Consider the following 144,179-nt stretch of genomic DNA (forward strand, 5'->3'; position numbering starts at 1 on the left):
ACGGGAAACATCCCTGCGCCTGGCACAGGCCTGGTTCTGGGTCTGCTCTCCGCAGCAGTTGCTAACAAACAATCCCCAGGTTGCTACCTCCTGGGCCGTGGGGAAGCTGGATTCCTGCTGGCCGCGCGCTCGGGGAGAGACCAGTGTTTGCTCAACAACACAGAGTTGGTAAGGAAAAATTCTTTTCCTTCTTAAGCTTCCCCGGGAGTGTTTCCAGACAAGGAGAGGACTGCACAGACCGATGAACAGGAGGAGAGGTGGAAAGTCTGCTTTCAGCCAGATGAGGCAAGAGCCAAGGAGGAGAAGCACGTGGAACACCTGTACGCATTGAAGGGAGACCAGGCACCAGACGCAAGAATCGAAACAGACACAGGCTCCTCCCAGGGAGGGACACCCAGCTCACTTAATTGTACCTTTATCCTCCCCCCGTTTTTAAATTTAACTATTTATTTTGCTTTGCTTTCAAAGATTTTTTCAATTACAATTGACATTCAATATTATATTAGTTCCAGGTGTACAGTATGGTGGTCAGCCATCTACCTGGCACCATACATAGCGACCGCAATATTATTGACTATATTCCTTATGCTGGACTCGGGAGCTATGCAGGCTGTGTTGCATATAGTAGGTGTTCACTAAATGTCTTATTGCACTTGACTGGACGAGAATGCGTCCTACTTGCTGGCCTCACTGTGTGCCGTGAACTGTGGGAGATGCATGTGGGTGTGAACACAAGAGGAAGGAAAGATGACATAGCCGTCAAGAGAGGAACTCGACATCCCCATGACCTTTGTAACTGCCAATTTGTATTTAGTCCCTTCATCTTTTTCACAGGCACCTTTTTTCCCTTCCTGCATCTTCCCTCTTTCTTCCTCCAAAGGCACTGAACCCCGAAAGCAACTCCAGGCTAAACAGGCCACCTGACCCACCTCCTAGGGGAGGCCTGGCTCACTAACTGACACAGAACAGGGGTGACCTCCACTCGATGATGGGGCTCCCCCACCTCTCTGAAATCCTCCCCACTGACAAAAGGAAACACAAACTTCAAATACTATTCCCTTTTTTATTCTCTTCCATCATTCAGGTTTGTTCACATTATAATAACAGGCATGAAGGGGAAAAATATAATCACAGTTTTCAAAACTCAACCTGTCCAAAGTATCATACATGAAATCAGGCCATCATCTCTTAGGGGAAAAAGCATTAAAAAATGACTGTGACCTTACGGTTAAAATTAAGACCAATTCCACGTGAGCCATGTGTCAGGTTTAAGTGCACATAGTGTTTTCATGGCAATGACTTTACAGAAATGCAGGCGTGATGTATCTGATTTGAAATACTCAAATACTTGAAGGTTTCTGCATGAGCACTTAAATAAAAACTGCCACACTGGCATCGTTTCAGTGGCTTTCAATTTCCTGTTTGATCTCAGAAATGTACGGATGATCTTTGCCGTGAGCCACTTCCATGATCGCCATGGCCTAGGAGAGAGAGACAAAGAGGGGGCGGTAAGAGCCCAAAGCCCATCCCCTCGCACTGGCACCTGGGCTGACTTTAATTCAGCTGGACTTCCCTGCGTTAAGGGCAAGAGGCAAACTGGCTTTCAGAGCCTGTGCTCTGCTCCAGCATCTGTTCCAAAAGGGGGAGGGAAAAAAAAAAAAGAAAAGGCCCTGGCAGGGTGGCTCAGTAGGTTGGAGCGACATCCCGCCCACCAAAAGGTTGTGGGTTCTATTCCTGGTCAGGGCACACACCTGGGTTTCAGGCTGGATCCTAGGTTGGGGCACAGAGGGGAGACAACTGATCGATGTTTCTCTCTCTCACCCCCTGTCCCTTCCTCTCTCTCTCTGAAATCAATAAAAACATATCCTCAGTCCCTAGCTGGTTCGGCTCAGTGGACAGAGCATCAGCCTGCAGACTGAAGGGTCCTGGGTTCGATTCTGGTCAAGGGCACATGCCCAGGTTGCAGGCTCCATCCCCAGTGTGGGGGCATGCAGGAGGCAGCCGATCAGGGATTCTCTCTCATCACTGATGTTTCTATCTCTCTCCCCCTCTTCCTTCCTCTCTGAAATCAATAAAAACATATTTTTAAAAAACTTAAAAAAACAAATATGTCCTCAGGTGAGGGTTTTGAAAAAGGACAAGATTAGCTAGTAACCAAAGAGTCACCCAGTGTCTACCACAGCAATAGCTGAAGAAACCATAGAGAGAAGCTGATTGCACGACATTTTTTACCCCAATATTCTAAGATTTGAGTAAAAAATGTTTTAGGGATGGATTTGGCTACGGTCAACCAAGTAAACAGCTCTGCTGGAACAGAAAAGTCACAGTGAACTTGACCTCAAACCTGTCTGATTTTAAGGTTACATTACTAATCTACAAGACACGACCAAACCATTTTTGCCTTTCAACAAGTGCATGCTTTCCTCTTAACACATATTCTAAAAAAACAAACAAACAAACAAAACAAAACACCTAAAAATTGCTGCAGGTTTCATTTTTGGAAGTTAGAGAGAACGTATTAAATAAGGTTCTTTTAGAGGGAAGAGCTATAAAGTGAGTCTCCAGTGGCTCCATGCTTCCTAGCTGTGTGACCTCGGGCAATTTACTTAACCACTCTGTGCCTCTCAGCGTTAATACACATCAAGTGTTTGGGATACTGCCCGGCATATAGAAAGTACGTATTGAATAAGAATTTCTTTTGCTCCTTTGTACTCAACCATATTACTCATAGAAAAACTCAAATTACTCCCATCCTCCCAAGCGGGATTTGTGATGGCCTGTGACGATGACAGCATTCTTTCTACTGTGCCACTCTGTTCCTAGGTCTCAAACCCAGAGGAGGCAGGCCAGGGAAGAGTGCAGGTCTTCAGAATCACCTGTTAGAAGCCTCCCCTCACCCTCTGCATTCCTTTCATGACTCACGTTCCTTGCTCAAATCTACCCTACCCTTCTTTGACCTTGTACTTAATTACCTACCAGCCCATTGCAATTGTGACCTAACAGGTTAATTCCCCCACCCCAAGTAATGAAGGCGATAAACAGACAAACTCACTAGTTTAAAAAAGGAAAATGTTATACTTAACTCACACTCCTAGCCTGGCGGGGCCCTGACCCTTGCATGTGGGATTCAGACCTCACTCCCACGTTCCCCAATAGTCTGGGAAGGTTTGGGGAATCTGGAGGACTGGGCATCCAGGCTAGTCGGTGGCCCCAACTTTTACAAACATTCTGACAGGAGTCCACAGGCTGCCCCAAAGGTTACACGTTACCAACTGTTAACTTCTACATCAATGACGAGGAGAGTCTACTGGTACAACCGCACGGCTGTGAGGTGAGGGCCAGGGCTCTGCCTCTCCCCCGGGAGCGCTGGGTGGCCGGCGGGTGCTGCCAGGGTCCCGGTTTCCCCGTTTCCCTGCGTGCCAGTCACAATAGGAGTGGAGGGAGCTGAAGCCTTCGACTCAGAAAGGCCCGTTTAAAATCAAGGCCCCAGCACGTACCCGAGGCTAATTAACCTGTTCGCATCTCAATTTCCTCACCAGAAAAATCTCATTTTTTGTGAGAATTACAAGCCACAGGTCAGGGTCCTGGGATGTAACTGACATACCTCGTGGCCTCTGCCCACGGGCACGGAACAGGCAGTGTGGTCTCCCCGGTGTGGGCTGAGCCTCCCATCCCATCCCGGCCGACCCCTCTCCTCACAGGAGGGCCTGGACGCCCACTAGCAAAGGCTCAATTACTCCTCCCCCATCTGCCGAACCCACCCCTCCCACTGCCATGGCCAGAGGGGGGTCAAGAGGCTCTCAGGGATGGAGAAAGGAGGCTGGGCGGGTACCGAGAAGCCGAACCTCGGGTCTCGGGCGTACCTTCCGCAGGGCTTTCTCTCCGGCCGCTCTGTTCTCCAGGCCCATGTACAGTCTTCCCAGCTTCAACCACATGGAGGCCACGTTGAGGGAGTACCGTGGGTAATGCTTGCTGGAAGGGGAGAAAGACAACAGGCCACCTGGTCAGAGGCCGCCGGGCAGCCCACGGGCCGGGCGCAGTCAGCGTGGCTGCGGCTGCGGAGCTGGTGATGCCACACCCACGGAAGCCACGCCCCTCCCACCCGGCAGGTGCGGCCGGAGCCTGTGGATGGTCAGCCCCAGGGGATCACCTGGAGGCACTTCACTGCATGCAGTTTGTGTGTCTGAAAAGCTACATGAAAATTGCAGGAGAAATCCTACACAAAAATAGTTACAAACAAGGCATTCAATCCTAATCAGATTTTTGGTTTTAGGTGCACCCAAAGCAGGGCATTGGGAAACCATCTTTTCGGGTAAATGCCCTATCACGAGGCATGAGGCCTCTCCCCGCTACTCCCCCGCCCCCATTAAAGAGATAGTATACTTAAAGACATACACACACTGATATGCCTCGAGGCCCCAGCTTTGTATCACACTCTATGATACCAGCTGGTTTAGCAAAACTATAAGCTCTGAAGTCAGGAGAACGCCTCCCATTTCCTCTAGATGTCCTTTCTCTGGCGTCCAGTAGAGAGCTTTATACACACACAGTGGGCACTTGCCGTCTGGTTTTAACCGGTGGCTGACTGACAGGTGGGGCGCGCCTAGGAGAGCGCCCTCTTCCTGGGAACAGAGACCTGCAGGTGACTCCTGGGAGAGAGGATGTGTGCTGGGGTGTGTGTAGGAGGTGTTTCTTTACAGGCTGGTTGGTATTGCTCTACCCTCAAAATTCGCCCAAAATACACGCATTCTGACTGTATTCCTGGGCAGGGGCCAGGCCCTGGGGCAATGCTGTCCCCCGCACCCCCATCCCCCTAATTGCCTCCAGAAGACGAGGACTGGGGTTCATTAAACTCAGGAAAAATCCAGAACAGCCAGTTCCTGCTGGGAGAGAAACTGCAAGGCTGAGGTGATCTCATTCCTTCTCCTTCTCCTCCTCCTCCTTCTCCTCCCTCCAGATCTCACAGAGGAAAGTGTGCATGAGACCACAGGGCTTTCTCATCCGCTGGCAGAAGAAGGATAGGCTTTGAGATTATCCCCAATGTAGCAAATTCTGTTTCTAAGAGCAGATTTTAGGAGCTGCTTCCCCTTGGGCTCCCCCTGCTGGCTAATCAGGGCAGTGTGGGGGACGTAGAGGGCCAGCAGGGCAGCGAACATTCAGACCAGACACCAATGTAACAGTCCCTCAGCTCAGAACGTGAACTGAGGGCTTCTCACATTCGCGAGAAACACCTGGGGTGCTTCTGGAACACAGGGATTTCAGGGCCAGTGCCCAGATTCTGACCCACTTGGTCTTGAGGCGATCCTGGCAATGCAAGTTTAACAAGCACCCCAGGGATCTGATCCAGGCCGCGCCGGCCCTGCAGTGGCTAGTCAGAGCCAGAGGACAATGCCACGGCCTCCATCTGTACCCCACGCTAAGGGTTAATAACCCCTCAACAGGAAACTTCCCCGTGGCTGATAGTCATTAATACCACACGGTAAAACCCAGCTTGATTTCTTCAAACCGAGGCGGGATATTGAATAACCACAGCCAATCCAATGGTCCCCAAGTTTCCTCATTAGCAACCTGGGCTGCAGTTTAGGAAAACACGAGGGGAGAATGTGAATAATGATGAAAAGAAACAAACAGGTGGCTTTTAAATACTGGCCTGAAACAGCTACAATGGATATCAGCACCTGGGGAGGTCCTGGGACCCATCTAGCGCCAGCAACCCCTGGAAAACCTCTACCTGCCATCCTACGTGTCTCTTCCAGATGGTGGAGGGGACAGGCAGGACCCACGGGAGCAGCACCCTGCCCCTGAACCTCCGGAGGTGGGTGCAGAGAAGAAGAGAAAGCTGGTCTGGGCCTGCTCCAACACGGGGCAGTGAGAAGGCAAAACCGCCTAGCTACGCACTCCAAAGCACCAGGCTCCGTTCCGTGCGGAGGCGGTCGGAATGGCCATGGCGATCACCTGTAGGGCTTAATGATTTTCTGTCCGTATCGCAGAGCTCCTTCCCAGTCCTGGGTGTACAAGCAGACGCCCATGGCTTGGTACATCATGTGCAGCATGTACACGTTACTGTCCTCAAACACGGAGCTCATCTTCTCCTGGCTGAGCTCGCAGATCTCCAGCAGCTCGCTAGGGGGTGCTGTGGGGTCAAGGAAAGGACTGGCCGGCAGGCTGGGTCCAAGGAGTCCTTTTGTCCACTCCACCCGTCCCCTCTCCCTCTGAAAAGGTCAATTACAGAAAGCCAACCAAAAGCGAAAGGAATCACGTGTTTTTTTTCTTGAAGAAACAAATGGAAAAAATCTGAAGACCTCAACGGCTAAAATACAACAGCAGAACTTCAGCCACTGGCAACAGACCCTCAGATCAGCTGTAAACAATGCTGGTTAGAATCACCAACCTGCAGTCTTCTCACTACAGGTAAACCCTCAAGGCTGAGCTGAAGCATTTTTAAGGAAGAAGTCCCCACCCTGGGAAAGTTCTTGCTCACGCTGAGAAATAAACATACCTTTCCCCAATTTCCTTTCACTTGATGTGAGTGCTTCCCGTAGTTTAAATCTCATGCCTTTTCAACTCCCAAGGCAATGCTTTAGGAATATGTGTTGTGGTGGCCAGCAGACATGGGGCAGAACCCTGGGTCTGCTGGGGAGCTGCGTCCTTGGGGCAAATGATCTGTATCTAATAACAGGGCGATGACCAGGTGAGGCAATATAAGCAAAGCCCTGGCCCGGTGCCCAAAGTAATGTGCCCCCAAAATGAGTGCCTTCAAAGAACTGTTCTCGTAGTTTTAGACAATAACATGTCCACCACATTGCGCTCCTGGCCAAACTAGCCAAAGAGAAATGAGATCGGCATTAGAAACTGATGTGGTTGACGCCAAGTCATGGGGTGGTCCGTGAGCCTACACCCATTGACGGGGGGACAGGCACCTTCGGCCCACCCCCTGCTCCCTCTTCCCGCCTCTCCAGCTCCTCCTGCAGGCGAACTCCCCGCAGCTGTCAAGGATATACTTGTAGTGCTTGGCCCTCCGGAACTCCTCGATGACGTTGCGCGCGTATCGGACCATGTCCCGGATGGCCTCCGCCTTGGGGGGGTCGTTGAGCTTCCGGATTTTCACCTTGGCCTTATCCTGAGGGAAATGTCCACAAATGCAAGGCGTCACCTCCCCCCCGGAAACCACACGGATGGGGAAACCTCGGGAATAGTGCATTCTCCCAGGCGGAGGTGCAGGCCTGCCCACTCGAAAGTTACAAAAGGATAAAGGGGATCAGGCGGTGGATCGAAGAGAAATGCAACACACCTTTACCTTTTTACAAAAAAACACACAAAAAACCCAAAACATTTTCTAGACAATCCCCATCTGGGCAGGACACCTAGAACACGTGTGTTCGGGTATGTATGAATCAGGAGACCAGAATGAGGAGGGGCGGCCTGGACGAAATAACCGGGGGGATGCAGAGAAAACCCCACGCACTCCGAACAGGTTGGAGCCTGGAAGCTGTGCTCACGTGCTCTCCCCTCCCCTCCCCTCTCTTCTGAGCAGTCGTTTCTTTTCCAGGAAACACCTGGGCACAGGCTTCTCTCCTGTGTGCGGTGCCATGGAAACGTCGTCATCGGGTTTGGACAGAGACCCGGTCTGACCGGATTCCCGTGGACTGACTCAGGGAGGAGCATTTACAGGGTCGGACACCCCGTAGGCAGAGACCCCGAGTCACACGGGGCACTGGTTTGGCAGAGAGGCCCTGACACACAGAGTCCGGTGAGCACCTTGGCCCCGAGCGCCCTCAGGGAGCTTACCTTGTCTTTGGTGGTGCACTCGCGGCACTCGCAGGTGAAGAAGTAAGAATCTCGTAGCCGGTCGTTCCTGTCTTCTGTGGGATACAGGAGGTCAATGTAGCTGGTGAAAACCTAAGGGGGTCCAAAAAGTGCCCGTTGCAGTCGGCCACAGGTCCCCTCGCTCCTCGGCCTTCCTGTGGCTCTGCCAGCGTCCGCGGCGGTGTCCTCGCAGGGACGGACGCAGAGGACGGCCACAGTTCAGGCCACAGTTCAGGATCGACACACTTCAACGCCCCCCCCCCCCCCAGTGTCGTCCACCTGCTTGCGGGGGAGAGAAAGGGCGTCTCTTCCCGCCTTCCACAGAGTCCAGAGGCCCCTAACACAGGGAACAGGAGCACTGAAAACATCCTCCCAGCCCCCCGCCGCCCCCCACCAGAGAGCAGCTGGCCTTGGTCCCGGCGGGAGGGAGATGCTCTTGTCTCGTGGGCAGAAGCAGAGCCCCATGGGGCACAGACTCCCCTCACCCCGGGACTGGCCCTGGGCTGTCTCTGCCCGGCCTCTCTCATTTCACAAGCTGACGGCTTAGCTGCATTATTGATGTTTCCCTTTCTCCTTCCATCTGCTGGCGATGGAGCAAGAAGCTGGGCCCGGCAGGCTGGGACAAGTGCGCACGGGCAGGACGCAGCTTCTCGGACCCTGGCGTGCCGCGGCCTCCCCCAGCTGGGCCCGACAGAGAACCTGGAGAAGCCTCCCCTGGGGGCCCCGCAGGGTCTGCGGTCCTTGCTTTTCCTAACGGGGTCTGGGAGTGAGTCTGGGAGCATATGGAGGAGACCGGCGTGTAACTGTCCGTTATCTACTCACTGGGACGGGACCCGCTGCTCATCCCACACCATCAGGCAAATGTCTGACTGCACAGATGGATGGCACAAAGCCGTCCGCGTGCCAGGAGCCTCGGGCACTGGCGGGCAGGCAGGGGGCACTTGCAGGGGCTGCCAAGCTCTTCCCACCCCAGAGGGCAGTCATGGGGACCTCGAGGCTCATCGATGCCCTGGGGAGTGGGCTCCTTCCTCTGTGAAGGGCAAGTCACCCCCAAATCAGTGCCTTCCCCCAAAAGAGGTGACTGCATTGCAGACCTGTGAGAGTTCAGGAGGGCCAACCCACCGGAGCGAGCCCCGCTGGCCTCAGTGGCAGGAGCCTCCTGCCTCGTTTCTTTCAAATGACTGAGGGCCACGTAGTGCAGCAAGCAGGAGAGCCAGAAGATGGCGACAGAGGCCGCTCAGTGCCACTGCTCCTGTCTCCCCTCAGCCCACAGGAGCACGGGCCCGGGAGATGTCCATTCTCACCGACTGCAATCGTATGCTTTAACCCAGTGGTCGGCAAACTCATCAGTCAACAGAGCCAAATACCAACAGGACAACGATTGACATTTCTTTTGAGAGCCAAATTTTTTAAACTTCTTCTGATGCCACTTCTTCAAAATAGACTCGCCCAGGCCGTGGTGTTTTGTGGAAGAGCCACACTCAAGGGGCCAAAGAGCCGCATGTGGCTCGCGAGCCGCAGTTTGCCGACCACTGCTTTAACCAAAAAGGCACCCGCATGGTCTCCACAAGATATTCAGAAACCACGATACTGCGCCCCCAAGCTCGATACCCTCGTCATGATGAATTTAGCAAAGAACATCTCAGTTCAGCTCTGGGTTAGCTGACAACTGCCGAGAAACCAAGGCCTTCATGGTTCAGCACACTGATCGCTGTGTCTCACACTTAAAATCCACACAAGCTCCTTAAAGTAGTATGAAAGATTATTAAACTGAAGTCTAATCCAAAGTGTGTCACCATAATCCCTAACAATCCATTTGTTTCATTTTTGTATCCTTACATCGGGACAGATGGCCTGCATGCAGCGATACGCTAGGCCGGCGGGTGGGGAAAGGGCACCGCGGAGCAGTGGCCGAGCACCTGGCCCTCGCCACGCCCCCACGGGAAGGCGGGAGCTGCAGGTGCCTCCTGGCCACAGGCTGCCCCCACTTGCCCTATCAGTGTGCACACTGGCCAGCCGAACTACATCCCTAAAAAGTGGACTCTCCCAAGTTCAGGTGCGGACTTGAGAGGACTTGAAGAGCTGATATGTCATTTGGAGTTGTAACTTTTTAAAAATTGTTTTATCCTCACCTGAGGATATGTTTATTGACTTTAGAGAGAGGGAAAGGGAAAAAGAGGGAGGGGGAGAGAGAGAGATACGTGAGAGAGAAACATCGATCACTTGCCTCCTGTACGTGTCCCAACCAACCTGGGATTGAACCCGAAACCTTTTTTGGTTTATGGGACCATTTTCCACCCAACTGAGCCACGTGGCCGGGGCTGGAGTTGTAACTCTTTAGCTACTGGGGGGCTATGTTTTCTTTTAGGTAACAATGCTTTTGGCCTTTTGGGGGGAGAAAAATAGGCCAAAATTCACTAATTTTACAAAAGCTCCACCTGCACTGTTTGGTGGTGGGAATACAGACTCCACAGGCAACCCGGAATTTCATTCTGCTCCCTCTGCCGTCTCCTTTCTCTATAAATCTCCACACGCCTCTGCGGGGAACTTCACTCACCGTTTTCCTTTCCTGTTTTCTCTTGGATGGAAGCGGCAAGCACCAAGTGGGAGCCAAACACATGGGGCTCCAAGCCACAGGTCACAGGTCTGAACACTGACCCTGGGAGGCCTGAGGACGGACACGGCGGAGCTGCCGGGACCCCGCCCAGCCCGTCTCACCCAGAGAGTTCTCTGCCCTGCCTCTGGAAACAGCTGTCTGCACGCTGCCCCAGCCACCCACGCCACGCACTCACCTCGTCTCCCGGGCTGATTTCCTGCACGGCTCTGACTTCCGCCAGGGTCCCCTTGTAGGTCACAATGACATTAGGGCAACAACTGTGATTCATCAAGGCAACACTGCCAATCAGAAGAGAGAACCGATGTGCTCAATGAGGCTGACAGTCTAGGGCAGTGGTTCTCAACCTTTGTAATGCCGCGACCCTTGAATACAGTTCCTCATGTTGTGGTGACCCCCAACCATAAAATTATTTTCGTTGCTACTTCATAACTGTAACTTTGCTACTGTTATGAATCGTAATTTGAAAATCTGTGTTTTCCGATGGTCTTAGGCTCTACAGCAGTGGTTCTCAACCTGTGGTTTGCGACCCACAGGTTGAGAACCACTAGCAGGGTCGCCTAAGACCATCGGAAAACACAGATATTTACATTACGATTCATTAACAGTAGCAAAGTTACAGTTATGAAGTAGCAACGAAAATAATTTTATGGTTGGGGGTCACCACAACATGAGGAACTATATTCAAGGGTCGAGGCATTAGAAAGGTTGAGAACCACTGGTCTAGGTAATCCTTGGCTACTTCCTTGCTAAGCCGCGGTAACTTGGTCTTTGCAGGACATTAGCAAACAAACCTAAGAGCTGGCCATCATATCCTAAGAGGTTTTTCTGCATTCATTGATCATCTTAAGCTTTCACAGTATTGAAAAGTGAAATGTGCCGTCCGAAATAGTGACATTTAAAACCAGCCGGTGTGGCCCAGTGGTTGAGCATTGACCTATGAATCAGGAGATCAGGTCAGAGCACATGCCCGGGTTGTGGGCTTGGTCCCCAGTGGGGGGCATGCAGGAGGCAGCCGATCAATGATTCTCTCTCAATATGGCTGTTCTATCTCTTTCTCTCCCTCTCCCTTTCTCTCTGAAATCAATAAAAATGTATTCTTTAAAAATACACACAAATAAAACAAAAACAAAATAGTGACATCTAAGCCCGAAACAAAAAAACACACACACACAATGATAAAAAATGGCAACAAAAACTCCTGACTCACGACCCAATACCCACAGTGAACTGCCACTCGCTGTACACCGTTCGAGACAAGCGGGGGGTCATTTCCAAGCCGCTGTTTACGTTAGTGGATTATCTCTAACGTGTTTTCTTCCGACGCTGAGCAATCGCCGCCGGGGAGGTGCCATCTCCCAAGTGAGGGCTTGTGATCCTCCGAGAGGCCCGGAGGAGCCCGCGCGAGCCTCTGCCCCTCAGGGTCCTCATCGGGGAAACTGGGACACGCTGCACCTGCTGCTCACGGCCTGCTTTTCAGGGGCGCGAGGACAGAGACGCGCCTATGCGAGGGGCTTTGAGCTTTCTGATTATATCAAGGTCAAAGTTCTGAGAACAGAAATTTCTAAACTACAGGGGAAAATGCTTGATCTCTGGAAATGCTGCCTTTGAAATCACAATACCGAACTGATTTCCGTCCAAGGGGATTTTTCTCCCAATTAAAACGGCCTGCAGAAAAAACCGGGGCGCACGTGGGCATTCGCATCCAGATGTCCCATGGCTCTGGGGGCCACTTGCCTGAACCCTCAGCCACCAAAAGCCCTCTCCCGTTTGCCCCAGGAATACAAAAAAAGCAGAGAGGATGGGCTGCCCCGGGCTTGCCGTGTAGGGGTGGGAGTGGGGGGGTGGGGGGGCCAGGCGCTGAGAGGTCTGAGTGAAGTCGGGGGTGGCCTGGAGCCTGGGAGGGCGTGTAGCACCTCTCCCCCTGGCAAGTGTTGCATCGGGCCCTCGGAAACCCCGTAAAGCACAGGCATGGGAAGGCATCAGCAATGGAAAAGCAGAGCCCTAGAGCCATCCTGCAGAAGACGTATTAAGTTTCCCATTTCAAAACAGACACCTCGGTATCCTTTGAAGGAAGGTAGGGGAATGCTAAGGCCAAGAACTTAGAACAACTCCTGCTCTGGGCACCATTCTCTTCCTGGCAATCACGGAAAAGGGCGAAACCTCCGACAATACTCCTCGGTGCCTGCTTTCAGTCCGACCTGAGAGGCTGAGCAGAGCCAGCGAGGTCATTCCAGGTCTGAAGGGGTCCACACCAGCCCCCTGAGGAGGGTCTCCTGGCCTTTCTCCTTTTCTCTTCCTTTTCCCGAGGGCAAATGTCCACAAGAGCTTTTTCCCCAAACACTTCTTTCCTCACTATCAGAATTCAAACCACAGAGGACACCACTGTGGCCCCAGGAACAGTATTATCAGGGGGATAAACGCTTTGTTCCTGCGGTTCATGAACCTGTATCCCTGAGCCATGAACCTGTATCCCTGAGGCCTGCAGGATGCACAGAGCTGGGTGACACCAGACAGACACCCCAGGAGCTCACATGTCACCCATGCAAAGGCGTGGGGGTCAAGGTTTCCTGCCATGGCTTTGACCTAAAGCCAGAGGCCCCTGTAGTGAGCACTAAGCAACGTCACTTTGGACGGAATAATCTACAACGTGGATTGATTCAGACGGGGATGCAGGAAGGCTCCTGGCGCCCTCTGGGAAGCCAGGGCTTGATTTCATGGGACTGGAGCATTTTGGTGAAAATACTCATTCCATGAAAAGGACCGTGGCCAAGCCATTCCTGGCCATCCATGAACGTCAGGGCTACCGAGATCTCCACGTGTCAGCTGGCTAGCCTCTCGTGAATGAAGCATTCCTAAGGGAAGCGAAACTCCGATAGTTCTCCGACATTCCCCCCTCGCTCACTGCTGTAGTTCACTCTCTCTCCAAGCTGCGCGGTTCCTATACAGGTATTTTTCAAACAGGACAGATGGAGAAGCAGCTCATACATTCTCCACGTCAGCCTGTGGCCAGTTGTTGGAGGGCAATTAATGTTTCACTTTAAGTGCAAGAAACCCATAGATTTCCATAACCACGGATATGCAAATTAGCACGTTTCTCAGCGGGGCACACTGTAAAAACGTCCTTTAATAACAGCTCTCTAGTAACAGACCGGGCAGGACTTAACACGCAGCAGTTCTCTTAACAACTACCGTCGGCTCCTCAAATGTAGGGGAAATGCTCTGAAATCTGGCAGAATTAAAAAGGTGTCTTAATTCACTTGGAGTTCCATGTCTGTCACATGCAGTTAGGTAGGTTATTTTAAAAAAAAATCAAATTAGTGTTAAATAAGTAAAAAGGAAAGAAGTCAAACTCAGCCTACTCGGGAAATATCGCTGATCCCAAATGAGACAGTTCTTCATCCTCAATTGTGAAGCCGTTGCAGTTAACCTGCAGTGAGAAAGGGGGAGAAAGAAAACAAAATAATGCGCTAAATCTTCTTTCTGGATAGAAATCACTGCTTTCGTGTCTGACCTTTTAATTTCTGACCTTCTGTCTGGATAGAGATCATCGCTTTAATTTCTGACCTTTAATTCACGAGGAAGATGTTCTGGTTTAATGATTTTAAAACCTTTCTTTTGGCCAAGGCATCCTTTGTTCAAACAAAATTCGCAAAAGCGAAACGGTCAGGGGAAGTACCTCTGGTCTAGCCTGCCCATCCACCTGCACGCAGTAGCCCAATGGCACAGACCACAGAAGTTCAAGGATTAACGTTTGTATATTTGCCTGTGTGAGTGAGTATATATGTGTGTTTATGTGTGTGTATATGTATGTGTGTGCATATACTAGTATATGTGTATATATGTGTATATACGTGTATGTATATGTATGTGTGTGCATATACTAGTATATGTGTATATATGTGTATATACGTGTATGTATATGTATGTGTGTGCATGTGTATGTGTGTGCATATGTATGTGTGTGTGTACATGTATCTGTATCTATCTCCTGGATCTCCTGAGTCCGTTCAAAATCCAGACTCTCAGTCATTTCCACCACAAATATACTGCTTATGAGATCCTGAGTTTTGGTAATGAAAATATAGTCCCATATCCACTATGCTACCACTGAGAAGTCCTACCAGCATGCATTTCTGTCTTGGAGGAAAAGCTATCTTTTTTTCACAGCTACAAGTACGGTATATTTATTTCACCTCTTCAGCTTTCTCACATAACCATGCCTCAACTAACCCAGGAAAAAAAGTCACTTATCTAGTTTTTTTAAAAAAATGTAAGAGAAGTCAATACCTCAACTTTCCTTTGTTACCCAAATCCATGTTTTGGGATGCTTAGCAAAGTCCGTTGTAAATCAGAATAATATGAAATACAGCAGCACTTTCTTCTCTGTTCTACCTGAGCCCGAGCCTTAGCCTTTCCAGTTCTTTAAAGCTGCTCTTGTCTAGAACCTTCTCTAATTTTGTAGGATATCTTTTGGGTAAACATGGGCTTCTCTAAAGATTTCTGGCCAGGCTCCCTGCACCTAGACCCCCGGGGCTCCCCTCTGGGGTGACTCTTCTCCTAGGCCATGGGAGAGGGCCTCTCTCGGGGACATCTGTATGTGCCTCGGCTTTATCAGCACCGCGTGGGTAGGAATAAAACAATGCTGCTGACAGAATGGAAGGTTTAAGAGAAGAAAGGTAAAATTTAATGTGGGATCCTCAAGCGGGCTTTTCTTTTCAAAGCGCTCTCGGTATGCCATGGCACCGGGCACTGGCCAGGCCTCTGTTTTCATAAACTCTTCCTGGGACACGAGGCAGAGGGAGGGCGAATTTCCTGTGTCCAGCCATCGACTCGAGGCCAGCACAGGGAGGACCCTGATCTGCTCAAGGTCACCGAGCAAGGCCATGCCAAACGGGGTCCGACAGGTCAGGAGCCTTGTCCTCACAGAGGCCATCACTCTATTTCTGCTCACGTTCCCCGAGTGTGTGCTGGGGACAGGGCTCGGGCAGGGGAAGCTACACGCCGTGTCCCCTGACGCTGTTCCCCTTACCTGAGCAAAGAGCGCTACCAGGCTCTCGTTGTCGGGAAACTCGAGGTGCTTGGAGTAAAAGTGATGGAGAGCAGAAATGTCACTCTGAATCAAATCCTTCTTCTCGTTGTCTAATTTATCCAGATCTGTGGGTAAACACACCGTGATTCAGCAGGTAGAAAACTGGATTTCCACCTACACCCTTTTCTTACTGTAAATGGCATGGAGGAGACAGGAAATGTGTGGGGAGCCCCCCAAAAATATCCTTCCTCATCACTCAGTCTAACTGATGAACCCGAGGGGAAGAAAAGCTGCTATTTCTTCTCTTCCTCTGACACCTGACCTCACTCAGGACGTGACATTTCAACTGAGCATTGGCCACGAGGTCAGGGATGCGTGGCCGTGACCGATAACCAGCCTCAGCCCATGCGGGGGCCCCCAGTCAGCACTGGCATCGGTGTCATGATCGAGAAGCCAGAGAGCCGCCCCCATTTAAAGAGTTTCAGTAAAGACATAGGCTGTTTACAGGACTGCAACTCAGCAAAGACCCAAAAGGATTCCGCAGGCCGGGAGAGCCCGCAGAGATGGCTGGGAAGGCAGTAACTCATCCCCCAAGTTCCTACTTCCCGTTAATTACTTCCCAGTAATCCTGTCGACTCAGAAAAACAAGTTTTAGTCATTTTCCAAAACAGCGCATAAAGTCCAAGTAAAAACGATTCAGGATGAGATCACCACCCGCACCAAGACAAGCTGTCACCTCCCGTCTTCGGTCCCACCTCATCCACGATAAAAGTGGAGAAAAAGTAACTCCGCCGCCGGTCACACAGACACTTACGCGATTCAAACTCCTTCACGGTTAACAGTTTCTCTGAAGGTGTTCTCTCCGGGTGGCTTTTCTAGTAATCGGGGAAGAAATCACACAGGAACGGATTTTTAACAACCAGGGCAAAACGTGCTTTCACTTTTACGTCCACATGAAGGAAAAGCAACAATTCTCAACGAAGGCGAGAAAGCGACCCGAGAATCCACCATTGGGGCTCCGAGAGTGTTTGCCCAGCGTTCAAATCCAAGACTCCTTTGAAACTTTTTTTTTTGTGTGTGTGTGTGTGTTTTTAAAAGCATCTTCTGGGTCCCTAACGCCCCGCTAATGCTATGCACACAGTAGGCTCAAAAAAATGCTTGTTACGGGAAAGAACAGTGGCTGGAAAACAAACTTTTTAGGGCCCTGGCTTAAAAGGCCCCGAGCCTACAGATGAGCCGTCCTATTGATTATTTCTGCTTCTGAAAAGGAACAAAATCAAACCCCCCATCCATTTTACACTTTCTTTAAGCATAAGCTAAAATGATCTCAAATCCCGTGTTTCAAAAAGAACACTTTGGGTTGTGTCTGTGAGCCCGGATTCGCTTGAAACGCGTGGCGGCCTTTGTTCTAGGCGTCCCCAGAGGAGCTGACAATAGTAAACCCGCTAGGCTTTGAGAACATGAATAAACTCGGTGTTGACAAGAGTTCAAAAGCAGGGCTCCGGAGCTGGCCCGAGGCGTGTCTTTGTAATCTGGCTATTCAATGTGGGGATACAGGTGGTCTCGCAGGGCGCGCTCACCTCCCTAGTTAACATGTTAAGCTTCTCCCTGGTAGCTGGGTAGCCCGGCTCCCCTAATCCTTTGCAAGCCACTAGAATACAAATGGTCTGTTTTTTTAATCATCCGATCCTACAGGGATGAAAAGGAGGCCAGGTAACTTTTCCTTGAAGAGACTATTAGTGGTCGTAGTAATTACAATAAGAGTTGAATGAAACGGGTCTAAATGCATCGCAGCATTCGGGCGACCCTCCTAGCACCACAACATTTCAATAGTTCTTGTGGGGAGGAAATCTTCCATTCACAGGACGCATTTCTCTAAGATTGGTAGCTCCTTTTGCCTGGGAAAGCTTTTCATTCAGGAAAGTACACCAGCTCCTTCTGGGTTCTTAACCACAACTCTATAAATAACATCAATGGTGGGGGCGGGGGGGGGGCAGCTTGGTCACCCAACCCTCCCAGGATGCCTGCAGAGCTAATGGGATGGCTTATTTACCCTGACACCTCACCGAGGCGCACGGGTGCCCCCTACCCGTTCCTTCCGACCAAGTACCCTGCATATATTTAAGGATAACTGTGTAGTAAGGATCCAAAAGTCAACCTCCTCCAGGGAAAGCAATCCTGATTTCTCCGGCTCCCTCGGCAGGCACCCTGCCTGCCTCTGGCTACCCTGAGCTGGTGCCCTGGCATTTCAGCGAGCACCTGACCCCGGCTGAACATAACGGAGCGGTGAGCTCAGAGTTCGGAAATGATCCCCTTCTGTTTACGTGGCCCAGGATCCCAACTTAGTCTGGGGACGGGATGGTGCTAATCATTATGATCCCATTTGGCTCAGATAAAAAAATACAAAGTTTTAAAAGGGGGCGGGGGAGGTGGTGGCATAAAGAAGAGGGGGGTGAAGTTTCAGCTTAAAGGAATGACAGTAGAGGCTCTGCCACCACGTGGTTATTAGCAAGCATCTGCGTGGACATACACGCCTTGCGAGCCCCGCGTGGCCTATTACACTGTGTCCTCCCCTCTTTTTTCCTTGGCCCCTTGGCGACCAGTGAGGCCTGAGCAGACAAGGGGCGAGCCGCCTGTCCTGGCGTCACCGTGGGAGGAAACTGCTGTCCCTGTTCACACAAGAGCGTGTCTTTCCTCCTTTCGTTTACCCTCTGCCCCTTGCCTTGGTTTCCACTTTCCCACTCGGCTTCCTCTTCTCATTTGCATATGCCTTCCTGGCTGTCCCATCCCACCCCTCACCTGCCTAGACGTGGGCAGGGAAGGAGACAAGAAGAACAGAACACGGTACAGGAGGGGGGCGTGGGGTGCCCGCTCTGAGCCAAAAAAGGGGCTGGTTCCCTAGGAGGTGCTCATTCTTCTGTTCAATCGGGTGTTCATGCCTTGGAAATCCGTATTTTCCCACGTAATCCTATCTCATAAAAAAAAGCTTAGAATTTCACAGCGGTGGCCATGCTCCCGGCCTGGGGTAAGCAACATCCTAGTTGCCTAGGCCCCGTGGTCGGCAAACTGCAGCTCGCGAGCCACATGCGGCTCTTTGGCCCCTTGAGTGTGGCTCTTCCACAAAATACCACGGCCTGGGCGAGTCTATTTTGAAGAAGTGGCGTTAGAAGAAGTTGAAGTTTAAAAAAATTGGCTCTCAAAAGAAATTTCAATCGTTGTACTGTTGATATTTGGCTCTGTTGACTAATGAGTGTGCCGACCACTGGCCTAGGCCAAGTGACAAACCGGCCTCCACCTGGAGTTGTGTTCCCAGCCCTGCCCATGCGGAGGCGACAGGAAACGGGTCCAAGGATGAGCAACAAGAGATGATCACACAGGTCAGTTCCTCATCTCTCTGACCTTTAAGAAAAAAAATGAAATGAAACGCACTTAAACATTATCCCGTGTCCTCACCTGTTTGGCCAGAATCCTCGCCGTGAGCCTTACGGTCTCGGAGGGGTTCCAGTTTTCCCCAAAAACAACCATGGGAGAACATTCCAGCTTGTGCATGGGCCAATCTTCTTTCTGGGAAGGTTAAAAAATTGTGATTCAACGCACACGTACGGGAATGAAGTTCCAGAGGGGAGGATGCAACAAGTCCTCCCAGCTAAGGTCAAGTGAAACGTGTTTCCTTTTGGAAAACACCACGATGCTCACAACAGCCAGAGGTGAAAACATCCTTTAAGGTGCATACGGTCCCATAACCCTGACGCGGGCCTGGCCAAGGCTGTCAGGATGAGGACACAGCTCTTCACGAGCGTCTCGCCTCTTTCTGCAGCCTCTCGCTGCTCCAGGCCCCACACGCGCCCGGCCCTCTCTGATCACAGACTGTGACCTTCTGCGGAAGCGGTCACGGCGCAGGGGCGAGCGCTCTGGGTCGGAGCCCCGGACCTGGCTCCGCCGCCTTGCAGCCCTGCTCTGGCCCTGGTCTCACGTCGGGGCACACAGCCGGCTGGCACGCACAGCAACCTGTCCCCTCTGACAGGCGACAACAAAATGCACGTGAGGGCTTCAACGAGGTGGCAATGGCACCTATAATTAGACAGAAGGCTTCCTGCAGATTCAGCGGAGAAAATGGGAAAGCTGTACTCCTTTCTCTCCCACGTCTTCAAGTTTTATGCCCCAGGTTGAGGGTGAAGGATATGCGCTCAGTACGGGAAGGGGGGTGATGCCATGGAGTCCAGGAAGCTGAGCGGGGACAGGACACGAGGTGCTGCGGGACCATGGAAGAGGGTCAGGAGTGGGGAGGAAGTGATTGTGACAGCTGGTGACACGGCTAGTGTGGGATGGCCGAGAACTGACCAGACACCATGGAGGTCATGGCCAACTTTGAAAAAAAAAACAGGTGTGACAGCGTGGAGTACCTACCGGCTGCTGGCAGTGGGTGAGACAGAGAGAAAGAGAGAGAGAGAGAGAGAGAGAGGGAGAGAGGGAGAGAGGGGGAGAGAGGGGGAGAGAGAGAGAGAGAGAGAGAGAGAGAGAGAGAGAGAGAGAGAGAGAGGGAAGCTGGGAGAAATGGGGTGAAGGCTTGGAGGGGTGAAGGGTGGAGGGATCATTTTATATTTGGGGAATGTCAGAGCACTGGATACTGATGGAGTCGCCACGCACTCTTCCTCAGCGGCACTGGGTGCTGCCCGTTCTTCCCTCAGCCTTTCCTCCTCAGGAAACGGCAGCCCATCCTTTCAGATGCTCGGGCCAGAAACCTGGAGCCCTCCTTGTCTCCCTCACGTGCACGCTCCTCTCGGGCAAGTCCGTCACCTGTGCCTTCAGAGGACGCCTAGAACCCGGTCACTTCTCACTACCCCCTTCCAGCCCAGCACAGCTGATGTCTCTCACGGTGACGACTGCCCTTGCCTTCGACGCCTTTGACCCCTTCGACCGGGATGCCTGGCTCTGCTGACCCCCACCGCCTGTGATCAACAGGGCAGCCAGAGGCAGCCGCCTGTTACACAAAATCCGACCACGCCACCTCTCAGCTCAGGGCCTCCTGCTGGCCTCTCCTCCAGAGCAAAAGGCAAAGCCTCAGGTGACCTGTGAGGACACTCATGGAGCGAGGAGTCACTCCCCCTGGCTCCTGATCACGAGGGCCGCACACTCTCCTTCTTGTCCCTGAACAAGCCAAGCATGCTCCTGCCTCAGGACCTCTGGCACCTGCTGGATTTCCTGGCTGGAACTTTCTCCTAAATACCCACATCACCCCTCCCTCGCTCCTCCGTGTCTCTGCTCCAATCGCGTTTTCAGGACACCTGCCGTGGACAGATACCCTGCCCCAAACAATACTTTCTGCATCTTTATGTTTCTCCTTAGTACCTCTCACCACCTTCATTAGGTTTCTGGCTTAGTGGTCCCCCACCCCATCACAACAAAGGAACTTGGTCTGTTTTGTTCCCACCTATCACCCCAGAGCTTAGAACAGTGCCTGGCTCTTCCGAGGCCCTCCATAAAGTTGCTGAATGAAGATGACTCCCTACCCCCTTCCCTCCTTCCCTCCACCCCGTTCCGAGGAGGAAGGACACGGTGTCACTCAGTGACTGAATGCTGTGTGTGACACAGTCCCTTGGCCCCGGTGCTGTGCCAAGATGTTCCGCAGCGTTAAATAACGCCGTGCCAAATATAACTGAGGGCGGGGAGAGGGAGAAATGACAAGGTCTACACCAGGGAGAAGGGGATCTGCTTTTAGTCAAAGCCTAACATAAGAGCGCGGTGCCACGAGGTAGGGGCAGGTGGGTCCAGCTCCCCGCAGGCAAGCCAGCGCCCTTCCCAGGTGTCAAGCAAAGAGAGAAAGACAAAGAGGGCGCCAGGCCTCGGGATGCTGATGGGAACGGATGCCAGAGACAGTGATCGACAACTGGGAACGGGGTCCACTCTGAGCCCAGGAGCTCTGGCAAAAGGCCTTTGCAGGGCCTGGGAGAGACTGGCTTTCTGAACTGTGGATGGTGCCGTTGATGTTTAACCACAACGAGCTCCTGGGAGAAAGAAGTTTAATACTGATGTTTCTTCATTTGAGTTGTTCATTGTTTATTCATATACTTGGTACCAAGTGAATGTGAATATAAACAGCACGCAATGTTGACACTTAACTGATGTAAATGCCCTCAAAGGGAAGCGAGTCTACCCACAAGGAGCCCTCTGGGGGGAGGAGAGCAGAGTGCTGTCAGGTAGGACGCTGGTTGGGGGGTCGGGAAACCTAAATTCTTTTTTTTAAAAAAATGTAATTTTATTGATTTCAGAGAGGAAGGGAGAGGGAGAGAGATAGAAATAGCAATGATGAGAATCATAGATCGGCTGCCTCCTGCATGCCCCCTACTGGGGATTGAGACCACAACCCGGGCACATGCCCTTGACCAAGAATCAAACTGTGCATGACCTCCTGGTTCATAGGTCGATGCTCAACCACTGAGCCACACGGCCGGACTGAAGCCTGCATTCTTATGCCCACTCTACAGGGAAGCAGCGAGATGACGCCAGACAGGCCTCTTAATCCCTTTGCGTCCGTATCCTCGGCCGTAAATAACATGATTCTTAAGTTACTTAGCAGGTCCAGAAGCCTGAGTCTACGGTTTTACACCTTCCAACAGTGCTAATCAGGTACAAAGCTTGAGGCCTACCAAGAAATGCAGGGCCTTCCAAGGATAATCAGGCATTCACGTCACCGGAAAGGGGCGTGTGAGGGTCCAACCAGCTCATCCACAGGAAGCACTCAGGACAGTGCCTGGCACACAGTGCCCTCACGGCAGGGTAACTGTTCATTTATGGGTTCGTTCGTTCATTCATTCATTCATTCATTCATTCAATGAGCTCTGCAACTGACCCTAGAGGCAGGGATGGGAGACGAAGTCTTTGACTTTACGTCGTTTATGCCTTTATCAGGACACCAGATAAAAGCAAGAGCGCCCGTAACGTGATACTGTCCCACACAGCAGTTAAAGCACAGAGATGGCCTGCCTCCAGGAAGCGCAGAATCACGTAAGTTTCATCAAGGGAAATTAATCAGAATCATAACGTTTTCACTTTCTGTAGGAAGGTGATGACGACATTATCTTAGAGAACCCGACAGAGGCAAGTTGCCCTCGTTTTGCACATACGGTTATAAACAATCAGACTGGACAAAACTGGGGGAAAATTAGGCTAGCCTTTTACTTATTTATTTATTTTTGTATTAGCAGCTTCTTTGTACACAAAGTAGTTCTGCAACCCTTTGTGTTTTTTAAAACATTTTTTGGTCAGTTTCTCTAAAACCTTTTATCCATTTTTTTCCCTTCTAAATCCAAGCTAGTACTCCTGCCCGGATTGCAATCTTCATAAAAATTTGTATGTAAACTCGGATCCCATTTTCCAGAAAAAAATAATATACAGTAAAAATACATGCATAGGAAGGATTCCAAAAGGCGTAAAGCAAAGCATCACCAGTGATTTTCTCAGGAAAGGTAAGATTGTAGAGACTCTTCCTGAGCTTTCAGACTGGACTTTCTGAGTTTGCTACAGGAAGCACAGATTACCAGTGCGCTCAACTCAAACAAGTCAATCCACATAAAAGTAAGACATGGGCTCTTTTTGTACCTTTTAAACTTCTCTTTCATTTTGAGCCAACGTGCCACCTGCTCTGCACGGCTTACCTTTTTGTGCACGGACAAAAGTGCTTAAAGAGGCAGGAAGAGTTGCTAAACTGTCTCGCGGTGCACCAGCATTTCCAAGCCTGGAAGAGGGACTGCTCAGCCAGCCAGTTTTCTGCAGAGCAGAGGATACACTGTCTTCCTGGCTCAGGAGACCCGGATTTTATCGCCAAGTCCCCCTCTCTAACGCTTGCATTTGGTGTCTCTCTAGTTCTCATGGCGCCTTCAAAACAGACACAGGCCGCTTATACGCACATATATGCGCTTTCCTACAATGTGGACTAGTGAGCAGATGTCACACACTTTCCATTCCCTTCGAGAGCAAACGGAAGCAGGACCATCTCACGGGGAGGTGACCCACGCTGCTGAACCCCCACCCCGAAGACACATGCTCTGTTCTGTATTCCCCGTAAAAAGAGTGATTGTAGGGATGCACTCGGCCACTCATACACAGATTTTTTCCCGTGTAAAACATGTAGAAAAGGTTTCTAAATATTATTTAAAAATAAGTGGCTCAGTTTACGATGTTTCCTAGGTCTGGGAGACCTAAGGGAACTTAACCAAGATGGAACCCATGACTCCGGCCCATTCACTAATCACCCAGAACCACGACAGGTCATGGGAGCATGTCTGACTCATTTTCTACACTCCAGGGTTTTTTTCCAGTTGACAAAAATCAAGGGCTTTCTCACATCTTTAGTCACATGCTCCTCACATGTGCTTTTTAAAAATTTTCTTATCTAAGCCAGGGCATGCCCCTTCTTACTTTCAAAAGCACTCATAACCCCATCACCTCCATGTATACAACACAAACAGGGTTTTTTTCGTTTTTTTTCTGCTTGTTAATGTTAAGAAATAACAACCCAGAAAGTTCTACACCCCAATGATTCCTCTAAAACCACCGGCTTTCTAAAGCGAGTCTCTTAAACATGTCCTGGTGCCGTTTAGGGACGTCTGAGTGAGGGAAGACTACACTGAGCTTTCCAGGCATATTTATAAAAACAAATGTCGTTCATGAAAACACACAGGTTACAACACAAGCCTAACTAAAAAGCAGGTTCTGTTTCTTTTGTATTTCCCCCCCATTACCCTTTTATGCCTCATCAATGAAAAATCTTCCCTCTGGCAGGATCACACTGAGCCAAGTGGAGGAGGAGGAGAAAGTCAATGGGACAGGGTACAGCCAAACTGTAGAAAATACAGCAGAATCCTAACACGCCGAGGTTACAGGGAAGGGTCTGGGGAGAATGCACACGTCCATGAAAAGCCCACTTCTGTTTCTGTAACCTGTTCCCATGGCGCCTTTTTCCCTAGGGCAGTGGTCGGCAAACTCATTAGTCGACAGAGCCAAATATCGACAGTACAACGATTGAAATTTCTTTTGAGAGCCAATTTTTTTCAACTTAACTTCTTCTAACGCCACTTCTTCAAAATAGACTCGCCCAGGCCGTGGTATTTTGTAGAAGAGCCACACTCAAGGGGCCAAAGAGCCACAGTTTGCCGACCACGGCCCTAGGGGGCCCTCAGCATTCCCACAGAGTGTTGGGAAGGGGTGACAGGCCTCCTCTAGCCCTTCGTATGCACTGCGTGACGTCAGGCAGGTCACTCAACCAGTATGGGCGTCGTTTTATCTACTTGGGCTGAACCTGATCGCCTTCATTCCAACCTCACCCTGTGGTGTGGTGGGGCCCCCCTGAGGCCTGCGGGCGGGTGGGGCCCACCTGGGAAGGAGGCCCAGGGAGGGCGAGGCTTTCTCAGGTGGAGAATCACTCAATCACCTTCCTCCTCCTGCTCCTGTTTTGTGCCACCTTCATTCCTGCACCAGAGCCCCCACGTGGATCCCATCCAAACATTCCCGCAGGCGGAATCCTGAGGACATTTTCCCCCCGAGCAAATGCCTCCGATTCCTCCCTAAGCACGTAGGACGCCCTTGCACTTACTGTTATTAAACCCCTAGGACCGCGCTGTCTCATTGTAACGCTCTGCCCTGCACCTACTTAGCTCTTCAGAACTAAAGGATGGAAAGCCATGGGCGTCAGCCTCCTCCTTCAACCAGAGGAGGCAGACGAAACAAAAGGGAAACGAACAGGTCAGATCCAGCCTGTCACCTCTGGAAACCAGGGGCTTGGGGAGCGGCGTTATGACTGGTCATCGAGGGGGGCCCTCTGGCCCCTAGATTCTTAGCAGACCCACAGGAAAACTGACCTGGGGACGGGCTCCCCGGGCTGAGGGTGCATGGCCCAGGAACTGGGCAAGCAGCAGGGAACACTCCACACATTGCGAGGCTGAACTCAGCGAGCTGCCCAGGCCCAAGGCCTTTGAACATGGCTTAAAGTCACAGGACTGCATCCTCCATCCTGGGGCTCCTTGCTCCCCAGGCAAGCTCTTCAGGATTTAACCAGCTGTACAATTTGACTACAGGAAGAGAATGCAGAGACCGTCAGGCTGCCTGTTGTGAAGTAATAAACAGGCACTCGGGTTGGTGTGTTTGATTAATGTGAACCTCCCGAGAGAGGGCACCCCTCACTGTGTGCTCATAAATGGGGTTCTGAGTCTGCAAATCTGGGAGACTAGGTCCTGAAGGCAGGGGAACCGCAGAGCCACCTTAAAACCCCAACACGGACCACAATGATTCATTAAAATAATGCCACCTAGGGAGGCTGACAGGACGGAAGCTTATGCTTAAGATACCCAGAGCTGACTCAGCACCTCACACATCCCGACGTTCTCTATTAATGCCAAGTTCACAGCTAATCAGAGAAGTGAAGACTTGTTTTATAATAAGCATCAATCACACGGTGCACACCATTAGTGGTCTCAAGGTCTCAGGATCCATCCACTCCCTTAGGTTAAAAAAACAACAACAAGCCCCTTAAATCTAAAGCATGCTGTATGCATTATTCTTAGCATAAGCCTGAGCTTCCGTCCCGCCCGAATTATTGCAACATTATTTTTTTCATAAGCCCTCGCCCCTGGACACAGTGTCAGTTGGGATAGATTTCATACCTGTCACTCGGCCTGGACAATTCACTACAATGGGCACTCCTGTCCTTGTTTACATTTGAAGACACTGAGGCGGAGGGATGTCCCTGGAATTGCCAAGTTCAGAGCTAGTGCGCTGCAGAGCTGGGATCCCGGCCACCTGCTAGTCCGGGTCATATTCTCTGAACTGTATGTGATTTACTACCTGCTTCTCTAGAGACCCAGAATGTAATGTCATTTTTTCTAGACGTGTTTAAGTTAAATATAGAAACAGCTGACTTATCAGGCCTGGGTCACATCACTGAAGTCCCAGAGCTCACCGACGTCTCCGACGCCACAGCCAGCTCACCACGGAATATTCTATCCACAACTGGTGGGAGCAACGTCCGGTCTCTCCTCTTCAAGAGAAGGCCCGCTCCCTGAAAACTCAACCACGGGCCCGTGTACATTCTCACTGTCGGAAGCCTGCCCTGGAGACGCCGAGAGGTGGACTGTGCGTGTGGCCTCGGGTGCCAGGGAGACACGCCCTCGCCAGTGGCACAGCCCGGGCATCCTTCTGGCAAGAGCCCACGGTGGCTGGAGCGCCTCGGTCAGATGACATAAAGGCTTAGCAACCTCTCCCATGGCTACATATCGCTCTTTGGGGACATTCAGAGGCCAGCTGCACGGGGAGAGGAGAAGGAAAGAGATGAAATCGTGGGTGATTAGAAGTAGATGGGGGGTCGGGGGCGGGATGTGAATGACACCACGTCACTCCATCAGTTGGAGCCGCTGTTTAAGAGCATCCGTATGTCCCAGGGTGTGTTTTTTAGGTTTCCATTGAAAAAACTTGACTGGGGAGCCCTAGCCAGTTTGGCTCCGTGGATCGAGCGTCGGCCTGTGAACTGAAGGGTCCTGGGTTCGATTCCAGTCAAGGGCATGTACCTTGGTTGCAGGTTCGATTCCCCAGCCCTGGTCAGGGCGTGTGGAAGGGAACCAATCGAGGTCTCTCTCTCACATCAATGTTTTTCTCACTCTGTCTCTCCCCCAAAACCCCCACCCGCAAGGAGCCCACAAGACTTCCTCCAAGCGCTTCCCATCCCCGCGTTACAGGCCCCTTGATCCTTCTCCATCAAACCAGATGCCCGTGGTCTGCACGCAGCCAGCCTCCTGAACCCGCCCAGCCCCAGTCCCAGTCCAAGTTCGGACCAGCCACCCTCCAGCTGTCTGTACAAAGGCCATGCCAGGGGCTCACCTAAGTCTAGCTGGACTCAGGCTGGGTTCAAACAGCCCGAGGGTGCGGCCTGCTAGAGGGATGGAGGGATGTAAACATTTTAAAGACAGCACTTGAGCATTTCTCATCTGTCATCTCTGCATGTTCCATCGGCTGCTGGTGGCCTTGGGGGCAAACTGTCAAACATCTGCCTGTGCCCCCACGTGGCTCTCCCTGTGTGTCTCCCACTTCTCCTGCTCCCTTTTCTTGGTCCTATAAATGGCGCCCAGATGTTACTGTCTGGGTCCTGGGTCAGCTCACAGGGGTATCCAGCCACACCCCACACCGCAACGAGGCTTCCCAGCTCCGGCTGCAGGAGGGCGCTGGGGGGAGCCGTGACAAGCCAGAGAAGGATGCTGGGGGTCCCGGTGTTTACGGAAACAAGGCCCTCCCGGCCAGTTGGCCCAGCACCTACCTGACACTCCACATTGCAGTAAAATGCCTGCTTGCATCTTCCACATTTGGACAATCCTTCTTTCCTTAAAAACAGAAAGGGCACGGTAGTGGCGAGAGGCACAGACACGGGAAGCCGCACATTTTATCATGCAATAATCCAAGCCATCTGGTCGGGAAGCAGAGCCAAGATTCCCCATACCTTCCTCTCCCACGGATCAGTGGCGTTTTCCCAGGGGAGATTTTGACCAGATTCAGTCCTTGGGGAGGAGCGAGCGGGTCCAATAGCACACGCTCCGACATTTACCATCCCCGGCAGCGTGAAGGGCACTTTGCGGGGAGCGGGACGCCATGCTCTCTGCCCGTGCACCTGGCGTGGGGCACCACCGCTGCTCCCATCACCTGCACTGTGACTCAGTAGTCTGGGCAACTCCAAGGCTTGTAGGTCCTGATTTCCTCAGCTGCTGCCGAGGGACAGACATAGACCACGGTGGAGGTTTGACATCTGAAGACGGAGGACGGGGGCACCCGGGAAACTGCAGACTGAGTGACAGCTTTATTGTTTATGAGACGCCAGGGATGCAGGACATGAGACTGCCTATGCCAATAATTCAAATGTCCAGAAGGTGAAGTCTGAAAACGCTGCAACCCAGCAAGCGGGGGCATATCCTTGAGTACAACAGGACTGGCTGTGATCGGTCCCTACACCACCTCGTCAGCGTGCTCCTGAGCGATTCTCCTGCCTCTTCCTAATTCGGTCAACGCCCCGCTCCCTGTGCACTGGGGTAGTAGCTGCTCCCCAGGAAGGACAGGGACACTGGAGCTTTCCAACTGCTGCGTGTGTAGCAGTTGATGAGCATTAGATAAGCCAAAGCTTTTTTTTTTTTAATATACTTTATTGATTTTTTACAGAGAGGAAGGGAGAGGGAAAGAGAGAATTAGAAACATCGATGAGAGAGAAACATCAATCAGCTGCCTCCTGCACACCCCCCACTGGGGATGTGCCTGCAACCAAGGTACATGACCTTGATCAGAATAGAACCTAGGACCTTTCAGTCCGCAGGCCGACGCTCTAGCCACTGAGCCAAACCGGTCAGGGCAAGCGAAAGCTTTTTTTAAAAAAAAACCTGTGAAGCTACTGAATTAAACCCCACACGGACAGAACTCCTAAAAGATTGTCTGGAGGTGGGGACCCCCATGTGGTTTTCATCAGGCCACTATCTGTAAAGCGCACCGTCTGACTCGCACGCTCGGCACTGCAGCCGGCTTTCTGGCCCGTAGACATGCCAGCACCACGAGGGGCATTCTCTGCCGCTGGGGGCGCTGCCCTGAGGGCGGCACCTCATCGCCACCCCCTCTGTGCCTGCCCCAGGAGCCCGGGTTCTAGAATGTGCATAATCGCGCTGCAGAAGCCTCCCCCTGCTCCCGGCAGCCAGTAGTTGTCACCACACAACTCCCACGGGATCCAGGACGGGCGCCCCACTGTTGGAAGGAAGCAGGCTGTGCTGCCGTTTTCATGACAGCGCTTGGCTTCCGGGAGCCGCCTGAAGCACGGGTGGGAGAAAAGCACATCTTGCCGCTGAGGCACAAATAAATGTTCCGCGTTTGCACATCTCACCAGCTCACCAAGGAACCCACGGGTTTAGCCGAGAGCATCCTCTGGCCTGAAATGCCCCCCGAGGTTGCGTCTCAAGGGCTCCATACTCTGACTTTGCACTTCGGAAGATGAAATGAATGAGATGCGAGGTCCCTGCCGTCTTGCATTTTTTATCCAGGGAAAGAGGACACGAAGTGACACGGAAGCAAGGGCTCAGGGCTGTGGGCCTTGAAGAAGTGCCAGGGGGAGGGAGAGCAAAGATGGGCGAAGCCAGGGAGGGGACGTCCAAAACTCTTTCCAAAAAGAAGTGTTTGCAAATGCATCCTCAGTGGGGAGATGCCAGCCCACAAAAATGTCTGAAACTGTCATTTGTTAATGTTTGCTTTTGCGAGGGTGAGGTCACAGACCCTCTTTAGTAAGAGTTTGACTGAAGCTATTCATTCTCCCCAACAACCCACCTTCTCCCGACTCCCTCAGCCCCGGGAAACAACAGGAAATTCTGTAACATTTCAAGGGCTCATGAGCCCAGAGCCCATACACAGACCACTGAAGAGCCTCTCAAACCAGTGGGAAGACCCCCTGATAAGAAGATTAGGAAATTATCATAAAAATATCTTTATTAGCTCCACACCATACAAAAAAAAAAAAAAAAGGCAAGGATTGCATGGGTTTTCCCACACAGAGGCCAGCAGTGAAGCTAACACGAAACAAGGCTGGTTTTCAGCTCCAAGGGAACCACCACGGGGGAGAAAAGTCTACTGGGTTCCGGTGAGCCAGGGAGGAACTGCAGTGGGATTTCATCAAGTTATAAATCTCCCAAAGGCCAGGCTTCTGAGCCCAGCCAGTCACCAAGTCCACGAGCCACAAACAATGAAGAGAAAGCTAACTTCTCGGGGCTGGCAATACGTTCCATCATTTCCACTGGATCCCAGTGGTTCTCACGTTGTGGTCTGTAGACAGCTGGGAGCGGGTGAGGTCAAAACCATGTTCAGAATACGACTGCTTGTCTTGACATTTACCTTGCAGAAGGTGTAAGCTGTCAAGGTGCCTGGAAGCTAAAACTTCCCGGGGTCTTAGTATTCAACCAAATCCGTGGCACCGACCTGTCCCAGGGTCATTTTATCCTCCATTTCCGCACACTCAGAGTAAAGGCGGGAAAGCCAATTCTACTTAAGGATGTCCCTGATGAAGGAGTGACAATATTGATTCTATTACACCTCGACTCTTCGACATCCTGTGACGGAAGGAGAAGGATGCATATTTCTGCTGCGCGCTGATGCAGGATGGCTGCTTCGAGGAACAGCACTCGGGGTTGCTGGAGCTGCAAACCGAACTGGCCGCTTTTTCCTTCGAATGCCATTTTTACTTGAAAGAACAGCTTCAGACAGGCTGTGGCTACTCAAACTCGAGTATCTGGCAGATGTTATCTAAATGAATGAAGTGAGCCTACCCCTTTGATGAAAACAAGTGGCAATATTTGTTGCCAATGATAACATTGGGCTTGCAAGCAAAAACTAGAATTTTGGAAAACATCTATCTGCCGTCCTGCGCTTGACAGTCTCTCACTTCAAGAGATGAACAACTAATTGTTGTGCTGTGGTTTTATGAAATGAGTCAACTTCTAGAAGGTCTAATTTAGTGAACCCATATTTTCTAAATGATGAGTGTATGCTTTTTTTAAAATCATGCTTGGCTAAAAGAGTCATTCAAAGTACAAACAGACCAAGGGATTTTAATGTAACGGAGCACATACGGTTCGCACACGTGCTTCCGGCTGCCCGTTACCACTAACCTTTAAGACAATACCACTTAACCGAGTTTTAGTGTTGAATCCAAGAATATCCACAATTAACTGATAAGGCTATTAAAAAAACCCCTCCCTTTCCAACTACATATCTACTTGAGGCTGGATTTTCCCCATGTACCTCAGCCTGGACTACATAGTACCCCAGACCAAATTCAGAAGCTTATTTGGGAATCCAGCTGTCTTCTGGAAATCCAGACATTGAAGAGATTTGCAAAACTGTAAAACAATGCCATTATTCTCACTAATTCTTTTGTGTTGGAAAATAGTTCTCATTTAAAAAAAAAATGTTAACAGTATTGGTTGTTATCTAAATGAACAGATATAATTTTCTCAGTTTTAATTTCAAGTGTGGTAAACAGTGATAAATATAACCCATGGTGTTCTCAATTGAGGGGTTCTAGGACCAAAAAGTTTGAAAATGGCTGATCTACCTTAATAATTCCATCAGCTCTATGAAGAAGATTCTCATTTTTCAAATGAAGACGATGAGGATCCTAGAGGTGAAATATCCAACCCAACATGGTCACTCACACGTAGGTAGCAGAATCAGAATTCACACATCAATGTGCACATTCTATCTTCACCACGCATGAATACCCTTCCTTGAGTACTGGGACAAATATCCAGGAGCATAAACTACATGAAGCAAAAGCAACCTATGTACTGGGATAAGCTAACAGTGGTAACAAAGCGTAAGTAAAGGTATTCTTTCCTCTGAGGTTTGCATTCTGTCCCAGCTCCAATGGCATCCCATTAATGTTACTTCAAAGATGCGAAGGGAAGGATTCAGGATCATTTTTCAAAATGAGATTTGGGGAGGGAACACTTCTACAAAGAGGATCCCTCAACCAAGTAGGACATGGAAATTGATTTCACTTGACATGGGGTGGAATAAAATAAGGACTGGTGTTGTGTTTAGTCTGTGCAAAGAAGGTCCCTCCCTGTCCTTCGGTGTGGCCCATCTAAGTGCTCCTCGGAGGGTCACGGGTCCAGTCCACTCTGTGAACCGGGTGGTGGCACACTGTAGCTGTCAGGCCAACTTCACCGGATGAATGCTCATGGAGCCCACTACGTGGTTCTATGTGCAAGTTCTCAACACAGATCCTCCTGAGCCAGGCTGCCTTCCCAGCACAGGAGGAGAAAAAGGAACCAGTTACTGATAGCGAAAAGGAAAAGAATCTGCTTTGGTCTACTCTGGTATGAGCGATTCTAGATGAAGAGGGGTGGGCTTACAGAGGGAGCTCTGTTGAAATTATCCCAATGTGTGCTTCGGTTCTTTCCGTTAACTAGGGGGAGATGTAAACTTTTCTTAAGCCGCGTGGTTGAAACTCAGACTAAAATTTGCTGAGTTGGTACCCACATTGTGTGTGCATGTGCTGGGGAGAGAAAGGAAGAGAGGGGAAGAGAGCCTGTGTTTGCCTATTGCTGACGGAGAAGTTGAGCCAGAGAGAAACTTCATATGGGATATTCGTTTTCACTGGAGGAATACACAAGGCCTTGAGAATAAACCCTGCGCCTACAGAAGATGCAGCCGTAAATCTTTCATTTGCCACGCAACCTGATCGGAACTGTCCAGGAGGTTTGGGGCAAGGCTGCAAAACAAAGAAAACAAAATTCCCCTCAAAGAAAGGTTCATCAAGGTCACTTGGAGGAATTAACTGAAATATAAAATAACCCAAAAGGAATGGAACTCAAAGAAAGTGAAGGGTGAGTCTCTAATCACCTCCCAGAGTGTCTCAACCTTGCCTTGCTGGGCCTGGCGTAGGACCCAGAAATTCTCATTTCGTTGGTCTGAGTTGGGATCTTTAGAAAGCCCCCCGGAGATTCTAATGTGCTTCCAGATGTCTGGGTCTGACACACATTGGGTGTAGTCAGTCCTGTATCAGGCAGTTTAGGTCCCTTGGTAATGAATGTTCGGGTAAGAATAGAGCGGCAGATGCCTCATTTTCTAACTATGGCAAGAAAATATTCTAGAAGCCAGGAGTGAGTTTTGTTTTGGTTTTTTAAAAAATATTTTTATTGATTTCAGAGAGGAAGGGGGGTGGGAAGACAGAGAGAGAGACAGAGAGAGAAACATCATTATGAGAGAGAATCAGTGATTAGCTGCCTCCTGCACACTCTACACTGGGGATTGAGCCCACAATCCGGGCATGTGCCCTGACCAGGAATCGAACTGTGATCTCCGGGTTTACAGGTCGATGCTCAACCACTGAGCCACGCCAGCCAGGCAGGAGGGAGTTTTTAAGACGATAGCCTCAGCTTTCTGTCCACCGCCTCTGGATACCCACTTCACAATTGAGGGTGAATATGGTGAGTTACTTTTCCCACCTGCCTATCTCAAATCCTGTTTTCTTTCTGATGCTTGAGGGGCTATGTGCTTTTGGGGAAATTACTGATCCTTTCCGAACCTGTTTCCTCCACTATAGAGATATACTAGTAGCTTCTGCCTCATAGGTTTGTTATGAAAATTAAGTGAGAAAATACAAGTTGGCATGTCCTAGGACTCTATGTTTAATTAGCCTTCACTCTCTTTTTTTTTTTTTCTCCCAAGTGATATCAACTACTGAAATATCTTCAGGACAATCTCACCCAGACTCATATTTATAGGATTTATGTTTGTAAAGCCTTTGTTTTATGGGCAAACATTCACCCTGCTGTGACGGGAAGGGCTCTTTGAACCTAAGGAATGGCTCCCTCCACAAAGAGAGGAAAGGAAGGCTAGAGGAAAGTGCAAGTATCTGATTATAAGCGACGGGAACAGAACTTAGAGGAGATACGCTCCTGCCATTTTTTACTGGAGGAGACACACGCAGTGATTAATTTCCTTGCTTTTAAAATTCGGAAGCCACGAAGATGTAATTAGAGATGTAATTAACAACTCCTGCTAGTTAACGCGTGGCCGAGGGTGCTGTTGGTCTAGATAAAAAGGGTTTGATCCTGTAAGCTTCCTAGTTTCCGAGACTAAAATGAATGCTTGGTGGGTTTCACCATGAAAGAAAACGGTCCTGGCATGGAGGGGGGTTTGCAATAACAATTACTTTTAACTAACGGTGACAGAAGAAGTGACAAGTGTGCTCTGTGGAACAGAGACAGCCCCGGCCGGACGGAAAAGAGAAAAGGAAAAAAGCCCAGCGGCGCAATATCACTTCCCCGTGGGCTGAAATAAGACAATCAGAAACAAAGTTAGCCTCCCACCCAGAGAGAGAGAGAGAGTGGTTGCACCAGCAAATTTTTATTTGAGAGAAACAAAAATTGGAGGAATTGTGGCGGAACCCTATTATAACCCTAGTCGGGGGACCAAGGATAATACGAAGGCTCTGGGTTTTTGTGTGACAGTAAAAGATGCTCCCTGTCACTTTAATCCACAATGGAGCCGGGAACCGGGGCCCACGGGCAGGGGGGAGCTTCTTCCCAGAGCCCTGCTGAACATCCCCTTCGCATGAGGCTTTGTTCTGGGGCTTGTTAAAAGTTGGAGCCGGGGGCCCCCGGGGGAGGCAGGAAATATTTAGGGCAGTGAGGGAGCAACTAATAGGTTTCCCCAACTATAGGAATCGGAACTGGATGTACAAGGAGAAAGCTGGCTTTGGTGGTCGGGGCAATGAATGGTTGGCCTTGCTACAAAATGATGACACTGCAGGGGATGGGGGGGATGTAGGTCAAAGGGTACACATTTTCGGTGGTAAATTCTGAGGATTTAATGTACAGCATGGTGACTACGGTTAATAATAAAGTATTGTATACTTGAAAGGTGCTGAGGGTAGAGCTTACGCATTCTCACCGCACAGACAAAAAAAGTTAACTCTGTGCGGTGATGTGTTAATGATCTTGATCTTAGTCCTCATTCCACAATGGATACTGTCGTACCCTCTAAATAGGAGCAGTATTTGTCAATTGTTCCTCAATCAAGCTATAAAGTGTTATAAATATGACTCTAGCTAAGCTCAGAAATGAAAAAAAAATGACACTGATTTACTGATTTAGGATTTGTTTTAATGCAGGCTTTGGCTGGCATGGAATTTACCTTTGCCTTAGAAAGAGCAGTTCATGAATAGAGGAGAAAAAGGTAGAACCCACAGTGAACACTCAATTACTCTTTCCGGCCACTGGACGGCACGTCGTCCAGCCCCATCCTGTAGACCAGTGGTCGGCAAACTCATTAGTCAACAGAGCCAAATATCAACAGTACCACGATTGAAATTTCTTTTGAGAGCCTAATTTTTTAGACTTCAACTTCTTCTAATGCCACTTCTTCAAAATAGACTCGCCCAGGCCGTGGTATTTTGTGGAAGAGCCACACTCAAGGGGCCCAAGAGTCACATGTGGCTCGCGAGCCGCAGTTTGCTGACCACGGCTGTAGACCCTGTAAAACCCTAACAGCTCAAGCCTGCCCCAAGACCAGATGTGCACTTTAATATTTAACATCTGACTCTGGAAACATGTTCTTCATTAACCTTTGTGGGACATCAGAATGACACTTTTTTTCCTACTTTATCTTCCACTTCTGTCGCCTACTGAAGTCAAAAGGAGAGAAACAATGAATGCCTTTCATTTTATCTCAGTTCTCTCATAAAGGAACCGACAATAAGTAACAGCCACCATTTCTCCTAATGGTGGCAGAGGTTATCATTATACTTTGGAACACCAATAATATTAGATTCCCCTATGACCACCTTTGCCCTAAGTTCCATAACACCCAGGTGTTTACATACCAAGGGAAGGGACAAAACCAAAGTCATATAAATTTAACTATTTAAAAACTCAAAATGCTCCTCATTGTATTCCTCACTTCAACATTCAGGCCACAGAGTAGGAAAAAATGTGTTAAAATACCTTTTTGACCTAATGCTAAGTGTGAGTTCCAGAATATAGTCAGGCCTTCTGCAGCCAAACATGAGTATTAACTCCTTGCCCAACAAACAGGTTATCTGTCCTGAATCTAACAAGAAAATGTATCTTTTCAATTGCTTGCAGAAGAATTTTAAGAGGTGTCACCCTCTTATCCTATTTTTCTATAAACAAACAATCATTAATCGAATTGCCAATTTGTGTAGGTGAACTACCCTAATTGTGGATTTTACCCCGAGAACTCAAACTTACCAGATATTGTTTAAATAGTTGTATCAGACATTTTTCTTTCTTTTTTTCCTCCTCATTAAACTTTTTAAAAATGGGTTTCAAAAGTATGTGACAGATACTTGGTCAAGTTGTTTCCATTAAAATGTACTGATTTTAGCCCAGCCAGCGTGGCTCAGTGGTTGAGTGTTGACCCATGAACCACGAGGTCACAAATGGTTCGATTCCTGGTCAAGGCACATGCCCCGGTTTGGGCTCCACAGTAGAAGGCGTGCAGGAGGTAGCCGATTGATGTTTCTCATAGATGTTTCTATCTCTTCACCACTCTCCCTTCCTCTCTCTCTAAAATCAATAAACTTTTTTTAAAAGTACTGATTTTAAAAACAAATAACTTAAAAAACTGCCCCCGCCCACAAAAACAACCCACCAAATTGTCCACAAAACATTCTTCTTTCCTTCTGAAGGTTTTATGACGCATTGTATTCATTAACTAGTCTCTTACTATTAAACTTAAATGGCCAGTTAAGACAAACAGTTCTGAGACCATTCTTCCACGACTGATTAAGACGGGGGTGGCAGGTATTGGGGATAATATTCATTCAGTTAGCCTTCTGAGCTTTCCGGGCAGACTTCGTAGCTTTGCCAGCTCCAGCTGCCTTCTTGTCTACTGCTTGGATGACACCCACAGCAACTGTCTGTCTCATGTCACGAACAGCAGAACTGCCCAGAAGGGGGTAGTCCGAGATACTCTCACCACACACGGGCTTGCCAGGAACCATATCGATGATGGCAATATCACCAGATTTCAAAAACTTAGGGCCATCTTCCAGCTTTTCCCCAGAATGACGATCACTCCTCTCCTTCAGCTCAGCAAATTTTCAAGCAAGGCGAGCTGTGTGACAATCCACGCCGGTGTGTATCCGGCACTGATCTGGCCTGGATGGCTCAGGATAATCACCTGAGCTGTGAAGCCAGCTGCTTCCGCGGGTGGGTCATTTTGGCTGTCACCAGCCACATCGCCACGACCGACTTCTTTGACAGGCACGTTCTTGACACTGAAGCCCACACTGTCCCTAGGAAGAGCTTCACTCAAAACTTCATGGTGCGTTTCATCAGACTTCACTTCAGTTGCAACGCTGACTGCAGCAAAGTGACCACCACTGAGAACACCAGTCTCCACTCAGCCCACAGGGACCGTGCCCACGCCTCCCACTTGGTAGACATCCTGGAGGGGCAGATGCAGAGTTGGTGGCAGGATGCAATCCAGAGCTTCAGGCAGTGGGTCCCACTGGCATTGCCGTCTTTCCGGGTGACTTTCCATCCCTCGAACCAAGGCAGGTTAGCACTTGGCTCCAGCATGTTGTCGCCATTCCAACCAGAAATTAGGACAAATGCTACTGTGTCTGGGTGTAGCCCATTTTCTTCATGAAGATGCTGACTTCTTGAACAATTTCCTCATATCCTTTCTGCCTGTGGGCAGCTCAGTGAAATCCATTTGGTTGACACCAACAATCAGCTGTTTCACACTCAGTGTGTAAGCCAGGAGGGCCTGCTCACAGGTGTGCCCAATTCTTGGAGATGCCTGCTTCAAGTTCACCAGCACCTGCAGCAACAATCAGGACGGCACAGGCAGCCTGGGATGAGCCCGTAATCATGGTTTTGATGAAGTCTCTGTGACCTGGGGCATCAATGATGGTCATAGAATAACTTCTGGTCTCGAATTTCCACAGGGAGCCGTCAATGTGATACCACGCTCACATTCAACCTTCAGTTTACCTAAGACCCAGGCAGCCCTTCCCCATCTCAGCAGCGTCCTCCTTGTCCAACTTTTCCATGGTTCTCTTGTCGATCCCCCACATCTATAGATCTGATGCCAGTAGAGGCAGTCTTGCGGGAATCTAGGTCTCCAATAATGATGATGATCAAATGAGTCTTTCACGACCCCCGTGTTCTGGCTGCAAACCCGTTGCGAAAAAGCAGGCTTTTTTTTTTTTTTTCCAATCCTTACTGATTTCTGAATAAAGGACCCTTTTGATACTATAAAACCTTGTCCATGAGGCAGGCACGAAGTACGTTAATCTACCTTAGCCAAATAATTTCTATTCAGAAAGTATTATTTTCTACGTGTAAGGTAGTGTGTCAGGCTCTGGAGGAACAGTATTTTTATAAAAATGGAGCTTTTTGAGGAAATACGCCCTACCTTCATGACAGTGATTAATATAAACATCAGGCAAGATGATTCAGATGACACTGAACTGACAGCAGGAAGCTACTCCTGGGACTGCACTCGTTAAAGACACCAAAGTGAGGGCACCTACAGAGAACGCTGTCCTGACCATCTTAGAATCCCCAGGGTTACAGCACAGTGCTGGGACAGTAGGGTGTTTAATCAATATACATAGAAGAATGAAAAATGGTTATATATACATATATAAATATATATGAATAAAATTAAGAGATGTGTGGGCTGGAATATTTAAAAGGGAGCTTCATACTAGAGATGTAAGTTGAGTTGGATCTCTGTGGAGGAAGAACAGACTTAGGGAATAAGGCCTTACCGGGACGGGGCCTTCTAGGTTACACATGGGCAAAGGAGGAATGAAGAACAACACGGATAAAGGAAAAGGAATGAAGAAAGACCATTCAGATTGCGTTTAGGGTTAGGCAAAATAGCAGGGAGAGATAACGCTGGATAGGATGGGGCGAGCACTTCATGGGGAGGACCTGAGCAGTCAAAATTTTCTCCTAAAGAAAACGGGAACCAGTGAAGGGTTCTGCAAGTATTGGCAAGGATTCATTTCCAAAGTGAACAGAGCTGTAGATTGAGGTCGGCGGTGAAGCCTGCCCGAAGAGCCACTTGTGAAAGAAGTTACAGAAGTGAGACTATTCACTTCATCAGTATTGACCGAGGTACGAGAGTGCTAGGCCTCGGGCTAAGTGCCGGGGCTACCAAGACGAGGTAAGACGGGTTCCTGTACTCAAGGAGCAGGTGTGGGGAAGGAAGTGTGGAAGGTGCAACGGAGCGAAGGCGAAGGGAGCTGATCCCGGCTGCAGACGCCAGGACAGACTTCCCAGAACCTGAGAGACATCCAGGCACAGAAGGACAGAGGGGAGAATAGGCATTATACATTTACCAAAGATATGGGTGTGTGTGTGTGTGCACGTGGGTGCATGTGTGTGCGCTCATGCAAGTTGGGACTGTGAGTGACACTGACGCTGCAGAAGAAGTTGGACTCACTTCACCCCTGACGCCCAGTCCTGAAGCTCCCATCGGGCAGTGCCACCAGGGCCGTTCTCTGGAGATGCACAGGAAGAGGGGGTGGAGGTGGGCTTCTTTCTTCCCTCCCTGTATCCAGGCAGTATTTAGTAGCTGGGTGTCTTAGAAGGCCCAAAGATGTGCCCAAGTCAATGAAATATTGAGTGAAATAAGTAGATCGTTTCTAAATTCCTACTATCTTGTGAGCCTGAGAGTTTATCAGATGAAAAACACAACAACCCTAAAGGTGTTCTTAAAAATATATATATTTATTTATTTCAGAGAGGAAGGGAGAGGGAGGGAGAGATAGAAACATCAACGATGAAAGAGAATAATTGATAGGTTGCCTCCTGCATGTCCCCTGCTGGGGATCGAGCCCGCAACCCAGGCATGTGCCCTTGACCGAAATTGAACTCGGGACCCTTCAGTCCACAGGCCGACGCTTTATCTACTGAGCCAAACCAGCTAGGGCTCCCTAAAGGTTTTTAAGTGACACTTAGAAGTATTTTCTCAGGTGTATGAGTAGACTAAATTTCATTAACTTCCAAAAACCAGCCAAAGCTGTTGGTCCTTGAACATAATGTGGGGCTGTTACAATTTCATTTGACCTACTATTATCTGATCAAAGACCTCCCTTAGTTTGCATAAGTCATGAACTAGATAGAGTATGTGGTGAACCAGAATTTTCTTTGACAGAATTTTCTTTATGACATGCATGGATTACCAGTCTTTAATGAAATAAAGGAAAAGACTCAACCCCAGACCTTAGTGCCTTCAACACAGCATCCGCTGAAACCATACACAGTTCAAGGCACTGGACATTGGCTCTGCAGTGTTTCAGATTTTTGTCCCTTTTCTTCACAGCTGTCTCCCAGGGATTCAGAACCCAGCAAGCGTGCCATAAATAAAATTACTGGTTGCATACATTCACACAACAGAATCCCTGCTCTCAGGGAGTTTACCATTTGCTCATAATTCAATGTCTTACTGTTGAGGTGTTGGGAACATCTGAGGCCATCACTGTGAACAGCATCGTCACTGCTATGGAACCAAAGTTCCCGTGCCCGATGCTGCGAATGGCCCAAACTCAAAACGTCAGGGTTTGGAGTAAGAAAAGGTTTACTGATGGAGAAGGCACCCACTGAGATGAGAGACATAATGGTGCCTCCGACCCACCTTGCTCGCTGGACTAGGTTTAGGGTTTTTAAGGGGCTGGGGGAACAGGCTGGCAGGACAAGTTTTAGTTGGAGGACCTTGGAACTTGGCCATTTATGGTAAAGGGGTGTTAGCACCGGATCTTCCTGGACAAGGGACCCTTGGAATCTGAAAGGGTTCCGGTGTTCAAGTTCCAGTCATGTCCCGGTCCTTTGGTTCTGTGGGGCCTGCGGGGTGGGGGTGGACTTTGGTTCCGGCTGGGGACAGCTGGAGGTCAAAGTTCCCTCCTCTACCCACGCTTCCACCGCATGACTTAACGGTTTTGCTCTGTTGTCTCTGGAAAGATCAAACAGGATAGGGCCATTCTGAGCTGGTTCTGCGGTGACAACTCTGCTACATATTTTGTGTGACTGACGGAGAAGAGATTTTGCAGGCGGCACAAGGCACGTGTTTCTTATACCAACATCACCCCAGTGAGGAGAATCAACAGGATATAAGCCCGGGCCGGACCCACAGCCCTGCAGAGTCCTTCCTGGTACTCACAGACCCAAGTGAAAAAGTCCAAGGTCTTTCCATTTTTGTCACAGATTGCAACCTAACTCCTCTCAAGAGCCAGGACATCAAATCCTTGACACTTTTTTTTTTTAATTTGGCTCAGATGAAAAACTGTATCTCATGGGTCAGCCAGACTTTCTCGCCACCTCCCTCCTCCCCTCCCCACCCCCCCCCCCCCCCCATAGGCCTGTGTCATCAAGCCCTGGTGTGAAATTCCCTTCTCCCGTGAGCTGGCCTTATTTCTTCTCTCCTCAGGGGACAGTGCGAGTCCTGTGGGCACTGTACATCACAGTGCACGCGTGGATACACACCGCTGTCTCAGCTATCGTGGCAAGCATTCATTTTGGTTTCTAGGCATTATACATTTACCACAGATAAGCATTTAGGAATTTTCCGATGCACTCCTTCCCGTAAAAGCTAAGCTAATCCATTTTATTAATATGCATACAATATTTCCATTCAATCACTGAAACCTTCCACTTCGTGTACAAGAGCCACCAGATTTTATGTTAATCAATTGGCACAAGGAGCGCCACAACTATTTTTAAATGTCTGATTGAAGGAGAATCTGAGAGACACAGCTGGAGTCTCAGCAAACGCGTGAACTAGAAAGATAAGTTGTTTCCTGTGCCCTCAAGACTTTTTGGCATTATTTTCCTGCTAAATTGCAGATTTCTGTCCTTCAGAGAGGTCTTGAAGAGATCTGATTTCCTTCTGTTCTATTGTGTTGGTGTGAACGCCTTTGCAATTGAAAAGGAGGCCGCTGAGGGTGGTAGGAACAGAGTCAGCAGAAGTTGCACAAAGTGAGGTGTGCGGCTTTGTGACTGGGTAGAGCGCCTGTGCTAATGAGGCCAAGGTCGTGGGTTCAACCCCTGAAAAGGCAGTTACTTCAGACAATTCCCTGCTGGAGGGCTGCACCCCTAAACTACCGCAGATTTGCTAGAAATCCAAAGATGAGAGGGCTGGGGATGTGGGTGGGAAAGGTGATGGCGATGTACAGAGACTGATCATGCAAGTCCCTTGAGAGGGGACAGACCTCCGGTCCCAGAACTGGCCGCTGGCCAGGGATCAGGGGCCAGGGGCAGGGTGGTCGCTTCTAGGCACGACTACAGAAAGTCTCAGGGCCACCAGGCTGCCCGGAGGAGGCCTCAACATCTGCATCTGGTCAAGTACAATCAGGGTGCCCTGTTCTAGGTCTGCCTAGCTCCCTGGTGAGAATCAGGACATATGCACACACTCAGAGAGACATGCAGGCAAACCTAGAGAGGGGCTGGGCTGGCTGACTGTGAGAGGAGCAGAAATGGCAGTAAGGACTCAGTAACAGGGGACATTCTCTTAAATCAAATTGGCCTTGCACAGGCCAGATGAAAGCACGCCTTGAACTTCGAAATATGAATGCCTCATCCACTCTACACCTGAGGTCCACAAAAAAGCTGTGTGTGTGTGTGTGTGTTGGGGGGGGGGGGGGGGTGACAAGTCATTAATGACTCCAGGAATATAAAGGATATTTATAATGACCAATTGTCTCCTTGGGAAGCAGAAATAAAGTGGCTTAAAATTGTGATTATTTTGTATTTTTTTACATCGACAAGAAAAAATAAAGGGGATATGAACCTAAAGGCAAAAGAGGTAAGCCTAAAACACAAACATAAATAGGAACTTCCTTTGTAATTCTCTATCTCAAGTTCTAAAAACCGGCAACTGTGCTGTCCCAGGTTCTCCCCGATTCTGAGTCCTCCTGAAGACCAGTTGCTGCCAAAGTGTCGCACCGAGCCCCGAACCTTTCCAAAGAAATTTAGGACATTGCTCAGCATTTTTTAAAGAACCCTCTGACAGTATGCACTCGGCTTATCCCACAGAAACACCATGCAGGGGCCTCCTAGAATAGCTGCATCATAAATCCTGTTCCCAAACCTGGCTGACTTAACTTTGCACAGAGCAAGGTTCTGGAGAACGGATATGTTTAAGAAAATGGAAACAGGTTCTACTCTGATGCTGCCCTACCAGAGGCACGGAAACCAACTTTGTAGGTAGGTCTGAAGACTGAGATGACAAACCCATCTTAGTTCTAGCATAAGATTAAAAAATATTACAAACCCACAAAAGAACACCAAATCCCAGTGTTCTTTTTACGGCTTATTATGTAATAATTGATACATATAAAAGAATATATGTAGCTCTTGTGCAAATACCAAAGCACTGAAATAAAAACATCTCCGAACCCATAACAGGAGACGATACAGGCACAAGTCAGCTGAATCAATTTATTTGTTAAAATTTTTAAAACAATGCATTCGTTTGTTGAATTACCTTTTGGGGGAAGGGGGAGCAAAAGAGGTGGTAAAAATTGCATTCATTCAGCCTGGCCGGCATGGCTCAGTGGTTGAGCTTCAACCTATGAACGAAGAGGTCAAGGTTCTACTAGTATTCCTGGTCAGGGCACATGCTCAATCCCCAGTAAGGGGCGTGCAGGAGGCAGCCAATCAATGATTCTCATCATTGACATTTCTATCTCTCTCCCCCTCTTCCTTCCTCTCTAAAATCAATAAAAAATATATTTTTTAAAAATTGCATTCATTCAAGGAGAAACCAGAGATGAATTAAGTCCTGGTGTCCAGGTGTGAATGACACAGTTGATTCAGGCCAAAAGGGGCAGAGAGAAGAAGCTCAGACTCAAACAGGAAGACAGGGCTCCCTCTGTGAAGAGCACACAGCCTGGCCCTTAGAAGACATTCAATACCTGTATGACAATAAAAAGAAAGTGGAATTCAAGGAAACAACTTAACCTGCCTAACATTCAGTTTCCTCCTACATCCTCGAGAGGATCAAAATAAGAACGTGCGTGGAAATGCTTTATGAGCTGTAAAGAGCAATGTGATTTAAAGAAATGCCATTTTATATAGATCTTCAGGTGTGTGTTTTTTTCTTTATTGAGAGGATTTTCTGCAATTACTTTTGGGAGGGAAAGGTGCTAGAAGGTGGTTTTAACTCACCGGGGTTTGCATTTCACTTCAGGACATCCTGCTGCTGTTCTGTCTCTTTCATCTCAAATTGTTTCCAAACGGGCAGCTTGGGCACTGAGCCTCTATAAGCTAAAACAGAAATGATGTTCCCTGCATATGAAAACTACGCATGTTACAGCACTTGACACCTTTGAAATCTAGAGGAGAGAGCAGAGAGGAGCCCTGGTATCCTTGCTGTGTGGGAAATTCTGTTTTCCTCCATTCCCCTTTCAAATATGTGTTTAATGTCATAGTGAAAGTGTATTAAAGTGTCTAAGCACTTTGGAGCTAGAAAAGGCTCTTTAAAAAAAAAAAAAAAAAAAAGCTTTACCCCTGGCCAGTGTGGCTTAGTGGGTTGAGAGTCCTGTGCACCGAAAGACTGCTGGTTCAATTCCTTGTCAGGGCATCTGCCCAGTTTGTGGGTTCAATCCCCAATTGATTTCTCTTTTTCTCTCTCTGTCTTCCCCTCCCTCCCTCTCCCTTCTACTCTCTCTAAAAAATCAATTAAAAAAAAAAGCCTTAAATGGAACTCCCATTTGACCCAGTGATCCCACTTCTAGGAATATATCCCAAGAAACTAGAAACACCAATCAGAAAGGACATATGCATCCCTATGTTCCTAACAGCGCAATTTATAATAGCTAATATTTGGAAACAGCCTAAATGCCCATCAGCAGATGAGTGGATTAAAAAACTGTGGTACAGCTACACAATGGAATACTACGCTGCTATAAAAAAAGAAGGAATTCTTACCATTTGCAACAGCATGGATGGAACTGGAGAGCATTATGCTAAGTGAAATAAGCCAGTCAGAGAAAGATAAATATCACATGAGCTCACTCACTTGTGGAATATAATGAACAACATAAACTGATGAACAAAAACAGACCCAGAGACAGAGAAGCGTCTATCAGACCATCAAACCTCAGAGGGGAGGTAGGGGAGGGTGGGTGAAAGGGGGAGAGAGCAACCAAAGGACTTGTATGCAGGAAAATCAGCCTAACCAATGGACACAGACAACAGGGGGGTGAGAGCATGATCGGGGGAGGGAGGGAAAGGGAGGCAATGGGGGGATAAGGACACATATGTAAGACCTTAATCAATAAAGAAAAAAAAAAGAAAAATAATAAAAGCTTTATCTGTGTAGGTTTACGATATCATTTCCATTAGGTTTTGGAAAATACTGCACTATTCTGGGGGGCCTGAGCTTGAGAGCTGCTTCTTTTAGCTCTGGGTCATGGGCCATCTGAATGACGACTCCATTGGCCAGCCATTTCCAGTATTTCCTTCTCAGTATCCCCCACTCCAACCCCAACACCATTAAAAACAAACAAGACAACACACACACACACACACACACACACACACACACCCCTCCCTGAAATCACAATGTTTGATCACACTACTTAACATTTAGCCAGCAGATCTCATCAAACAAGTACAAGCCAGACACCAGGCCAGTTTTGACCACTTACTATGTGTTAGGGCTGTGCTGAGCACCCAATTTCCACTATCTCAGGGCTAGTGTGGTGGGTGGGTATTAATGTGCACATTTTACAGACAAAGGAATCTGGGAATTCAGAGAGGTTAAGTGATTCACCTAAAGGCAAACCACCAGGAAGGGATGAAGCCAGAATTCAAACCAAAGTCCCTCCTTTGCAGTCTCGAAATAAAAGAAAAACCTGAAATAGCGAAACGTTGGAAGTGACAACACAATATCTCATCTGACATGCAGATGGCTGAATTTTGTATTCTTTCATGTAACTTCTTAGAGGAAATCTGTTGTCTGCATTTTTGAATCTTACTACCCATTGGAAAAACAAAACAAAACAAAAACCATGTGAAAAGAAGGTGGAATCCTCTATGAGAGCCAGTGTCCAATTTTTCACTCAGAAAACAAGGTAATCGGAGACCATGCGAAGCCATTTCTCCCCTTGGAGACTCCAATTCTCAGAAAATGTTCTGGGAATAAGTACAATCACAGCAGCCCTGCAGACAACACCTCTTCTGTGGGCAGAGCAGCTAAGATCGCTCTGACGGTTTGGTAAAACAGGGGGGAAAGGGGATGGACATTGCTACTGAACACATCGGGGGACCATACGTCTTTATACCTGCTGAAATAAGGCATCTCCATCTGAATGTTTTGCTTATGCAAACATTTTAAGTCTTAAAAGCACCACTGAGTGAGCCAGACATAATACAAATTCCTTGAAACTGGGTTCCAACAGCTCTATTCCAAGGAAGTGCAGTAGGCCTTCCTACTTTCCCCCCATAATCTGAACAAACTAATAAAAAGGCAATATTCTTGCCCTTAAATGACCCACGAGCCAAGAGAATAAAAGATCAACAGGGGGGACGTCTGCCCACCCGAGGACCTGCATAGGAAGTGAATATTCAGATGGAACACTCACTAGATTACAGCGAATTTTTCCACTTTTCCCTTTCGGAGACAGTCAGTGTTAAAATGTGTCACATACCGAGTTTGAAATATAATGTAAAAAAAAAACAAAACACACACCCAAAAAACTGCCACAAAAAGTTGGCCAATGCCAAAAACCTATGTTTGAATGTGAGTGGGTGTGTTCATAAAATGTATCTAAGAGGTCTGGTAAGGACAGCTCCCAATTAGAAGACATTTATATTTTTAGAAGCTGCCTTCTAGCAGCTGAGGCAAGATACACATCTTCCCAAGTGTCACCTACCCAAACTGAGACAATGTGACACAAATGTGAAACTCTCAGGAATGATCCTTGGTCTGAACTGTCCTGACAGTAACAACAATCCCATTCCAAGGTGACCTAAGAAACGTCCCGTGGTTTTTGTGTTTGTTTTGTTTTTTCCAACTTATAGAACATAATTATTCCTGAAGCAATCACTTATTTTCCTCCAAAATAAGTTAAACCCTCCTACAATGACTATGACAGGGAAAATCTCTAGTGGCCCATTTATCTAAGCACTATTGTTTATATTAAACGTCCAGCACAAGAAAGGATAAGGAATAGTTTTCTAAGGTAGGGGTTGGGGGTGGGGAGCAAGGAGTGGGTTTTGCCCTGTTTGCTTCAATATTTGAGAATTCTGTTCCTACTCCCAGGAGGCACCATGGAGACGAGACATCCAGGCGTTTCTCTAGGACAACGGGACGGACTGATTTGCCCTGGGTCATCCACAAACAGTTGACAGAGGAAATGGTGCTAAATCTATGAGAAGGATCTAACTAAGTCTGAACTGATCAGCCTGAACAGAACTCACAGAGTGGAGTATGAAGATATTTCTAATGTCATTCTAGTGCCGTAGTATCCTGATTTCTCGTGTGTTATTTTAACTGACTTCAAACGGGAGGAAGTGAACCGTGGGTGTTGACAGTTCACGCAAGCCAACAGAGAAAGGTGGGGGAGGTGCGGGAGAACCACCCTAATGCATGTGACAGCTCTGGTTCGGGGCCTAAGGCAGCAATTAGTGAACCTGACACGTGTCATTCAGAAAATGGTGAGGGGATGGGGGGGGGGCAAACTTTGTCACATATGCAAAGTTGACCCTGACTGTGCATCAGTGTTCTAAGGCTGGGGGTGCGTGGAGAAGATACAGTTCGGACACTCACAGCTCAAGAAAAGCATCTCTCAGCCCTGCTTCTCCCTTCTCAACCCAGAGATATTTGATCCTTCATTCATTTGAGGCGGGGACGGGTAACTACCAGCTGAGAACCTACTACGTGTCTGGCACCGCAGCCTTCTCTCACACCATGGACCACCAGGATCCCTGATGAGGGGCGGGAGACCCCTTCTGGGGTGGGTGATCCTGCTTTGCTCCTGCCACCCACACTGCTTCAGGCTCTGAGCCACCGTGAGGCTCAGAAGATCAAGGGGACCAGTCACAGCAGCCTTTTTTAACTTTGGGAAAACCCAATGCTCACTTCACTCAAACGTTGCAAAGTGGTGCCATGACCCTTTAGCTCTTGGCTCGCCAATTCAAAGAGCCACATCACATACAGCCCGCACGCTGCCCACCGCACGATTCTGTATCTAGTTCCTTTCCAGGTTCCCCCAGGCGGAAGACAGCTCTGTTAGGGAGTCTGGCCAAGATTACTACAGTATTTAGCGCCTGTCCCTTCTTTTCCTGTGCCTTAATGCGGAGTAAGGTGCACGGGCCTCGGAGATGGGAGTCCTTCGGTGGATGCTGGACTTGAGACCTGTACTCAAAAGGAACCTGCAGGAGCTCGGGTGCCCTCCGCCTAGCCCCAAGAATCTCCACTTCCAAGATGAAGAAACTGGGGTTCGAAGAAAGTACAGCAGGGTCCACTTCTCAGAGAGCAGGGGGGGAGGCCAGGTACAGACTTCACTCCAACGCCATGCTTCCAGCCTTGCTAATTTTACTGAGCACCTAACCGGGTGGGAAATGGGCAAAAGTGAAGAGACCACAGATTTCATTCCCTTAACCACGGGTGCGACTCTATACACAGTCACACTTCCTCTCCGGGCATTAGTTTTCCCGCTTGTAAAACAGTGCAAGAGGGTGTTGTGTTGGTGACTTCTAAAGTGCCTTTCAGGCCTGACACTATCATAAGGCTTGAGGCTATAATTATGTGTTGGTGTATGTGGGTATATATGCATACATACAAACATAGACACATATGCATAGGATATGCTACAATTAAATGCCATTTTCAACCACACCTTTTTGCCTAATCCCCCCCAGTGACCGTGTCTTCCCAGTTCTGAGCCAGGTCTAGATGCGCCCCATCAGCGCAGTCCATTAGAATCCCGGGTGTGTGGTCAGTGTCCCCGTGGCTTCTCTCCAAACACCAAGTGCAGAGCGCGAGAAGGAAGAAGAGGGGCCACGTCCTTTACATGAATATCAAGTGTCATTCAGTTCCTTGGAGGAAATAGCAAGTCTGGGGCAGGGCTGGGCTGCGGGGAACGGAACACACCTCAGGAAGCACAAGTTAAAGGTGACAGACTCTGGCTGCCTGAACCTGGGCGCCCCCCCCCGCCCCCCCCCCCGGCAATGCCCGGGGTGGGCAGCGCACGGCCTTGCGTGGAACAAGGCTGGCTCCGCGCCAAGCCCACGTTTGCGGGCAGCACCCTGCTCTCCCAGGTTGGCATATCCCACGTGGGCAGCTCTGCCAACGTGCGGTACAGGGCGTGTGGCGGGAACTTGGCTCCTGTTTCCTACATCACGTGGCTGGCCCAGTGGGTTTAAAACGACCGGCCCCGCCACGGGACCTCCCCTGGACAACCTCCCCCCGCCGCCCCCGCCACCTGAGCGGCCGGCGCTAGGACCCCGCGCGCCGCGCGCACTTCCTCCCGCCGCGGTCCGAGCCTCGGCCGGGCGCCCCCGCTCCCGCCCGCGTCCGCCCGCGCCGCCTACCTGGTGAAGCAGTGCTCGCAGTGGTTGCCCCGCTCGTTGACCGTGAGCACGCAGGCGTAGGCCGGGCAGGAGAAGAGCAGGTCCCCCACCTGGAAGGGCTGCAGGGCGCGCAGCCCCCGGCCCTTGCCCGGGCTGCAGAAGCGCTCCAGGCCGTCCCCCTCAGCCCGCATGGTGGCGGCGGGAGGGCTGCGCGGTGCCGGCCGGGCCCGAGCTTGCTCCCCGCGAGCTGTTATTGGAGAAGCGTCACCCCGAGCCGCGGGGGGGCGGGGTGGGGAGCCGCCCGGCGGACGCGGCGGCGGCGGCCACCGCTCCCCGGAAGGGACGACGGCCCCGCCCGGCCCGGCCCTCGCGCGCCCCGGAGGGGGGGTGGGGGGTGGGGACCGGTCCCGCGGCCCCGCCCAGAGCGCGGGACCCTCGGCCGCCGCCCGCTCCCTCCCGGGCCGTTTCCGGTGTGGCGGCGACAAAGAACTGCAGCCCGGGCGGCTCCTGGAAGGAGGGCGTGGGACGTCTGCGCCTCCGCTGCGTCTCCACGGAGCGCAGGACGCCGTTCCCTGCCCCGGGGGCGGGATGGTCGCCGGCCGGCCTGCGGGGACCAGTGCCCGAGGCCTCCCCTGGACAGTCAGCTTGGCCCGTAGGAGGACCCGCCCTGGGTAATTGGGAGGGGGCAAAGATGTTTCTCAGCCTTCTGTGCTTCTGTCCTAAAGAAGTCGTCGGGGAACACGGAAGAGACGTTACAGTGCGAAAGTTGGATGTGCTAAGGGTTAAAGGTTTCTAACCTTGTGAGGCTTTAATTCTTCTAGGGTCGCTCTGAGGGTAGGGTGTGAACTTAGTTTTCCCCTCTGCCTGCCCCCCCCTCCCCAGGGGGGGTTTAGCTGCCTGGCCCTAAGAGAAATGTGGGGGTGCCCAGGCTCAGGGAGGAGACTGCAGACGTTGAATAAGCAGAGGAATTTAAGGCTCTTGTTGGGGGCAATGCCAGGCTGTGGCCAGAGCCCGGAGCTAGAGTTTGCAGTGGTTTTAACAGTCATCTTAGAAAAGTCAGTTAGGTCAACACCCAAAGCACATACAACAGTGCTTATTAGCATTAGTCCTGTGCACATGCGTGCTGTTGGTGTTTTACTAGGGGAAAGAAGGATGTAATCTGTGCACATAGGATTATGTAAAGGCCGAAACTGATGTGTAAAGACTTAAAGCGTGAAGAGTTTAGCAGAAAAGACTGATGCTTAACACTCAAGTTTGTTCTCAAACTATGTTACCCGTGTAAGGTCAAGACTAGTTTAGCAAAATGTGATTTGGAATAGGCCATGAGATCAGTAGACTTTTTGACACTTAAATTCCTAAAATGACTAAGCCTCTAGCCTTCCTGTAAAGAAAAATACATCAGGAATACCATTTCACTCACGCATCTTAAGAACCGTTCACTGAGAGCACCCACCATGTGCCAGATAGAAAGACGGACAAGTGTACCTCTGCATTCAGCACATTCACAATCCAATAATAATTACCATTCGTTCTGGGGAATTATGGGCCAGGCATTGTACTAAGTGCATTAATCACAATATTTCATTTAATCTGTGGTTACAGCAGTGAGTTAGGTGTTATAGCTCCCATTTCCAAAATTAGACAACTAAGAGAATAATTTCCAAGACCACACAAGTCAGTTGCAGAATTTGGTTTCAACCTCAGGTCAGTCTGAAATTGAGGCCCACACTCTTAACGCGACTCTCCCTGTGCAAACACATTACAGCTCACTTCGTGTTGTTACGGTGGCCTGGACAACGCGTTCTGTGGGAATTCAGGCAGTGAGTGACATACTCAGCCGGAAGCGTGAGGAAGGTGCCACGTTCAAGGGATGTGTGAGCTGAGCCTAAAGGATGGATGAGGCTTTGCAAGTACAGGAGATGAGAACAGTTTTCCAGGCAGAGAGAACCACGTGCAACAACTGGGACCTCAAAGAACAGTGTGTAGTTGGGCCCCCTGAGTGTTTCTGAGCGCAGTGTAAGTGCTCAAGGAGAGGACAGCTGAGGAGGCAGCAACAGGGGAAGTTTTGTCCCAGACATGGGGTGGGAGCCCCTGGAAGTGTTCAAGCAGAGGGGTGCTATAATCAGTGTTCTAGACTCAGTTCTACTGGCAGTCTCGCAGGTAGATTGGAAGGGGACAGGACTGAACGCAAACGCAGGACCACCTGTGTTCAGGGAGCATTTGCAGTATTTTAAATGAGAGGTGAAGAAAGCCAGAAGGAGGCCGTGGCATTAGGGAAAGAAGCAAAGGTGTTTAAGGATAATTCCAATTTCTTGTTCGGCATCAGGTTTCTCTTCCACGTGGGGGAGATACGTGGCAAGCAGATAACAGCTAGTGTCGACTTTCTTCCTAGCGGTAGCCTGGTCAATCTTCCAGGCTGAAGGCAGGAACCATAAATAATCCGAGAATGTTGGGCCCAGAAGAGGCATTTTCTTGCTAACGAGGAGAGTAAGGGCCTGTGAGGTTAAACGAGTTGCCTCAATAACCCAGTGGCAGGCAGAGCTAGCATGGGAGCCCACCACATGTGCATGTAACACTTAAATATTCATTACATGCTTACTGTGTCCCAGCAACAGAGATATGGGCTGCTGATAGAATGGTAACGAAAGCTGACTCATTCCCTGCCCTCGCAGAGCTCTGTACGTTCTGGTGGAGGAAGCAGACGTGGATCACATAATCACACAAATATGAACAGTCAGTGGTCTCAAGTCCTTAGGGGAATCTAACCTAGTCTAGGGAAGCTTTTTGGAGACAGTGATGCCTGAACTAAATCCAAAGGATGAATAGAATTTAATCAAGAGAAGAGGCGGAGGGACATGCATTCAAACAGAGGGAACAGCATGTGCAAAGTTCCATTCGTATGAAAGACATGATTGGAGCAGAGCTAGATGGAGAGTGTTGTTCTAGGTGATTTTAGGGGGTAAGTAGCTCTAATTGGACAGGCTGATGGAGTCAGAAAAGCCTCTGACAGGTGCCAGACTACTACGTTAGATAAACTTTATGCCAGACACACTATCTAAGTTGATTTTGGCAATTGTGTTTTATTATAGACTAGAGGCCCAGTGCACGAAATTCGTGCACAGGTAGGGTCCCTAGGCCTGGCCAATGATCAGGGCCAATCGGGGCCTTCTGGCTGCCAGCCAGGGCTTTCCTTCCCTGGCTGTTGGCTTCCGGGGCCTGCCTTCGTTCTGCACCGCCCACTGGTGGTCAGTGCATATCATAGTGAGCGATCGAACTCCTGGTCTCCCAGTCGGACTCCCGAGGGGACCCTTTGCATATTAGCGTTTTATATATATAGATGAGTATTATATGTTAATGAAAGAAATTTCTCAAACCCTACAAGTTTCTGAGTACATGTCTACATAGGCAACCCTTGGATAAATTTTGAGGCTGTATAGCTTTTAACTCTGATTTCTGGGAGCTTTAAGCAGTACAAGGAAGAAAAGATGACGTGGAAGTAAACACACAGTTATAAACAGTAAACAGTTTACCGTTTCAAGGATTAATTGTGCCAAGCAATCTATTGCTTACATTTTTATTGTATGTAATTTTTTCTTCTCTCATTGAGACAAACATTAGCATAGCTGCTGAGTTGTCTTCCCAGGCAAGTGGTGGCTGAGGCAGACTTGTTCTTGTGGTGAAGGTGACCGATTTAAGGACACGGGAAAAGGAGCAGTCTCCTTTCAGAAACACGCCTGTGCTGAACACAGAGTGACTCGAGCTGGGAAAACAGTCAAGCAACAGCCATGAATTTAGGCACTTAAAAGTACGAAGAAAACTGTTTAAAGTGAATGGTCAAGGAATGGCAACAAACCAGCCTGGGCAAACCGATGACAGCACTCTTAATGCAATTCATGCTTGTCACTCTCACTCGGAATTCTCACATTCCGTGAAAGTCACCTTCCAGCTGCCGGGCCCCTCATCTCTTCCACTTGCTCTGCCCACGGTTTGGCAGGAACGGCGTTCTCCATTACTTCGCCTCACGGTAGCTCACAGGAAGCGAGACAGAGATGAAGACCCCCTTTGCTTCCTATCTCTAACCTAGAAATTTAAGTCATGAGGGAAATTTCCTTCCAATCACAACTTGGCACGTGAAGGAAATAGCTCTGGCCTGGGGAAATCAGGCCTTAGCTAAGATGGAATATGGATGAACGTGGGCAATGGACTGGTACCGTATTCTGGCACACCGCTATGTGTATTTCAGTGGTTGATTATGCATTATGTGCCTACACCGAGATAGACCGTTGTCATACAGAGGTGAAAAGACCAATATACATGCAGAGAGCTATGCAGTGGCTGAAGAATGGAATCTAAGGATATTGGTTCCTAATCCCTGGAACCCGGAAATGTTACCTTATATGGTTACCATAGATGTGTTCAGTTGAAGACCTCAAGGTGGCATGATTGTCCTGGATTATCAGGTTGGGCCCTCAATGCAAGCACAAGGGTCTTTTTAAGAGATTGGACAGTCAGACAAGGAGGCAGCAATGTTACCGCAGAGGCGAGGTTAGAGCAGCGTTGCTACAAACCCAGCAATGCAAGGACCACCAGAGACAAGGAACAGATTTTTCCCTGAAGAGCCTCTGGGATCAGTGTGGCCCTGCCAAAGCCTTGATTCCAGCCCAGGGACACTGATTTCAGACTTCCGGCTTCCAGCTCCATGAGTGAACGCATTTCTGTTGTTCTAAGCCACCCGGTCTGTGGTAATCTGTCACAGCAGCCACAGGAAACTAATACCAATGATAACAATCGAAGCTTTAATAGGGGGACGAACCAAGTGTGGTAGAAGGGCTTCACAGAAGCCCTGATATTTTAGCTCCTTCCGGAAGGAAGATTAAGGATGGACCGTGAGAAAGAGTCTGCGCCCCCCACCCCCACCCCCAAAATGGGTTTCAGAACCTGAAGATGTAAACTCACTGGGATAGGAGAGAACCTGACAATCCAGAGAATTATTTTTCTTTTACTTAATAGGCACTTCCCTAGCTCTTACTACGTACCAGGTGCACTTTTAAATTATGTTCTCACTTTATCCTCCTGACAGCATTTTATAGATGAAGACACTGAATCAGCATAGTTGGGTAACTTGTTCAGGTGAACAGTGAGGGGTGGACTCGAAGCAGGCTGTGTAGCTATGCATCCATGCCCTGGCCCCCTGCACCTCGCTGCCTTCCTGTTTGGCCTGAGCGATAGCCGTGGGTGGGGGATCTCAGGTGAGGCTGGAGCAGCAGGAGTGGCCCCACGATGAAGGGTCCTGTAGAGCTGTGTGCATAGGGTTGGGGCACAGTGGAGCCAGAGAAGGAATTTGGCAGATGTGACCCAATTGTTGCTTTAGAAAAGTCACTTTTCATGGCTGAATGTAGGGTAAATTACAGGTGGGTGAGTGCAGGGAGAGAGAAATACGGAGTCTAATGCAGTAGGTAGTCCAGAGGAGGGATGTGGCTGGCATGAACAAGGGCAGTGGCAGTGGTGATGGAGAGGAGGGATGTGGATTTGAGAACTTTTCATTAACAGGACCTGGGGATCAGAGGGCATGAAGAGGAAGAAGAAGGGGGACTATGAGCCATGAGAAAATACGGTGACAGCTGACATCACCTCCATCCAGTCCCTCCAGTTCATTTCCTCCCACCTTTCATCCTGTGAGTATTCCTCAAACAAGATCTTGTTATTTCTTCCACCTCTGTGTTTCCAATGTAACCCCCCTTTATTTCCCTTCCTAGGCACCCCCGCCCTTATGGCCTCACTTTGGGATTACTGCAATAGCAGTACTATTTTGAGATAGCCAAGGGTCACTCATTGGGCTCTGTTTCCTTTCATACCCTTGCCCTTACCGCCCATTCAGTGGCATTGACTCAAGAAGAAATGATATTTATGTTGTTAGATTTTGAAACATTTTCTGAGTGACTGAAGTCCTGAAAGAGGTGATAAAGTTTTGATGCATGGTGATACTTTAATATTAAGGGTATGTTATACTGGTAATGTTTGACCTAGCTCCTAGACTTTCTTTTTTTAAAAAAAAAATAATATTTTTTTAATTGATTTCAGAGAGGAAGAGGGAGGGAGAGATAGAAACATCAATGATGAGAGAGAATCATTGATCAGCTGCCTCCTGCACGCCCCCCACTGGGGATTGAGCTGGCAACCCAACCCAGGCATGTGCCCTTGACCGGAATCAAAACTGGGACCCTTCAGTCCATAGGCTGATGCTCTATCCACCGAGCCAAACCGGCCAGAGCATTCTTAGACTTTCCTGTTGTTCTTTGGGGAGGCGGGGTGGGAAGGGGTAATTATTATTGTTATTTTCCTGATCATGGACTCACAGGTGTAGGCTTGCAATGCTGATGAGTGTCCTGTGTTGCTCTACTGTCTCCGGAGCGCGCAAAGGTGTTCACTTGGACATAAAGAAACCTCTGCTTCAAGCTGAAGAGCAGCAAGAGCATCCCTAACGCATACTTTACAGACCTAACCCAGCCTCTCAGCCGCACTGCAGCGTTTTCATATAGAGGCAGAGTTACCATGGAAGGAGAAACTATTTATATCAGTGGGAGGAATACTGAAGCCCGAGAAAAGTACATACATAGCTATTTGAGAGTCAGTTTTATCATTTCTTAAATTACCAGCCATATCCTCTTGTATTTAGAGGGGAAAAGAGAGATATTAAGAAACAGAGCTTAAACTGGGTTTCTCCTCAGCATTCAGGAAATATAACAGTTCTAACTAGATACTAAAAATGGAATAAAAGGGCATCAAAAAAACACAAGGCCCCATTACTGACATTCTTGGTTCTCATCTAGACTCAAAAGTGTTTTTTTTAATCTCTGAAAAGTCTTACTACCTTTTCCCCCATTTAAAAAACAAAGCAAAACAAAAGGAGGTACTAAATGTAACAAAGTTTAGAACTTGTACATATTTCTATGTTGTTGAGAACAGGCTAAATTTCTTATTTGGGGGAGGCTGGCTTATCTAACAGCTGGAAGGAGGGGATGGACACAGAATTTGATTTTCTTGCCAAAGGCTGATGGCTTTGAGCAACTTGCCTGGAGCCAGATTTTTGGTGTTTTATGCTCTCTCTAGAATCCTCTCTGATTTTATGTGAAAGCAGAAGAGTTCCATAAAAAGAAGAGATGGCCCTGACCAGTATGGCTCAGTTGATTGAGCCTCATCCCAAACACCAAAAGGTCGCTGGTTCCATTCTGTGTCAGGGCACATGTCCAGGTTGCAGGCTCACTCCCCAGTAGAGGGTGTGCAGGAGGCAGCTAATCAGTGTTTCTCATATAGATGTTTTTCTCTCTCTCTCTAAGATCAATTAAAAATATATTTAAAATAAAGAAACTTATATATATAAAAGCCTAAGCGACTGTCCAATCGTTCAACTGGTAGATATGCACACAGTGACGCTCAGTGCAAGAGCTGCTGAGCTGTGGTAACTTGTCAGCTACGGTTCTCAGGTGACGCACCAGGAACCAGAGAGGAGGGAGCCTGATTCCATGGTGCGTCACCTGAGAAACACCCTCTTGCAATCCGGGACCCCTCAGGGGATGTCAGAGAGCAGGTTTTGGCCTGATCCCCGCAGGCCAGGCCGAGGGACCTCCCACGAATCCGTGCACCGGGCCTCTAGTATATTTATAAGTAAGTATGTTTATAAATAAACTAGTGACCTGGTGCATGGATTCGTGCACATTGAAAGGAAATTAATTAGAAGGTAGCTGGTGGGGCGGGACTGGGTGAGATGGGAGACGGGCTGAACATGCCCTGGAGCCAACCTCCCGTGGTCCCTTCCCAGCTGCATCTGGGCTGCAGCTCAAAGGACATCTGCGGGGTCCCTCCGGCAGGTGGGGTCCCTTGGCCTGGCCTGCGGGGATCAGCTGAAACTGGCTCTCCAACATCCCCTGAGGGGTCCCAGAGTGCGAGAGGGCAATCTGCAAAGTTGCTGTTGTACCGGGTGTGGAACGTAAGTGTGCAGTAAACCAGATTCGGGGCCGACAGTGCCCCAGCAATAACCCATGGCTGAAGGTGGAATCACGTGACCCCACGTGGAATCCGGCTCCCTCCTTTTTGGTTTCGGGGTGCGTCACCTGAGAACCGCTGCTGCCAAGTCACTGCTGCTCAGCAGCTCCTGCGTTGAGCATCTGCCCCCTGGTGGTCAGTGTGCGTCATAGCTACCAGTTGGACGGACACTTAGCATATTAGTCTTTTATATATAGAGATATGTAAATATATAAATGATTATACATAAATAAATAAAATCATATTTAAAGCTGCAAAGCCTTAGTCAATAGGTTTAATCTTTACATAAAATTTGAATATATCACTATAATTTATTTATTTTCTAAGAGAGAAAGAAAATACCAGAGAGAAAAAGTCAACAGGTGTGACTTGAAGAAGAAGCCATATGAAAGCCGAAAATGGTCAACTGCCAGCACCTAACTGTAAGCTATTATCGCAACACTTAGAAAAGGATATTTGGTTTAGTTGTTTTTTCCTAATAAGAGTTAAAGATTAATAACATGAATGAATGGGAAATAGTTAAAATTTAAGGTAAATACAATATCTTAAGCTAGTAAAGAAAATTTGTTACTTTGCTTGATAACAAATGAATTTAGGCAAGCTGTTATCTTTTTTTTTTTTTAATATATTTCATTGATTTTTTTACAGAGAGGAAGAGAGAAGGATAGAGACTTAGAAACATCAATGAGAGAGAAACATCGATCAGCTGCCTTCTGCACACCTCCTACTGGGGATGTGCCCGCAACCAAGGTACATGCCCTTGACCGGAACTGAACCTGGGACCCTTCAGTCCGCAGGCTGACGCTCTTATCCACTGAGCCAAACTGGTTTCGGCCAAGCTGTTATCTTTAAATACAGCTAATTTAAGACTCAAAACAGTTACTTTTTAAATCCTCACCCAAGGATATGTTTTTATTGATTTTTAGAGAGAGAAAAAGGGTCAAACCTACAACCTAGGTATGTGCCCTGATCTGGAATCGAACCTACAATCTTTTTTTTTTTGTGCACGGGGGTAGGCTATAACCAACAGAGCCACCCAGCCAGGGCATGACCTAAACAATTATTTTGAACTATTTTGAAAAGTACACACAGGTCAAAGCTGTGGAGGAGACGTCAAACTAGACCCAGATTATGTCCTCCAGGGATTTAAAATTTAAAAGAGGAAACATGATATATACTTAGAAAGCTATAAAAATGTACTAGAATCTAAGATTCCTCATGAAGGCAAGGTGACTAGGCTGTTCTGCTCCAGGCAATGCCTGAAGCAAGGTAAGTGTTCAATAAATATTTGTTGGATTAATGGATAACACAAGGCAGAGAGTGTTGAGTCATATGAGAATTGTAAAAAAAAAAAAAAAAAAGACCCTGGTCAGTGTGGCTCAGTTGGTTGAGTGTCCTTCCATGCACCAAAAGGTTGCTGGTTTGCAGTCGAGGCACTGATCGACGTTTCTCTCTCCCTTTCCTTTCCTCTCTCTAAAATCAGTAAAAACATATTTAAAAAAATACTTTAAGGGAAATTGCAATAGAAAGGACAGGTGACTTCAGTATCTTTGAAGTCACATACTTAGAGTTAATTAAGCAGACAGGCATGAACAGAATCTCCTTTGCATTACGATTGTTTCTCAAATCCATCAGTTGCTTTGTCATCCTCTTCGAGTAAGATCCTGAACACATTTAGGTAATTGAACACATTACTTGTTACACCGGGCTCCACGAAATGAATGTTAGACTAGATGACAAATATGCAAGGTGTTTTTGGATGGCTGGATGATTATCCTATCTAATAAAAGAGTAATATGCAAATTGACCGTCACTCCAACACACAAGGTGGCTGCCCCCATGTGGACACAAGATGGCCGCCACAAGATGGCCAGCAGGGGAGGGCAGTTGGGAGGGACCAGGTCTGCAAGGGAGGGCAGTTGTGGGCGATCAGGCCAGCAGGAGAGGGCAGTTGGGAGGGACCAGGCCTGCAAGGGAGGGCAGTTGGGGGCGATCAAGCCTGCGGGAAGGGCAGTTAGGGGTGACCAGGCTGGCAGAGGAGGGAAATTGGGGGCGACTGGGCCTGCAGGGAATGGCAGTTGGGGGGGACCCAGGCCTGCAGGGGAGAGCAGTTGCGGGGGGGACCAGGCCTGCAGGGGAGGGCAGTTAGGGGTGAGGCCTTCAGGAGATGGCAGTTAGGGCAATCAGGCTGGCGGGAGCAGTTAGGCATCAATCAGGCTGGCAGGGGAGTGGTTAGGGGGTGATCAGGCTGGCAGGCAGAAGCGGTTAGGGGCAATCAGGAAGACAGGCAAGTGAGCAGTTGGGAGCCAGCAGTCCTGGATTGTGAGAGAGATGTCTGACTGCCCGTTTAGGATCGGGCCTAAACGGGCAGTCAGACATCCCTCGAGGGTGTCCCAGTGCACAAATTTCGTGCACCAGGCCTCTAGTATGGGTAATGATTATGTGAATAGCCTATCAAAGCTCTGATTCCTAGATAGTACTGCCTAGCAGAGAGACCTAACAGAAAAATGTTCGATAAATCATAGCAGGGGTGTTATGCAAACGTGACAAAATGTGTGAGGACGATACATTAATGACTGAGGTTTGGGAAATGGGGAAAAAATACCATTAAGGTCATTTTGGTTTTACTGTTTTATTATTTAAACTGACTTCAACCAAAAAACTTGCCTTTGCCCACCCTATATAATGCTAGACCTAGTTCACTTTGAAACCCTTTGGACTGTTTTCTCACAACTTTCTGAATAGTTGACTAAATATACATAGTGGCCATTTGTCTTGGGGTGCTTTCTTACACTGAGCTCTTTACTAGATCTCAGCGACTCTGGTGCCTGCTACCGTCTCACCAGTTGGCAGCAAAACGAGACAAACACGAACAATATACTACTTATATATAGAAAGCTAAGCTGACTAATCTTAAAGGGAATTTAAAAAAAAAAATCTGAAATTAGGACCTTTTCAAGGTTAGAATACTGTTTCTTTTTAAATGTTGGAGGCTGTAGATGGTACTCTTTTTAATGTTCTAGGCAAAATAAAAATTGTCAGTCCTCTGTGGATCCCACTGTCTTTTACCTAAATTATTTTCTGAAATTTAGACACATGAATGCTAAGAATGGCATTACAGAGACTAATTGTAATTATTTCTTAATGCAGATTGTTGAGTCTTTAAATAACCTCATGCTAAATGTTCAAAATCAAGACACCTTGATTTCCTTTAGTTCTTGGTCGTAGTCATAGGTGCTTGTCCACACCACTTAGTATATCAGACTACTAGGGATCAAGAAGTAGAAGGCCTCATGCAATTAAAACCATTATTTCTTTAAGGCATTTAAAAAATTCATTTCTGTTTTTACCACAGTTTCATTATTTTTTGGAAAAGAGATTAGGCAACTTTGGTAGTGTTACTAACATTACCATTTTAAGCAAGCATTTACTCATATACTGTTATTGAATCCTATTTTTTCTTTAATCATAAGTGATTTATTTATGTTACCCAGATTGCTAAGGAAACAAACTATGGAAAAAATTGATAAGTCTGCTGATTTTATTGTGCTATAAGCAATGTAGGAACTTGATGAAGTTTAGAAAACACATATCAACTCAGTGATTGACAGTGTGAAGTTTTTGTTATACTTCTTTCTGTACCATTATGAACATATAACTGTTTTACAACAAAGTTATATTATACATCCTGTTTTATAACCTGCTTTTTCAACTTAAAAATATGTTGTAAATCTCTTTCCATTACATTAAATGTGTTTCTACATCATTTTAATGACTTCATATTGTGATATTTTATGATATACTACAATCTGTTTTAGTTCTTTATTGTTAGATGCTATTGATGTCTGTTTTTTCTCTTATAATATTGAAATGAGCATCTTTGTCAAATTAAATCTTTATTTACATTGTTGAATAATTCATTAATATAAGCAATAAAAAATAAAGTACAAAGTGAAAATCACATATAATTGCACCATTCAAAGATAATTACCCTAAACTTCTTCATTTTTCAAATATATAGGGTAGGGTAAAAGTAGGTTTATGGTTGCTCATGTGGAAAATAATACAATAATTAATAAATAATAATACAAGAGTAAACTCAGTGTTTCAGATACTCACAACTGTAAATCTACCTTTGCCCCACCCTGTATATACTTTATGTGACACATCTACACATCTATTTAGATAGATAGCATACAAAATTTCATGCTGTTTTATAATCTACTTTTTCCCACATGTCATTGACATCTTTTAGTATCATTAAACATTGACCTATATCATCATTTTTCATGGCTCCATGGTCTTCTATTGCACCATAATTCATTTAACCAACCACCAGTTCAGGACCCCCAGTTGAAGTTTTTAGTTGGTCTATACAATGTTCTAATAAACATCTTTTAAATAGTTGTTTAAGTAACTCTAATAAAGAAATTATTTTTCATTGGGGAAATGTTACATGTAATACTATTTCCTGGAGCTTCACAAGGCGTATTCATGTATTAAGCAAGTATTTACTGAGCATCTACCAACTGTGCTTAGGTGCTGGGATTAATATATTCAAGGCTCTGGAAATTCTTACAGTAAAGATGAAAGAAATCTCTGAAATTTTTTAAATTTAATGTTTCCCAACTTGTATTCTATTTTGGTTGTTGATCATGGAAACTGTTCCCTTTTTGAAACAGAATATCACTCGTATTTCAAATGAGCATCTTTATATTTCACTTGTCTTACTTAGAGCAGAATTTAGAAAATGCTAATCTAATATCAGTCTTGTTGAAAACTACTAATTAAGTGCCTGTATCTACCTGTTACTTTTATAGGAACTCTGAAAAAAAAAATCTTGTGAATTATTTAGAGGAAAGATATGGTTTAGACATTTCAGAAGAATACATCTTTGATCTAAATTGCCAGATTAACTTCCAGAGTAAGTAGTATTTTGTTATAAATATTTTGGTGGGACACTGGGATTTTATTTTGCTTTGTTGGTTTTTTAAAAAATAGTATTCATATCATCAGAACAACAGGGCACGTGAACATAGGAGGAGAATGTGATATATAGTTTCCAGCTCTTCAGTGGATTTATTGGGGGAAAGGAGTGAATTTTCCCGGGGAAATAGAATAGACCGAGGAGGAGAGAATAAAAAAGAAAGAGATGAGATAATTAAAAGGAATTAAGGATGGAGGTTATGAAGATTTTATAGCAACATGTGGAATAATTAAAATAAGACATTTCATATAAAAAGAAGGATCCCGAGTCCCATTTATAATATGTAAAAACCAGCAAGAAAAAAAAAAAATTGAGTGGGAGGGAGGAAATCCAATAAAATAATAGTGTTCGGATTTGGGTGCTTCCCCCCCCTCAACTCTAATTGTGGTTTTCATTTTTATTTTTAAAATACATAATACAATTGAAAAAGAAATACTAAAGGATCAGACAAAATTAGGAGAAGAAAGGCTTATGGAGGAGGAGGAAGAGAGAGGTTGAGTCAGACAAAGGCAACACATAGATTAAAGTGAACAAGGGTAGGAGAAAGAACATCCCATTTGTCCTGGAGGAGATCATTAATGGCACCAGTGCTGTGAAGTGGACAAAAGCTCGTCTGTAGTGGGGTCAGATGAGAGAACTGGAGAAGAATAATTTTTTTTTTCAGGACCTAGGAGCATAATAATTCACTGAGAGGTTCCCACCAGCCACTGTTACTTTGGTTTGGGTTTTATCACGTAGGGATTTTGCCTATACCTTTTTTCCCCCCCCCCCACAAGCTGATAAATGAAAACCTGGGGAAAAAAAAAAAGAAATCCTGTGAGTAAGTTTCTTTGCCCTTATATTTGAACTGAATAATAAAGAAATGGTAAATTCTCTTTCTGAGCTGTGATAGAAATGCTACCATATAGAAATCTTAATAATATGCTCTGTGTATACCATTTAAAAACAGGAGAACCTGGTCACCCCAGGTCATTTCAGGTGCCTTTTTTCCCCCTCAGTGATTTGTGTATATTTTATCCATAAAAGACAAATTATTATGAAAGGATATGAAATATAGGTTTAAGAAACTCAAAGAACAAAGTGCATTTTTTTGCTGTTTGAATTTCTTAAAATTAAGTTCTTAAGACTCCTGCTGCTTACCTTTAAGCAAGCAACCTTGGAACTACTCCATGAAACCCGGTTAAAGGACGAACCAAAGAGTTTTCATGTATATATATATATATTAAAGCAGATGGGAGAGAGAACATGTAAGTCTCCCAGTATTCATACTTATTAACTCAATTGAATGCCTGTGGTGGGTCTCTCGGGAGCACACAGTAGCAGCCTCTTTGTATTACAACTCAGCCGGAAGCATTTATTCCCTTGTAATTAAGGCCAAGGGTGCCACCAGTGATGCGAATGGAAGCAATTATGTGGATTATTCAGTTCCCTCAACATGTCTCAAGAGTTTGTGTGTTTGCGGCTTTATGTTTGTGTGAAGTCCCTGTATTATATTTCCCTTGGTTCTCCCTGGCTCTGCGGGTCCAACCTCAGATAAGAACAATAGCTAACACTCCTGTGGCGCTTCCTCCATGCCAGACATTGTGCTGGGGGCTTTAGATACGTTATCTTTGTCCATCTTTTCAAAACTCGGTGGGGGTTAAATGTGAATTCATAGGTCCCCAGAAGCAGATACTGAAATGAAGTTCATATACAGGGTTTTATCCCTGAGGTGGCTCTAGGAGAGACCAGTATGGAGTGGGGGAAGCAGGCCAGGGATAGGGAGTTGAGCCAAGCGAGGGAGCATCTCAGGCCAAATCCTCCAATCTGTCCCCCAGGGCAACTCTGGGCCATGGGCTAGGAAAGGGAGCTTGACTTCCATCCAGGAGTATATAGTCATTGATTTAACAACCAACAGGGGTAGCAAAGTATATTGGGGTGTGGGCGGGGGACTCTATGAAAGAGGGAGTAGCAGGTGCTTACTGAAGAAGGTGGGACAGAAACACCTACATTTTCTGCTCCACGTAGGTACAATTACCTCCACGTGACAGTTGAGGCCACGGAGTCTTGCCCAAGATCTCAGGGCTCATACATGTAACACAAACCATTTCAATTTGATTTGTTTTCTAAAAATGCCAAGAATAGTCTGAGGACCAATCCATTAATTCTTTGTTAAACTAAGCTTCAGCTACCCAAGTCCCCAAGGTAAGCTCACAGAACAGACTAAAACTTTAGACAATTGGTGTGCTTTGTAGAATGTACTGCTCCCAAACCATCTAACCAACAGAAATTAGAACTATGTAAAAAAGAATTCCACGAGTCTTTCTTAACAAGATGTATTCACACAGATCCCGTTTTTTACATGATGATAATGTCAGTTTAAAATGCTGACCTGATTTTCTACACACTCATCGTCCTCTTAATCTCCCTGTTTTTCAAACAGAGTTTATTTTCCTCACAGGGTCACTAACATGATTTTCTTGTTTTGGATTTGGTGTAACATTGTCTGTTTTCTGAAACAGCTTAAAAATTCTTTTTTTTTTTTTGGTAAACTTTAAAGGGGTTCACTTTATTTTTTCTAAATGAATTCTCTTTATTTTCCTGTTTTAAAACGGGGAGTGCATACACTTCTTGGCTATCCCTTTCCACTGAGTAAAGAGAGGCAATGTTTGTGCGTAGTGGCGGGTGACCAGTGACGTGATCTGTGCTGGAGCAGGTGACAGGAGGGAAACAACTGGTAACCCCACCTGCGTCAAGGAATCAGCGAGAACGTTGCTGGTCCAAAGGTGACGCAAAGGTAGAGAAAGCGCCTGGACAGAGTGAGAGCACTTACAGGGGAAGGCTTGAGGATGGGGGCGCTGCACAGCCATCTTCTGTAAGTTGTGGATAAAGGGGAAAATGCTCTTTTTGTTTCTAGGTACCTGGTGAGGATGATGCTCTGTAGGTGCGTTGAATCTTAGTCTCTGCTGTGCCATCGGGACGTCGAGGCGGGGAGACGGAGGGAAAGGCTGGAGTGCTGGCAGAAGATTCTGCGATTCTAGAAAATAAAAGGTAACCCTTCTGTGATGCTTACTCAATGTAAGGGACTGTTCTAAACATTGAACGTATGTTAACTCCTTAAATTCTCCAAACAGCCCTACGAGGTAGGTACTTGTATTACCTCCATTTCACAGAAGAGGACAGACACTTGAGGCACAGAGAGATGACATAACTTGCTCACCATCACACAGCTGGGTAGTTGTGGAGCTGGGATTCAAGTCCGGGTTATCTGCTTTCAGATTCCATGCTCCTACCCATTACTCAGTGCCTCCCAGCCAGAATGTAGAGAAGGTGCTCATAGCATTACTAGAAATGATGCATTTGTAGTTTAATCTATTTCTGAATGCCTTGCATCTTTTTTTTTTTTTTTTTGAGGGCTCTGTTTCAATACCATGGGATAGCTAAGCGATAGGAGAAAACTTGGCTTCTGAGGGTTAGAAACGTTTACCAAAAGGCCTTCAAGCTGATGCCACGTAGAAAAGTCCATGTACCTGCTGGGCAGCTGCAAGCAGAGGTGCTCCCTTCTGTTTGGAGGAGACGGCCTTCCCTCCCAGGGGGGCTGCCGGGGCAACAGTTTTATCAGTTACATCACAAAGTCATCTCAGCGCCCAGCTGCTCGCTAAGAATTAAACTGCTGGAACCAGATCTGGCGAGCCTCATGTTACCGTGGCGTGGAGAGGGTGTGCAATTACTGTGATATATTTAGTTTTTCAAAACAGTTACATTTAAGATGCACTTTCTTACCAAAAAATAATATATGTTGATATTACTTGTGGTTATGTGCTTCATGTCCCCAAGTAAACAATCACACACCTATTTATTCTGAGCAAAGTCAACCTCCTGCCCAGTTTATGGTTTGTGGACAGGACTGCCTGGGGGAAGGCAGGGATCACTCACACTCCCAAAGGAGCCCAGAGCCGCTAGTGCCTCTGCTGCCCTCTAGAGGCTGTCAGGCGAAGACAGCTCTTCTCTGAACCTCCCCTGTGAAGTGTAGGGAGATGCCCTCCTTACTCTTCCTTTTGAATCTCCAATAAATGCCACTTGTCAAAAGGCGCTGAGGTAAAAACACTCAGAACTTCCAAAAGCAACAATGGGACTTAATAAACATTCTAAGCCAGGCCTTTGATAGTTACTCTGTACTCAGGGAAGGTATAAAGCTTCTGTCCCCCCCCCAACCCCCCATTCTCAGACAGTAGATAGAAATTAATCAAGGTTGTTTTAAGACTATAAATAGAGCTAACACAAAGCATCTGCCACATGCCAGGTACTAGTCTAAGTGCTTCCCATATACCAGTGGTCGGCAAACTACGGCTCACGAGCCACATGCAGCTCGCGAGCCACGGTTTGCCGCTCTGTTGACTAATGAGTTTGCCTACCACTGCCATATACTAACCTATTTAATCTGTATAACAGTCCTGTGAGATGTGTAGCGTGATCATCTCCATCTTACAAATAGGGAAGCTGAGGCAGGAAAATGTTTAAATATTTCTCACAGTACATGAGCGACAGAGCTGGATTCGAACCCAGGTATGTCTGGCTACGTGGACTGGACTTGTGACCACTTTGCATACTGCCTCTTTTATAGCTATTAGAGCGTGCATCAAAAGTCTAACTTTAAGGTAGAGGTTTTGCTAAATAACTTTAACCTGGATCTAGAGGAGATTATTGGCCTGGACACTTTCAAATATGACAGACAAAAAAGGAGGAAGAGGAGAAGCAGAAGGAGGAGGAGGAGGAGGAGGAGGAGGAGGAGGAGGAGGAGGAGGAGGAGAAGGAAAGAGGAAGAAGGAACTATTGTAGAGATATGGCAACAAAATATGATGCGTGGTCCATGGTTATATCTTAAGTATAGAAAACAAAGCTATAAACAACATTATTGGGAAATTTGAATATGGACTATATTGGATAATAACATATTTATGTTAAATTTCTTGAATATGATCCTTTCATTGTGATATAGGAATATGTTGTTGTTCTTAAGTGATACTTGATAAAGTATTTATAGGTGAAATGTCATGATATCAGCAATATAGTATCAAAAAGTTCAAGAAAAAAAACATACATGAGAAAGGAAGGAAGTTTAGCAAAATGTTAAAAATTGGCAACACAAGGTATAGGTTAAATAAAATCTACATAAAGATTTTGCAGGTTGGAATTATTAGAGTAAAAATTAGAGGAGAAATAAACTGCATCTCAAAGTTAGAGCCAGCCAAGAATATAGCCAATCTATTTGCCTAGACTGCCCCAAGTAAGAACAAATGAGAGAAGTGTGCGGGGGCTGGAATCCATAGGCACAATTGGAAATCTGTAGACATGTGTTATGTGTGGGTATATGAGATGTTAAAGCTTGTTTATTAATGTTTTTCCATTAGTAGTAGATATAACATGCTTCAGTTATATTTTCAAAAATTATTTACATTTCCATCCAATGGAAAATAAAGCAAATTATAAAGCCCTTTATAAAACTAAAACAGATCTAATTTCATGGTTAGGGTTATTCCATTTTTTGTCATCAACAAATAAGACATAGAGAGTGGTCTACCTTTTTATTTATTTATTCAGGAAATATATGTTCCAGGCACAGATCAAGGTGTTTGAGATACACAAGTGAACAAACCAAGACCCCTGAATGCATGGTGCTTATCTTCTGGTGGGAAAGGAGACAATAAACGTGAAAACTAACTAATGTGCAGATAATGTTCGAAAGTGATCATTGCCAAGGAAAACTAGAGCATCAGGGTCAGGTGGTTGTGGAAAAGAGAGTTTGTGATTTTAAATAGGATCTCCATATGTTTTATTCAAATGTGATCTCATGACATCTAGAAGGGAAGTAGAAGAGAACAGTGAAGAAAGTCCCTAAGGTAAAGGAATGCCCAGTGTGGCTAGAGCCGAGTGATCAAGGAGGAAAGAGTAGAGGATATGAAGTCAGAGAGGACATAGAGGACCAGTTCATAGAGGTAATTAAGAAGGTGTTGGTTTTTATGTTGAGTGAAAATAGGAAGCCAGTGGATATTTAAAAGGATCATATTTAAAAGGATCATTCATATTTAAAAGGATCGTTCTTTTAGGCAGTCAAAGCTGGGGGCAGAGTCCCCAGTTAGGCTATTGCAATTATCCAAGCAAGAGATGATAGTGACTCAGCACTGGTCAGTAGAATTGGTAGTGGAAAGACATGATCCGATTCTGGATATGTTTTGATAGTACAGGCAACAAGAAGGATTTACTGATCCATTAGTTGTGTTTGAGAAACAGATATGTCAAGGATGACTCAATGTTTTGTCCTGAGTAACTGGAAAAATGAAGTTGTCTTTCACTCAGGTAGGGAACATTAGGTAAAGCACATTTTGAGGGGGAAGACCAAGAGTTGAGTTTTGGACATGCGGAGTTTGAACTGTCAATTAGACATCCAGATGGAGATGTCATAAAGGTACTTTTGATATAGAAGTTGAGATTGAAGAGAGGTCAGGTCTGGAGATTTAAAACTGGTGATCATTGGTGTACAGGTGGTATTTAAAGCCGCGAACCTGGGTAGGATCACCAAGACAGTGAGTGTGGACAGAGAAGAAAAGAACATTAAGAACTCTGCCCTTAGCATTATTGTTTTATGTTTATTATACTTGTTATGGTTCTTATTTTGTTTTGAAAATTATTACACTCTACAAAATAAAAGTTGACAATTATCTAAATTACCAAAGATTATAAAATAAATTTGCAAAGTATATTAATTTTCATCTGGTTTGATTTTTCTACAAAAGTCTGCATTATTTAGATACTAGGAGAGCTACAATTTTAGCTGCTTTATCCTAGTGTTATTTAATCAATAATCTGTTAATCTTTAGGAGAGTAAAGTTCAAAAATGCTTTTGAGTAATTCTCTAGGTGGAGTAATCCTCATCTGTATTTTCTGAATTTAAGTAAGATGTTTTGTTGTAATATGATCATTCTTTCCTCTTTTCCTCATGCTTATGACGTGGCAGTTCTCATTTTGGTGATATAGTAAATGGCTTTTGAGAGTTATACCCACAGAACTACAAATCAAGGAGAGAGAGGAGAAAATGGTGTCTCTAGGCAAAGATACATAAACATATTTGTTGTTTTACCTAATAAAGACAATTGGTGAAGATAAGGAGCTCACTAAACAGCAAATAAGCCCATGTCATAAATGCATTTTATCAGTAAGATTTGAATGTTAGTGTCAGATCCATTTTAACATTTTTTTTCACAAATGAAATATATAATTGTGGTAGGCAATCTAGATAATATTGGCCTGTGATAAGCTCTATTAGTAAAGAAAAACCCAACTTAATCCAACTTTAAAAATAAAGGAGTGCATTGATTCATATAATGAAAAATACAGAGGTAGTCAGGCCTCTGGGTTTGTTTATCAAGCATCTAGTGTTGTTTTTCCTGTCTCTCTGCTCTGCCATCCACTGTGTTGTCTTCAACCCAGGGCTGGCTTTCTCTGCAGGCCCAGGGAGGCTGCCAAAAGTAGCTGAGCTATTTGCTCTCTTGAAAATGCCCAAGGAAAAAGAATGCCTTCCTCAATTATCTGGCAAGTGATCTGAGCATAGTGCCAATCCTTGTAGCCAGTGGAATGCCATGTGCTGATAGTCTGATGGCCTCAGCCACTTGATCCTGTGACAAAGGGCATGGGACACCCTTGACTTGCTACATCCTTGGAGATGTCAGTGCGGTCAATGCCCTTTGAGGCATATGGCAGCTACATAGCAGGTGTGGAGTGGCATGGTTGTCGAGGAGATGGTTATCACAGGTGATCCAACTCAGTTGACACTCCACTTCAATATATTGTTGAGACTCAACTCCCTAACCTTGACTATATTTCTCCCTGAGGACCTTTCTCCATTTGGTAGTGACAGAAAACCACCTATATCTGGTTATAAAAAATTTTTAACTGAAACTCAGGAGACATAGACAAGAGAAAAAGCGTTTACTTTTCAAAAATTACTATCCAGTATAAAAGTTAATGCTTTGTTGCACCTATGGAGAATGTCTTTTTGACCAGAGCAGATATAGAGCAACCTACATAAACATCGTTTTTATATGAGCACTTCTCTATCACTGATGTTTGAACACATTTTTATGATTGAAGCTTGTTTCTAATACTTTCAAGTTCTGTTATATGTATAATTCTTTTTTAAAATATATTTTATTGATTTTTTTTTTACAGAGAGGAAGGGAGAGGGATAGAGAGTTAGAAACATCAATGAGAGAGAAATATCGGTCAGCTGCCTCCTGCACACCCCCTACTGGGGATGTGCCCACAACCAAGGTACATGCCCTTGACCAGAATCAAACCTGGGACCTTTCAGTCTGCAGGTCGATGCTCTATTCACTGAGCCAAACCGGTTAGGCCTATATGTATAATTATAAGAAAGAAATTATAGTCACATCCTAGTTTAATGGGGGCAGTGTTTCAACTAATTGATGAATCAAACATTTGTGATTACCATGGCTTCCCCCTAAAATTGTACTAAAATGAAAGTAAAGGTGTTTTGAAAAGCATAGATCCTCAGGGACAAGACTAACACGAGATGAGATAAAAACAAGAGTTAGAAAGGCAATGGATAAGTGCCAGGCCATGAAAACAGAAAGCTTACAGTGGAAAAAGCACAGAAGCAATCTAGTTTAAACCTCTAAAGGCTCAGGAATTGGCAGTGCAAGATGTCTTTGAAAGTGAAGATGTAGAGGGGGCTGAGAACAGAATTGTTTGCTAGGCAATTAAAGAAGCAGTTAAGCCCACATCCGTGTTCTCATGCTGTGTAGGTGAGCAGTTGTCTCCCTTTTCCATTCCTCCACACCATAATTTAAAAAGAGGAGATTTCCTTTTAGGAGAGGTGAACCAGAAGATCTCTGGACTGGAAGACACAGCACAGCTGAGGGCAGAGGGCAGAGGAAACCTTCTAAAAACAGGATGATCACAATAAAAGGGGAGAACTTCAACTTTAATCTCTTACCACGCTCCCAAAATGCCAGAAGCCAGACAGGAGATTGAATGTCCCTTCTCGGAGAAATCTGACTAGCCCAAGACCATAGACCTAAAAGTACGGACACTCAAGGATCCAGTAATGAATGGGCTGAGAGAAGTCCTAACTTATAATGAAGTCCACCACTCACAACTTCCAGGCAGCTTTTTAGTTCTTCATTTTAAAGTATGAGCAGATTACCATACATTCAAGGGAAACCTCGAGCAAGAAAGACAGACCAAACAACAGAAACAGAAATTTGGAAGAAATAGGAACTGTGTTCAGAAAAGAAAACTGTGAGGGGGAAAAACTAGCCTCAAAAATATAAGAAAAGTCATTATTTGTATGAAACAAGAACATAATACTATAAAAAATATTCAGAGGTTTTAAAAGAAGCCTTGACATTAAAATATGATTTAAAATGAAAACATGAAGAAGAAAGATAGAATAGCGAAAATGTCAATAAAGTTGAACAACTTGACAAGATAGAAAATAGATGAAATTCATTTAAAATAGATTAAATGGATTTTTAAAATGTAGAGAGTCAGTCTAGAAATTCCCATCTATAATAATAAAAGCATAATATGCTAATTAGACCAGACAGTTGAAAGACCTTCTGGACGTCATTCTGGATGTCCTTCCAGACGAAGCCGTGGTGGCGGGGGCTGAGACAGAGGCAGTTGGGGGCAATCAGGCAGGCAGAGTAGTTAGGGGCAATCAGGCAGGTAGGCGAGTGGTTAGGGGTGATCAGGCAGGCAGGCAGAGTGGTAAGGGGTGATCAGGCAGGCAGGTAGACAAGTGGTTAGGAGCCAGTGGTCCTGGATTGAGAGAGAGATGTCTGCAAGAGGGATGTCTGATTGGCAGTTGGACGTCCCCCGAGGGGTCCTGGATTGCAAGAGGGTGCAGGCTGGGCTGAGGGACCCCCCCCCGAATCCCCAAAATGCACGAATTTCGTGCACAGGGCCTCTAGTATGTAAATAACAGGAGTTCCAGAAAGAGAAAATAGACAAGAACAAGGAATAGAAATTGCCAGAGAAGCAATTCATAAAAATTTCCTCATTACGAATTGAATGAACCTACTGATAACATAGCATAATGGTTGAAAACAGATCTATGAGAGATCACCATAAAGTTTTAGCACACTAGAGATAAACAGAAAATCATAAGGCTTCCAGGGGTTGGGGAGTTGAGACCAAGTCATATGCATAGAATGTCAGGTGGCATTTGAGTTAACAGTAACAACACTGGGAGTTAAAAGAAAATGTAATAATGTCTTAAAAATTCTGAAGGTAAATGATTTCAACCTGGAATTTTATATCCTGCCAAACTATCATTCAGAGTAAGGATATCCTCTGACAAGTTAGGTATCAAAAATATTACTTCTATTAACCCTTGACCAGAACAACTAAGGGATGTGGTATGCCAAAACAAGGAAATAAATCAAGGGGAATGATGTGGTGTCTAGGACAGCGGTCACCAACTTTTTGGACCTCACAGACTACCAGTGGTCTGCAGACCACCGATTGGCAACCTCTGGTCTAAGACACATACACAGGGAGAAAAAAGTGTCCTAGGGTGCTAGGAACAGTAGATTGTAGGGCATAAAATGTAAATTTAATCACAACATATTATTCCATATTTTGTTGACTTTAATATGCTATCAGTTATAAAATAAGTCAGTATTTTATGTACAACTAGAGAAAGAAAGATCTCTGCAATCAAATGACACAATTACTTAATGTTAGTCCTGTGTGATGTATGAATCAGTCACATCAGTCCCTTGTTGCTTTGAAATTTCTTTTTTACTAAGGGATTTGGTGTACTTTCTGGTCTTAATTGCTGTGATAAGGAATCATTTCCACATTCTCATTAACCAACATAACATAGTTTCTCTACTCATGGGTGTCTTTTTTCTTTGGTCTCACACAAAGCACTTGGTTATGCTTTGCAAGAAGATATTGAATTGCTGTCATTCAACCAATGACAAATGTTTGCTTTACCAGTAATAAATTTATGCTCCAATACTCTCTTTTTTCTATGTACACAATAACTATTTGTTTTAATGCCAATTCATAGTGTGATATTTCTGGAGATATTATGTATGGTAGTTACATTCAACAAGTAAAGTGTTTATCATGTATGAACTCAGCTGAAGTGATGACATTATCAATAGCTTTGACCAAACTTACGCATATACTATGACACTATATCACAACAACTCCCTGTCTAACCACAATCGAAAAACACAGCTAGAGGTAAGAGATGTTAAAATCTGAGGAAAAAAGAATTACTTAATAAGGTAGCTCATCTATGATTAGGATAAACATAGTAATCTATATATATATATAAAAGCCTAAGCGACTGTTATGACCTGTCGACTGGTCACTATGATGCACACTGACCACCAGGGGCAGACGCTCAATGCAGGAGCTGCCCCTGGTGGTCAGTGCGCTCCCATAGCCAACCTCCCATGCCTGCCAGCCGGCCCCAATTGGCCTGATCAGACTAGGTGAGACGGCCTCGATCAGCCCTGATCACCTACCAGGCCAAGGGTCCCCACCCATGCACAAATTTGTGCACCAGGCCTCTAGTAATACTATAAACAATGAATATGAACTAATCAAAAGTTGATATATACCTGTATTAGAGGAATGGCGAGGGTGTGTGTGTGTGTATATGTATACACACACACACACACACACACACACACACATACATATATTTGTATATATATATATGTATGTATATACATATATATGTATGACAATATATATGATGGTGTTGGGTGCAGCAGTGTTGAAGAAAAGCTAAACCCTTAATTTTTATGGTGAGAGGACAAATGTTAATGCCTAATCTTGGAAATTGATGATGTGCAAGTAAACATTTTATTGAAAGATAATATTAACACATATAAATAACTAAAATAATTGAGAGAGGTTGTCTTTGAATAACAGTTCTGGGGTCAGAGGACTCTTATTTTTAAAATAAGGCTTAAGCTATTTGAAATTTTAGGCTATGCACATATAACTTTGATAAATATAAAGTTTGAAATAAGTCAGTGGCAACACAAAAATTGCTCACATGATTTTCCATATTTAGTAAACTACTTAGAAGTTTATAAGCTTAGTTGACATTTTAAAATCTCAGGAATAATTTTCTAACAGGAGAGATAACACACCAGATGTGATATGAAATACACGAAGGGTCTGTGGTTCTTATGGAGTAATTAGTTATACTGAACTAAGAAAGAGATCTGTGTTGTTACTGAAACTGATTTTTCTTTTTTGGCTCAGGTATCATCTTACCCAAAATATGTAGACATGAAAAATTTTCTTCCTCTAAATATCTTATAAATGTTGGCATTTGCAGCTAGGATTCTTTCCACCTCTCTGCACGTTAGCAATCTTAACTGGCTGGGCCTTTAGCCATCCCCAAAGCGCCTTCCTTTATATAGTTTACAGATCAACTTCCGTCCCTTGCGCTTCATTGCCTCTTTGTGGGCTCCTCCTCCTCTGCTCATATCAGAGGTTGGTTATAAGTTGGTGGATCAGATTTCTTAGTCAAGAGGCAGTATCTCCCATATCTTAATCAGACCTTCTTTTTTAAAAATTGTATTTTTATTGATTTTAGAGAAGAAGAGAGAGGGAGAGAGAGAGATAGAAACATCAGTGAGGAGAGAGAATCACTGATTGGCTGCCTCCTGCACTTCCCCTACTGGGGATTGATCCTGCAACCCAGGCATGTGCCCTTGACCGGAATCAAACCTGGGACCCTTCAGTCCGCAGGCCGACACTCTATCCACTGAGCCAAACCCGCTAGGGCTTAATCAGACGTTCTTAATTAGCCTATGAGGGTAGCATGATTTAATGTGAAGAGCACTGGAGCACAAGTCAGGAGACTGGATTCTTATCCAAGCGGGGCTATCTAGTGTCTCACCTCTTGCACCGAAGTTTTCCCATTTGTTAATGGAAAAGTTTAGAATAGGAGCTTTCTAAGGCATCCTGCACTTATAATATTGTATGATTCTGGGCATATGCACTTATCTAAATGCTTTCTTACTAGATTAAATCACAACATAAACTGATTCTGATTTTTTTGATAAAGCTTTATCAGTGTGTACAATAGGTTGGCAAATAAGAACTTAAAAGAAAGAGATAGACTTAAGTTACTGGACAAAGAAAATAGCTGGATAAAGGGCACACAACTTTCTAAAGTAAAAAACAACATTGATGTTGCATTCTATACTGGTAATGTACATATAGATGACATTTTAGGGATAAATGCTTCTTAACTAGTTGATGCACACTTGTGAGTGAATGGGGCATATAGTCTGTTTCTAAATATTGCTTCTAAGCAAATTAACGACTTTAAATGTTAATCCATTGGATTTTGTCCTGTTACGACGATAACTGCTTGTTTTATGATGTCACCAGTTAAGAAAGAAACCGACTTAGCAAAATCAGATGAATAACTACCTTGAAAACAAGCCGTCTAATCACAGTTAATTAAAACATTAGAAACTATCCTGAAAACAATATCAGACTATAACGAAAGAATGTTCAGTGGATCAAAATTATACACCACCTAAGAAAAATATCCTCAGTTCTGTTGCTGTATTTAATGAAAACAGCAATAAACATTGCCTTCCATGAGAAGAGTTATGTGAGATTGGAAGGCCTTAAATGACAAGGCATGCTGCACTGGGCAAGCAGTATGATCTTTGTGCTACTCATGGGGAGCTGACCTACAGTTAGAGGACAACTAGCTTTTCCTTTCTCAGTTCCACCACCTCTGGCAAATGCCATGCATAAGGGGGAACCAGGTAAAAGTCACACAGAATGTCAACTCTGTGTTCAAGCAATCGCACATTACTATTATTTAAAGCCCTTGAATTGGACATGGGACAAGTCACTACCTCAGTGGTTTTCGACTATCTGAGGATTTTTTTTTTTTAGATTCATCTATCTGAACCCCATCCTTTGAAAAGTGGCTCATTTTGTCTATAATCTATATATATTTTTTGAAAACTACACTAAATGCTGGTTCTACTATCAATCAAAGATTGTTAAAAACTTTTATTAGGACAATTAAACCCTTTAATGAAACATTTTTGATACAACCCATTTATCTTAAAATCTACCTGAATTTTAGACCTTTATTTTATGGTCTTTGGGATGGAAATCTTACTGATATGCCGTGCATGGTCTACTTGTTTCTACAATGTTTAATTCAATGAAAATAACTAATGTAGTCTACTTTAATCATCTTTATTCTTGTTCTTTTTAGGGTGTTTTTACTGAATTATTTATTCCATATTCCTCAAAGTATGGGGAGCAAAAAATAGGTTATAAATTATGTTACCACCACTTTTCAATATCTCATTCCCCCCTTTGACTTTCCCTCATTAGTAGAATCAATACCCATAATATGTGGCCATTCCCAAAGGTAATGTGCAATTTCAGAACTTCACAATTTTTTATAGATCAAAAAGGAAAAAAATCTATCTTTCTAGATCCCCTCAACTCATTTCTTTCCTGGTTCTTGTCTAGTACAATAGGTAAAAAAAAGGATCCAAAGGAAATGCAAGTTACAAGCAGATTTCTTCTTCTTTGCCTCCCCTCCAGTTTTGTTTTCTATTATTATGGCCTAAAGATAATAGAGGTATGAGTGATGGGAGTGGGGACAAGGGAGGAGAGATTGGGAAGTTTTGACATACCTGTTCGGTGGGAAATTTTCTTAACAAAATCTCCTCCCCAGCAGGTCTGGATGAATCTCATGTTTTTGACATAGATGGGAGGCTACATGGTGAAACTAGTTCCACATGCAGTGAGGAACTGCAAAGTGACTTTAACACATGGCTGGCTGACTTGGAACATGCTCCCTTCACGGTGGAGTACTCAGCAAGGCCCTCGGTGGTTCTCTGCTTGACACCCTGAAACTCTTCTTTCCGTTTTCACTTCCCGGCCTGCACAGAGCCCCAGATTCCCAGGCCTCACACCACCTCCACAGGCTTTAGAAGCCAAAGTCTTTCTTGGGTAAGATTTTATTCCATCTTTTCCTGGACATATTCTTTAATTCACACACACATGCACATACTTTACTTTGCAATGAACATGATGAAGGGGAGAGAAAGAAAGGTGAAGGCTCCAAGGGAACAGACAGATCCTGGCTTTTATCTCAAGTCTCTTTGCTTCTCTGGTTCATGGGACTTTGGTTTTGGAGTCTCAGCCCAATTTGAACGTTCAAGCTGCCTATTACTGGTGGAAAAGGGGGGGAAAAAAGAGCCGCTTCCCTGTCTCTTTGCCTTAATCTGCTGTTCACGTGGAAGAGTGTGCGGCTGACCCAAACCTCGCTGACATGTCAGCGTGCAGCCGCAGGACGAGGGGTGTTTGATTTATAAATGGAATGTATAATAGGCACGATGCCTTCTGAGCCGACCGTTCATGGAAAATCACATGCCGCTCACATGAGGGACCAAGATCTTTTTTTATTATTTTAATGAATTGAGTTTTGTCAGTGCACCAGGGAGATAAGAAGATACCTGCCAATAACCCTCTGATTGTGTCCTCGGCCAATTGGTGGGCCTGAACACGGTACTCCTCTCGTCAATTGAGTTTGTGTGTTAAGTCAAGGTTTAGCTTTGGATTTGAAGCTCTCGTTCAAACAAAGCCACAGACGCTCCGACTCCGACTCCGACGGTGGAAACCATCACATAATTCTCCTCTTTGTTTCTTTAAAGAGCATGGGGTTGGTAAAAAAAAATAATAAAATAAAAATTCCATTTTGGGAAGACTTGGTCTGAAGATAATGATAGTGAAGATGAGAAAAGACAGCAGGTTGTAAGTTCTGGCCTAAGTTTGGAAAGAGGGGCGGGGGGAGGGGAGGGTTGAAAAGGTAATAAACTACAGCAAGGCCAACAGATCAACCAATGCGTGAAAAACCAACAGGTAACAAGGGGCCTCTGGAGCTTCTGAAGAATAGAGATCAGTAGGAAAGCGTTTTGAATGAGAAATAAAATGCTCCTTCCTGTCAGGGCGGAAGGGAGGTGGATGGTGCTTGAGAAATGGGGGAAAAAATGCAATTAAAACCCAGATATGAATAAAGATCAGGTGGGAGAGGATGTCACCCTGTGGCCTTTGGAACTGTGTTTCTGCTGCTTCCCCAGATTATTTTTTTTTTCCTGGAACAAAGGAACAATGTTGTGGAAAAGTGGGTGCCAGATACTTTAGGAAAATGAGACACAGTGAAGCGGATAAAGGAGACAAAGACAATCGCAGTCATAGGCAGTAAACTGAAGGCAGCTGAGGCCTGAGACAAAAGGCGAAAACTCAGAGCCAGCAAGATGACTGAACCATGGGAAGGAAGGAGGGGAAGATGATTCACAATGACATTTGAAAGACATGGGTTTGAATATGTATTAGCGTGTTGCACACTGCTTGGCCTTGGGGAACTGCCTTTGTTCAGTGAGCCATTTCCCAGTTTTAAGGCAATAAACAGGAAAAGAGCGTGAAAGATGGCCGCAGATGCTTGGTCCATGGTGTTTGAGAGTGAATCTGATATAAGACTTTGGCTCCGAGAGGCTGATGGAATGGAGGCATTACTGCTGAGGAAGATTGTCTCTCTCCACAATCAGATTCCAAGAGGAAATGCATGGTTAAAATGCTGTGAAAGGATTCCTTGTCATGAGACTAAAGTTTCCACCATATCCTCATCTGGGGTAATTTCATTTCTATTTAATTCATCCTGGATACAGACAAGAATAAGAGAGTGAGCAAGGTCAACTGTAGAATAACGGAAGCTTGGAACCCATTAAGTGATTCACCCTTGGGGGGCCTCATGTCTGTATTTGTATGTATGTTCTTTCATGTAAACATGCCCATCAGAGGCAGTTTTAAGTGAGACTTATGGTCCACCAGTCTCAATAATTTTCTCAGAAAATAGGACAGAAGGATAATTTGTAGAAGAGAATGATCATCATCCTTTAGGATGCTATGCTGTTATCAAAATATTAGTGATAATACCCCAAGTATGGTATTCCTATTGTTCTTAACAATAAAATGAATTTTTCCTGAGCCAGTAAAGGATGTATTTATAGAACTAGTTAGTGAGTGTTTATTCTGGCAGTGAAAAATCACTCGTAACTGTGGAGCTGCTCTTTAAGCATTTATTAGTAAAATTCTGTCCCAAATGGGAAAGAATCTAAACAAATTTTAAAAACTGAAAATTTAGTTTCCCATGGAGTTGAGAAGCAAACTTGAGGACAGAATGGCCTGAGGCATCAGTGAGCCCCTGAGTTGGCTGGCAGTGTTTGGGTGTAGTTAGGGGGAAATGAGTGTCCGTCCTGATCTAGAGCACGCTGTCATGGAGGAAATGCACCTGCACTGCCGTAGGAGTGGACAAGGAACTCGGTGCTGTCCAGTCCAACGCCCAGAGCAGCATAGTGGCCACTGTAGAGGCTGGATCAGGGTTGGTAGAAATGGGGCAGTGGGAACGACAGCACTCAACCAAAACATTGACTTGTTGGAAAGGAAATGCAGGTTTAGAATATCAACACACAAAGGTTATTGTGACCTTATGTCCTCTGCAGCTGGGCAGCAGGACAGTCTGAAGAAGTAGAAGCCTACAGTCTTCATTTGCCCTCCTGTTCCTTAATGAGCAAGTATCTTGATGAAGGTCAACTGAGTTAGGACAACCCGTGGATGGTTAGTTCAGCCAATAGACAGAGGTTATGCCTCACTCTTCCCAAATTGGTGGTATGGAATCCTGAGATTGCTCCATCACATGTTAAAATGGTTCCCAGATTTCCTGAAAAGAAAAACCAATGCAGAGGTATTTATTTTACATAGAATTCCAGGGTCCAAATGTAGAGGAGTCAGTCCTAATTACACATATCTCTATCACATCCTTAGTTGGCCGATGCTTTTACTATGTGTTAACTCATTTAATCATCAGAGGATGATTATTTGTTTTGACTAGGTAAGGTGATTGAGGACAAAGGTCACGTCTTGTTTGTCGTCAGTCGTTGCCTCATATAGAGCAAAGCCCATGATAAATGTTTGTAGAATAATGAAATTATTTAGTCTCCAGAGAGTTAAATGTCTCATTAATAATTCATTTAGTTTCTATGTTTCTCGTGTAAAAAAATACCATGTTTGGACTAAATTTGTCCACATTAGCTGGATATCAGAACAAATCTGGGTTTTTTTTAAATGAACACATTCCCAGGCTCCAGCCCAGTCCACATAATTGGAATATCTCATTGTGGGTCCAGGGAAAGCAAGTTGAGAACTAGATGAGCTCTCAACACCCATCCATCTTTAACCCTTTGCACTCACTTGCTTTTTTCTCGATTCCTTTATTCTACTCGGGATTTAATTTTTTAAATACCCCAGATTTTGCAAAGCACGGCAGTAGAATAAAAACCTGGAGTTCCTTTTCGTATAAACTTATTTATTTGGATTTTTTTATATTTCAAATTATTGATACATTCAAAGAGTAATTTTAATCTCGACATCTGAGTGCAAAAGGTTAAGATTCTCTGAAATAAAAGGCTCCTTTAGTATTTTAAGTATTTATCATTAATTAAATAGCTAAGTAAGGACAGTGGGTTTTCAAGACTTTGCCTTGAAGAGAAGACAGTGCATCTTGCAATGGTCATGTAAGGCACATACACACACACACACACACACACACACACACGCAAACATGCTTAGCTCACAATACCATTTTATACATTTTCAGAGAAGCTATGACAATAGTTGTGAACCCTTGCATTTATGCAGTGTGTTGTCAATGACTTCATCTCCTTATCTTGTGTGGTTTTCGGCAATAATCCCCACCACCACCATTATGTTTGGCTTCTGAGACCCATGCTGACAGGTCAGAGAGGAGAGAATGGAGGAGTGAAGACACTGAGAACAGAACAATAAGAGGTAGCATGTTTGACTCTTCTGGTCATTATGGGATTTTTGCAGTGTTAGTGAGCTATTTGCAATTTAGAAAGCTGTAGTTGTCTGTCTTACCTGGATGAGCTACGCTTACGCAGCTTCTTTCTTGCCATGGTTGGTAATTAGATGGTGACTTCTATCCTCAAACATGCAGATTTGGAATCACATTAGGTTGTTTCCACCCCAGGGACACTGCTGGGCCTTCGGGGCAGTTGTGACAGCGCTGTAGGGTGAGATTCAGGACAGGACCTGCTACAGCCACATGGGATGGAAATAACAATTACTGAAGAATTTCTAAGAATATATACAATCCAAAATGGAAATGCTAGTGTTTCCTTTCTTTTTGAATGAATATAGTGTGGACCACTTTGGGTTTAAGACCACATTAAATAAAAAATAAAGACTATAAAAGACTCACAGCCAAGAAGACAGGAAACTTAATTTTTATGCTCCCAGTGGCAAAGTCAGGTGAGAATGTTTCTGAGGGAAAGACAAAGATTTGAGGGGATATTCCCAGAGGCAATTAGTTGGACCTTGTCTTAGGCAACAATGGTGTGTGTGTATGTGTGTGTGTGTGTGTGTATTTTGGGGCAGGAGGTGAGTGGAGGAGAGAGGGTGATCACACTCTTGAAACTCACTTTGCTTCAAAGAAGGAGGAAAAGGGTGTGAATCATTTTGGCTAAATGCACCCAAGAACAATTCTCAGTCAGGCAGTCCTAAGACAAATGGAATAAGCTCTTCTCTTCATTCTCTGGAGAGACAGTTTCCATTGAGAAGCCTCTGAAAGCCACAGACTTGGGAGGTAGCCCTGAGCCCCTCGGGGAGGCGGCCAGGAATGCATGCGAGAATGAAAGGCCTGCTGGAGCCCAGGAAGAACATTTCGGGAGAAGAAACTCAGATCCATGAAACAGCTTTCGAGTTGTAATTAGCACATACTCAGTTACAACCATATGAAAATATCTACATCTCTACTCACAAAATGGGGGAACTTTGAATGGCAGAAAATTTCCTTTGTGTGTGTGTGTGTGCGCACACACACACACATAGATTTAAGTTTTTAAATTCTTTAAAAAACAACATTAACAACCAATGTATCAGGAGTTAATTTATTTCACAAGTATTGATTGAGAACCTACTGTGTGCCAGTGAAGAAGCTCTCGTGTTCTCTTCCATCACGGGCTTCTTCCAATGTGAGTCCTCAGCCTTGCCCACCAGAACCTTGAGACACACAGAACTGAGGCCCAAAGAAACGCCCACAGCCCCCTTCCCGCACTCTTCCTCGCAGGGTGTGGGAGCTGGGGCTGGAGGAACTGGAGGAATACAACAAGTTGTTTTACAGATATATACTTCCCCCCAGAAAAACTCCTCCTTTTGAACATAAATTATTAGCTTGTTTACCTTCAGGAAATAAAAATAGTCATAATCCTTCCCCTTTGACATCACTTTGAATTACTGTCAGGTGATCCCTGGTCACTGATGCTCCAATTCCCCTCACACAGACCTATCACTTTGGGAAGTGTACTTTTCCTCCCATAATGCCAGAGGCAGATAGAGATCAGTCCAAATACGAAGTCACATGAGACACAAAGTTGAAGGGACTCGCTGAATAGTTCACCTTCTCTGCACCAACCTCTACACACACACACACACACACACACACACACACACACACACACTTACACTCTTTCCTTGAAATTTATTTGAGACTTGAGGGTCTGTGGTAAAGACTTGGATTTTTTGGGGTTAACATTTATGGAATGTGGCAAACATTAAAACATAGCATGACATTAAAAATATGTCGGGGTGATGTCTGCAATATTTTTTCAAGTGTTTAGACCACTGCATCAAAATCACCTGGAAGAATTGATTTTAGACTCAGCTTCTATTTAAAATTATTTAAAAGTCTGTATAAGAGAGTTGTAGAAGTCTAAAATAAGATTTCTGGGGGTGTGGTGTTATAATTACACCAAAGAATTCTCAGTTTGAATGAGCAGATCGACACTGGCATTCAGACACTGGGAGCTCAGCTCTGTGACCGATGCCGTCCATTCGTCCACGCCCAGGAAGCCGCTGATCAGCACTCAGGGCAGCGTCCTTCCCAAGTTTCCTTCCATACCTTTTCCTTGTCCTCTCCCCCCTCAGCCATGGTCCTCTCTTAGGATTCTCTGTTCAAATGATCTGCATTCTGATTTGCAAATTCTTTCTTTTCTACATCTTCATGTGTTTTTCTTTTTTACTTTCCCCTCCTCTTCCAGGCTTTTACCAATTCTCAAAGGAGGACCTTTAGAGGCTATTTCTAAAAACAATGTAGGAAAGGCCTGGCTATGCATTTGTCTTCTTTTCCATGGTCTTCTCATCCTTCTTCCTCCCTGAATAGAGGAACACGAATGAACGAGACAGACCTAAACGCCACCTTAGCATAGTCCATTCAGGGAGTTCCCAGATCACTATGCTTCATCAGTGACAATGTTGATGGTGATGATGGTAAGTGTTTATTTGTAGCTAATGCCATTTTTGGACAGCTTGATAGAAGCTGGAGTGGAAATACACTGGAGGATGAATGAATGAATATAAATGCAATCTCTGTAAATAATGATGGTCTGGAGGAAAAAAACAAAGGAATAATTTCCACCATTTAGATTCAAGGGATTAGCTGAATTGAATAAATTAGCCTATTAACATTATAGGATCATAAAACAGAAAGTACTCAATAAATATTTGATGACTGACTAACTGAAAAGTTTGTTTTTGTTTTCCTCATTAAAATATGTGAATCAACAAAGCTAAAAATATATGGCTCTCCATGTGGGAAAGCCATGATCACTAAAAATCAATCTGCTTCAAATGTCCACAAATTATCAGCTACTCTTTAAGGACTCAGGGATTGTTGACATTAACCTGGATTTCTAGGAAATCAAGATTTGGTTCAAATTGAAAGATGTAAGATTTTATGAACCCAAAGATTTAAAAGGCATTAAAATAAATGTTGACTAATCCCTTTGGGAAATCAGTCTAGGATTAGATTATGTTCCTATGATAAACCAGAACTTCTCAAGAAAATGAATAGAACACCCGGCGCATATTAACATCTGTGTTTTATCTGGAAAAATGTAAAGAACAATATTTGTAATTCTTGTTTGCAAAATTTACTCAATTTTATTTAAATATGGTATCATAGAATAGTGCCATGAACACATTGGCACCATTCTATTGCTTTTTCAGGGGGGAAATAATGCTCACTTCTGAAAATATTTAATCATAGAATGACACCGTTACAAGGATCATTATAAACTTTGTAGAGAAACCCCTTCCCTCCTCACAAGGGGAAAACAAGGCTCATAGGGAGGCAGGATCCACTCAGGACAAACCCATGGTTCTCAGCAGAGATGTCTAAGTGCAGGGTCCATAATTCATATCTTCTCCACAATCACCATCTTTGACAGTTGGTCTCCTTTTTTTTTTTTTTAATTCTCACCCGAGAATATTTTTTCCATTGATGTTTTAGAGAGTGGAAGGGATGGAGGAGGTGTAGACAGAGAGAGAGAGAGAGAGAGAGAGAGAGAGAGAGAGAGAAAGAGAGAAAGAGAGAAACCTCAATTGCTTGCCTCCCACACGCCCCGAATGGGTTGGGGATTGAACATGCAACCGAGGTACGTGCCCTTGACTGGGAACCCACAACCCTTTGGTCTATGGGCCGATGCTCTAACCACTGAGTGACTAGCCAGGGCAATAACCAATTTTTTTACTGGGCTACTTGAAATCTGAAGTGTTCTTGGAAGGTGGTAAAATATGATGCTTCATTTCTCAAACTCTGGCCGCAGAACTGCTTTACATACTCTTAAAAACTGCTGAAGACCCCAGAGAGCTTTGTTTATGTGGCTTATTTCTATGAACAAATGTTACAAATTAAAATAGTTAAATTTTTTAAGGACAAGAATACACAAACCCACATACTATTAGCCTCAGTGCTGCCATCAGCACGCAGCATGAAGCTTCCAGAAAACTAAACTGTATACTTATGAGAGAATGACAGTGAAAATGTCTTAGTGTCATGAAGATAGTTTTGGCCTTGGAGAAGCCCACTGCTGTGATGAGAACCACTGCTATTATGGTACAAATTCTGGCTCTGTCACTTACTAATTGGCCAAGCTGCGTAGCCTCACTGGGGTTCAGTTTTTTCATCTCAAAATGTGTACAACAGTGTCTACCTTGTAGGTTTAAGGTTAGTATTCAATGAAATAATGTATATCAGTTCCATTGCATATTTTAGGGTAAGCAGTCAGTACTGGGAGCTGTTAGTAAATGGGGTTTGTATCTGACTGGGAAGTCCTAGCTTATCTGTGCCCAGCAGGTATTACATCATCAGTCCTACTGGGGTCCTATCCAGCCTGTTCTTCCATCTCCACAATTTCCACCCATTTCTGAGTAAAGTGATATTGTCTTAATAAAAATGCCAGTTTTCTAAAGTGACTGTGACTGAACAGAGAAAGAAGATAACTTAATAGTTAGTTAATACTTTTGTAATTTCTCAGGCATTTTGATTGATTAAAGAGGAAGACTGACATATTTTATTGACATTACTCAATGTTTAGCAATAAAATATATTTTCACAGAATGACCTACTCTATAAAGATGGTATTTGTACAAAGGAAGAATTGGGCTCAAGAGCTGTTTCAACAGATATGACTAAAGTTAGTATCTCTGATCTCCAAAACAGATTTTCAGGTGTAAGCCAATGTAACTTATTTCTGGCCTCTTTTAAATGCTGACATTCCAATGAGACAGAGAGTTGGGAATTTACTGAGACCTGCTTTGGTTCAATGACTTACGAATAGCCATTGTTTATGGGGTAGGGTGTATTTTGTAAGAAAATGTCTTGAAATATATGGAAGAGATATGTAGGTCTAAATTTTTTCTTGGATCTATGTGTAATTAAGCATAATGTGATAATATTTGCAATTGAAATCCCCAGGGGTACCTTCTTCTTATTCTTGCTGTTAATAAGGTGTCCACTTCATTAATTTGGCCACCAAAGACCTATGTTTATATATGTTAGGGATTGACATATTAGGACTGAAATGTCCACAGAAAGTGAATTGGAGGGAAGAGACAAAGGTTACAAAAATATCTAGATTTTTCCTTTTTCAGAAAGTGGGGGGAAAAAAAGAGACGAGTCAAAAGGCACCTGAAGCTTTTTCTTTACAGCAGTGTCTATGGTATATCAACTAAACTTCTCACTTCTGTGGAATCTCTCCATGGAAACTGAGGGTTAGCATTGGAGCCTGACTCTGCAAGACTTAGGGCCACCTGCCAGATGAGCATGGGAGGGCCTACCTGTGCTCAGAAAGCTGTGGTAGGGAATGAATGTGACTTGATTCTACTGATCGAAATATCCATATTCCAAGTCACATGGATGAACCTTGGATGAGGACATTTTGCTAGGTGAAATACACCAGTCACAGATGGATAAATACTACAGGATTCCACTTATATGAGGTGTCTAAAATCGTCACACGCATGGAATCAAAGAGAGGAATGGTGGTGGCCAGGGGCTGGAGTGAGAGGGAATTGGAGAGTTGCTAATCACCGGGGAATAACATTTCAGGTAAGCAAGGTAATTAAGTTCCAGAAATCTGCTGTCAAGCACTGTATCTATGGTTAACAATAGGTATTACACACTTAAACATTTGTTAGAGGGAAAAGTGTTCTTACCACCATAAAATAAATAAGTTCTCTAAACTACTCTTTTCTCTGAACCTTGCAGATATATGCACTGGCTCCTGAATATAACAGGCAGCATTGTCAGACCTGAGGCACATGGCTGCAGGGCTTTCTCTGAGATCTGTAACCAGGTATGAGCGACCCAGGAAAATCCTGACTAGTTTCCCTGGTATGTGTCAGAGCAGTTTATGTAAAGCCCTCAACCAGCTGTGAATTATTTAAGTAGAATCTGCCCGGTGAGATTTGAGAGGACATCTTGTGAGTCTTAAAAGCAAAATGCCAATGTTTGCTGTCATCCTACTTGTTTTTAGAGAAATCTGCAATAGCAGGAAAAACAAGACTCTGGCCAACAATGAAGAGGGTAAATAGGGAGCTACTTCAGGCGAGGAGCCTAAAAGGACCCTTGCCAGGGGCTCCAGATGTTTCCTCTTGCCTTGCCTCATCTCTTCAGTTTTATCTGTCTTGCACTCTTGCCAATTTCTTCTACCTAACTGCACACTCCCTCCCACCCCCCTGCTGCCCCGACCAATAAATACTCTCTGTAATGTCCTTAAATAAGTCAGAGGCTAAGAATTGAGAAAGGACCTGTTGACAGAAGGGTTCACCATGCTCCAAGCAGAATCTACTTATCCACAAGTGTAAAAACACATCCTTATCTGTTCTCAACTCACTGAATGATATTTCCACGCCATCTCCAGAAGGTGTTTGCGTGCCCATGCCAATGGTCTTTCTGAAGCCATGGAGCGAAGAGGGAATTTTCCCCAGAGGGCAGAAGAGTATGTATGTTGGAGCCAACCAGACGTTTCCCAGGTTCCGGTATTGTCCTGTTAGCCAGCAATGAGCAGATGTTAGCTTCTTCTGATGCACAAGGAAGAAGAGTGCAATGTTCTCACCATCCTGATGTCATCTCCGATTGTTATTTTTGCTGTCCTTCTAAATAATAGGGTTTCTGGCATGAAGACTTATCTCAGGATTCAGCCCAGCCGTGTTCTGAGATCCCTGGGCCCCGACGCTGATGGATTTATGCAGGTTGTGATTCTCTGACTAATTTGCTTTGAATGAGGTGAACACTTGGGAAAACCAAAATGTTATTTCCAAGATTTTACATCCTAACGGGAAATACAACAGGAAATAGAGAGAAAAAAATTATTTTTCACCTCTGAATGTCAAAATGGACTTTTTGTTTGTCGTTTAAATTAATTGGGGAAAAAAAAGATAACCTGGTTATACTTCTTCCTTCTTTACACAAAAATTGCAAGACCTTGCAATACTACTGTTTCTTCCCCTTTTGCTCACGTAAGTGATTTTAAACATTCTCCATGTGGCTGGAAACGGAATAATTTCATGGCCTCCCTGTTGTGCTATGTGAATATGTAGGTTAGTGCTTTTGCCCTGAACGTCTCTGCACACTTCTGCTAAGGAGCCCATAACTGAACCTCTTTCAAAGGAGGTCACCACAGGGGACCGTCTCCTCCTTTACTCCTGCATGGCAACGTTCAGTCCCCCGAGGAGGAATTGTGATCCTGACTTCGCAGACAAGGAAACTTTGGTGGGGGTGGCTGGGAACCTGTCTAAAGGAACAGAACCAGTAAGAGAGGAACCCAAGTCTGACCACTTGCAGGAATCATTCATTGCTTCGAGTACTTCATTACAGCCCAGTGAGAGGAGGTGGGGGGAGTTCTGAGGACCAGCAGTTAATGTTGGTGTGGACATTCGGATGAAATGAAGCAAAACCTGTGGAAGGCTTTGGATGAGTTTCTGCAATAAAATTATCATTTTTCTAATTCTTCAGCCCAAAAAGTTCCTCAAATAGACCCAACTTCAGGGGGCTTGCCCTTCCTTCCCTGGCTCTTTCAGGGATGGTCCTCTGTAGGGTCTCAGTGGGGAGCAGCTCCATGCGGTTCCTCCACCAGGGGAAGGATGAGGGGAAGGATGGGGCTGCCTGGCGGCTGCTACTGACTGAGACCCAGTGGTCCATATATTCCCCGCCACCTGGAGGCTTCCCTTTCTTCACTTAAGCCAGTTTTCTTCTAACTCTGTGTGTTGGCAAAAAGGAAGAAGAAGATGTGATTAAAAACTGGGTCACACGTCCCATTAGCATGCCTGAAGCACTCAAAGGAACTCAGTATGATTTTTAAGAACTTCAACAGGTCTGTACTTGGAAATGATCCTTTAGTTTATTCTGTTCCCTTAAAAAAATAGAATTGTTCGCATGAGCAAGTCACACACAAACTCTCCAGGCCTCACAGTCACCTAAACTTTGAAATGAAGAGGGTGACTAATGTAAAGTTTTTACAATGAGGTTCTGCAAAATCCAAATATATATAAAGGCCAGAACGTAGAAATAAGTTGATGGAGCCGACCATAAGCTCTTCAAGGGCAGGGACCACCTCTCTAATTTCTTTTGATTCCGCTAATGCTTGGTGCTTAGCGCCGAACAGGTGTTCCTAAGCCTTCTTGGCTGTCGAGCCAAGTGCTAAGATGCAGAAGCTTTATTTGTCCGCACCAATCTGTGCTGGGGGCCTTCCCTGCCAAAAGGGGCCAGTGAATTAAAGATTCCATAATTAGACACCACGCTGCCCCGGGCACTCTGTCCCTGCTTGTCAGTGTCCCCACGATGGCGCGTGACAGTTGCCGGTCTCTCCGGGGCACCTGTTCAGCTGATGGGAATGTTAATTTTACTTTATTTTTATTCTTGACAGAGGAAAACACATTATTCAAGCCCATTGAAGAAGGGCTGCCACTTAAAACTCAAGAGAGGGATTATTCCCCCCTTCAACTGCAAGTCATGGGTGGGGCAATATAAATGACAAAACTGAGAAAAGGCCAGTCTGCCTGTGAAAATCGAACACATGTAGTGTAAACAGTCTGGAAAGGGATATATATGTATACACGTTAATCCCATTTATTGGGTACTTATTATGTGTCACAAATTTTATGTAGGACATGTTATTATTCCACGTTATCTTCACTAACCTCCCATGACAAAGTACATTATTAGTCCATTTTAGAAATGAGAAAGTAGGTTTAGAAAGATAAAACAGCTTGCCCAAGGTCAAGGAAATGGTAACTGGTGAGCTGTAGTCTCTCTGATCCCTTTAATTACTATCCTCTCCTCTCTCCCACAGCCCCTCCCATTTTTAAAGAGATTTTTTTATTGATTTTTACTGAGAGAGAAAAGGAGAGGGAGAGAGAGAAACATCAATCCGCTGCCCCTATCCCCGCCCCCTGACACCAGGGATCCAGCCAGCAACACAGGGCTTGAACCAGAAACTCGCAACCAACTGAGCCACACCTCCCGTTTTGTATGTAGGAAGGGAGATGGCTTCGTTGTGTTTCTCCCGCCTTCTCCTGGTCTACAGTTTGTGCTGAACAGAAAAGTTAGTAGTTTTCTGAAAAACCTATTCTGATTGGTTTGTTTGTAGGGTTCCAGAAGCTGGAGGTACTTTGTCATTTTTTTTCAAGTGCTCGCCTCTTCCAACTCTGTAACTTTAGTTAAAGAAAGAAAAGGAGCCAGGACTGGGAATAATAGCAGTCACAAAGACAGCTCCGTGTCTGCAGTGAGTGGTTACTGTTTCACTTGATCCTTATAACACACCTGGGAGGCAAGTGGGGCCGTATGGCTGAATCTCATTTGGCAGACAAGGAAGGGAAGCCTGTGTGCTGATGAACATGTGCAGGATCACTCAGATGGTGAGGAAAACTCCGTACTCAACTCCAGACCATTGACCCTAAGTTTGAGATGCTGAAAATACAGAAGAGTTATTGTTTCAATACTCAGTTCCCAGAGATTTCTAGAGGATTTGGGGCCACTAGTAACCTGATTTCATCCCACTTCCCCACCATTCCCAACTCTACACCTGGTTGTCAGTCCTGACCCAAGCAACTGTGGGGCTGGCAGGCAGCTCAGAGCAATGAAGGCCTTAGGCTCCATGGGAATTCCAACATCTGGGAGAGGCCCCAGAGAGCGGAGAAAGAGAGAGAACATGGATAAGGACACTCCCAGCCAAATAGGTGAAGATCAAACAAACAAGTAGAGAAGCCTGGGAGATATTTGCTGACTTTAATGAAGAAAATAAGACTACTTAAGGGAATTCAAGGATAAATAAGCAAACAAAACAAAAACACGTTCCAACTAAAAACTGAGATTTGTAAACTAAAATATTCAGTACAGAATTTGAAGGAGAGAATGAACACTGTTAAGATTCAAATTAATAAGACCAATTGGGGGGGAAAAATCTTAAAGCAAAGAAGAAAACAAAGCCAAACACAACCAAAACAAATAAATAAAAAACACAAACAAAAACACAAAAGGTAAGAAAATTATGAGGAAAAAGATAAGAGACTTGAAGGATAGATCCTGGATGGTCATGAAATCTAAGAGAGAACCAAGCTGGACTAGCCCATGGGGGTCAGATCAGTAATGATGGAGAGGTTATTAATTTGACTTGTTTCTATGTAGTGAACATTATGTGTGTGTGTGTGCGTGTGTATGTATGTATAATAAGTTTATAGTCTAAGGTATAAAGAGACACAGTTGGGGAGAAACACATATATATGTCATACACAGTTTGTATTACTCTTTGTGAGTATATGTGTATATATATTTGCCCCTCCTCCCCATGTCTTTGTCTCTACTTTATGCTTTAAGTTTAAAGGCAAGATCTATATGGCTGTATTCTGTGGTGGCTAGAGAGGTATTGAGTTTTGATGAGTGATTAACTTTTGCCTTTCTGTTTCATTTCTTTCTCTTTGTACTCTGGCCAGAACTTTAGGCTCTTGACAAATCCTTGTTGAATATGGGCTGCTTAGGGAGGAAAAGAAACTATGAGAAATGATCTTAGGGGGTGGGTGGGAGTGCCTACGTTTTTCCCAGCTCAGCTGCTTCCAGGCAAAGTTGTGAAATGATCCTTGGTTCCCCATCTAGCTGTCCATCCACCCCCACCTCAGGACTTGGCAGCTCCTCATTTATCTCGCTCTCTCTGTCAAGAGTCCCCCATCCAAAAGGGCACCAATCATTGTTTTCATATGTGAACCCTCCAGGAGCAGTTTGTGATCATCCTTTTGGTTCAGATTTGAAAAAACAAAACATACAAACGAACCAACCAAAACCTTCAGAGAACTACTTCTCTTTAAAGAGATGAAACTTCAGGTATTATCAGGCTATAAAAGAAAGTATTTGGGTTCAGCAGAGCCTCTCATGAGCTCCTCAGACAACAGGGATTGGCCCATCGGAGAATTATTAAATAAGAAACGCTAGCGAGTTGGAAAGACAGACTCGTTCAGTCCACGGGACAAAGGCGCTGAGCCCACCATCTGCAGTTTGGGTGGAGTGTTATCACACAGAAAGAGTTCATCCGCCGGGTGCTAGCAAGGCCACACACGAACCACAAGGATTGCAGTGGAGAAAGTTTGGCTGTTTTATTAGGAATGGTGCCACCCAGGAAATGAGAAGTTAATGCTCAAAAGCTGGAACTCCACGTGTAGGTTGCAGATCATGTAGGGCAACATCATGCGATGCTGTAGATCAGGAATTCAGTGTCGTGCTGGGAGCTGATTGGTTGGAGGTCTGCGTAATGAATCATTTCTCCAGGCCTTGCGGGCAGCTCTGAGGTCTGTTCCGGTGTCCCTCTGTCCCAACTCATGGGAAAGTAGCCAGGGATCGTTCCACCTCAGGGCTGAGGAACTGAAACGTAACTTAGGTCAAGATGTTATCTTTAGCCGGCAGAGGTCCAGACCATTAGCCAGGGCCAGGCTGCCTGTCCTCTGCCGCCTCGGAGGTTATTGATTATCTGGGGGAAAGGTTGGATCTCTAAGGAGTAGAGAGAGAAAGCGAGAGAGATGATTTGTAGAGCTCGGATTTAAAGCTAAAGCCAGTAATGACCCTCAGCTTCACATCCAGAAGGCTAATCAGGCAGATGTTGGGTGCAATTTCCTTTCCTACACCCCCCACCCCTGACTTACCCAGTTCTAGAGTGGCAAACCGTGTGTAAAATGCTCTGCTTCTTTAAAATGGACTCAAGAAAGGGCAGCCAGATGAGCACACAGCCCGTACGGAGGAATATTCAACCTGGAGAAACGGAGCAGAAAGAAAAGTAAGCAAACAGCCAAGAGGCCGTCCCATTAGTATTAATTTAGGCATCAAAGTGAAACCTGACAACACAATGAAAGCAGCAAAGACCTTGGTTGTAAGAACAGAGGAGAATAAGGCAGAATTAAAGAGCTGGAAAACTCACAGTGTCAGGGGGGAAGGTGAGGGGGTCTCCCTCTCAGAGCCAGGCATGACTAGGAGGGGGGAAGAGGGTGAGCTGCCAGGGAGGCTGGAGCAGGTGCGGGGCCTGCGAAGGGGCCTGTGGAACTGCATTTGTCTGCAGAGTCCCTTGAATCCAGATCAATGTGGAAGACCAGGGAGATTGAGGAGGCGAGGGGCCTGCAGTGTGGGGCCCGTGCCTGCTCTCTCTTCACTTGCCTCCCAGATGGTTGTTCAGCCTAAAGAGAGGGGTGAATGTTTGTTCGTATGAAGTTAGGTCCACATATAGTTGAGCCTTAACTGATGGTAATTTCTCCGCTTCTTTATTCTCAAGACAGTTCGAGGTTTGGAAGTGACAGTCCCTCCTTCACCAAACTTGAGTCCAACTCCTCTGAATTCCTTTCCCAGCGAGGCCTCCTCCACTTTTGGACTTCCATGTCTGTCTTCAACAAGAATTCAGTCAAGTTGATTTAGCAGAACTCCCACCTCCTTGCTATTGATCACCTTCAATATCGGACCCATTTCCTCATTCCCTGCTGTTCCCAGGTGATGTCTGATCACCCTGGTCTGCCTAGAGCAAGAACCTTGTTAGGTTGATGTAGCCAGAATCCCCCTTATTCCTGATGTTTCCTCTTAGTAATTTTCCATAGACCTTAAACCCCCAACCCCTCTGCTCCCACACATCTTACTTTTCTACACTGCATTCAGAGTGTTGCATTCATGGTCCCCTTGAATCACCTGGAGAGGTCTAAAAGAATGCTGATGCCTGGGTCCCAGCAAGATTCTCATTTAAGTGGTCTGCATGTGACATGGGCAATGGAGAGTTTTAATATATTTTTATTGATTTCAGAGAGGAAGGGAGAGGGGAGAGAGAGAGGGAAACATCAATGATGAGAGAGAATCATTGATTGGCTGCCTCCTGCATGCCCCCTACTGGGGATCAAGCCCAGGACCCCAGCATGTGCCCTTGACCGGAATCAAACCCGGGACCCTTCAGTCTGCAGGCCAATGTTCTATTTGATTGCCAAACAAGCTAAGGTGGGCATGGAGAGTTTTAAAAGCTCTCTCCTATTACAGAACCCTAATGCAAAACCTGCAAAATCCTAATATCTGTCCTAATTGTTCCCTGATGAAGTCTGCCTTACTGTTATAATAAGTGTCATGAATAATTTTTTCTTTGAGAGAAGAGAGGGTCAGTATTTTCTGATAATCTGGGAATGAGCAAAAGCAAATGAACTGAAATGAGGCACCTAAGACATCATTTGAAACGTATCATTCAGACCCAAGGGTGTGTTTTACTCTGTTGGCACTGTGGTTCTCTTCTCTCTTCTTCTCTCCCTTTCATCCTCTAACTCCAGGAGCTCCCAAATGTGGATAATTCATAAATGCAAAATTTTGAAGATGAAGTCAGACTTTTGAAGCCTAGTTTAGGCCTTCGTTACTTCTCTCCTAGATCAGTGCTTCCATGCAATATGAATTATAATGTGCATTCATATTGCATGGAATCTTATAGTTGCCAGCACTGTAGCAATAGCACTGGGCATTTGCTAAAATGGCACTCAACAATTGTTAATAAACTAAATGCAACTCAGATAAGCCTCTTGCAAAGTGTAAGTGTTAGGATTTAAATTTATGACCATACTTCTCATATTTCTCTGCTGGTGACCCTTCATTCCTTCTGAGGGTTCAGTCAAGCCAGATTTCAAAATGGCTGTGTGTTAATATGAGTGCTCCCAAACCTTCCATCGCTTTCCCTTGAAGTATTTCTCAGCCAACACATCCTTATTTCTTTCCGAAACTATGCTGTATTTTCCATGCTGGGGTGGGGGAGAGTGCTGGTCAAGCAAGGAGGTGGGACATGAGTCTTTCATTTCCTGCTGAGCTGATGGAAGCTTTTCCTGCCTGACCTGCCCTTAGAAAGAACTGCCTGCTAAGGCATATATTGACGGCAGGGAGAGACTGGAGCTAAGGGTAGGGCCGGAAAAGATGTGCAAACCTTTCGGAAAAATCCAAAGGAAAGTGCAGGAATTGCTAAATTTAAATGGCTATTCTTTGGGATGCTTTTTTTTTAAGGGTAGTTAATCTTTTAACTCAAGATTTAAGTTGGAAATGTTTATGGTTATAGAGAAGAAGAGGAAGGTTCTTTAAAAAAATGAACAGAAATGAACAGAAATATAATCCTCACCCCTAAAACCCTGCACTTAATTTTAGAATTAGTAAGACATCTGGAAGGAACTGAACAGAAGTGTGTCTGAAGGATTTTGAGAGTTAGCCATACTTTTCTGCAAATGAACAGCAGGCTGTGTTTTGAAAAGTACTCTTTCATGTCTAAGGAGACAGCCAGGGACTTGTCTCCCGTTCTCTTCTCCTTGGATGACCTTCACCAACTATAAACTTTTAAAAATGTATTTCTTTAGAGTAGTTTTAGGTTTACAGCAAAATGAAATGGAAGGTACAGAGAGTTCCCATATACATCCTGCCCCAGACATGCATAGCTTCCCCCATTATCAACATCATCAGAGCGGTACATTTGTTACAACTGATGAACCTACATGGACACATCATCATCACCCGAAGTCCATAGTTTACATTAGGGCGCACTCTTGGTGTTGTACATTCTGTGGGTCTGGACAAAGTATAATGACACGTATCCATCATTATAGGATCATATAGAGTAGTTTCACTGCCCTAAATATCCTGTGCTCTGCCTGTCTTCCCTCCCTCCCCCTGCAACTCCTGAGAACCACTCATCTCTTTACTGTCCCTATGGTTTTGCTTTTGCCAGAATGTCATATAGCATGTAGCTTTTTAAAGTTCTTTTTCTTAGTAATATACATTTAACTTTTCCCTATGTGTTTTCCTGGCTTTATAGCTCATTTCTTTATTTTAATTAATTAATTTCTTCCTTTCTATCTTTCTTGTTTTTTTCAGTGCTGAGTAATATTCCATTGTCTGAATGTGCCACGAACTTATTAGTTACTTCCAGGTTTTGACACTTATGAATAAAATTTCTATAGACACCCATATGCAGGTTTTTGTGTGGGCATAAGTAAATACCAAGGAGTGTGGTTGCTGGATCATAAGGTAGAATATGCTTAATTTTGTAAGAAACTCTCAAGCTGCCCTCCAACGTGGTTGCACCCACCAGCAGTGAATGAGAGTTCCTGTTGCTCCACATCCTTGCCGGAGGGATGACAGCTTTTGGTGCTGTCAGTGTTCTGGGTTTTGGCCATTCTAATCCATGTGTAGTGGCATCCCCTTGTTGTTTAATTTTCATTTCCTGATGACCTATGATGTGGGGCATTTTTTATATGCTAATCTGCCACCTGTATATCCTCTTTGTTGAAGTTAAACACCAACTCGATGTATATCTTTTGATCAGGTTGTTTATTTTCTAATTGTTGAGTTTTAAGCAAACACAAACTTTTTACCCAGTGTCTTTTGGGGCCAACTCCTTATATGAAGTGATGTGGACTTAGATTAATTACTAAGATTCAGAACCTTAAAAAGAAGGTGAAGATTGAGAACAAAACCAACTTTTTGTGAGATCCGATTTGGTTTAAACCCAAGATAGAAAGGATACCCCATGAAGAGCAACAGCTGATGGGATTTAGTCCTGAAGAGTCATAAAAAAAATGGGCCACCCAGTGCCAACTTTTTCCAGTCTGTCTTCTGCTTCCACAGAAGCCATCCCAGTATCATGGGTCTCAGTGGCCTTCTTAGCTTCACTCAGTTCCCTTCCACAAATGTTAGTAACAAGGCTAGCCCTGTGGCTGTGTCCTCCATCAGTTGCCTTTCTTGAGCACAAAGTGGTGTGGAGGAGACATGGAACAAAGCTCTAGAATTGTGTCATTCAAAGGAGCTATATAGAGTTTTTTCAAGTCCGCTTGTTTTGTTCCCCAAATCTGCAGATGGCTTGCACCCCATGAGAGGAGTCAAAAAGGGGAATGGCAGCGATCTAAAGAAAATCTTGAGAAATGAATAGCTGGAGGGCCAACACAACAAACCCAGGTAAGGGGACAGCCACGAATGTGTACGACTTCCGTGCGGACTGAGCTCTTCCAGGGTGAGTTCTCCCCGCGTGGACCTGGGAAGCTGTTTCGGGAGGGAGATTATGTTGAACTTGGGTCCCAGTCTGCCTTCCCCCATTTGTGCCTCCTCCCTTGGCTGCGGCAAGGGGTGCGTATTCCTCCTCAGTATGCGTAAACACTGTTCCAGGAGGGCCCATGGAACCTTGACTCTCATATGCGAGTGCAGTGACACGAGCTTCTATTTTGCTTGTAGAGATCTCTTCCTTAGGCAATGGGTTACTTTGCAACAAAAGTGTGGACTTTTCTCCGTAGTGCCTTGTAGTCGCCATCTCTGCCACATGAGTGGTGCAGTATAACTGTGGACTGATGAGGTGTGTTATTTCATCCACATTGCCCCTGGAACACTACTTACTGTATAGGGACCACTCTTGAGCCATTTTATGGCTCAAGAAAATATTTGTGATACTGGTTAGTTTTCCAAACTTAAAGATAATTATTGTATTTGTATCACTTCATATGTTTAATTATAGACCCCCACCCCCCCAAAAAATATAGCACTGAAGATAAGCATGCAACCTGAATAACCAGGCTGCCCTGGGAACCGCCTGTTCATGTCACTTGCCCAGTTTATTGGCTTTAGAAAAGTTATTGATATATAAACTTTATTGATTTGTAAGAGTTCTTAGCATATTTGCACTTAAGAATATTCGTCTTGGTCATGTGTTTTGCAGTTCTTTACTTTAGATTTTTGAAGTGCTTTTTGCAGTTCAGAAGATGAAAATGTGATAATACATGAAACTGTGATAATACATATAGGTTCTGAGTTTTAGTACTTAGAAATATCTTTTTTATCTAAGACAGCAATCAGATTCTCTAGTGGGAGGGGGCGGTTGGTAATTGTTTTTAAAGTCTCCAGGACATCTTTGGTTTCTCTTGTTTTCGTGACAGAGCGTTTCAGGAAATGAGTTCGCAGAACTAACTTCTTTCCCAGCTCCTTTTGCAACAGCAAGCAGCTGGGGAAGCAGGCGGAGGTAAATAGCAGACATTAACTTGGACCCGGCATACAATAGGTACTAACACACCTTTATGGAAAGAACGCACGACTAACTTTTGTCTTAATTCAGCAAGGGTAGAGGTCTTCCAACTTTGCCAGGTGCTTTCCAGACGTTATCACTTGCACAGCCCCAAGATTTCCTGCAGCAGAAAGAGAGGTGGGGCCGGGGTGGCTTGGTCAGCACTGGCCAGAGCCTGACGACAGTTTTATAGAGGAAACGCCTTGTGGGCGCCACTGGGGCTGTTCCTCCTTGCGGTACTAGGACATGGTGACTGGAGAAGGTCAGACAATGACAGTCTCTACCAGGAGAGACTGTCATTGAGGAAGGACTTGTTACTTTAAACAAACCATGGTGTATGTGAGATGCATTTTGTCCCACAGACTGGGAGCCAGCTGAGAGCCCTGCTGGGGTTTCCAGTCCTTTTCTTGTCACTTTCTGCCATCTACCGGCCACAATGTGAATTACTCCAGATTTACTTGAGTTTATACCCATGAGGAAGTATTCCTGCACCTTCTCAATCTGAAATATAATTTTCCAGAGAGGTGGTGCCGTAATTCACCAGGATCCAAAATTTACTTCTCTCAAAATCACAGTTGTGAGGGGACTGAATTGTCTAAGGGATCACTGTAGTATTCTTTGTCTGAAAAGCAGGATTTGAATGCTGACCATCTGAGTTTAAATCTTGGCTCTACGATTGTCTGTGTGACTCTGGGCAAAAAACTCAACTTTTTGGAGTCTCAGTTTCCTCATTGGTAACAGGGGGATAGTGCTAGACCGTGCCTCGTAGGGTTTGGCTCAGATGATATGAATTCTCAACTGTAAAGCGTACAGAATCTGGCACCTCCCAAGGTGATCTATTACTTGCTCGAAGTCTGCCTGAGAGTTTAGGCAGGCATTAATTTGGAACACAGTTCATTTCACAAACTAATTATTATGTATAACTCACACCCAATGTTTGCATAGTTATTTTTTTCCCAAACTGCTTCCATTTTAACTCTTGAAGCTCCGCTCAAAAGCAGCCACTGTTTGGTCAACACCCCAAGGAGAATAAAATGGTACATCTTTACAGTCCAAGTCCAAAAACATCCTTCCCTTTTGCTAGACATTCTCCTTCAGGCTTGTAAAGTGGAACAAGACAGCCAGGAGATGTAGTGGATTTTGTGGGAATACCCTAACCCCGAAGTGGAGGTAGCACATGACAGTGTTCGGACCTGGGGAGACACTAGAGTGCCTCTGGAAGATGGGGTTACCAGAGAAATTGGCCTGGCTCCCCAAGGACATCACAGCCATAGATGACACCGTTGGCCCAACCCACAGATGTAAATGTTAGCAGCGATGCAGTGCTAGTCCTAGGATGTGGAGTAGACGGGACAGGAAATGTGGAGGGATGCCTCCTATGTCTAGTCCTCTCACATAAACAGGCTCTGACCTCCAACCTCCCTGACCCCCACCGCTGGCTTCCTGTAACCTGGCCGAGCAAATGAGATAGAGAAGCAGAAAGGACAAGGAGTGTGACATCCCTGCTCCTCTTTTTGCCACTTCTACAAGCGTTCCCTGATTTTCATGAGGCTAGCAAGGAGACAGAGCTATGGAGGAAGAGGAACCTAGATAATAATACCCAAATTTCCTGGATCAGGATGCATTGCAAGACCTGGATAATGTAAGTGCTCTCAGCCAAGCAAAATTAAAAAATAAAACTGATTCATACTTTGCACATATCTAAAGGTGAATACATGACTCACGTTGGCTACAAATGTATTCTATGCCACCTTACGGACACACAGGTGACAAAGGTGGCCATGGGTCAGAGCGGGGACTGCATTGGCTTTTGGAGGCAGACAGAGAGTGTTTGAATATCCTACCGCTAGCTTTGTGGCCTTCATTCACCTCTGCATTTGTTTCCTCATCTGAAAAATGGGGATAATAATATATTCCTTTCAGAGTGATTATAAAGATTGAGAAAATATATATAAAACATGAAGTATCGTGTCTATTAACACTATGAAGAATACATTGTCTTGCCCTCAAGGTGCTTGTAGTCTAGTTTGGAGTGCCAAGACTATCAGCATAATAATCATAATTATGTTCTGTAACAAGCAGTGCTTTGCAAGTAACATAGGAGTTTGAAGTAGGGAGAGAAGCACTCCATCAAGTTCTGTTACATCTGTGTGTGTGTGTGTGTGTGTGTGTGTGTGTGTGTGTGTGTGTGTGTGATACCTCAGCATGTATTAAGCATCTGTCATGCACTAGGCTGTATTATCACGATGGTTCTGGTCACAGGTTCTAGAATCAGAAAGACTTGTGTTTCAAACCCATCTCGGCCACTTACTAGAGGTGTGACCTTGGACCGTTATCCAGCAAACACTCTGAGTTTATTACTGAGTTTTTTTTCACTTATAGAATAAGGTTTTTGATAGTACCTGCCTCATAGGTTGCTGTGAGGAATAAGTTAATTGATACTCATAAAGGATGTAGCAAAGTCCCTGGCACCTTGCCAGTGCTAAATAAGTTACTGCTGCTGACCTGTCACTGTCATCATCATCATCATCATCATCATCACACCACCAGACCCTGTGCACCTCACAGTTCAATAGATCCTGGAACCATTTCTGAGAAGCCATTGATAGGTATCCAAGCAGAATAGAACCCATTTTTCTAAAAAGGGAAAGATTTTTGTTTGGGAAATTTGCAAGGTGTTGCCCGGGGTGAGGGGGGGGGTACTTTCCTGTAACTACACCCACTTTGGGAGTGTGCTTCCTGAGAGCTTCCCATGAAGTGGGGGCAGAGAGTAGGGTCTTTACTAGGCCTGGTATTTGTTACAGGACCAAAACTTACCTTGTTCAGTTTTTAAATTACGCAGATGGCCAGATTTAGCGATTAGGGGTCCTGACTTGCTATGTCCTTTAACATATATTGATGCACAACTGTGGTTTGTGTATCCCAGGGGACTCTAAAGTTCCGTCAAATAAAATACAACTGAGCTGCTAATCTACTGCTTAGGAGCCACCTCATTGGGGAAGGGGCACTTTTAGCATTGAAGTGGAATAAAAGTAAAGAAGTGGGCTCCAGAAAAAAGGAGTTCTAGTATCTGAATAAGGGCTTTCCCTCCTGGTTTATGAGAAAAGGAAACAACCAAACAAACAGGAATGCTTATTAAGCTCCTTTCATCTAAGAATTTTGAAAGGTGAGGTGCAACTCTGCTCCGAGATGTGGGTAGACCAGCTGGCCTTAAAGTTTCTTTTGCAATATGGTGTTCTGCTCATTTGGTGGAAGATGGACCAGAACCCAGAACAGTTAAATGGGAACTCCTATCCTTTCAGGCCACACAGAGTTCTCTTTAGAATTTTTTTCAAAGCTGTTGGCTAATTATCTATAACAAGTCAGCATCCACGAAGGAGAAGCACGTCTGTGTATTTTTAGACAGAAAAGTGCTGTCTCCTTGTCATTGTGTAGAAAGTGCTTTTCTCGCCGGTTCCCTTGGTGAGGCCTCCGGGTCTCTCCGAAGAGAAAGGAGCTACCTGGCAAATAAAGATAAGCTGTGCTTATTAGCAGAGATTTGCAAGGGAAAAGGCTGTTGAAAAATGGATAAGGAGGTGATTGTGTTCCTCTGGCTCTAACGCAGGGACTGGTTTCCCTGCGTCAGGGGTGAGCAGCCAGCGAGGAGCTGAACATATTGCCACCCACGTGACCCGGAGTCCACTCATGGCTGCACTCAGTGGAAGGAACCCACAGCCTTTGAGGGGGATGAGCTGTCCTGACCGTAGATGCCCCCGTGGAGGACTGATGCTCTGCCAGGAGAGTGCAACGCTGTGGATGTTGGAAGAAAAGAGACAGTCACGCAGGGCAGCCCCAGTGCCAGGCTTGTGTCCAGCACAGCACCTTGGTGTGTCCCACCCCCCCTCCCCACCATGCTCCACGCAGTTAGCAAGGACTCTTGCACCAAGTCTCTTGGAAGGATCAGGTAAATAGTTGGAGGTGAAAATGAAGGATGGTGGTAGAGGCCATGTCAACATGATGTCCAACATCTGGTTCAAAACTGAGTGCAGTCAGCTCTCCAGATGTTTCATGTGTGTAGAAGTTGGCCAATGGGAAGACAAAGCGATCTCTTGACTGAATGTAGCACTCACACCTGATTTTGGAAAAAGTGGTCTGTTGTTTTATCCCGTTTGCTTTTTGATGTGAAGAACTGGTATCAGCCAAAAGTCAAGGCACCCAAGTTTGTCTATCTACGGCTTATCTCTCGGCTTTCCCCACCGTCCCCATCCAGGGACAGAAGGAAATGGGAGAGCCCTGAGGGGAGGGAACTGAGTCGGCTCTTTGTCCAGCTCCTCAGGACAGTGCCAACTCTGAGGGAGTCCCATAAAGCAAGGGCCAGGACAAAACACCAAAAAGATGACCCGATCCACTTGTGCCTGGCCTCCTTCACATATACCTGCCGCTTGTGGGTGACCTGGGGTGAGGGAAAGCAGGCATGGAATGTGCATATTTTTTTGCAGGCCGGACATCATTTTGTTCTCAGGCTAACTAATTCATGAGCCTTATAGATGTGTGTGTGTGTGTGTGTGTGTGTGTGTGTGTGTGTGTGTGTGTGATACCTCAGTGTCATAAAGCAGAACACAAAGACTGTTTGCTAGTAGTTGGGAATCAGTTGTCAACCTTCCACCCTCACCCCCAAACTGATTATTTGCCTCACTGGTTATTTGGATATTTCTGAGGAATAATGAAGAGCTGTGAACAGAATGTTATTGAAACATCCATTTACAGCTGTGCGTTTAATTGCTTGGAAGTGTGGAAATGCAGTTTTTATATTTCCAGACTCTATCTTTTCCAGGCACATTCTCTTCAACTTTCTTTGTAGAAATAGGCAGGGCCCCAAATACTTCTAGAACAAATCTGCATCTCAAGCATGCCTCCGTCAGAGGTGGATTTACCAGGAATGAATTAAGTTTAAGCTCCAGGCTTCTTACTTCTATAGGATGCTTTAAGGCAGCCTGGGAATATACCAGTGTGTCACATGGTTGCATATTTTTGTTAAATTTGCAAAACTGAGATCTTTAAAAAATAAAGTTTTTCTTAAAGAAGACCACCCCAACGGTATAAGTTTAAATACCTGAGCAAACTCTTACAGAGGGGTGATCATTTCTTAAAAGCCGCCCACCTTCATCTTAATAATAACTAGGTGAACTTAGAATACTTTAGAAGAGGAGTTTTTTGGTGATTGCCATTGTGTTCTCAGTATACCAAACATCATTTATTATAGTTCAATTTGTCTTGAGGAAAGTGGCTACAGAGGATGGACGAGTTTCTGAAGGGTTTCACAATGCTAATAATGGGGCAGAAAATAATACCTCCTATTTCAGAACAGGAAGGGGCTGCCTCCTTGTTAATTGGTGGGACATTAGCTATTGGCAAAAGGGCTGCATGGCACACGTGTCCTCTGGGCCCTTTCTCCAAGACTGGGAGAAATGACAGGCCTGTTTGAAATGACTTGGGGACCTTTGTATTTCCTTTGCTGCTTTCATCTCCCAGTTTTTGGACGGCAAGGCTTGGGCCTTAATGTTTCCTGTGGTTGACTTTGTTGAATCAAGTGGTTCCCAAGGAGCAGGGAGCAAAGGGCTCCCATAGGGTATCAGGAGGGGGTTCATGAGATCCTGAGGCTCTGTGTCATTTGAACCCCAACTCTGGTCCTCATAACCACATCAGAACAGGGAAGGTGCTGAAGCAGAGAGAGAGGCAGGGCATCTGAACTTCGAGTGGCCCAGGATTAGTTAGTATGGTCCCAATCCTTCATTTATCCCCTCTCTTTCTCCTTGCTTCTCCCTATGTGTTTTAGATCATTTCAACAAACAACATGACTGGAGCATTTTAGCTTGCTCTGTGAGCTTCTGTTCTCTGCCCTCAGAGGTGGTTTGCCTAGGGATATACTTAGAGGCTACCATTGCATCAAAGTAATTTTCCACATGATAACATTAATCAGAGTTATTTAATTCTGGTAATAACTCCCAACAATAATTCTATATGGATGTTTCTTGTCAGGCAGCTTTCTTGGGTAGCTCTCCTCAAAGCTCTGACCTGGGAACACAGGAACCTTTGATCTTGTGGCCTCACCTCCCTGAAAACACTGGAATCCTCTCCACTAAACAGGCAGATGGTGGAGAATTACATGTGGGAGGATTTAATGGGCCAGAACTGGAAGTGGCACACATTACTCTCACCCACATTCTATTGGCCAAAACTAAGTTACATGGCTGTGCCCAACTGCAAGGGAGGCTGGGAAATGTAGTCTAGCTGTGTGACCAAGAGGAAAAAGGGAAAGGGGTTGTGAAGAACCAGCCAGTCTGTGCTGGAATGTGACTACAAACTAATACCAATTATGAAGGGAAGGTGTGTAATCTTCATTTCTCGAAATTACTATTGTAAGATTATTCTGTTTACATATATTCCTCGGGGCCAGGTGGTTGAAGCTGATGGCTTCTTAAGCCAATTTAAAATGACACAAATAATCAATACTATTTTAGAAAAATTAGGAAATACACATTCAGATGACTACTTGTTCACATTTTGATTGATGGTGCACTCTCTTGGCACCATTCTGCTGAATAGTAAGAAGTGTGTAGCTTTATCTATTAAGACTATATTGAATCACAGAATAATTTAAAGCAAAAAATTAAATAGAATAATAGAATTTTAGAACTAGAAGGCACCTTAGAAATTATTTAATCCAAAGCCCTAATAGATGATGAAACTGAAAGCAAAGCAGAGGGAAGTCCATTTCCTGAGCTCGGACAATGCTCTGAGTTCGAAACTCTCCATTCCATGGAAAGCATAATGACTTGACTTACCCAAAGTCACACAGCTGTTGCGAGACTGGGACCCAGTGCTTCAAATTATGAGTCAATATGTTCTTCACACGTATTGAATTAGTACTTTTTCCCTCCCCCTGCTGTGTATGCATATATACATTTATGCTCCTCTTCCAAGTCATTTATGTGAGTTTAATTTACAGTCCACTGAAGTGGAAGGAAGACGTGATTCATGTGCATGATTCTCAGAATGAGAGGCCAGCAGGTCTGGGGTGTTACATCTGTAATAGCATCATTTTCACGGCTTGCATGCTATTTTGCATACAGCGTCAAAGTATTTTGCGTGTTAGTCACCAAGTTCCAAGAGAAATGGGATATTCTTTTCACTGGTCTGGAAAAGAGCAAGTTGCAGTGCCTGACTTCAGAATGACCCATTGTTCCGAGCCTAACAGGTGCAGATTTTGACAGTAAGGGTCGGATCCCATTACCACTCGAGTTGCACGGATCACTGACCTTGAAAGAGGTCTGCACACACATCAGTGTGGGACCCGTTGTTTAGGAACCACGGCCACTAATCTGAATGGCTATTTAGAGCTGTGAATGGCATTTAACAGGCGGCCCTCCATTCTCCTGTGCTCATGGAAGAATCTCAGGCCTTCTCATTAGAACTGACACTTCCCAGGCCAGAGGGAGGGCCAGGGTGAGTTAGAGAGGTGAGATCTTCATCCTAAAGGACAGGGTACAGTTTGGGGCCAGCTGGGGATAAAAGAAGTCACTATTGGCAATTGGGACTTAGAGTTTATGATTGTGTCTCCATGACAACAAACAGTCAGGTGGAACGTCTCAAGGATACCTCGGTTTAAAAGTTAGATGATTCAATAAAGTCATTTTATAAGTCGCTCGTTAAAAAGAATGAATCCTTCAGGTCTTACTCATACACCACCTGCCCACTCTTTTTTTTTTAAATTTAAATTATTTATTGTTTAGGTATTACATAGGTCTCCTTTTTCCTCCATTGACCTCTCCCCGGCCCACTCTTGATTTCCCACGTAAACAGGCCTTTCCCCTCAGAACCTGGTTTAATGTTTTCATTTATTTACTTCATTTAGTTTGTAGTTTGCTATTGTATACATGGTGATCACAATGATCATTTTGGCTAATTTCTTGGAATCAAAAATATAAGAAAGGGTATTACAAATGGTTTAGTAATTGAACTGATTCTGAGGGTATGTGGCCACTGCATGGCTATTTCATGGACAAATTTGTTTGCTGCTGGGTGCAAATAAAGCATTTACCTAATTTTGTCTCACACCGAATATCAGATACATATTTACAACATAGCATTTAGCACACAAAGATATTGAAAGAAAATGAATTAATATTTTATATTTTATTGAGATGTAATTGACGTATAAAATTTTATAAATTTAGGATATGCAACCTGTTTTCCATCATAGCCTTAGCTAACACCTCTACCACAACATACTATTGTAAATTTTTCTGTGTGGTTAGAACAGTTAAGATCTAGTCTCTCAGCAACTTTGAAGTTTATAATACAGTGTTGTTGGCTACAATCGCTATGCTGTGCATTTGAACTCAAGCACTTATTTGTCTACGAGCTGCCAGTTTGGACACTTAAATGACATCTGTCATTCCACTGATCTCCCAGGTTGATTCAGTTTGTCTGGATGGCTAAGCGGGTGTCCCCTTTCTCCCTCTCCACCCCATGTGTCCCTGCTGGAACCTACAAACACACTTTTAAGGTCTCAGTGCCATCTATTTTGCATCTGGGGAATGGTGAGGTTATATAACCTTCTCAAGATCCCTGGGTAAGCAAATGGGAGTTCTCCCATTAGAATCCAGACTGCTTCAAACCCAGGCTATTTCATGAAAGATTCTTGCCTCCCAGTGACATGATAAGACCATATTAATTGGATAAATCAGTGGAGAGTTCAGTTAACAAATTAGTGGAGGAGCAAAAGGTTATCCCTAAAGAAATGGAATAGCTTGTTGGCCATGGTTACCTTCCCTTTCAGTTGCTTGTCATCTTCCGTTCAGTGATTATTGCTTAGCTCTCAGCTCTTCGGCATCATTTAGGGAACCAGAACTCAGCACAACTTACAATATTCATTTGTATTTGTTCTACAAAAATATAATTCTTTACTAAGTAATCAGTTTTTTACCAACCGCTTCTTATTTATTTATAGTAATCAGTTTGTATAATTAACTGCAGCATTTTTTTTGCACTAGTAGAGTATAATGTTACCCACTAAAGACCGAAAACTAAATTCCTAAGTGTAAATAAAGTGCTTATTTTATTTACTTGCTACTACCCTGAGTGGGGTTTACATGACGTTGGCTTTCCTCCTGGACTTCAGAGAAAGATCGCCTTATCTTATTTCTGTCTGTGGCTTACTTCAGTCTCTCTTCATGACAGTTATCAGCATCATTCAAGTATTTCCTTAACTGTGACCATTAATGTTACTTTCTGCCCACCATTGCTTAGGGCACCCGAATGACCATGCGTTCTGTCTCCATTTTTCCTTTTTAAGAGGAGGGCTGACAAAATCCCTTCTTTGAGACTTGCTGGGTAATGCACTTGCCCAGAGATCGATTTCGGTTTGGAGACATGAGAAAATGGGAATATACCCAACATGCTTCTGTCTCCACTGGTTATTGTCTGTTTACTTCATACCCGGCTGTCCAGGTCTAGCAGAGCACCTGGCATAGCTCAAAACACGTTGACTCCGATGTGGTCTCCATGTGTTAACATAAGCAGGTATGTTGACTCCCCCATTGTTGAAATGCAGATGTCCACGGCATGGGTCAGGGGGCCAGAGGTTTAAGACTCTGATGGGAGAGGAATACCTAATGAGTCCCCCCGCCCCTCCTGCTTCTGCTGTTTAAGTCACTTATGCACAGCCCTCGCATCCGCCCCAGGACAGTGAGTTTTTCTTTGATGTCCCACACTCTCCATATTTGTTTCATTCCTCTTCCAGAGCCACACACTAATTTATCTTCCCTGGGTATGTGTCGGGGGTGTGCTTACTTAGTGAAAGAACATTCCAATAACCTCTTCTGTTTTTATGATATTTCTATTAGCCTTCCTCTTTTATTTCCCAAGCTGACCTGGGCCCCATCCAAGAAGGAAGGGGCCTTTAACTAAAGTACAGGGTCCCCGAAAGCAGAGTAGAGACACATAGTGTTGGAAGCAAAATTTAATATCAAGGGTGGCGCAGTTAGGAAGGTGGAGGAATCGTGGCGAGCTGAAACAGGGATGAAGGTGAGTGGTGGGCGTGTAGGAAGAATGTGTGTTTTTAAAAACAAGGGTGGAGGAGAGAGAGGAAGGACCTAAGAGCTAAGATATAAAAACAGTGGTTCATTGGAAGGAATGGGGGTTGAGGGCAATACAAACTCTGGCTTTTCAAGTCTCGAATGAGTTCGCCTGGCTTGTTTAGATTTGGCTTTTAGTAAAATCTATTATTATTGCTGTTGTTTTGTTGTTGGTGGTGGATTTGTTTTTTGCTTTTATCTCTTTAGAAGCCCTCTCTGTTGTTCTGATATTATGTTAGAATGCATTTAAATGGTGGAGGGCGGGGGGATGGATGACCTGAAAGGAGGTTGTTTCATGGTCAGAGAGGGAGAGACAAAGGGGAATTTGCCAATGTTCTCACGTTATGAAAGGATTATTTGGAAGGAGCGAGATTTCAAGAACCACTCGGATAAAGGGAACATCCTAACTGGCAGTGCGTGCAGAGGGAGAGCCGGCTGGGAGGCAGGAGAGAGGACGTGAACAGAGGAGCTGTGCACTGTTGTGAAATAATTATGAACCTGATGCGATTTTGTGGGAGCTGCTGCCCCGAATTTGCCCATATCTGATGCTCTTGCTGCTCTCACAGCTGGTCCAGCATCGGTTTTGGATGAAAGTCTTTCTTCCTCTTTTGTCCTGACCCACTGCCTTTCCCATGTTGGTGAGTGAGGTCATTGAGATGACCTATAGAAAAATAAGATGAAGAAAAAAGGTAACAACTAAATTGGGATATGGAGGAGTTTATCTCGGATTACAGATAGACATACACAGATAATGCCATTTCACTCTCCCAAATTCCCATCCCTTCGAACTTCTAGCCCAGCCCAATTAATCTGTCTTTTAGGAAAACTTTTGTATGCCCCCAGCAGTGTGTGACCATCACCTTCCTTTCACTGCAAGAGCATGCTCAGCCTTACTCATCCGCCTCGTGGACAGAGACCATGCCTTATCTCTTCTTCATGTGCCTGTAACCAGTGCCTGATACATATTTTTGAATCAAATACAGATTAAAATGCAATAAAGATGTTGACGTAATGGTTCTATTTGGACAGAATCAGCAAACTGCTGTGTGTGCAATGATTCCGTAGATATTTCTATGTACACACACGTGCTGTAACCTTTACGTGGGCCCACACTTGTTTAGAGGCAGTGGTGGGTTAAGGCCTGGCATGCAGGCTCTGGGTAGATAGAGGATTTTCACTCTCCAGCTGCGTGATGTTGGGCAAGGTCTTAAAACTATCCTCCTTAAGTATCCTCTTGTGTGACTGGGGATGATACTAGCATCTGTCCTGTAAGACAGTTTTCAGAACAAAATGACATCATACATGTAAAGCTCTTAGAACAATTCCTCTCACTAGTGAATACGTGATGAATAGTAACTATTGATATTATTATTATTATTATTATTATTATTATTATCATCTTGCTTACAAATTCTTTCATCTGTGTAAGTCTTGTCCCCAATCCCAGAGTGTATAAACTTCTTGTGGGTAGAGAGTTTCTCTCTCTACTATATGTCCTAGTTCAATGGTCGGCAAACTGTGGCTCGCGAGCCACATGCGGCTCGCAAGCCGTGGTTTGCCGCTCTGTTGACTAATGAGTTTGCCGACCACTGGGATAGGGGCTTAATCACAAGGAACAACAACAGCCTGTAATTATTGGAATCGAGAGTCTAGTTCAATCTTAAGTAGAGAGGAAACATGTAATAATTTGGTATTTCTTAATTGTTGGGATTAGGGTGATATAGTGGCGCCTGGAGAGCTCATGGGCCTCACATTTCCCAGCAACGTGCCAGGCAGTGAAAGTGTGAAGGTAAATGATAGGTCTAACCTCAGGAGAGTCCCATATTTGGTCAGAAAACCCGGGGGCCTCTGGAACTTTCTGAAAAGGTAGTAAGAAATATTTATAGCTACAGGCAAAACCTTTTGCAACAGACAGCATTAAAAAGAAACTATACTCACTTCAAGTTCTAACCAGACACATGTTTTAGGAATGATAACATGACTGGGTAATTTTAATTTTTTCTTGTTGTCGCTTTTTTTTTTTAAAAAAAAGTAATGAGGTTTGAAATTAAGTTCTTATTCATTGCTATGAATAAATTTTACCTGGGATAATGTTGGTTTCTAGGAATATTTAGTGCAACTTTTCATAAGCCTCGGAATACAGGAGTAGGCAAAAGTAGGTTTACAGTTGCATTGTGACCTTCTTTTGAGTTAATAAAGTTATCGTAATAATTATAAGCTGCATGTCTTTTTCCATACAAAAATTGTAAACCTACTTTTGCCTACTCCTATATTTAGTGTAGCTTTTCAGACTCAGTTCAGGGAGAAAAAGGAGGAGAGGACTTAGCAAGATTGTGGTATTGGGAAAATATCTTCATCCCTTTTTCAAACATTTTGAGATGAGTGAGACTCCAGATACCTATTGCTAAATAAGTGCCCCCTTCACCAAGATATTTCAAGAGCAATTGAATCCTTTAGACTCTGATTCTTTTACACTCGACTCAACAGAATCTTTTGTAAGGGCAACTTGATAGCTAAGAAACCCCCGGAGTCTTTATTCTTGAACTTGGAGGTCACATTTTTGCCAGTGCTCATTGCAACTTGAACCCGAGGGAAGCTCAAGCTCAGATTCAAATTTGGAACCCACAACCTTGAGCAAGAGATAATGCCGGGAACATCCCTTCTCTCTGCAAACTCACACAGAAGCCACGGACATCTGAGTAAAGCATGTGTTCTGGGGAATGAAAGAACCGTTGGGCCAGTCCAGATGTGTCTAAGGGTCAGGTCACGGGCAGGAGTCAGCCCATGCCCATGCAGTGGCACTTGGGGAAAGGTGAGATGTGGAATTCCAAGGTCATGTACCCAGGGGCCAACCTGGGAAAGAAGTGAAGCCTCCAGGGTTGTGGATGAGGTGAACGGGTGTTGTGGGCTGAGTGAGCTCTGTGAGTTCATTCATTCCTTTAACAAGTACTCATCAAGCGGGTGCAATGAACAAGCATTGCACGGACACTGGAAATGTACTCATCAAGTGGGTGCTATGAACAAGCATTACACGGACACTGGAAATGCAGAGGCAGCATTTCTGTCAGAGATCAGCGAAGCTGGGCGGCTAGTTAATTTGGGAAGGACAGATTTTAATTGGCAACAACTATAGCCGTACAGAAAAGAGTCCAGCGTGACCGGAAGTCAGCTTCAATAAGCACAAAGGAGATGGGTGTTTGAAAAAGAGAATGAGGGAGTACATAGAGGAGTGAATGGGGGTTCAGTACAGTCATGGAAGAAAACTATGACAAAAAGTGGGAGGTTGGTCCACGTGAAACCCATCTGCGTTTACTAACTGGTGTTTACTGAAGTTAGACTCCTGACCCCCTACTGACTAGGAGACGGGGCCCTATCTCCAGGTGTTGGCTGGAACAGACAGTAAATCCTTTTGGTGGGCTTGAGTTTTCTCAGGCAGGTGCTTTAACAGGAGCTGGGGTCATCGTAGGGATGTGGCCTCCAGCTTTTAGAAATGATGTTAGTGTTTGTTCAAGTCTTTTAGGCCAAGATTGTCACTTCCCTTGTAGAATTTCATTTTTTCAGGAAATTAAAGAATACCACTTAATTAAATTCTCTTTAAAAAATATATATTTTTATTTATTTTGGAGAAGAAGGGAGAGAGAGATAGAAACATCAACAATGAGAGAGAATCATTGATCGGCTGCCTCCTGCACACCCCCTACTGGGGATTGAGCCCACAACCCCGGCTTGTGCCCTTGGCCAGAATCGAACCTGGGACCTTTCAGTCCACAGGCCGATGCCCTATCCACTGAGCCAAACCAACTAGGGCTAATTAAATTCTTTACAATGGCTTTATAGTAAGAGTGTGTGTTCTATACTTCAGATGTTCCTAGCAAGATTAGTAAGGAGGCAGTCTGTTAAATTTCTATGAAATTAACTTGGGACATTCATGCAAGAACTACCCCAGTCAGGTGTAATATTTAAATGAGATCATTCTGTTTTGACATGTTCGTTTCATTGTCCTCAAAGAGTTGATCATGATGTCTGAGTTCTTTTGGCATTTAGAAAGTCTGAACTCACCCTCATTGATGGATAGTTCATGTCAAACACACAAACACATCTCTATTTTGACTTGACATGATGATTTGGACACTTTCAGAACCAATCTCTGCCCCAAGTCTTGAAATAACTTCTCAATCAGCTTCTCAGCACCTCCTTCTCACTATTTTTGTATCTTCAAAGTGGGAAACTCATAATATCAGGGCCCAATATAAAAGTCTGAGCAAAAGTAGAACCTGAGTTCTGGTTCCAATTCTGTCACACTTCCCCTGACACAGGACAGGTCAGCCCCTGGGGGCATCAACTTCCTGCTCTAGGCTCAGCAGGACATAGTGAGATGTGCCCCGATGGAAGAGTGCTGTGAAGATTAAAACATGCTATTCACATGCTAGTGTCCATGGATTTCATAAGCATGGAACACACAGCACTGGATTAGGTAGGTACTACAGGGGAGACAAATATGTAGAAGATGTAGTTCCTACCCTCAAGATGCTGACAGTCATTTTGAGATGATGATATAAGGAATGAAAAGCAAAACATGGAAAGATACTGTGGTTTCCGTTGTTCTAGTTTAGTCATTTTCAGGGGAAGGAGTTGGAAGGAGCATGCATACATTCTTTCCCCCTCTGGCTTATGCCCTATATGTAAGTGACTAAGAAACACATTATACTTACTGTGCTATTGTGGTTTATTGGAATACGAGATGCAAAGTAAGGCAGTGATCTGGCCACATATGCAAGGAGACCAGCCACCTGCTTCTCCGATGCAGGCCATGTGGTGTCTCTCCCGACGGGGCCTTTACTGGGATGATGACCGAGCCCCTGGTGGGGAAACATGACTGTTCAGAAGAGCCTTTTCTCCTGAGGGCCATTATGTGTCCAAAGTGGACCCAGGTCCCATTTCTTTTCATCTTTAACTAAAAGGTTCACTTGAGTTATCTGTAAATTTAACCACAATTGTGGTTTAAAGTCCTGTTACTCTGCAGGCCTTATTCCATCCATTCTGGCCCTTTATCAGTACTTCAGAGTTTGGGGCTTGCAGCAATAAAAGGAGCGGAGAAATACTGTCTGCCTCTCTACACATTCCAGACCTGGGGTCCCCCACTGCCTCCTCCTCCAGCCCGCTGCCCCAGATGGAGGGGCAGCTCAGGACTGAGTCTGCCGTGAGGGCGAGACACTCGGCGCTCTTCCGGTCCCCTTTCTTCTAGGATGACAATTATGCTGCTGGGAGAAGCATTCACAGCTTATAAGGGCATTAAAAACTCTCCCTGACAAGCCCAAATTGATGGGAACCCTAGGCCTGCGTTTCCTTTGGTTCGCAATGCATGCTGTTGCAAAGGCAAGTGGCCTTCCTTTAATGATGAAATACCTTGAGCAGTTCTTCCACAGCCTGTTGCTGCCATGCCTGACCGAGCAAATCCTGCTCTCCCGCTCGGCTCCCTAGAGGAACACCTCAGAACCGCACTGGAAAAAGCAAATGATCGATTGATGATGAAATTGGCCAACTTGCCAATAACGAGAAATGGCTTTGTTCTTCACGCTGCAAGGATGCCAGCTCATTGTGTAGCCTGTGCCTGGAGGCAGGGGATGGGAAGGAACCCTGGTCAAAATGGACACAGATGAACTTTTCAGAGAGTTCCTAGTGAGCACAAGGACAATAGGAGTGACTCAGGGTTCTGTCTTGATTTTGACCAATTTAAAATGTTTCACGTCGTCTTGTGAGCAGATATTTATATTTGCAGAAGAAATGCAGTGGTAAGAGTCAAAATGTGGTCAGAGAAGGCTTCTCACCCCTTTATTTGGGTGGATGAGAATGTCGTGGGTGAGCATGCAAATTTTAACATATATATAATACTCCGAAGGCAACAAGCCAACTAGAAGACCCACTAGAATCTGCATTCCCCTTGAGGAAACAAAATATGCACATGAAACAACATGAAAATAAATACAAAACATGGCAAAAAGGAAAAACGGATAAAACAGTCACTTTTTATTTCATATGTTTGAAATCATAAGATTAATCCTTTTATTTTAAGAGGAATATTAATTATCTTATAAAATTTAGGATATACATAAAATAATACAGATACAAATAACTACTAATTGCAATCCAGAAAAAGAAAACAATTACTTAACATTTTAATATAATTTTTTGTTTATTTTTTTAAAGCTTATAGACTTTATTTGTAGAAGAGTACTTCACCCATACTCTTTCTAAAAAATAACAAAATAAAGAACAATATGAAAAAGGGTTAGGTACATTCACACGATTATACAACCAATCTGATATTATTAAAAGGCATGTATGGATAGATAGAATAGATTTTTTTTTATTAGACTTATTTTTACAAGCAATGTTTTGTCCTAGCTTCATGAATAATCCATGTTCAGTACAGAAAACTTAGAAAATACCCATTATTCTAATTCTAAGAAATAATTAATGTTAACTTTTACTGTTTACCTTTCTGGCATTTTCCCATGCAAGAATATGAATATGTGTAGGTAAATATGTATATATCTGATTGGGGCTGGCGTCCAGGAGCCTGGAGTGAGTGAGTAGGTGGAGAGAGGTGACTACAGACCTGGGGTGTGAACTCTGAGTCCCAGCAATGGTGGTCCAGAGGATGAAGTCTAGGTTTTTGGGGGGAGTTAGGAGAGGATGTTTTAAGAGGCAGATCTTGAAGGTTCCCCGTATAACAGTACAGGGAGACTGAAGAGAGAGAGGGACCCGCCACCCAATCTTAGAGGTGCTCAGCTAGTTCAGACAGTGCAAATCATCCCCAGAGCCTGGGTGTTCTAACTCCTAGGTAACTTCTGAAGGCCACCACGGAAATCAACATGTTCTTCCAGCAGGACAGTGTGCTGAGCATATTCCAGAAGTAAACAACCAAGAGCCAAAGATCAGTGTGGTGGACATTGTGATGGGCACCACCCAGGTCTCCGTGCAGGAGTAGAGGACTCATTCCCCAGCCAATGGTCTCTGCTGAAGAAAACTCCCTCCCCACTAGCCTGAATCCCATGACTGTTCAAAAAAGGAGGATAAAGCTATGGCCCCCTCATGCCAATTAGGAACACCTCCAAAGGGTCACCCCAGCTTCGGAGCTCCAGTAGGACTGGTTGAGGACTGCACTGAGATAGCATCATCTCGTCCCTCTGCCAGTTTCTGCCTCCTTCCTTCCCGTTCCTTCCCCAGGTGTTGATCCCGAGGGCACTGCTAACATACACCTGCAAGCCAGTCTCCATCCCAGAGTCTGCTTTCCAGGGTCTGCCTGCTTCCCTGGCTGACAGTTTGTCTTTCAGGAGCCAGGCAGGCGGTGACTGAGCTTGACAACGAGGTGTGAACATCTATGTCAGGTTCTAAAGAAGAGGTGCAAGACCGGATAGATAAGCACTTGGCTCTATGATGGCACTGTCAGCTGACTTTAAATCTTCAAAGCCTTTCCCACAAGGCTTTGATAATCTCAACCACCTGAGGGGATAGGCAGGACAGGTTTGGTATATGTGTTTTTGTGCTCCTTTTACCTGTTTGGAAACCAACAGCAGACTGAGGGTTGGTGACATGAACAAGACTAGTAAGTAGCAGAATAGGGACTTGGAACTGAGCTCGCTTGATCTCTGATTTACAACCCTTATAAAATACATGGAAATGGGACTGTCCTTCAAAAGTGGGGATTTATGGAGCCACCACAAGTGGGAAGGCAGGAGAATTGCTGTGAGGTTCTACCGAAGTACAGATGGCACGGCACAGATGTGTGACCACGAAGAATTGCAACAGTGGTGCTGTCACACCATTTCTGTCGATACTAGTGATTTTTTTTTATAGCAAAGAATAAGTCTGTGATCACACAAATTACACATATGTATTGACTAACCTATGTAATTATATATTTTATATACACATGCCATTTTAAACCATATGTTTGTGATTCCCCCCACCCCCCACTGATTACTTTCTATGGCTCTTGGCCCTCCAGCTGTTTCCCAAGCCTCCGGTGTTTTAGCCGAGTGGACGGTCCCCCGCGTAGTCTCAGGTCACATTTATTTCTAAGGTTCGCCTGTGTGCTGTGAACAGGCACATCGGAGCACAGCAAGGCAAGCCCAAGTTTTCTCACGGTTTTCTCCCTCCAAAAAGCTTCCTTTTTGGCCCTGAGACATAGCAGGCATCCAAGGCAGTTTTCTTTAGGGGGTGCCCGGTGCCCCTGCCTTCTCCTCCAGCTCAGACCACGCCCATCTTCTACTATCGGCCACACGGTGCAGGACAACTAAGCTGCAGAGAGCAAACAAGTGGCTTTCTGGTGCCTGTGGCCTGAAGGCCTCTGAGGAGCACAGGGCTCCACACTCCCTTTGGGCAATTAGCAGATTGCTGTGGCCCGCAGCCCGCAGCCCGCAGGCCGCTCGGAGAGGGACTTCAGCGCCTGCCCACCTCTACTGCAAACAGAGGCACGTTCTGCGGCTTTCTGTGCAAAACAGCCACAGCGTTTCCACAGCGGATTTCTCAGCTACCAGCATCATGGATTGCAGAATACAGCAACAAATGTGATGATGAGGCACTATTTTTAAACAGACATGCGGAGAAGTAATCGGAATAAGGCCATTAAATAATTGTCCTCATTAAAACCAAACCAAAGCAAACACAGTCATCCTTCAAAGGGTATTAAAGGGGGAAAACCCAAAATGTCCTAAGAGATTAATAATTTGCTCATTAATTTTATTGGATAATTACACATCATTGGTCCTTCCAGAGTCACGCATTTTTTTTTTTAAATAAAAAATGCCTTTCAGATGTCTCCCTTCCGACGGGCACATCAGGTGTGCAGAGAGCTTTTTAAGCATGCAAAAGAAACGAATACAATATTAGGCAGCGTGCTATTTTTCTTTAAGATGGCAGCCTTTCCTAAAACATGAACCTGTTCCAAAAAGATGCTCCTAATTTAGAAGAAATTAGAGGCAGAGTCTACACAGCAAACACCTCCGCTAACGCTTCATTAGTATGTATTTTCACATAATTCAATTAGCCCAAAACACACACGCACACTAGCCATGCTGTTCCCTGCTCTGGGAGTGTCAGCGAGACTTTCAGCAGATCTGAAACAAAATTGCATAAATGGCATGTAAAGCTCCGTGCATACAAAGATACCTTCAGGGTTCTAATAAATTCATGAAACTTTTTAAAGTATGATTTCCTAGCAGGCAATCACTTTTAATTAACAGGATCACCTACAGCAACACATGTCCTTCAAAAACTTACATTATTTTTTCTTTTTGAATTTCAAAGTTTCTGTAGTAAAAGTTGAATAGCTGAGTAGCTTAACCTCAAAAGGATTCCAGGCTTTTATGACAGTTATAAATCACTGTGGTGCCTTCTTTATAAGAAAAAAAGATTCTTAACACAACAGAGAAAGAAGGAAATCTCTTTTTAGTCATAGCTAGAAGCAAGCATTTTCTCCAAAGGTCAAAAAACTTTTCCTCAGTTAAAGAATAATTTTAAGGACATTGCAGCTACTTGTACAAGTAATCTCTCCTAATTTACTTTATGAATTAAACATTCATTTCCAGGATTGTGGTTTGACACGGGATGGACGCGCCTCTTTCCGCAGCTGGCTTTTGTAGAGTTTTTCTTCTTTGGTTTTTGGTAAACACGGGGCCTTGGCTGAATGTCGGGCCTTACTTAATGAGCCCTCCTCCACGAGGAAAATGAGACTCTATCCACTCGCCAAAGAATTCAGTTGAGTGGTTCTTGCCATTTCTTTTCCAGGCCTTTGTTTGAAAGACAGGGACGTATTCCTAGGCTGACCAGGGCTAGTGGTGAGATGAGAAAAATCTGAAAAAGGGGCCCTGGATGAGTCTGAGATGAGGGAGGAGGAAGGAACACCAAAAAGAAACCTGTTCATCTTCCCCCCCTTTGTGCTTAGGGCATGTGGGCAGTTGGACAAGGGGATGCTGGCTCCAACAGTACCACCTGGTGAGGGATTTCCCTCTCGCCACTTTCCTGCACCCCATCCTTGATCCCCCTCCCCGCAAGGCTCTTGTTCTCTTAAATAGGAGGCTGCTTTGGTTTTGTGATTTCCCCAAATGGGAGAGATAATCCTTGGGCATCTGGGGAGTGGAGAATGAGGATGATGTCTTCTGTGAAGGTGGTAAAATACTTGCAGGGTGGAGATTGCACTGGCAGGACCTTCGGGCTAAGCCGAGGGGGTGTGGGCACATGCAGCTATCCAAGCACTTCTCCCCACTGCCTGGCACCCCTAAGGCCAGGTCAGCGTTCACCTGGGGGACTGCAGCAGCCGCCCTGCTGGTCCTCTGGCCTCTACTGTTGCTCCTCTCAAACCCATTCTCCACATAGAGTTCTCTCACTGGGGTTTGAAGGAATTGACCTGGCCACAGACTCCAGCAGGTGTTAGGAACACAAGACCGTTTCAAAACATACATCTGATCACTTACTTTTAAGTTCAATTCTCTCAATAGTTTCCTACTGTCCTTAAGAAAAAAAAAATCTCAATTCCTTAATTTGGCACAAAATACTTTTATGATCTTCTCCTCTGCTTGTATTTCTAGCCCCCCTTTTATCTGCCAATCTGATTCCCAGCTATATTGTACTATTTATAGGCCATTTCCCCTGAATGCCAACCAAAGGGCCATTTTCTTTCTGAGATTCCTTTCCCCTCCCCAAACATGGCTTTTTAGTTAAAATCTTTGGACGATCCCTTACTTTACCCCTCTCATTTTCAGTTTGAGTCAAAGGCCACACTACTTAATACCTACTCGTTCATCAAATCCCCACTTAAAATTCACACCTTCACATCCTTTTGGAGAACTTCTCTGGATCCCCCAAACTGTAGACCCTTCTAGCATCTCTCAACGTATGCTCAGTTCATTTCAGTGACCCCTCCCCCCATTTATTCAGTGAAAGGATTCTCACCATTAAGTTAATTAACACATCCATCACCTCACAGTTACCATTTTTGGCGGGGAGAGTAGATCCAGAATGCTTAGGATCTACTCTCATAGAAAATTTCAATTATACAATACAGTATTATCAACTCTAGTCACCATACTCTGCATTAGATCCTCTGAACTTATTTATCTTATAACTGAAAGTTTATACCCCTTTACCAACATCTCCCCATTTCCCCTACTCTGGTTCTATGAGTTCAACTTTTTTTTAGATTTCACATATAAGTAATGTTATGTTGTTTTTCTCTGTTTAGCTTATTTTATTTCTCTTAGAATAATTCCCTCGAGATTCATCTATGTTGTTGCAAATGGCAGGATTTTGTTCTTTTTAAAGTAATGAAATAATATTTCATTGTAAATATACACAACATTTTTCTTTATACATTCATCCGTTGATGGACACTTACCTGTTTCCATATTTTGCCTATTGTGAATAATGCTGAAACAAACATGGTAGTACAGACGTCTATTTGAGATAGTGATTTCATTCTGAAATACTTCTTTTTGTAAAGTCTTTATTTTACCTTAGTTTCTGATGGTTATTTTTACTGGATATAGAATTATAGATTGACAGTTTTTTCTTTCTGTACTCTAAAGATGTCATTGCATTATCTTCTAGCGTTTATTGTTTTTGTTATGAAGCATCCAGTCATTTTTATGTCTGCTTTTCTGTTAATGTCTTTTTGCACAGGATCCTTTTTAAGATTTTCTCTCTTTCACTGGTTTTTAGCCACTTAATTATATAAAGTCTTGATAATATTTTCTTTTTGTTTGTCATGCTTGAGGTTTGTTGAGATTCTTAGATCATTGGATTTAGTGTTTTCATCAACTTTGAAAATTTCTAATCATTATTTTTTCAAATATTTCTCTGCCCTTCCTTGGCACTTCAGGTACACTACTTGTTATAGTGTCACAGTTACTGAAAATCTTTTTTGGGGGTTCTTTTTCCATGTTTTATTTTGGATAGTTTATATTGCTCTGTCATCAAGCTTACTGGCTCTATTCTGCAGTATCTAATCTATTGATAACTTCATCCAGTGAATTTTCCATTTCAAAAATCTATTTCAGTGAGAGAAGTTTTATTTAGTTTTTTAAAAAACATTTCATTTATTTATTAATTATAATTTTTGGGCATTTTTGTAATAACTGTTTTAATGTCTTTTTTTTTGCTAATTTTTTATCTCTGCCATTTCTGCAGCTATTTCTATTGACTTATTTTATTCCTGTCATCACTTTTTTTTCTGGTTCTTGGTATGTCATGTATGTTTTGATTGAGTGCTAACCATTGTGAATCTTACATTGTTGAGGGTTTTTTTAAATAGTATAGTATTCTGTTCAACCAATTACTTAAGCTAAGTGAAGACCATATTGATTTTTAGGGGGAGCTTCATTTTAAACCTTTAAAGGGTTGATCTAGAGTAGATTTTACTCTAATGCTATTTTAGCTCTATTACTTAGGTGAGAAATTCCTGGACTCTGTACTAAATGAACGAAGTCATCAACAAGGTCCCTCATTTTATCTTGGCAGAACTTGAAATTCTTCCAACACTGTGAAATCTGAAAATTATTCAGCAGATAGTATCTTGTTTTTCCTTGTCTGGCCTTGTACATTTTCATCCTATCTATAATCAGTATATTATTCAAGAGCAGACTCAAGGGATCTCCTATGCAGATTCCTGTACTTCTTTTCAGAATTGTTCCCTCCTCTCTGATACTCTGTACATTCTACTGCTTCAGCTTCTCCGAACAACTGATGACAATGACATTCTTAGAACACTTCAAAGATTATGTATTATATTTTCCAGATCTGTCTAATGATGAAATATCTTGATAGAAAATATAAAATTTGACCTTAGGTCTACCCTTAGGGAAAGTTAAATAAATGCTGTTAAAAGAATTGGATTTTATTTAGATAAGATAACAGATTCACTGGGAGAGTTAGGCAAAATAATAGAAAATTCTCAAATAAAAAACAAATGGTAAACTTTTCATAATATTTTCTGCAATGAAGATGATTTCCACATATGACTTCATTATAATGATACATAAAATTATGATGTATTTCTGTATCTAACATACTTTAACGTGTTTTTACTGATAATTTCATTTACTACTAAAAACATTTTCCAAATTAAAATGAATTTTAAAAATTATTTGAGAATGATGTGGCTCAAGAAAGGTTGTCTATTTGGTATTACTAAAAATGGAATGTATATTATGTGAACATCTTAATTATAAAACACAATCAGTGATTTTGCTGAAATGAATGCAAGAAAAAGAAACTTTAGGGATGAATATGCTTGCAGTGTATGTATCTTTATTACTAGCCCAAATATTTCTGGCCCATGATATGCTCAATATTAATTTGCTGTCTGATATTGAACCTGTGCGAATGTGTGTATATATGCATTTTAGCTTTACATACGTTTTTCCATTTTGTCATTGTGAAGATATGCTTGTCAAGATAGAAGATTAGAACATATTGCATTTAAACGTTTGTTAGCTTGATTTATAACTTTTAAGACTTATGGTATGTGGCTGTCACTTGTACACTTATCCTGGACCCGCAAGTGATGGGGTGCTCTTGGTCAGAAGAACCATTTCTGAGACATTATTTTGCCACTTATTAACTGTGTCACCTTCAACAAATCACTGAACTCCTCTGAATCTCATTTCCCAAAGACATAGGTTTATGACAATATATTATCCACTTATCTCCTAGGGTTCTTTTGAAAATCAGCTGATATGATGATGATAGCAGCAGCAGTAGCAGCAAAAGCAAATATCTAATGCCTTTTGTGTGCTATTTATTAACTCTTTAATCATTGCAATAACCCTGTGGGAGAGTGCTATTATTGTCTCCATTTTATCGATGAGAGACCTGAGGCACAGAGAGGTTAAGCAACTTACCCAATGCCCCACCGCTAGTAAATGGTGGAGATGTGATTTGAACCGAGACAGTCTGACTTATATTTTCTAAACCATAAAGTACATAGGAGGTATTATCATTATCAGCTATGGTCTGTGAACGTATTCACTTGGGTAGTTGTAATAATGGCTCACACAGCATCTACATTATTAGTTTAATGCTACATTTCTTGCCTTCCAGCTCCTTATGGAAGAGTTAGGGGTTGTGAATTTATAGTGCCCAAACTTTCCTGCTGGGGTTCATGGTGTAAATAGAAAATCGATCTTAAAAACATCAATTATTATCACTTTGTAAAAATGATTAAAAGTTTGGCTGGAGACTGATATAACCCATATGTTGAAACAAGAATCATCAGTCATGTAGTTCAAGGCAGTAACCCCTTTCAAAATATTCCTGATACTTCAAGTTTTCTCAGGGTCTACTAATTTGAATTGGTGTGTAGAAGAAATAGAAAATTGATAGGAGAGAACCAATGACAAGTCAGATAAGTATCAATCAGATAAATAGCTCAAAAATTGTGAGGAATAGAGATATGTATCCCTTAACTGCAACTTCATAAAATATAACGTATCGCCGAAACCCGTTTGGCTCAGTGGATAGAGCGTCGGTCTGCGGACTGAAGGTTCCCGGGTTCGATTCCAGTCAAGGGCATGTACCTTGGTTGCGGGCACATCCCCGGTGGGGGGTGTGCAGGAGGCAGCTGGTCGATGTTTCTCTCTCATCGATGTTTCTAGCTCTCTAGCCCTCTCCCTTCCTCTCTGTAAAAAATCAATAAAATATATATTAAAAAATATATAACGTATCATTTTTCTCATAAATGTAGTAATGGATAACTGAAACATTTAAGTCCCCCTCAAACCCCAGTGATTTTAGAAATAGATAAGTAATTTATAGTTACTGTCCTGACAACTCTATATTATATCATATTGAGTCTAAATATAAATTCATCTTCATCTGAAAAGCTTTCTAATTTCTATAGAATTTCTGACTATGGAAGGGAGAGAACCAAACTTCACAGACCCGTGGATGCTGGTGGTCCTTTGGGCTCACGCATGAGATAGGAGACATGCTGCGCGGTTATCAGTATGTCTTGGCAGATTGGAAAAGTGCTACATGTCCTGGACCTTTGTGGTCCCCTGTGAACAGCTGAATTTGCTCATTTTACATCCAGGAAAGTGGGGGCCCCACGTAACCATAGCTACATATTGGAGCCAAGTTTCTGGTGTTTTTGTTTTGTTTATGTTTTTGTGCTGATGCTTGAGAAACTCAAGGAAAATCGGCCACTCTTTCAGCCACAGTTGTTTTGGACAGTGGCACTGGCATCGAATGCTTGGCTCCCCAACATGACTGCAGGAGCCGTGGGCTATGCAGTGCTGGGGTGCTCATCAAGGGAAATCCAGAACATTCCTTTGCAGCAGCAACTACAGACTGGGCTCTGATGGGAGGCTACTGGGCGTTCCATGAAAAAAAAAAAAAGGGGGGGTTATATTCAAACAAATTTGGGAAACTCTGCTTAAGAGAATCAACTGTGTAGATTTTTGTATGCCGCGGGACTTCTCAGGACATGTAATCTTTCAATGTGCACTGTGACTTGGGGAGGATTATTCAGAGCATCTAGCTGATGCATGTTGTGTGGGGCACGCTTTGAACAGGGGTGCTCTGTCATAATACTTCAGACTTCATCACCAGTGCCACCCAAACGAACCCAGTTGTTTGAGAAAATTGGGGGCGTAAATATTAAGGTGGCACCCGAATGTGAAAGGCATAAGCAGAAATCAGTGAGCCCACTGTCTGTCCCTGTCCCCTTTTCAAATGCAGGAGCACGAGCGGCTCCCCTGCTGCCCCCTCCCTTTCTTCTCCCCCTCCAAGAACAAGAAGCAGGGCACTTGGAACAAACACAACTGCTTGTGCAAAGAATCGGGCCCCGTGGTTCCAAGTGGCTCCAAGGCTTATGCCTGAATTAAAGGCGAGGCCACATAAGAGGAAATAAAAGGGTCTGCTCAGAGATCAAATGAAACATTTGTATAGAACCTTATTCAAAATGGATACAAATGCATCAATTCCTCAGAATTATAGGTGAATCAAAAGAAAATTACATCCAAGGAGATAAAGCGGCAGCCAGCAGTCGAACCACGTACAGTGCAGAGAGGCCACTTTGAAGCTTCTGGCCTGGCGTGCCAAAGAGCCAGATGTGGCAGGTGGAATTATAGCGGCTCCAGCTCAGCATCTGGAGTGGATAAATCTGTCCCACAGAAAATTGAGAGGTACACGAGGAGGTGATGAGAGTGACCGGTTGAAAATGCATTTGTGAAAGAAAAATTGCTTTGAAGAAGACTGAATATTCTTTTTTTTATTATTCAACAAAAATTAAGTCTAGGCTCAATATTACTCTTTTTATTGGTGGTGGTGTGAAAGAATCATAGATGAGGATTCTTCAAGCTCCAAAATAGCTAAACCCCTGTGATTTCTCTCTTCTCTGGTAGAGAGATTGGGGAGGGGGAGAGCAGAGTGCAGCAGAGATAGGGACAGTTGGATAAATAAATAGATAGATGATAGATAGGTATGTGTGTGGGAGGGGACCCAAGGCAACATTATGTTATTGTGTCTATATGAAGAAAGCATGATGCTCTGAGACTGAGCCAGTCATTCATAATTAGGACCCTGATTCAGTCAGTCTACAGGCCGGAGATTTTTCTGTGTGTGTGGATGTATTCTTCAAGGCTTCCTTCTACCGATTGGAGAATTGTGATTTCTTTCTATTACCATAAATATATGCAATAATAAAACAGCTGTCACAGATATGAACAATTTCATAAAGACAATAGGCAACACAGCGATTACTCATAAGCATTGATCTAGATCACAAAATCCTCTGGCTCGACGATCCAGTCAACCAAATCCCATTGTAGAAGCTGCGAGGGAGGAACAGCAACGAGAGAGATTTGTTGAGGAAGGTCCACTTAGTAGTGGAGTCGGGGTGGGTGCCAGGGGTCCCGATTCCTGGTGCAAGGGCCTCTCTTTGCCATGCCTCCTGGGTTGCTTCAAGTTCTTAAAATCCTTCCCTACCGTGTAACCCTTCCACACCACCACATGATGGGAGGTGAGGTGAATATAGACACTTGGTGTCTTCAGTTCCAAGAAGTTGTCCCTTGCAGTGGGAAGTAACTGTCTATGCCCTTTTCTGAGAAAAGAAAGTGAGGAAGGAGCTGGGGGAGGTTAATAATGAAGAAACACTCTCAGCGACATTCTTTGAGAGGTAATGTAGACTCATTCTCTGGCCATCTGCTCTCATTAGGTGGAATCTAAATGTGGAGAGTTGATAACCAACCAGCTTGATAATGGGTACTAAGTCATCATCTCCCTTGTACTTAGTGAAGATGAAAAAGCAATCCATGTCAGCCTATGGATTACAATCTCAGCCATAATCTCATCAGAATCCATTCTCCTGCCGTCAGCACCCACTGCTGGTACCTTGGAGTCCTCTAACAAGGACCATCTTTTAATCCTCACCGCTGGCCCAGGAGGGGAGGTGGGCAGGCAGGACAGGTGTTATCATGCCTATTGGCAGGTGAGGAAATGGAGCATCTGGGAAGTTAAATGCCTAGTCCAGAGGCAGGATGCAAACTGACCATCTGCCTCCCAAATGGGTGCGTTGCGTATTCCAGCACCCAGCTCCTGGGTATTTGATGTGAGGAAGGGTGACTGCAGAATGCCAGGTTGGTGCTGTCCCTGAGTGAGATCCCTGTGACCAGGGGGCGGGTTAAGAGCTTGGCCCCTGCTTCTGGAGAAGACGTCTCAGTTAAAGAGATGATAGAAGAGGCGGACAACAGTGGGGTGGCAGATGGGTGGAGGGCTCTCGAAGACGGCCGAGAGGTTGAGGCGCAATGTGACAGGCGATGGAGATTGCTGTAGGGGTCTTGACAGTGTGACAGACTCAGTGGCACTCGAGGAAGATAATTCTCTCAGATAACAGCAGCAACGCCACCCACAATAACATCAACATCCTTCCTGTGCCCCATCGCTGGGGCTTCCCGGTGCTGCTTGTCACCGTGAGAAAGATCAAGAGCCCTCTCGGCTGGAACCTGGCCAGCTAATCTCAGAGCTCCAGTTCAAGGAGCAGCCAGATGTGTCCTAGCAAGGAAACACCGCGTGTTTGGACAAAGGCTTGTTCAGGTATAAAATATAGCTCTGGGGAGGTGACAATTCCTACCACATGTGTGGGAAGAGAGACTCGCCAGCTGGTTAATGTTGCTGCTGCCTTTTCTTCCTATGGGAACAGTATGCTCTCCACGCTGCACATCCCGGGCGATGCTGTGTGCGCTCAGTGTTCTCAGCATCCAGGGATTAGCACGTTTTTATTTGGGATCAGCAGCCACTTCTACCTTCTCGTTAAACCTTATTACCTAGCAGGTACATTGGGGCTTCCTCGATGTTATCGTTTAGGGCATGTGGTGCTAAGGAGAGAGCACTGAGTCTGGAACCAGATATTCGGAATTCTGCCTGTGAGATTATCCCCATCTGTAAGCCAAGTGTTTATGAGACAGTGAATGTTCAAGAAGTTCATGGTTTTGGTTAATGGTGTGCTTAAGAACTAACGTGGGAGATTTTTAAAAATATATTTTTATTGATTTCAGAGAGAAAGGGAGAAGGAAAAAGGGATAGAAACATCAATGATGAGAGAGAATCATTGATCAGCTGCCTCTTACATGTCTCACATTGGGGATCGAGCCTGCAACCAGGGCATGTGCCCTGACAGGGAATTGAACTGTGACCTCTTGGTTCATAGGTTGATGCTCAACCACTGAGCCGTGCTGGCCAGGTGGGAGATTTTTTTGGTGACATACAAGCTCATCCTTTTCCTGTCCCTCCACAAATGTTGTCATGGAGGATGTCTGGAGTGAGCCTTGGCATGTGTATTGTGAAAATACACCGGGAACTTTTGATGAACAGTTCTGGCTAAGAACCACTACAAAAATATTGTCCCTGTGGCTTTAGATTGTTTATGAAGAACTGAGCTAGGGACTTGGTACTTAGTAATTGTCTGCATTCAGATTCTCCACTTGAAAATGATTTAATATTTCATTTCCTGTAACCATAATATATTTTTTAAAGATTTATACCTCATTTCCTTTCAAAAAGGATTTGAGATGGTTTGGGTAAAACAATTTTTCTACATAAGATTTGCTCTCATTCAGATGGACCTTCATACCTAATGAGTTTGAATTAAGGAAGTTGTTCCATTTTTTGTGTTAACATTTGTCCCAAAGTTCAGTTCTCTGGACCTGCTTCCCATCTTCGTTTAATTTCTCTCCAAGGACAGATATGGCAGAAATGATGAATTGTAATGGATCTTGGAGTCATCTTTAAAAAACACCCACAAACCAGAAACCTCCAGATTGGGGAGGCTGTGTCAGATTCTATCAAAGGATTTGGCTAAGCAGTCGAGAGTAAGGCAGTGGAAGGCTGCAAAGGAGGATACAAATGAGCTCATTATCACGTCAATTCCCCATCATCTATGCCTGCTCCATTTCCACAGGTGCAATAGGTCCACCAAAAGTTCACCTTCTCCTCCTCAGGAGTAGAATAGGCTTCCAGGTAAAGCCATTATTCCAAGATCCCATCTTCCTTCCTTCCCTGAAATATCACTTTGGAAAGGAAGAAGAAACGAAATTACCATTTATTGAGCACCACGTATTCTAGGGGTTATATTAGTTTGAAACCTTATTAAGAAATCAAAGAGCTATGTGATGAGAAGTAATACAATGAAGTGGACCAAGTTAAAATTACAAAAAGCAGCTTAAACAATTAAAACCCTCATATGAATACATAAAATTGCAAAGAATACATGGGACTCAGTAGAGCGTGGCCTTGATCACAAACATAAAAATGAGCTGTTAGTATTATTACAGTTTTTTGCACACATTGTTTCTCCATTAAATATGGGAAGTGAGGTTCAGTTTTAAATTAAACTTTAAAAAGAATTGCAATACTTTCAATATTTTAATCTGTTTGTATACCAACTAAAATTCAATAAGAATCCATGGCTCCTTTTCAATAGCCATTTAATTCTTCTTTTTTTCTTTTATGAATTGTGAAAGAAGACATTTGTGAATGGCTTGCAAGATTTATTCTGCCTTTCTTTCCCAGAACCCAAATGCCTGATTTTTTATTGACTTTTAAATTTTTTCCAAATGTCTTTTTGATGAATAAAGAAGGACTGTTGAAAGGAGCATTTAAAAAAAAAACCCACTTGGTTAAACTGACTTGTTTATAGTTTCAATGTCCTTCTCAGTTTTGTTTTCTTGCATTGTATAATTACACAGCAAATCAAATGAGCCTTCTATGTAATATTTCTCTCATCAACACTGTTTAAGAAGTAAGAATCACAGTCCAGTTACATCTCTGTCCATCCACACCTATTAACACCTACTGCCCCTTTCTCCCCCCCCCCCGTCTTCCTCCCCCGCCCCCCAACACACACACACACACACACACACACACACACACACACACACGCACCTCGATTGTCACAGAGAGAATTCCAGAGGTGGAAGGCACCAAACATTCAACCTGCCCATTCCAAGTTATTGCTAACAAGGAGTTGTTTCTGTTCTTATGATTTCATATGTGACAAGTTGATAATCGCCTATGTTTACCTGTTCTAAATCATCACATTTACGGTGAAGAAATTTAAACATAATTTTTGACCAATTTGCATACATTTTTTTAAAATCTAGAATGGTGTTTTTCTAATGTGAGTTGCAACATACTATTAATGGGTAGTAAAATCAATTAAGTGAATCATGGTTGTTATTAAAAGGAAAGAAATAGAATAGAATGGAACAGACTACAAAATGTACAATTGTCTTGAGAACTTCGTTTCGTGTGTGTGTGTGTGTGTGTGTGTGTGTGTGTGATGTATAGGGAGGAGGAATGATTTTACGTTTCATGGCAAAAAATATTTGAAAAACACTGATTTAAATGACTTGTTTTAAAATTGCATCCTCCCAACTCTAGGGTTTCAGAAAAGGTGCTCGAGATGGTTGGAAGGTTGGGGACCCTCATCACTACTTCAGCCATTAAAAACCTCTTTTGTTGTTTTAGGTATTGGGGGTACTCAGTCAGATCTCATTGGGAGAAGCTATCCTGTGTCTCAGTTCAACAGGTTTGAGAATCACAGGTCTAGATATGCTGATCATCTCTCCATTTAGAATTGCACTCCTTCTCCTAAGAGATAATTATTCAGTGGCCCCGAGCCTTCTTCAAGGCCATACATTCCCCTTCCCTTTAAGGTTTCCTTGTCGGCTGTTGTTTTGCACCTTTCCATCTTCGTAGTATATCTGTGTGACTCCTTTCTTATTTCTCCCTACTCTAAATTTGGAGAACAGCTAGAACCCAGTTACCACTGCCATGTTTCCAATCGAGGTCATTACACCCCATCATGGGTATCCACCAACCCCTGGGGTAATAGCCTTTTATTTTGCTTTATCTTCCAAATCAGAGTAAGAGGATATTCAAATTCAAATAGCAGCCAAGTAAGGAGGAGCCACGCCTACCTAGCTTTCTCTGCATCTCTCTCCTCCTCAGTGCGTGATCTAAAGGGCCTATAGTCCTTCTGGATATCCCAATATTCACCAATGATAAAAAATGTTGACTTGAATCACAATCCTACTGAATAGCAGAATTTTAGACTTGGAAGGGATATGCACATCGTGTTCTCAAATGCTGTCATTTCGCATATTAGGAAACTGAGGTCTGTTCAGTTGCTTTTCTCCTGGGTGTTTACTTCTCTAACTCTATTTTAGATTATTTTCTCAAGTGTCTGGTGACACCTATCTGTCTGTTCACATTCTAGAATGGGACTGTCAAACTCCACTTGGAAACTGTGTACATGGAGGGCTTCCCTGTAGGGTGAGCTGGTTGGGACTTTTCTTTGGGGGAAACCCAGATGTTAGTATCTCTAGGTTCTTTCCCTTCGGCTGATAAGATGCCTTGGACAGAAGTCTCCCAATTTCCTGCTGCCAGAATTCTGGGAGCCACGTGGGGAAGAAGAAGGGGTGAGGAGGCAGGGCAGGAGGGCCTCAGCATTGATCACATGCACCTTCTCCTGTTGCTTCTGTTGTCACGACAGTATTCCTCCCACCTCAAATGTGCTTGTTTTCCCAAGTCCAGGGATCTTCTGTAGAGAATAAGCCTTCAGTCTTCTGCTGGTTGGTGTGGGAAAAGGGCAGTTGCCAAGCTGAGCAGAGTGTGGAGGAGATATGTGCTTCTTAAGTAGGATTGCAACCCATCCTCCTGTTTTGCCCTTACCTTCAACTCTGCTTCCAGTGGTACCTGGCTCCGCAAAGTCTTGTTTTAAATCGGGGAATGTCTGTAGCTTTCTTTACTTCGGGGCAAGAATGCAGTTTTCTTGAATCTGCTGTCAGTTACTACGTAGACATCTGCTTTACAGACTCCAAAATATTATTTTGTCTTTTTTCCCCCATTTTATTTGTCCTTGTAGGTATATTTCTCAAAAAGAAAATACCTCAGTGTTTTTTTCCACATTAGTGGAATTCTCAGGGAAGCGAAGAGTCAATGCATGTGTTCTGTTGCTGTAACCGCTATAATTTAAGCCTCACTAATTATTGTGGACAGATGCCTTTAACCATTTCTTTACTTCTCTCCACAGACCTTAAAAAATTATTAAGAAGTAGTATAGTTGTCTAATTTACATGTCATTTCTACAGCATTATCTTTTTTTTTCTCTAGTAGAAATGCTTGGAACGTTAGCAGCTAATAAGTGGATGGTAGAGGGGAATGAGTGAGAAAATGGAAGGCAAATAGTTAATCTTCAAACCGAATCATCATGTCTGGAAATATGAAAGGGTGGTGTAGCTAACATTTTAGAGGATGAACAAGTAAAGAATGACCTTAACTTGTATAGCCTGCCTGCCTCCCTCCCTCCCTCCCTCCCTCCCTCCCTCCCTCCCTCCCTTCCTCCCTCCCTCCCTTCCTTTCTGGCATTATAAAATATTTAGGAGGAAAAACTTGAAAACTCTGCTTTTTAAGGTGTCTGACTTTGGTTATTGGTTCTGAAAATATGTGACTAGAAGTTGCTGCATAGTTCCTGGGCCTGACCAAAATCATGGCCGTGGATGTGTGGCTTTTCTGTTTAATCAGAAGAAGAGATAGAAACTTCAGACGGTGACAGTGATAACAAAACTGCTCGATTAAGTGGCACCCACATGTCCAGTATTCACATTCTCACTGCAGCGTCCCAAGGAAATGACATTGCCCCTTCCCATGCCCTGAGAGGCAGCAGGAGATGGGGTGGTGCTGCAAAGGTGTGTGAGGGCCTTGATTCAAGTCCTGGCCTCCTCATTTTATAGCTGCATGAATTTGTACCAGAGAGCAGAGCGACTCTGAGCTCATTGCCTCGTCTGTAATGTAAGGCTGATAACATCTTCTTTGAAGGGCTGGGGACAGTGCTTTAAATCTCCTAGCATCACATCTGACACTTAATTAGTGTCCAGGGAGAGGTACACATCACAGAGAGTGACCCCCAAAAAGTATAGACACTTTAACAGCTGATAGCTCTAGATTCTATTACATCTTGAAAATGAAATGTGTTTTAATAAACACTGCCTTTATAATGTGTACTAGTAGCCCATTTGCAGGAAGAATCCTGCAAGCGGCCGCTGCCACCACCATTGCACCCGCCCTGCTCTGCCCCGCCCCGCCCTGCCCCGCCCGGGCTTTCCCTCTGGCAGCCACCTTGCTTTCCACTTTTCCTCCCTCTTCCTTCTAAGTTGTCTTCAGTCTTCACTCCTCCCTCCCTCAGCGTATGCAAATTAACCGCCATCTTGGTTGGGTAATTTGCATACTCGCCCTGATTGGCTGGTGGGCATGGTTTTGGCTGGTGGGTGTGGCTTGGGCGTAGCAAAGGTGTGGTCAATTTGCATATTACTATTTTATTAGGTAGGATACACTTTTGGGGGAACACCCTGTATTATTATGGGCAAAAACGTGGAAGTGTCTCACCAGATATGAGTAGATTTTCCCCTGGTGATTGAGAGAAATAGACAGACTAGCTTGGGGATACAAGGTGTCGGAACACAACAAACAAGAAGAAAAATAAGAAAAGAAAAGGTTAAAAAAAACCCACACAACCAAAACCAGAATGAGCGAGGTCTGGGTTGGGAGTGACATCTCCCTTCTGGATTGATGGCTCCACGTGAGCCGTCCGGATTAGTGAAGCAGGGAGGTGAAGTAGGGCATATAATTCACGCCGCAGCCCATGAGGATGGCTCAGTCTCCTCTGCCTCGCAGACGCTGTCTCCTGAGCTCCGTTTCAATAGTTTGCTGAGCCCTCCTGTCCCTAGTCACTGCCAGCAAATAACCTTTTTTCCAGCAATGAACTCCAAGGCCCCCAGAAATTAACATGGAGTTAATTTTAGCAGAGACATAACAAATGAGGCTGCCTGAAAGGAAGGGAGGAGCTGAACACGCGATGATGACATTAAGTAGGGCAGAAGCAGCAATCAAATATGCCAGGAGATTTGAAACCTCTCGATGGCACAACGTTGGGTGTGTGTGTGCATCTGTATAAATTCTGTGTGTGTGTGTGTGTGTGTGTGTGTGTGTAACACACATGTAGACACATCTCTGCCACAGACTGAGACCTGAATTGTAGGCACAAGTCTGGGACCCAGACTTCCATCCTTCGCTCCTTTCCCTTCCTCCTGCCCTTGACTTATTTATATTGCTTTCGATGCAGAAAACCCATGTCTCCCACACCGTTTTAAACCGTGAAAAGTAACAAGATTGCCTTGATCTTTTGTTCAGAAAGCCTTGAAAAATAATCTATTTGTGAAGCTGAAAACCAGGAATTAAAAAGGGAAAGGAAAAAAAATAGAAAACAATCCTGGGTGTTCCACGGCCAGGTATTAACTCTTGTTTCTCTTCTCTCTAATACTCGTAAACTACGCTTCCTCTGATGGAGGTGCCTTTGCTTGGAAGCCACTGGCTTTAACCAGCGGCAGCTGCCCTGTAGAGAGAGCGGTGGCTCTCCGGAATGGCTGCTGTTTATTTCACCAAGCAGGGGAACATCTGTCCCTGGAGTGACACAGGGGTTGGCCACAGCCTGTGTCTTCAGGTTGAAGTGCACGGCGAGGTCATGGGGTTTCCAGTCCTACTTCAAGTTCTTTTGAAAACCTGCAGCATTTATCAGGATAAGTGCGGCCCGTGTCGTATAAGTGGGAACACATCTGGCCATCTGGCAGACACAAACCTCCCAGTGTGAATTACTCTGATACTTAAAGCTGAGAAGGGAGGAGACCATTATTTAGAGTGATCTTTGCTCAGTAAGTCATTTAAAAAATGGCTTTCTAAATGTAATATTTCCCTTTTAAGAAGCCCTCCAGAATTAAAGGGGCTTTACAATGGAACATGAACCATATTGCAGCGAGAGAGACAGAAGCTGCCTTGATTAATGCCCACGATTAATCAGCGATGCAAATCACTTTCACTTATTAAGTCTTGTTTAATATCCTAATGAAGGCTTCTGAGCAGATTTGGTAATTCCAGAGAAAGTGACTGCGAACTAATGCCCTTTCAGCGTGTTGAGAATGAGCAGGACTATAAAGAAAACCCCATTTACCATAATTCTTCCCCTGCCCAGGACCCTTTTCTCAGTTTCTGCTTAGCAGCAGGAGACCATTAACCTTTTCAGTGCCGAAGTGATCCCGGCAAGTTCCCACGGTGAAGGCCAGCAGGGTCAGGACAACGGAAGTTCTCTTTAGTTTCTACTTCCATAGCATAGTCCTCAGAAACTGGACTGCAGCGTAGGGGTTTGCAGTGTAGCTGCTGGCTGTGTTACCTGACGTGGGCACATCTGGTACCTTGCAGCCTACCGAAATCTATTAAAATGCCCTCCCCAGCCAGCAAGGCATTGCTTACTCAGCTCACATCGCAGGTTGCCAGAAATGAAAGCAGATATACCAAAGAAAAGCCCTTTTCGCCCAAAATGCTGGGCTTCCTTGTGACCTGTGGGGTACTTGGCTTTATTGAGGCTGAATGTCCGGGAGGTTGCACTGGGGGCTGGTGATTAGGGATTTGCATTAGTTTTCAGTGTTGTTGTGGCTCTGGTGGCACTTGGGGCCGTGAGAAGGTCCAGGGCTGGGGCCTGTGCCGAACCTTTCTCTGTCCAGTTGGCTGCACACAGCTGTGGACACATAGTGACTCCCCAACATCACCACGTCTCATTTTCAGAAGCAATGCACAGAGCTGAAGGAGAGAAGGACACCGCTGGGGCAGACGGAAGTGAACAAGTTCATGCAGGTTCCTCCTGCCCCTTTCAGGGCCACACTGGGGTGAGCACCACTGAACTATCCCCTCCGACCTTCAGGAATGCCCTTGCGTACCTCCCCCCCACCTCAATCTGGATGTGTCAGCCCACGTCCTGGTACAAAGGAAGGCTTTGCGTTGGGGTAAAGACAGAGAAAGAACCAGGCAATTTCCTGGTCCAAACTTACCTAGGGACTAACATGACTCCTCCTTGTCCTATTGCTAGTGCAGGAAAACCATCACTCATTTTATTCTTCCTAAGGATTTCCAGGCCAGAGGAAGATCAGTAGGGGTCTAGGGGAGAGAGGAAGATAGGGTTTGGAAGATGAAATGCTGATTTCAAAGGACGAAGGATTGGGAGGGGTTTGTGGACCACTTGGCACCCTACAGACTCCAGGTGGAAAGGACGCAGCCCACTGAGTTCCTTCTTTGGAGGTGGAGGAGGGGGATCCATCCCACTTGGGTGCTGGCAGTGGGGTGCAGGGAGGCAATCAACTTCTCAGGCCTCAGTCATCTGATAGATAATGAAAGAGTTAGCCTAGAATCTCTAGATCCCTTTCAGCTTTAACATCCTATGACTTCTGAGTGAGGTTTATTCATTAGGAGAGCAATGTGATCAAATGGGCTTGAGAGCATCTAATCGCAGTTAAGCTGCCTTCAGGCTGAGTGACCTTGAGAAAGTCCCTCTAAAAATACCTACCTTGGAGACACACTTATCCTATATAATAAAACCCTAATATGCAAATCGACCAAACGAGGAACGACCAGTCGCTATGATGCACACTGACCACCAGGGGCAAACTCTCAACGCAGGAGCTGCCCCATGGTGGTCAGTGCGTCCCTACAGGGGGAGTGCCCCTAAGCCAGAAGCCAGGCTCACGGCTGGCAAGCACAGCAGCTGTGGCGGGAGCCTCTCCCACCTCCTCGGCAGTGCTAAGGACCACTCGGGGGATGTCCACGTGCCGGCTTAGGCGGACATCCCCCAAGTGGTCCCAGACTGAGAGAGGGTGCAGGCTGGGCTGAGAGATCCCTTACCCCCCCAGTGCACGAATGTCGTGCATGGGGCCTCTAATTATAGAATAAAGGAGGCACTACAACTTGAGAGAGTGTGGATTATATGTAGATACATTAGGAAAGCTGGATCACTATATAGAGGAGAGTAAAACTGGATGGATTAAATTCCTGTGAGAAAGACTAAATTATAAATGTATAGGAGAATGAAGAGTGATAAGTGGTGAGAAAGGTCTTAAAAATGTTAAAACACAAAACTTAAGAACAATAATAAAAGGGGAGATAAAATTGATTCTATCAATGTTAGATGTATGCCAGCAACATAGATGGATCTGGGAAGTGGGGGGAAAAAAGTAGAAAACAAAATATGATATGTAACAATATCATTTGCAAAATTAAAAGCATATTCACACAAACCAGCAATATACATTTTGTAAGCACACATTCAAACGAAGGATACACTTTGAGAAGGTTGCCTATGGAGAGCAGGGGAATGGGAGTGGGATATAGGAACAAAAGGGGAAACATACCTAAATAAACAAATGCAACCAGAGAAGGGCCTTGCATGGTTCTCTAATGACCATATGTCGTGTGTGTGTGTGTGTGTGTGTGTGTGTGTGTGTGTGTGTGTGTGTATGTGTATATTTGAACACACATACATTTTAATTATATGTTTGCGTAAACATCACCCTACCTGAACTGTAGATAATAAGGTCCTGAGTGCAAGAATTAACATGTAGCTCACAGTAGGCGTTTGTGTTGGTGAGATGGATAATGAATGCACATGCCCAACTCGTGTAGCTTAGTCAGTTAAGCATCGTCCCATGCACCAGGAGGTCACAAGTTCAATTCCCAATAAAAGCATATGCCAGGGTTGCAGGTTCAATTCCCAGTAGGGGGCATGCAGGAGGCAGCTGATTGATGTTTCTATCTCTACCTCTTACTCTATGTGAAATCAATAAAAACATGTTAAAAAATAATGAATGTACATGGACTATTTCTGCACTAGCTACTTCACTGTAGTTTTCTGGGGATAACATGATATAACAGGCACAAATATGCATTGAGGCTTTAAAAGCTGTTGGCCTGGAATGGTCCTCTGGATCCAACAGGCCCAATGATTTCCAGACTTCTGGATTTCCTAGATGGGCTAAGAAGAGAGGGGTGGACTGAAAAAATAAAAAGTTAAAAAAATTTTTTTTCCAACCCACTCACCTTTTCCTGAACCCATGGATGGGCTGAAAAACCCATCACTATTATTTTACAAGGAAAAAAAAAGGCTTTTTAACATCATGGGGTAAGATAAATATCAAGTGCTATGGAAATTCAAAGAGCCATTGAGATAGATTGAGAGATCAGCACAGGCTTCTGAGAGATGCTAATAGTTGAACTCAGCCTTGAATGATGGATTTTTTTAACATCAGAAAAGTAGAACATTTAAGTCAAGTTTGGCACTTTGATAAAATATTTTAGCTTCGTGAAAACTTGACTACATTCTTCCCATCTTTTCACCTTTCTATGGCAATTTCATTGCAACCTGGACCAGAACCATGAATCACGAGCTGATCTAACTTCAGAGTTAGTGTTTTCGCTCCTCCTGGTAGGTTATGATCAATCTAGAGCCACAATCCAAGCTTCTGACTCACAGGAGAGCGTTTTCCAACCAAACACACTTCTGGCTCCCCAAAGCCTACTAAGTCCTGGTGGAAAATTCCTTCTCGTTTTGGCCAGCTCTGGGTCAGCTGGCAACTATTCAGAAAGAAAATATCTCCTGAGCCATGGAAGGGCAAGAGGTGCTTTGAACTTGGTCTGGAGAGGAACTTGAGTTCATCGTGCGCACATCCCAGACCTGTCGCTGAAATCCGTGAGTCACGGGGGAAACACAGTGGGGAATGGTGACAGGTATATGTGCAATCGACGGTTGGTCACCCAGCCAGCCGACGACGATAAGCTTCCCTGTCGGCCGTAAACCTGGCCCAGCTGTGGGGCGTGAGCAAACCTGTGTCAATGGAGGGAGAAGGTTTATTTCCTGTTGGCATCGAGTCCTTTTGAACCTTGACCTTCCTCAAACTGTCCTTATTTGATAAGTGCAGGGTAGCAGAAGCTGAAAAGAATAAGTAAAAAAAATGTCTGTGCATCAGCCATCTAAAACAACAGACCTCAGCGTGAGATAGGGGACAGTTGCCCTAAAGACAGGTGTGCAATGTAGAAAGTGCACCAATTCTGCGTCCGCCGAAACCGTTTAATGTGGATAAACAAATAGTGGATGTGATTCCTGAATCTCCTTGGACACACTTTGGAATGTTCCAGTTCATCCATAAGAAAAAGAGTAAACCCACTAAGTAGACCTTCAGGTATCCTTGGACCATGGAAGGACAAGAGGTGCTTTGAACTTGGTCTGGAGAGGAACCTGAGTTCATCGCACACACATCCCAGACCTGTCATGTTTCTGACGCATCCTGATGGGGCCGAAGAAAGAGAAAGCCGACGCACCCACGTTAGTGGTGGTATAGCTGGCTATTTCTTACCATGCTAACAGCTGGCCCACTTACAGCTCTGAGGAGTAAGGTGGCCCATAGTTTTAAACTACTGGACACTCTAGTAGAGTCAAATAAAACTTGTATAAAGAAGCACGAAGAACTCAGAAAGAGACAGAGTAGGCCCACGGGTGCCCATGCACACCTACTCACGTGCAACCTCCCTCCCACAGAAACTGAGTGGACAGAGGAGAGGGAAGGGAAAGCTAAACTCAGGAGCCAAAGGAAAAACAATGAGGTTTTGGTCTTGCATTATTCAAATTGGATAATTATATTTGTAACTTCCCTCTGTAAATGTACTTTATTTTTTGAGAGAAGAATATATGTTTCCCAGATTAAAAGCTTTTTATAGGACGCAAAGAACGAATATAAGAAAATCCACCAGTGGAGGGAAATGACCACATGAGTAAGGAACTGATTTTTGAAAGGAGCAAAAAGGGGATGTTGCAGGAGGGAAGGGATCAGGCCAATAGGGACTTGGAGCCCTGAATTCCCAGGGGCCTTCACAGCCACATCTCCCTGCCCCACCTTGGATTCTAGAGGGCAAGGATAATCTATGAAACCCAACAGCCTTCTTGTCACATGCTCCCATCCCTGCAGTTCACCCAGTAGATTAGCACCCCTTAATTCTTCTACATACCATTCAAATACTTAATGTTTTCTGTATCCATCCAGTAAAATACTTTTCTAGCTCTACACATTCTTCTCTGTGCTTGAGTTAAACTACTGCCCTCCTTTGATTGAAGGGGTCTCACCCGGACTCTGTTTTGCTTCTGATCCTCCTTCCTGATTGATGCCCACCTCCCAGGAGCTCCAGTTCTACTGTGACATTGGGCCCATCTTTTAAGGCCTGTCCCAACTATTGCCCAATCTAGGCTGCCTCATTTGATTAACCTTGATCTACCCCGATGGGTCTTCCAATTCCCATAGTAATTTATACACAGTCCTAGAGTAATTTATATTTATATAATTACATAATATGGATAAATGGTTAGATTTTTCTGTAATTATATATCTATATTTAGCTATAATTATTATCTCTGTGTAAATTTTGGCATTCATTACACCTCCTATTGCATTATAAGCAAGATAACGTTAGTATTTTTTGTGTCTTGTAGTATCTTTTCTACTAGATTGAAAACTCCTTGACTGGGACATTCATATTTGTCTCTCTTTTCTTTTTTTCTTTCCTTCACCTTTTGAATTGGGAAAAGTAGCACATGATTATAAAAGTGCACACAACCAGCCCTAGCTGGTTTGACTTAGTGGATAGTATCAGCCCACAGACTAAAGGGTCCTGGGTTTGATTCCCGTCGAAAGGCACATACCTCTGTTGCACGCTCAATCCCCGGCTTTGGTTGGGGCTCATGTCGGAGGCAAACAATCGATGTGTCTCTCTCACAATGATGTTTCTCTCCCCTCCCTTCTACTCTCTCTAAAAATCAATGCAAAAATATCCTCAGGTGAGGATTAACAACAACAGTCACAACAAAAAGTACATACAACCTAAGTATACTGCTTCCTACATTATTACCAAGAGAACAGCAAGTCACCAGCACCCGGATCAAGAAGGAAAACATTGCCAATACCTTAGGAGCCCCACCATTTGCCACCATATGACCTTTCCCTTTCCCCCTCCACCCTATTCACTTTCCTCTCCTTTTTAATTCCTGCCCTTGAAGCTGGGCTTTGCAAGTGGCTAGGAAAGGCTAGCAGGCTAGATGTAGAGATGAGGAGGATGGTGCAACCTAAGGAAACATCAGCTGGATTCCTTCTTCCCACTAGAAAAAGAGCCCAAACTTCCCTCACCCAGTGGTGGCTCAGCATTCTCTTCATATGTGAAAGATGCATGTTCTGTGATCAGAGTTGTTATGTAAAGAGCACCTACAGGGTGAAGAACTCTGCACCACAGACTCCAAGTCCTCAGCAAGGAAAGTCAGTGCTTGGTTAGGTGGACTGTGAGCTGTCAGGAGGGTAGATGGGTGGCTCCCTTTGGGGGGTTCTAACGGGAGCCTGAGGTGGAATCTGATTTTCAGGATTTCTCAGAAGCCCCCAAAGTGGGAGAATATCTAGAATGGTCCAAGGGTAATAGAACCAGGGACCAAAAACAGCGTCTCACGTCCTCTTGTTGCTGTGACCAGTGCTTTTTTCAATATTTATGTTTTATTTTTATCTCTGTATCAGAGAGGCATTACTTGTGCGCAGGCTGTAAGAAACAGTTCTGAGGGAAACACCCCCAGCTGCTTCCTCCAGTGTTCCATCTGCAGCGTTTACGCGTCTCCGTGTTCATTTAACTGTCGCTGGTGGGCGTAATTGGGATTTCACTGAGGACAGGGGGGGAAATCCCCTACGGGTGGGATGTCAGTTCCATTGATCTGAGATTATCTTGGCTAGTCACTAATACACATGACACTTCCAAGTGGATCAATAAAAACACCAAGTAACTTCAACTTCTAAGAGTTAACTTGCTTCAGTTATATCTTTGCATCCCTATATTTAGGCATCCGCTGCTCTTCCTCCCACTTAATCTTCGATATGTAAATCCTCAATTGATCTGGAGTTACTTAGTGGAAGGCTGACGTGTGAGTGTGGCAGATTATAATATTCCGTCGCCACCCCTGATCCTCTTTACCTCTTATTCTTTTCATAGCAGATCAAAAAAGCTGCGCGCGTGCCACAAGAATATATTATTTTAAGAGACTTGGACTTAGAAATTGATTTCCTTGATGAGACAAAGAAAAGTCTCTTTCTGACCCAGAGGGTCACTTCATAATCCTGTCACTCGACATCAAAAAAGCCTTTCTTCCCCCCTCTTTTAGGAGAAGATGAGAATATTTCTGAAAAGGAATTAATTATCCAGCTACAGTAAAAACAGTTCGACTTACAGACATGGCCGGCCTGAGAAGGGGACCTATTCAGAATCCATCCCCTGCGATTAGAACAAGCCCCTGCTGCATTTTAGGGTCAGGCCGTTTTCCATGGAAATTGGGATTTGTACCATGGGATGAAATTGATATGATATTTTATTGCTGACTTTGGGCTTAAGTTAGAGTCTTCTATTTTTCTTTTTGTGAAAGGATTTCACTGCTTTCAAATCTATAATAACTAGAGGCCTGATGCATGAAATTCGTACAAGGGGCTCGGCCCTCGCAGCCCCGGCTTCGTCCGGAAGGTCGTCCGGACGGTGGTGCTGCTGTCCGGTCTAATTAGCATATTACCTCTTTATTATATAGGATGACAGTTGAAGTGAGCTGGCTCTCCTTCTCGGATTTAAATGAACAGGCTTCCGATTGAAGCTGGAGTCACACCACTTTAATGTGCATTTTGGGAACGCCCCGCCCCGTGCCTGTTACTGGACCTGCTCACTTAGGGCAGGGATGCCCAGGTCTGCTGCCTCAGCCATACTTCTGGAAATGTTGATTCGGTTGATCTGGAGCCCCAGCCTCAGAATGTTAGAATCCTGACAAAGTGATGCTAATGAACAGATAGGGCTGAGAACCCCTGAAGTACAGTACATTCTGAAACCATGTGACATTCTATTGTAAAGTCTCCGTTACAGCCGTCTACCATTTACAGTTCTGGGATCCTCTGTTACACTGGCTTATCTATAAGGTGTTCTGATAGAAGATTTCTATTCTCTTTATACTATGAAGCCTCAGAGCATCTATGTGAATCCCCCAATTTTTAGTGTTCATTTGACTTTTGGATATAGTGAGGTTAGAAAAAAATTCTTCTCAATTCAAGATAATGTGTGTGTATTACCTATACACCAAAACAGAAGCCCAGTGAGTAATGAGGTGTTAGCAAAATAATGGAATTTAAGGTTTCTGCCCATCCCTTTAAACCCCATCCAAAATGATCTCCGCCCTAGGGGCCAGAAATTCCACCATTCCTGATTCATTTCTTAGTCTTAATCTGGTTACTCCAGTTGCTCATCTTAACAAGTCATTTGATTCCTGAGGAGACAGTTCCTAGATCCCTAGTGGGAAAGCATGTCAGACCCTCTGCAGACAGGTCACGGAGAAATGCGTGTGGAGTGTGATCCAGCAGCAGCACAGGACGCTGTGCTTAGACGGACCCCATGCTTGGCTTCACGCTCTACTTTTATCACTTTGAAATTCTTTATAATAATTTTTAGACAAGCCTCCTGCTGGTTCTGGGTGTGGCCTCCAAAGATAAAGTGCCCTTTGCTCTCCAGTTTGGCCTCTGCCAGGGCTCAGAGAGTGGGGGGGTTGCAGAGTTGTGAGGCCCATGGGAGGACTAGAGTCCGTGTGGTAGTAAGTCACTGGGGATGAGGGGCTTGGGAAACACCCACTAAGGCTCTAAGGAGGACATATTTTTTTCCGTCTCTATTCCACAGTGATATTGAGACAATCGCTTATTTAAAAATATTCATCAAGTGCTGACTATGTATATAGCCAGACACTGGGCTAAATGCTGGGGACATCACACTGAGCCTTCTCAGAGCATAATACTTGAGTGGGGAGGTAGGTCACAACAATCCTGTGGGAGAGTGCTCAGGCACGGGGAGTGTGAAGTGCCAGGGGGACACCGTACAAGGGCACCTAACTCAGCTTGCCGGGATCAGGGAAGGCAGGATGTCTGTGCCATGAAGGATGGGTAACTAGTCATCTTGCCCCTCCTTGGGTTCTGTTTCTTACACAGGGAGTTTTCTACTTGGCACCTTCTTTCCAAACCTCTGTGGGGAGTCTCCATCCACCTGCCCCATCTCCTCCCCTTCGCTTTTCCCAGAAGCCATCGTCTTTTCTTCTCTGAGGCATTAGATGTCTGATGTTCTCAACTTCTGTGCTTCCAAGAAGTAGCTTGATCGAGGTCGGCAAGTCTCAGGAATCTTCCACCTCAAGACTCTTAGTCTCCACTTTCTCATTATAAAATGCTGAGTTACTATCAACCAGGAGGTTTGTTGGAGAGGAAGTGAGACAGTCATTGAGGACTCTGTAGGTTACCTGTTTCTTTTCCTTCATTCCCACTAGGACCTCAATGCAAGTGACTTGCCATCTAACATTTCTCTCCAATCCAACTGTCTGTCCTCATGAACCCTGACCCAGACCCCTCCTCACTCCCTGTCACTTAGCAATCAGAGGCCCTGTGGTAATGCCTGGCTTTGCAATGGTTTACTCCTTTTGATGGGTATAGTAGGAGCCTGCCCAGTCGGGCTCCTTGGGGGCAGAAGCTAAGTCTGATACATTTTTTGAACATTCCTATGGTGTCTACTACAGGGGTCTATACATGGACAGAAAGTCACAAATGTAGCGTTCATTGGCCACCAGGCAGAAAGGGCACAAAACAACGTGCAGGGGACAGAATGGCTTCCCACCGCTAACATTAGTGAAATTATAATTCACCGGAATTCCTTAAGCTTTTTATTTTATGCTTATTCAGGGATAGTGACTGTGCCCATGGCTTCTTATTTATCAGTTAATGTGCCGCTGTTATCGAGTTCCTTGAAAGCTTGTTGAAATACAAGCTTACTGTTCTTCCTCCCACAAGAGGCAGATGTGGTTACACTTGATTTTTATAGAAGAGTCCTCAGCGAATCCCTCAGGGGGTGGGGCTCTCATGAACTCTAAAATAGAGACATGCAAATTTTTGTTTCTTTTCTTCTCTTCTTGAACATAATTCTATTAGAGAGGAGAAACCAAAAGAGGGGCAGTGGAAGGAGAGTGTAACTGC

General features: G+C 44.8%; 1 protein-coding gene and 2 long non-coding RNA genes across 3 annotated transcripts; 2 read left to right on the top strand and 1 right to left on the bottom strand.

The window, feature by feature from the left end:
- Positions 1 to 1,049: 1,049 nt before the first annotated feature.
- Positions 1,050 to 49,915, bottom strand: SMYD2 (SET and MYND domain containing 2). Its single transcript, XM_079761921.1, has 12 exons — positions 49,541 to 49,915; positions 27,754 to 27,817; positions 18,906 to 19,016; positions 16,267 to 16,327; positions 15,453 to 15,577; positions 13,783 to 13,850; positions 10,599 to 10,701; positions 7,789 to 7,899; positions 7,000 to 7,120; positions 5,956 to 6,130; positions 3,864 to 3,972; positions 1,050 to 1,481 (listed from the first exon to the last, which is right to left on the bottom strand). Exons 1-12 carry the CDS (start codon positions 49,708 to 49,710, stop codon positions 1,401 to 1,403), a joined length of 1,299 nt encoding a protein of 432 aa, XP_079618047.1. The 5' UTR covers positions 49,711 to 49,915; the 3' UTR covers positions 1,050 to 1,400.
- Positions 49,916 to 50,054: 139 nt separating this feature from the next.
- On the top strand, positions 50,055 to 57,975 carry LOC307093671. The gene is made up of 3 exons (XR_013812999.1): positions 50,055 to 50,190; positions 55,070 to 55,194; positions 57,890 to 57,975. It is a non-coding gene; the product is annotated as an uncharacterized lncRNA (long non-coding RNA).
- Positions 57,976 to 62,382: 4,407 nt separating this feature from the next.
- Positions 62,383 to 97,405, top strand: LOC307093670. Its single transcript, XR_013812998.1, has 4 exons — positions 62,383 to 62,486; positions 65,446 to 65,579; positions 87,262 to 87,349; positions 97,380 to 97,405. It is a non-coding gene; the product is annotated as an uncharacterized lncRNA (long non-coding RNA).
- The last annotated feature ends 46,774 nt before the right edge of the window (positions 97,406 to 144,179 follow it).

The sequence above is a fragment of the Cnephaeus nilssonii genome (genome assembly GCF_951640355.1).
Source record: "Cnephaeus nilssonii genome assembly, chromosome: 21".
Classification (NCBI taxonomy): domain Eukaryota; kingdom Metazoa; phylum Chordata; class Mammalia; order Chiroptera; family Vespertilionidae; genus Cnephaeus; species Cnephaeus nilssonii.

Excerpts from the sequence above, each read along its gene's own strand:
- SMYD2 (XM_079761921.1), bottom strand. The coding sequence starts at position 49,710 with ATGCGGGCTGAGGGGGACGGCCTGGAGCGCTTCTGCAGCCCGGGCAAG. Across the intron at positions 15,578-16,266 it reads CGTGAAGGAGTTTGAATCGC|ATCTGGATAAATTAGACAAC; the intron begins GTAAGTGTCTGT and ends GTTTACCCACAG. Across the intron at positions 3,973-5,955 it reads AAAATCATTAAGCCCTACAG|CAAGCATTACCCACGGTACT; the intron begins GTGATCGCCATG and ends CTCCCCTTCCAG.